Source organism: Myotis myotis, unplaced genomic scaffold (genome assembly GCF_014108235.1).
Source record: "Myotis myotis isolate mMyoMyo1 unplaced genomic scaffold, mMyoMyo1.p scaffold_m19_p_5, whole genome shotgun sequence".
Taxonomy (NCBI): Eukaryota; Metazoa; Chordata; class Mammalia; order Chiroptera; family Vespertilionidae; genus Myotis; species Myotis myotis.
The window spans coordinates 104270174-104406342 of NW_023416357.1; the positions used below are offsets into that span (position 1 = coordinate 104270174).

At 53.6% G+C, this 136169-nt stretch overlaps 8 protein-coding genes, 2 long non-coding RNA genes and 1 other non-coding gene across 21 annotated transcripts; 7 read left to right on the top strand and 4 right to left on the bottom strand.

Annotated features, from left to right (window-relative positions):
• Positions 1–5875: 5875 nt before the first annotated feature.
• BCL7C (BAF chromatin remodeling complex subunit BCL7C) lies at positions 5876–9616 on the bottom strand. Its single transcript, XM_036309631.1, has 6 exons — positions 9364–9616; positions 8765–8843; positions 8343–8451; positions 8074–8235; positions 6612–6697; positions 5876–6071 (listed from the first exon to the last, which is right to left on the bottom strand). Exons 1-6 carry the CDS (start codon positions 9453–9455, stop codon positions 5946–5948), a joined length of 654 nt encoding a protein of 217 aa, XP_036165524.1. The 5' UTR covers positions 9456–9616; the 3' UTR covers positions 5876–5945.
• A 2261-nt stretch (positions 9617–11877) lies between these two features.
• Positions 11878–16215, top strand: CTF1 (cardiotrophin 1). 2 transcript variants are annotated; one of them, XM_036311046.1, is made up of 3 exons: positions 11878–12223; positions 13423–13538; positions 15602–16215. In XM_036311046.1, the coding sequence occupies exons 1-3, from the start codon at positions 11917–11919 to the stop codon at positions 16073–16075; spliced, it is 897 nt and encodes a 298-aa protein (XP_036166939.1). In that variant the 5' UTR covers positions 11878–11916; the 3' UTR covers positions 16076–16215. The 2 variants fall into 2 exon arrangements, with proteins under 2 accessions (XP_036166939.1, XP_036166938.1); XM_036311045.1 differs by having other exon boundaries at positions 11902–12223; positions 13420–13538.
• A 13843-nt stretch (positions 16216–30058) lies between these two features.
• Positions 30059–31343, bottom strand: LOC118656660. Its single transcript, XR_004967657.1, has 2 exons — positions 31070–31343; positions 30059–30256 (listed from the first exon to the last, which is right to left on the bottom strand). It is a non-coding gene; the product is annotated as an uncharacterized LOC118656660 (long non-coding RNA).
• A 531-nt stretch (positions 31344–31874) lies between these two features.
• Positions 31875–52896, top strand: FBXL19 (F-box and leucine rich repeat protein 19). Of its 5 annotated transcripts, none has more exons than XM_036310154.1 (11): positions 31875–32484; positions 33643–33843; positions 35473–35616; positions 35734–35820; positions 35907–36125; positions 36616–36777; positions 37845–38356; positions 45799–45962; positions 46050–46211; positions 51086–51304; positions 51413–51962. In XM_036310154.1, the coding sequence occupies exons 2-11, from the start codon at positions 33667–33669 to the stop codon at positions 51589–51591; spliced, it is 2025 nt and encodes a 674-aa protein (XP_036166047.1). In that variant the 5' UTR covers positions 31875–32484; positions 33643–33666; the 3' UTR covers positions 51592–51962. The 5 variants fall into 5 exon arrangements, with proteins under 5 accessions (XP_036166047.1, XP_036166048.1, XP_036166049.1 ...); XM_036310155.1 differs by having other exon boundaries at positions 36616–36648; XM_036310156.1 differs by lacking the exon at positions 36616–36777.
• Positions 39157–53449, bottom strand: LOC118656659. The gene is made up of 2 exons (XR_004967656.1): positions 53159–53449; positions 39157–39483 (listed from the first exon to the last, which is right to left on the bottom strand). It is a non-coding gene; the product is annotated as an uncharacterized LOC118656659 (long non-coding RNA).
• Positions 53450–53516: 67 nt separating this feature from the next.
• On the top strand, positions 53517–58849 carry ORAI3 (ORAI calcium release-activated calcium modulator 3). The gene is made up of 2 exons (XM_036310165.1): positions 53517–53961; positions 57228–58849. Exons 1-2 carry the CDS (start codon positions 53734–53736, stop codon positions 57885–57887), a joined length of 888 nt encoding a protein of 295 aa, XP_036166058.1. The 5' UTR covers positions 53517–53733; the 3' UTR covers positions 57888–58849.
• Positions 58850–61550: 2701 nt separating this feature from the next.
• Positions 61551–82396, top strand: SETD1A (SET domain containing 1A, histone lysine methyltransferase). 2 transcript variants are annotated; one of them, XM_036310152.1, is made up of 19 exons: positions 61551–61622; positions 62190–62354; positions 62566–62661; positions 64373–64643; positions 65898–66019; positions 66212–66441; positions 66912–67758; positions 67912–68691; positions 69137–69313; positions 69416–69503; positions 70188–70345; positions 70499–70586; positions 72624–72959; positions 77723–78745; positions 79167–79339; positions 79428–79538; positions 79711–79830; positions 81341–81478; positions 81551–82396. In XM_036310152.1, the coding sequence occupies exons 2-19, from the start codon at positions 62205–62207 to the stop codon at positions 81722–81724; spliced, it is 5082 nt and encodes a 1693-aa protein (XP_036166045.1). In that variant the 5' UTR covers positions 61551–61622; positions 62190–62204; the 3' UTR covers positions 81725–82396. The 2 variants fall into 2 exon arrangements, with proteins under 2 accessions (XP_036166045.1, XP_036166046.1); XM_036310153.1 differs by lacking the exon at positions 61551–61622 and adding an exon at positions 61714–61877.
• Positions 81589–86062, top strand: HSD3B7 (hydroxy-delta-5-steroid dehydrogenase, 3 beta- and steroid delta-isomerase 7). Of its 5 annotated transcripts, none has more exons than XM_036310163.1 (7): positions 81589–81725; positions 83369–83537; positions 83742–83897; positions 84187–84295; positions 84370–84469; positions 84581–84743; positions 85016–86062. In XM_036310163.1, the coding sequence occupies exons 2-7, from the start codon at positions 83372–83374 to the stop codon at positions 85468–85470; spliced, it is 1149 nt and encodes a 382-aa protein (XP_036166056.1). In that variant the 5' UTR covers positions 81589–81725; positions 83369–83371; the 3' UTR covers positions 85471–86062. The 5 variants fall into 5 exon arrangements, with proteins under 5 accessions (XP_036166056.1, XP_036166057.1, XP_036166053.1 ...); XM_036310164.1 differs by having other exon boundaries at positions 81603–81725; positions 83366–83537; XM_036310160.1 differs by lacking the exon at positions 81589–81725 and adding an exon at positions 82610–83011.
• A 2288-nt stretch (positions 86063–88350) lies between these two features.
• On the bottom strand, positions 88351–107550 carry STX1B (syntaxin 1B). Its single transcript, XM_036310166.1, has 10 exons — positions 107398–107550; positions 96573–96647; positions 96274–96373; positions 96120–96194; positions 93672–93745; positions 92881–92989; positions 92623–92696; positions 89946–90083; positions 89735–89845; positions 88351–89480 (listed from the first exon to the last, which is right to left on the bottom strand). The coding sequence occupies exons 1-10, from the start codon at positions 107425–107427 to the stop codon at positions 89400–89402; spliced, it is 867 nt and encodes a 288-aa protein (XP_036166059.1). The 5' UTR covers positions 107428–107550; the 3' UTR covers positions 88351–89399.
• Positions 107551–123180: 15630 nt separating this feature from the next.
• STX4 (syntaxin 4) lies at positions 123181–128550 on the top strand. Its single transcript, XM_036310326.1, has 11 exons — positions 123181–123449; positions 123635–123736; positions 123849–123948; positions 124067–124141; positions 124656–124726; positions 126173–126281; positions 126354–126430; positions 126666–126803; positions 128004–128114; positions 128183–128281; positions 128373–128550. The coding sequence occupies exons 1-10, from the start codon at positions 123420–123422 to the stop codon at positions 128261–128263; spliced, it is 894 nt and encodes a 297-aa protein (XP_036166219.1). The 5' UTR covers positions 123181–123419; the 3' UTR covers positions 128264–128281; positions 128373–128550.
• Positions 128551–132807: 4257 nt separating this feature from the next.
• On the top strand, positions 132808–132912 carry LOC118657165. The gene has a single exon (XR_004967896.1). It is a non-coding gene; the product is annotated as a U6 spliceosomal RNA (small nuclear RNA).
• The last annotated feature ends 3257 nt before the right edge of the window (positions 132913–136169 follow it).

Genomic DNA, 136169 nt, shown 5'->3' on the forward strand with positions numbered 1-136169 from the left:
GGTTCCCAAACTCTGTATCACCTGTGGAGCTTTTACAAATCCCAATGCCCAAGTCACCTCCCATACCAATGAAGGTGTCTGGGGCAGGAGCCAGGTATGAAATCCCAGGTAGTTTCAATGTGCAGCATTTTGAGAACCAGTGCTGTAGGCTAAGTACAGGCAAACCTTATTTTATTGTGCCTCAGAGGTGTTGCGGTTTTTACAAACAGAAGGCAAGACCCTCCACCAGCAAAAAGATTATGACTCGCTTTCTTGTGGTACTTGCTTTATTATGGTGGTCTGCGGTGGGACCCCAAAATCAGAGTACCCCTGTGTGTCATTTGGGTTGCCAGGCAAAGGCAAAGGGAGCCTTGGGAAGTTCAGAGCAGGGGAGGAACAGACCAATTTAGTTACAGGAAAATCAGTCCTTAGGAGGAAGACAGTGCAGTCTGGGGTGAGAAGGGGGCAGTGGTGGGATCCTGCTAGGGACCAACCATCCCAGTTTGCCCAGGACAGTGGTTTCTTGGGACATGGAACTTGAAGTGCTTCGTCACTCTAGATCCTGCCCCTGATATAGTTCTGTCTCCCCAGATTTCTGGGGACTGGTGCCACAAACTCTACATTCTAAAAGGGTCCCTAAGAAAGGGTCCTGTGTCTCCTTGGGGTACATTCTCCTGGGGTGCTGAGCCCCAGGCCTGATAGGCTTGTCCAGGGAGCGAGGAGCGGAGAGGAGTTAGAGCCATCTGTTCTCCACCTGGCAGAGGATCCGAGTCAAACCCAACTCGAATACCACCAAGCAATAGAAAGGGACAGACTAAGGATCCAGGCAACAGTATGGACGCCTCTCAAACCATTATGCTGAGTGAATGAATAGATGCAAATGAGCACGTACTGCATAAGTCAATGCATATGAACATGTACAACAGGTGAACCTTCAAAACCAAAATCAGAACAATGGTTGCCTCTGGGAAGTTGGGACAGAAAGCGGGGACAAGGGCAACAGGAAGGGGCAACAGGAATTGGGGGAAGATAGTGATGTATTTGATAAGGGCTTGTGTTATACAGATGTATGCATGTGTTGAAACTGACTGAATCATACAGTTAACAACTGGGCATTTCATTATATGGATATTTTGCCTCAACAGAAAAGAAAAACAAACTTATAAGTAAACTAGAGGCCTGGTGCCTCTAGTTTGTGCATGGGTAGGGTCCCTTAGTCTGGCCGGCAATCCAATTGGGCTGGCCAGCTTGGGGGGGGGGGGGGTAGTGGGGTGGAGGGGAAGGGACACCGTGAGAGGTTGGCTGTGGGAGCACACTTGACCACCAGGGGGAAGCTCCTGCATTGAGTGTCTGCCCCCTGGTGGTCAGTGCACATCATAGCCACCAGTCAATCAGTCATTCGGTGGTTCAGTCACTTGGGTTTATATATATAGGCTAGAGGCCCAGTGCATGAAATTTGTGCACTCGGGGGTCGGGGGGTCCCTCAGCCCAGCCTGAGCCCTCTCACAGTCCGGGAGCCCTCAGGGGATGTCTGACTGACAGCTTAGGCCTGCTCCCTGCAGGAGGCGGGCCTAAGCCATCAGTTGGACATACTTAGTGCTTCCACAGGGGTGGGAGAGGCTCCCACCATGGCTGCTGCGTTCACCAGCCATGAACCTGGCTTCTGGCTGAAAGGCGTCCCCCTGTGGGAGCGCACTGACCACCAGGGGGCAGCTCCTGCATTGAGCATATGCCCCCTGGTGGTCAGTGCACGTCATAGCGACCGGTCATTCTGCCATTTGGTCGATTTGCATATTAGCCTTTTATTATATAGGATATTAGTTGGGGAATCTAAGTCTGATCATGTCATCCTCTGCTCAGACCCCTTCAATAATTCTTCATCTCTTCCAGGGTAAAACCCAAAGCCCTGATGATGGCCTCCAACAAAATGACCATACACTCTGGTTACCCCAGGTTTCACCTGTTATCTGGGCATAATTATAAATGCATCATCCTCTTTTATTCTCAAAGTTTGAATGACAGAATATGTGCCTGCCTTGCCTATGAGGCCCTCCCTGACCTGACCTCATTTCCCTCCACCATACCTCTCTCTCTCCTCCCTCCCACCCTCCCTTGGCTCCAGCCACACTGATCTCATTGCCAGGCATGCTCCCCCTCAGGACCTTTGCATTGGCTGTTCCATCTGCCCAGAATTCTCTTCCCTCAGATATCTGCATGGCTCTCTCCCTTACCTCCTTCAAGCTTTTCTTCAAATGTCTGTCAGTACGGCCTTCCCTGAGCTCCCCATTTAAAATTGCAATCCATTCTTTCCCCATCTTCCTTACTCTGTTTTTTAAAAAGTAGTTATAACTTCCTACATATGATATAATTTACTGAAAGTAAGCTCCATGAGGCAGGGGTTTTTTCTATTTTATGTTGCATTCCCAGGGCCTAGAAAAGTACCCAGCAAGCAGTACCCACAATACATGTTGCTGTGAATAAAGGAATTCCCCTCCCTAGTGGAGCTCACAGTCTGGTGCCAAAGCAAACCCAGACCATCAGGTCAATAACCAGTGCTCCATGAAATGGCAGAAGAGGGGCAGGGGGCATGAAAGGAAAGACCCCTCCAGGAAGCAGAGGTTTGAAAAACAAGAAGGCATCTGCCAGCGGAAGAGGGGATGAGAGGGGCCCTCCGGACAGAGCAAATAGCATGAGCTAAGCCTTAGAGATGAAAAACAGCGAGTGCATTTGGGAGCGATTATAAGCAGTTCCGAGGGCAGCTGTGCAGGGTGGCGTGTCAGAGTGTGGGCTCCGTCCTGCAGGTAATGCGAACTGGAGGGTTCTAACCCAGGGCAGCGGCGTGAACAGGTTCGGGTTTCTGAGACTGCCCACCGGCTCGGCAGAGAACGGACTGGGGGTGGGCAAGAGTGAAGCAGGGAAACCTACAGAGAGGCACCCAGGAAACAGTGGGGCCCTAGAGAAAGGGGCGTAGGGGAGGGCACTTAGAACAGAGACTTAATGGGACATAATAGCACATGGGACATTGACTGTGACTTCTGGATGCTCCCATCCGAGCCAACTCCTGGCATTGGGGGGCTGCTTCTCTGCACAGGGGATGGTGGAAACGGGAGAAGGTGGAGGCTGAGGGTCAGGGACATCCAGGGGAGAAGTCTAAAGGCATTTGCTCTTTGAGTCTGGAGGTGGGGGCAGAACTTGGAGGCAGAGATTCAAGGAGTAGCTGGGACCCAGCAGGGAGAAGAGCTCCATGGAGAGAAGAGCTAGGCCAGGGCAAGAGGGATTTAAGGGATGAGGAAGAAGAGAGAGTGACAGAGGGAGAGTAGCACTGGGGCCCCAGAGCCAGGGATAGAAGAATATGGTCACGGGGAGGGGCGGGGTGGGCATGGTAAGGTGATGTTAGGGGTGTGGCTATGGAAAAGGTGGCTTTTATTCCAGGTCACTAGTAGGGGAGTAGGGGTTGCATAGGCCTGGGCTAAAGAACAGATGCCTGGGGCTTGGGAGCTGGGACCAGGAGGACAGGAATCAGGGAGACTCAAGCTTTAGCCTTTCAAGGCTGTTCAGAAATGGACTCCTCCTCCCCAGTCTTACTGATAGGCAAGTCTCTGGCCTCTATCCCTAAACCCTAGTATCCTCATCTGTAAAATGGGGTAACAGGAAAAACAGCTGCCATTTATTGAGCACTTACTATGTGCCAAGCCAAGGACTCTATGTATTGCCTCATTTAATACTCACAATAGTCTCACCAGGTGAATGTTACTATTATTCCCATTTTACAGATAAGAAAACGGAGGCACAGAGATAAGTCACTTGTTCAAGGTAACACAGTGATTGAATGGAGACGCCGAGATTCAAACCCAGAGCCTGAATTCTGGGCCATAATACTGTACTACTGACCCATACAAGGCACTTTACAGAGCACTCTCATCACCTCATGGGGTGGTTGAGGGGAATAATGAGATGACCTACACACCCAGAAAATGGCTGAGATTATTGGTGAGGCTGAATAATGCCCTCCAAATATGTGCGTGCCCCAATCCCAGAACCTGGGACTATGTTACTTTATCCACCAAATGAGACTTTGCAGCTGTGATTAAATTAAGAGCCTTGAGATGGGAAGATTACCCTGGGTCATCCAGGTCCAATGTCATCACACGGGTCCTTAGAAAAGGGAGGCAGGAGAGAGACAGAAAAGGAGACGTGCTGATGGAAGCAGGGAGAGAGAGAGAGAGAGAGAGTTTGGAAGATGCTATGCTGCTAGGTTTGAAGATGAACGGAGCCAAAAAATGCAGGAGGTCTGCAGAAACAGGAGAAGTTCTCACCTCCAGCTGCAGAAAGGAACCAGCCCCGCAGACACCCAGACTTTAACCCGTTAACACTTACTTTGGACTTCTGACCTCTAGGCAGTAAGTTAATAAATTTGTGTTGTTTTTAGCCACTAAGTTTGTGGTATTTTGTTATAGCAGCAACAGAAAATGAATATATCACATCACTACACACCTGGCTCCCCTGGCCAGCTCTGGCTCAACTGCTACTACTGCAGCTGCTATCGTGAATCACCCTTATATTTTTTAATAGTTCTTTAAAATTCCAATTTGGTTCTCTGTGAACCTCAGTCTCTTCCTTTGTTAAAAATAAAAATAGGGCTGGGCCTGGCCAGATGGCTCAGTTGATTGGAGCGTCATCCTGTACACTGAGAGGTTGGGGGTTCGATTCCCAGTCAGGGCACATACCTAGGTTGCGGGCTCGATCCCTGGTCAGGGAGCATATGGGAGGCAACCGGTCAATGTGTCTCTTTCACATAGATGTTTCTCTCTCCCTTCCTCTCTCTAAAATCAATAAACATATTTTCAGGTGAGGATTTAAAAAATAATAAAATAAAATATAAAAGTAGGGCTAATACACCTGACCCTAACTCTTTTGTAGGCACAGAATGAATGAAGGTGTTTTACATTATCTGAAGGTTCCCATAAACCACCGGGACAGATGAGGTCTAGTTATTCCTCCCATTGCTCAGATGAACAAATTAAGGAGAGGGAAATAGCCCATGCAGAGCCACACAGCTAGTAACAGAGCCAGGACTTGGACCAGGACTTCTGACTTCAGTTCTAGCACACTGAGGTTCATGTCTCAGAGCTTAGCTCATGTGCCACCTCCTCAGAGAAGCCTTCCTGGATAGCCTCAGCCCATTCATTCATTCATTCATTCATTCACCAAACAGTTGCTATGACAGCTCTGTGCCCAATTTGGTGCTAAGAAAACTGGGGACCAAGTTCTGCCCTCAGAAGCCCACAATCTAGTGAAAAAGACACACAAGCCAGCCATCCCAAACAGCCTGATAAATACTGAGACAAAGGGAAGGAAGCACAGAGGGAGCCCAAAAGAAGGAAAACCAACTATGCCTGGGGCCAAGGAAGGCTTCCTGGAGGAGGTGGTGATCGAGCTGGAGACAAATAAGACTCAACCCTGAGTGTGGGCAGGTTCCATGGAGGAATGACTACGCAGAGGCAGCGAGGTACGATGCTGCAGCTTCCTGAGGGCAGCAGAGGGGTTGGGGCGTCCCGGGCCCCAAAGTCCCTCTTGGCCTCCATGTCCCTGTGTATGGATGGGAATCGTGGGCCTTGGTGCCCAGAGCTTTGGTCATTGCTGGGCCCAGGTCCCTGGATTCCTTCTCTGGCTGAAGGTCAGGAAGGGTCAAAGGTCAGGGGTACAGGGCAGGGTGGAAGGAGTGTCAGGGAGACAGGGTCCTGGCTCAAGCCCCCATTCCATATCCAACTCATGGTGTGACTATAGGAAGATCCTCTTAGAGCTTCAAGGGACACCATCTGAGAAATGGAGCAGGAGACAAAGCTGGCTCCACAGACCCTCCCCAGCCCTGACCGGGAAATGACATGACACAAAATTACAAAAGGGTCTTTATTTGTAAAAAATCAAAGGGGCCCCTGGGGCAACAGGAAAGACAGACCAGCGTCTCAGGGGTCAGGGGCATTGGGGCAGATGCGCTTGAGTGGGGGGGCGCCCTCCGAGTCCTCTGTGTCACCCTGGGCTGCCTCAGGGACAGGTGGCACTGGCTCAAAGACAGGGTAAGCTTCGGGGGCCTGGAGAGGAAGGGCGGACAGGCATGAGCTCCCCCGGACCCAGGAGTGCAGCCTCCTCGCCTCTGCCTTCTCCAAAGCCTCCACTCCACTCCCCTCCTGGACCCAGGAGTCTAGCCCAGAGCCAGGGACCCAGAATGCAGATTAAATGGGGCACTGGACACAACAAATACTGTTTTGGGGAAAGAAATTGATATTTGGTATTTCTGGGAAATACATCAAGGTAGTCCCTGTGGGAAGTCATCTTTGTAGGGCTTTCTTAAGCTCATTGTATCGTTTAGGATTTAAAAAACAGTACTTGGAGGAGCACCATGATCTGTTCAGGCTTTTAATGGTCTTAGATCAGCCCTGAGCCGGCCCGCAGGGCTCTGTTTCTAAGACACCCTTTCCTTTTCCGTCCCAAGATCCCAGCTCTGAGCCCTCAGCTGTGTCTGAGTCCGCATATCCCACCCAGACCTCAAGAGTGCAGCCCCCAAGCCTTGTGCTGCCCCCGCGTCCCATTCCCTCCAAGACCCGGGAGTCCAGCCTTCTGGCCTCTCTCACCTCAGCCTCCAGCAACTCTGGGACAGGCTCCTCCTTGGTCAGCATTGGGGGTTCATCGGTGCCGCCTGCAGTGACACCCCCGGGATCTGGAATGTCAAGGTAACAGATATTCCCTGAGCAGCCGCTCTGAGCCACAGCATGGGCCAGGGGGAAACAAACACCAGTCACATAAGCCCCCGGCTGTGGGAGCAGTAGGAGGGAGACAGCACCTGGCTGCACCCAGGAAAAGACACGGGAAGGACGTTAGCTGGGATCCTGATGGGTGAGTAAGATCTGACCAGGCAGACGGGGAGGTGGAGGCATGTTAGGCAGAGGGAACAGGCACTTAGCACAGATTCTGGGGTTGGACTGCTGGGGTTCAAATCCTAACCTTGGGCTAGTGACCTAATTTCTCTGGACCTCAGTTTCCCCACCTGTAAAATGTAGATAGTTAATAGTAGCTACCACATGAGCCTGTGTGAGGATTAAATGAGATAATACAGGTAAAGTCCTTAGCACAGTGTCTGGCACATAGTTAACTAGTGCTCAATAAAGGCCAGTTATTGTTTTTATATTAGTAAAGGTCCAGAAGCACATGGCACAATCTAGACACAGCCATGGGCCCAAATCATGGTGTTCCTGAAAGGGAACGAGGTCACGAGGGCATGGTTCACAAAGGGCCCAGAGTGGCAAGCTGAGAGCCACTGAAGGCTGCGAGCAGGAAAATGACCCCGTCAAACTTGTGCTTTAGAAAAAGTCGCTCCGTCAGCTACGTGGAGGTGACTGAAGGAAAGGAGACCTACAAGGAGGCTGGAGTTTGGTGAGGATGAGGTGACAGAGCCTGGGGAGGGGGAGGGAGGTGGGCGATGTTGGGAGGAGGTGCTGACCAGCTAGGGCGTTGACTATATGGAAAAAAGAGAAGCGGGGGAGCACTCGTGCTCAAGGCTGGTGAGCTGGGCGGTCAGTTTCTCATCTGTAAGTGGTGATAATAATCCCCATAGGGTTGTAGTAAGGATTAAAGGAGATCAAATAAAACATGTAAAAAGCTTAGAAGAGTGCCTGTCACACAGTAGGAGCTCAGTATTAGCTGTCATTATCACATATTATTAATCACTCTTAAGATTAGCACTGTTATTGATTTCTCAACAAATATTTATTGAGCACCTACTGTGTGCCACGTGGTGTTCTGAAGACACAGTAGCAAACAAGACCAATATGGACCCAACATTCAGGCAGCTGACATGAGGTGGACGAGGGAAAGAACGACACTTAGGTAATCATTAAATGTACATGAAAATCCCAGTGATAAGTTATCAACAGACCAGACGTCAAGAGGAAGGTCCCTGACCTTCCACAGGAGTCAGGAAGGCCTCCTGAGGAGGCACCAGAAGACGGGGAGCAGGTACAGGGGTAAGCTGGTGGCTTCAGCCTTGGAGAGGACAAGACTCAGAAGGGAGGGCTCCTGGGCGGCACCTGGCCCTACCTCTCTCCTGGCCTAGCCGTGGGGGCTGAGCTTCCTCCGGGGCCCCTTCGGGTGGCCCGGAAGGGGACGCAGGGCGGCTGGGCTGCGGGGTGCCGCCAGGGCTGGGTTCAGTGCCCTTTTGCAGGGAGCCTTCCGAATGGAAACTCTGGTTACTGTTCTCATCTGTGAGAGCAAAAGTCGAGAGGGTTGGGCCTGAGGTCCCCAGTCCCCTCCGTCAACCCCTTAGCCCCCCCCCACCGCCCCCCCCCCGTCCCAGGATCCCTACATACCATTGAGATCAAGCAGAATGAGAGGACCACCCCCTCGGGGGCTGGCACCCCGACCCCGACGCTCCCGACCTCGGGATCTCTCTGCCCCGCCACCTGCCCTCCGTCTCTCCTGGGGATTAGAGGGGCAAGGATCAGAGTTAGCGCTTGCAAAGCCCCCACCCTACAGAAAAGTAAGCGGAGGGCAGAGAAGCGAAAGGCCCTGCGTGAGGTGACGGAGGTGGTGCACACGGGGTGAGGTCTTGAATTCCCGGGCCTGGAGCAGGAGAAAGGGAGAAGGGGTGGAGTTGCCAATAATTGTTAACATGTGTCTCGGCTGCTGCATTTGAGGTCTCAGAGTGGGGACTGGAGGTGGAGGCCAGGATGGGGAGGGGCTCGCCGGGGGTTGCACAGATGCGGGGTCTGGTGTGGGGGAGCTTGCTCACCTCCTCCTGGGGGTCCACCACAGGCACCCACTTGAAGATACGAAGGGACGTGTCGCCCACAGTCACCCAGCGCTTCTCCCTGTGGGAGAGTGGGGGGACTAGGTCAGAGAGGCCTGAGCTGAGAGCCTCCCTCCGCAGCTAGGCACATCTGGGGATGCCTACAGAGGTGTGGGTGGAGCACAGGGAAGGGGCAGCTTTGCTAATGGGGCGTCGTTAGAGGGAGAAAGGGGACCGGCAGATCCCAGGGCATCCATGGAGGTGCCTCCAGTGACAGAGAAGGGGCCATGGCTCACAGACCCCGGGGTAGACATGGGCAGCAGGCGACGGGCCTGGCTTGGGGTCGGGCACACTTTGGGGAGGAGTGTCAGAGCCGTAGGGGGCGGGGCATAAAGGGGGGCTCCTGCTCCGGACGGGCACGGCTGGGGCACACGCTTTGTAGACCCCGGGGTGTAGCCAGAAGGGGACGGAGCTCTGTAGATCCGGGGCGCCGCTGGCGGACACACCTAACACCTGGGCCACCGCTGGTGAAGGGCGGGTAGGCGCCTTTGGAGGAGGAATGGCCCTGCCAGTCCCGACCCTGGCCCCGGGACAGCGCTCACCATCTCCGGACCTTCTCGATGGTCGCCATCACCTTCTTGATGTCATCCTTGGCCCGGCTCCGGGTCTCAGCCCGCACGGTCCGGCCGGCCATGCTGGCGGGGCTGGGGCCGAGGCCGAGCCCGCGGCTGGGCCGCCTCCCGTCCGGCGGGCTCAGGCTCGGCGCCAGGCCGGGCGGCGGTGCTCTCGGGCTGCCGTCCCTCCGGGAGTTGGCCGCGCCCTCCCTCGCTCCCCAACGCCTCCGCGAGTCCCCGCCCCGCTTCCTGCCGCCGAGCCCCGCCCCGCCCCGCCCCGCCCGCCGGCCGCCAGTCCCCGGCGCGGCCCCGCAGCGCGGACGGACTGAGTCCAGGCCTGGAAGCCCGCCCGCCCCGGCCCGCCCCCTCGGGGTGCCCGGACGCGCAGCGCCCCCTGCCCGCCGCCCAGAGGGAGGTTGGGGGCAGCCCCGAGCTGGATGCGCGCGGCCGGGCTGGGGGTGCGTTCAGAGCACGTGGGCGCCGGGAACGGGAAGGACTGTCTGGGTGGCGTCCTCTGCGCGTGAGCGCCTGTGACGCGCGCGCACGTGTGTGTGTGTGTGTGTGTGTGTGTGTGTGTGTGTGTGTGTGTGTCCACCCTCGCCAGGCTGTCTAGTTGTACGCTGGCCAGCCATTCCTCCAGCCATTCCTCCAGCCATTCCTTCAGCGGTCTATTAACTGAGCGCACGGACCTGCGAGACGCTGCCTATGAGTGGGGCTCCACCCCCCACAATGGCTGAAATGAGAATGACTGATGCACCGAGGGCGGGGGAAGAAGTGGAGTAACGGGACCCCTCGTGCTTCTGGGGGAGTGTACGTTGGTAGAGACACTTTGGAAAGCGCAGTTTTCTAGAGGAGCCCCAAATACACCCCAACCCTGGGATCCAGCAATGCCACACCTACATCATCAGAAATGCGCCGGTATGAGGACCGAGAGAGGAGCGAGGGGTGCTGGACTGTTCATAGCGCTACTGATCACAGCCTCGGGCTGGAAACAACCCATCGAAGGAGAGTGGGAAAGGAGCTGAAGCCCATTCACACCTTGGACACAGGAGAATGAAGTCCCGTTACACCCAACAAAGGGAATGAGTCTCACGAAAGAAGTCAGACACAACGGTGCAAACTGTCAGATTCCATTTCTGTGAAGTTCCAAACGGACAAGACTAACCTAGGGTGTGAGAAGTCAGCATAGCGGGCACCCCTGGGCCTGGGAGGACCTGGGAGGGGCTCTGGGAACTGGTCATGTTGTTTCTTAATCTGGTGCTGGTCCCCTGGGCATATTTACTCTGTAAAAATTCATGGATGTTTGTACTTTAAATAAAGGAAAACTTTATTTAAAAGGAGCAAGTCTTGGTTGATTTGAGGCTGTTTGCCAGATATGACGGCTAAATGTGTGTTGTGTGTGTGTGTGTGTCTATTTCAAAGGTGTGGCTATTGTGTCTGTTTGTCTTGGTGAGACTAGGTCCACAGAGGTTAAGGTACAGGAAGATGGTTATGGTAGCATTTGGGGAACCAAATTGCTGGGGTAAAATCCCAGCTCTGGTTGCCCAGTCACCCTGGGTAAGTCACTTGTTTCTAATTCCTCAACTATAACACGAGGGTAAGTTCATAAGTGTAGAGCTCTTAGAACAGTGCCTTGCACATTGTAAATACTCAGTAAATATTCACGGTTCATAAGTGTGCGAGCCCAGCTGGAGTGGCTCCGTGGCTGAGCACTGACCCGGGAATCAAGGGGCACAAGCCTGGGTTTCGAACTTGATCCCCAGGGGGGGCCTGCAGGAGGCAGCCCACCGATGATGTTTCTTACACTCTCTCATCGATGTTTCTATCTCTAGCTCTCTCCCTTCCTCTCTCTCTAAAAATCAATAAAAACATATTTTTAAAAATGAGTATGTGATTGTGGACCCTGTGAACAATCTGGTCCCATCATACCTGCTGTGCCCTCTGCCAGCGATCCCTTTCTTTCTTTCTTCTGGCATCATCCTCACAGACACAGCCTCTTCCCGGTCCCGTCAGTCACTTTACCTGCTGTTACCTCTGGTTTCCCCCATCAGACTGTGAACTCCCCAGGGAACCAGAAAGCAAGTTGGGTTATCTCTGGGTCCCAGAGCCTAGGACAGACTGGGCTTTTGTCTGCACCAGGTTAGTGGAGTTGACATGTGGGTAAGACCCCCCCCCCCCCCCCACACACACACACACTTGTCTCTGAAGCTTGTTCCTGTGTGAGAATGAACGTCTATATGCAGTCAAAGCAGGTGTGTGAGCCTGGTAAGGTAGTTGAGCTGGTGTACCTGTTCCTCTCCTAGTGGGTGCAACGGGAACAGAGGACATACAGTATCTAAGGAAGGAGGTGTGTGTCTGGTCAGGTGTTACCTAAGCCTTCGAACCCCCGCTCCCCCTCCTTCCCAGCCAAGAGAGAGTGCCGCACATTCCTGTCCTGCCGGCCCCACCCTCTCCAACAACCCTAGTTTTCTCCGAAAGGCAGCCCGGCGCCAAGCCTTGTCCCAGACCGGAGCCTGAGCCTCCTCTCCTCCTCCTGGCCTGATGCAGGGCTGCCTCCCAGCCCTGGTCCCCGTCCTCCCCGGGGTCGAGGTCCCAAACCCACCAGGCACACAACCTGCTTCCCCGCCCAGGCCCCTGCTCAACCCGGCCGAGCAGGCAGTGAACTGGACTCCCCGACAAGGAATCTCGCCTGGGGCGGGAGCGGGGGAAATTGTTTGGGGTTTGAGCCCTGATTGGCTGCGCCCGGGCCCGCCCCTACCCTTTCCCCCTTCTCCCCGTCCTGGAAGGGGGGCGTGGAGGCCACGGGATCAGCCTGGGGCCAGCATGAGCCGGAGGGAGGGGAGTCTGGGTAAGGGGCTGAATGTGACTGTCGAGTGCCCACGGGGAGCAGTGTCTGAAGGGCTGGCAGCTGGGGTCTGGGTCCCCGCTACCTTCGGGTCGGGGAAGGGAGCGGCCGGAGAGGGGGAGAGCGGGGCCGGGTGTCAGGTAACAGGCGGTGAGCTGTGGGTGAGCTGTGGGTGAGCTGTGGGACGGTGCTGGCGCCGGAGTTCGAGGAGGCGGGGGCTGTGCCTTCAGGGACGTGGGCTCAGGGGTGAGATGACCGGTTCGAGTCCAGCCTGGGGGAGGACTGGGGTCGTGGCCGAAGCTGTGCGCCTGGGTCCTCTTTGAATATTGGCAAAGAATCAGAGCTGGGGCCAGAGGGAGTGATAGGGTTAGGAGGGGAAGTCTTTGGGCCACGGTAGACGGTGAATGACAACCAGAGGCGAGAGTCAAGGCTGATAAAGATAGGACTAGGCGGTGGGAAACTCAGGTGGGGTGGGGGTGGGGATGCGGCGCCAGAGTTGAGAAGCCGGTACTACATTCCCCAGCATGCCCCGGGCGCGGGCGCGGGGCGTCTCGGGAAATGTAGTCCTTCCCGGGCACCACCTTTCAGCTTGTGTTAAGGAAGACGGGTCGCTGATTCAATTAATGCTGTGTGGTGCCCAGCCCAGCGCCTTGCGTAAAAAGGCTATCAGGGAGGGAATGGGATTTAAGTCTTCCAATCTGTAAAATGGGCTGAAAGGCGCATTCCGGTTTGAAGTTCTGTGTTTCAGTGATTTTGAATTCCACCAACAATTACAGAGGTACAGAGGTATGTGAGCCCTACCCTCAAATGGCTCCCAAGATGAGGCCAATTCACACACATAAAAGAGCCATTAAAAGAACTACTTTGGAAGTATGAACAAATGGCCTTAAGAAGAAGAAAGAAGTTAATTTAAGGGAAGGAGTGAATCCAAGTGAATCAAATTCTAAGGAGGCAGTATTTGAATTTGGCTTTAATAGTATTTCAACAGTAATTTGAGACAGGGAACACATTTCACGCAGAAAAAACGTGTGGCAAATGTCTGGTATCTCATTTTCCCTCAGTTGGGATGGGACAGAGCCTGCCTGGCTTAAAAGTTGGAGAATTCAGAGCTGAGCTTCTGGGTTCGGGAAGAAAGGGCCAGCCCGAAGTGGTCAGGAGGGCTTGGGGCTGCCCTCATTCCTCCCCCCTTTTCCCACCAGAAGACCCCCAGGCTGACTCGTCAGTCTCACCCCTTCCCCTCTTGGAGGCCAAGATCCATCAGACACACAGCCTTGCCCGCCTCCTCACCAAATACGCTGAGCAGCTCTTCCAGGAATATGTGAGTGGGGATGGGTGTGGGGGGCCTGGGGATCAGGGAAATACAGATCATAGGGTTACTTGACTGCCTGTTTTCTCAACCTCATTTCCTAGCTGCAGAAACTGGGGCTCCAGGAGAGATCAGTAACTTGCCCCAGGCCACACAGCACTTGGAGGAGGGTCATCTCTGTTCCCCAAAGGCCCCTTCATCCACCTAAGCTTGGAGGCTCCCTTGGTGCTTAAGACAGAGGCAACCTGAGAGTGTAGAGAACTCTGGTCTGGGAGTCAGGAAACCCAGGTTCCAGACTCTGTACGGGTTTGTCACCTCGCTTCCATGGCCTTGGTCTCACCAGCTGTCAGAGGAGGCATTTGAACAAGACGAGATGTGAACTCTGACCTGTGTTATACAGAGAGGCCAAGAAGGGGTTTCAATCCGGGTCAAAAAATCCATCCCCGGAGGACTTTTACAAAGGAGGGAGATTTGCCAATGTCTTTGGTGGGGTAGAGGGCCTGCCTAAGAACAGAAGATATTTCTCCAAATTACTATAGTGTAGTGAAGGGGGGTATGGTTTTCAAGCAGACAGACTGTGGGCCTGCCAATCTTACTGTGACCTTGGGCAGGAATGATAACATTACAATAATGATGTAACAATTATGACAGGAGGTGGCGGGATAATAGAATCAGCTTTGTAGTCCTACCAACTTTGGTTCCGATCCCAGTTCTGCCCCTTCCTGGATGGAGGACCCAGGTCAAGTCACTGTACTTCTTCAGCCCAGAGTCCTCATTTACAAAGTCATCATAATTCCGTCACACCCATTATTGGGACAGTTGGGAATAGTGTGCTTAAAGCAGCAAGCACAATGCCTGAACCAGAGGCAAGATATTAGCAAATGATAAATGGTATTGTATGGCAGTTTTACAAATTACAAATCACCTTTAGCTTTTATCTGTTCACTCATAGGACAGTTATTCATGAAGCCACTGCTGTGTGCCAGGCAGGTGCACACAGGTGGGAGAGTTGCAGGGGGGGAGGGGGGGGAGGTGAAAAGGACTAGTTCCCCTACTATCTTTCCTGATTCTCTGGAGATCCCTGGTAGGAAGACAGAACAGGATCTGTACCCCCCCCCCCCCCCACACACACACACACTTATACAGATAGACTGAGGCTCAGAGAAGGGAAATGGTTTTGTAAAAAACTGAACAGTTAGTAAATGGAGACAGGATTTGCACCCTAGTGCAAGCATGTCAAACTTGCAGCCCACAGGCCGCTTGTGGCCCAGCCAATATAACGGTATGTAAGAAACGTTTTAATAAAAATTTTGTAACTTAATGTTTCACAATATCCTGTTATACATAATTATTAATAACGAAATACAACGTTCGCTAATGACTGATGACTATAATCGTGTCGCATTCATTTCCCTTGCATGCCTTATACGCAGGCGCACCATTTCTCTCCACTAATACTAGCAGCGAATATTTTAACAGCCGATGGCCACATCATTAGTCTTGGACTGACTTGTTTGGTGTGCGCAACAGGAAATATTTCACTTTCGGAGAACAAGAAAAATAGGTTTATTTGCGCGACGCTTATTAATTTGTGCAGGTGTTCAGTGTCTGGTAAGTCAGTGTTCAAGAAAAAATATTAATTTTATTAAAATGTTCTATTATTTTATGTAACGATGACTCATTTATTTCAGCCCTTTGTATTCAGCATGTCTCTATCGAAATAAACCTAGGTTTCTATGAAAATTGGAGCTTTTGTTTTTTTGCGGCCACATACACTTCCGCCTTGTTGATTTGGCCCGGGTGAGCCTTTGAGTTTGACATGCTTGCCCTAGTGTGTTTGTTGTGCCTTCCCCAGGGGCCAGGACCTGGCTTGAGATTTTCACACGCTCATAACCACCTTAGGAAGTTGGCAGTGTTATTCCATTTTAGAGAAGAGAAGCAAAGGCACTGGTGTAAGGGCACTTTTCTGGTAGTTGCTTTGTGTATCACGGAATGTGTCCTGTGCGGATGGGGAAACGGAGGCCCCAGGAGCGGGGCGGCGTCCCGGGGTCCCACTGACCGGCCTGTCTCCGCAGGTGCAGCAGCAGGGAGACCCCTTCGGGCTGCCCGGCTTCTCGCCCCCGCGGCTGCCGGTGGCGGGCCTGAGCGCCCCGGCCCCGGGCCACGCGGGCCTGCCGGCGCCCGAGCGGCTGCGGCGGGACGCGGGGGCGCTGGCCGCGCTGCCGCCGCTGCTGGACGTGGCGCGCCGCCTGCAGGCCGAGCTGAACCCGCGCGCGCCGCGCCTCCTGCGGCGCCTGGAGGAGGCCGCGCGCCAGGCCCGGGCGCTGGGCGCCGCCGTGGAGGCCGTGCTGGCCGCGCTGGGCGCCGAGCCCCGCGAGCCCCGGCCCGAGCCCGCCGCCGCCGCCGCCGCCGCCGCCGCCGCCGCCGCCGCCGCCGCCGGCGTCTTCCCCGCCAAGGTGCTGGGGCTCCGCGTGTGCAGCCTCTACCGCGAGTGGGTGCGCTGCACCGAAGCCGACCTGGGCCAGCTGGTGCCCGGGGGCCCCGCCTGAGCGCGGCGGCCCGCAGCCTCCTGCCAGCGCCTCCATCTCCCTCCATCTCTCTCTCCATCTCCCTCCATCTCTCTCTCCATCTCCCTCCATCTCTCTATCTCAATCTCTCTATCTCCATCTCTCTCCATCTCTCTCTCCATCTCTCTCTCTCCATCTCTCTCTCCATCTCTCTCCATCTCTCTCTCCATCTCCCTCCATCTCTCTATCTCCATCTCTCTCCATCTCACTCTCCATCTCTCTCCCTCCATCTCTCTCTCCATCTCTCTCCATCTCTCTCTCCATCTCTCTCCATCTCTCTCTCCATCTCCCTCCATCTCTCTATCTCCATCTCTCTCCATCTCACTCTCCTATCTCTCTCTCCATCTCCCTCCATCTCTCACTCTCCATCTCTCTCTCATCTCCCTCCATCTCTCTATCTCCATCTCTCTCCATCTCACTCTCCTATCTCTCTCTCCATCTCTCTCCATCTCCCTCCATCTCTCTATCTCCATCTCTCTCCATCTCACTCTCCTATCTCTCTCTCCATCTCCCTCCATCTCTCTCTCCATCTCTCTCTCATCTCTCTCTCCATCTCTCTCCATCTCTCACTCTCCATCTCTCTCTCATCTCTCTCTCCATCTCTCTCCATCTCTCTGCCTCTGTCGTCTGTCTGCGCTGTACGTCCTCTCTTTTTCTCCAGGGACCTTCTGGTCTCCTATGTGACCTCATTCTGTCACACTCTTGCTTCCTCCCTCTTTTCTCCATCCCTTGGGTCTGCCTCCCCCCCCCCCTTTACCCAAGTGACTTTCGAGGTCACTGGTCTCCCGTTTCCCTCACTCTTATCTCCTCTCGGCCCGCATGAGCATGTGTGCAGCTCAGCCTCAACTCCAGGAAGGGACACCTTGTCACTGTTCCCCTCTCCCCCCCCCCCCCAGCCCTGCCCCCAGCCGGTCCACTGCTGCCTCCCCCTTCCCACCCACCCCTGCCCCCTCCCTCTATGTCCTCCCCCTTCACTTCCCTCGCCCTGTCCTTGCACCTCCTCTTCCTCCCAAGCCAGGTCTGTGAAGAGAAACAATCGACACCTTAAAAGAGTTTCATTTCTGAGAATAAATTAATTTTTTGTAAATAAAATGTTAAAAAATAAAAAGAACAGTAAAGTTTCCAGTAGATGTAGTGGGTGAGGATGGGGAGATGCCTTGAGGAGAAGAGGATCCTGGGGCATCGCCTGGGCCCAGACATGGTGCAGTGGGTCCCTGGGAGCCCCTAGCCTAGGAGGGCCTGCAGTGCCCGAGTGGGAAGTGACCCGGCTCCTTCGCTTAAGAATGGACCCTCCACTGATGAGGAAATTGTCACCGTGGCCACAGTCAGAAATTCTGAGCCGTAGTTGCCTCTGTGGTGCCCCCCAGGTCCCTTTCCAACAGCATAGCCGCCCCCAGCTGCCCCGCCTCCTCCTCATGGCAGACCTTGCCCAGGGTCTGAACCAGGGGTGGGCAAACTTTTTGACTCGAGGGCCACAATGGGTTCTTAAACTGGACCGGAGGGCCGGAACAAAAGCATGGATGGAGTGTTTGTGTGAACTAATATAAATTCAGCGTAAACATCATTACATAAAAGGGTACGGTCTTTTTTTTTTTTTTAGTTTTATTCATTTCAAACGGGCGGATCCAGCCCGCAGGCAGTAGTTTGCCCACCGTAGTTTGCCCACGAGCCGTAGTTTGCCCACGCTGGACGGTCTGGATGCGTGAAGGGCCGCTTCCTTGCCTCCAGGTGCAACTAACTGGGTGGGACAATTGGGTCTCCATCACTCTCTCTAGCTCAGTGGTTCTCAACCTTGGCTGCACATTAGAATCACCTAGGAAGCTTTTTAAAATCCTGATTTCTGGGCCTCATCCTCCGGAAATTCTCTTTCTTTGTTACTAATGTTGTGGCCCCACCCCATAACAAAGAAACAGAATTTCCAGAGGATGAGGCCCAGAAATCAGGATTTTAAAAAGATTCCCAGGTGATTCTAATGTGCAGCCAAGGTTGAGAACCGCTGCTTTAGATGATTCCAGCCCCCCAACTTTCAAGACTTCTCTGAGACCCCAAACATGGTAGACCAGAGACAAGTCATCCCTACTGTGGCCTGACTGAATTCCTGACCCACAGAAACCAGGAGAGATCATAAATGATTGCTGCTGTTTTAAGCCACTAAATTTAGGAAGCAAGAGTTAACTGAAACAAGGACTGAAATATATGGCATAGAAATGCAGAGCACTGAAATTGCACAGACCCAGTAGTCATTTGCAGGAAAAATCCAGACAGTTCAAAACACAAAGTAAGCCCAGCCAGCATGGCTCAGTGGTTGAGCGTGGACCCATGAACCAGGAGGTCATGGTTTGATTCCCAGTCAGGGCACATGTCCGCGTTGTGAGCTCGATCTCCAGTAGGGGGCGTGCAGGAGGCAGCCAATCAATGATTCTCTCTCATCATTGATGTTTCTCTCTCTCCCTCTCCCTTCCTCTCTGAAATAAAAAATATATATATTTTAGAAAAACAAAGTAAACCAAAGGGGGGTCTGACATTTCAGATTCCCTACAATTTCTTGTTTTCAACATTTCATATGCAGTCGAGCTGATTTTCCCATAAATATAGTTTGCTGTCTTAAATATATAAAAATTAACATGCAGAAGAAACTTCTGTTTGGCAAACTGAAAAAACAGGTTGGCTTTCCTGTGCAAGGACTTGAGCTTGGACAGCAAGCATGTCAAACTCAGTGACTAACCCGGGCCAAATACACAAAGTTTAAGTTTATGTGGGCCGCAAAAAACAAAAGCTGCAACTTTCAATGTATAACTCTGGTACACTAATGGCATTATTACATATCACATTATTTTATTTTTTACTCCTTGGCAAAAATACTCCAATTCCCAATTTTCTTGGAAATTTCTATGTTCATCAGCAATTTTTCATTTATTTTTACCGCCACTTGATTTCAATAGAGACATGGCTGAATACAAAGGGCTGCGATAAATGAGTAACCATTAACAGAAAATAATAGAACATTTTAATAAAAATTAATATTTTTTCTTGAACATTAACTTACCAGACACTGAATATCTGCACAAATTAATCAGCATCACGCAAATAAACCTATTTTTCTTGTTCTCCGAAAGTGAAATATTTCCTGTTGCGCACACCAAACAAGTCAGTCCAAGACTAAAGACGTGGCAATTGGCTGCTAAAATATTCGCTGCAAGCGTTAGTGGAGAGAAATGGCGCACCTGCGTGTGAGGCATGTAAGGGAAATGCATGCAACATGATTACAGCAATCAGTCATTAGCGAACGTTGTAGTTCGTTATTAATAATTATGTATAACAGGATATTGTAAAAATTAAGTTACAAAACTTTTATCAAAACGTTTCCTACATACCGTTATATTGGCTGGGCTGCAAAAATATTCCTTGTGGGCCGCATGTGACCCGCGGGCCGCGAGTTTGACATGCTTGTTGTACATGCTTCCAGTAACAGAGTGTGCAAGGATATGTGTGAAACCATCCCTAGGCCCAATTCGCCCTCACAGTATCTACAACGCGAACTGTTTCTCACAAAAGAGAGAGCACATCCATGAACCACGAGACAGAAAGGGAGCCCGAGGCACAGCAGCCTGCGAAGTAAATACTGTGAGAATCGTATCTTACAGATGAGAAAACAGGTTCAGAGAAGTGAGCTCACAATGCCCCCAGCCAGTGGGTCGCCAGGTCTCCAAATCAGGCCTATTTGAGTCCCGATTTTGGTGGACGAAAGACTCCCCGGGATGCTCTTACCAAAACAGGTTCCTGGTCCCTCCTCAGAGAGTCAGTAGGTCCCCAGGAGACCAGGCGTCTGGATTTTTAAGAGGGGCCGTCCCCCAGGGGAGTCCCGGTCCCACTTTGAGGGTCACTGAACAAAATGAACAACCCTATCCGCCGTATGAACCAGACCTTGCCCCCCAAAAAGGAGAAAAGGCTGGGAAGCTGTTGTATATTAGAGAGACACAGCAGCAGGGTTAGTTATCGCTACTCGACAAGTTGCCCCCAAACCTAGTGGTTTGAAATAGCATTTATTCGCTTCTGCCAGGCAGCTCAGTTGGTTAGAGTGTCGTCTGGATATGCCAAGGTTGTGGATTTGATCCCCTGTCAGGGCACATGCGAGAAAAACCAATAACTACATAAATAAATGGAACAACAAATCTGTCTCTCTCTCTTTCTCTTAAAAAAAATCAATAAGCCCTAACCGGTTTGGCTCAGTGGATAGAGCGTCGGCCTGCGGACTCAAGGGTCCCAGGTTCGATCCAGTCAAGGGCATGTACCTTGGTTGCGGGCACATCCCCATTGGGGAGTGTGCAGGAGGCAGCTGATCGATGTTTCTCTCTCATCGATGTTTCTAACTCTCTAACCCTCTCCCTTCCTCTCTGTAAAAAATCAATAAAATATATTTTAAAAAATCAATAAAAAATAAGACAACATTTATTATTTCCATTTCTGTGGGTCAGGAAACTGGGCTAAGAGGCTCTCAAAAGGCTGCAGTCAAGGTCAGGGCTGCAGTCTCAAGTGGCCGAAGAATCTGCGTCTAAGGTCACTCCAGTGACATTGGCAGGATTCCGTTCCCAGGGGTGGTTGGTCTGACGACCTCTGTCCGCCCCCCCCCCCCCCAGTTGTTCATTGGAGGCTGCTCACAGTTCCTGGCCCGTGGACCTCTAGGGCCTTATCCTAGAAGTGACAGCTCATCCCTTTTGCTGAATCTGTTCTTTATAGAAGTGGGTCACTAGGCCAAGCCTATGTGGAGGGGAGGGAAGACCAGGAGGCAGGGATCATTCGGAGCCATTCAGACGCCGCCCACTTCAGCAACAAATGCAACGCGTGGACCTGGTTTCAATAAACCAACTGTAAAGAGACATTCATGAGATAATCCAGGACATTTGAACATGGACTATGTATTAGATTATATTAAGGAATTACCATTATTTAGTAAGACATGACAAAAGTCTGTGGTGAAGAAAAAATATTCCTCATATCTTAGAGATATAGCTGAAGAATATTACAAGTGAAATGTTATGATGTCTGGGATTTGCTTCAAAATAATGCAATGGGGATAGGGGAGGGGGATGAATGGGGGATTACATGAAACTGAGCTAGTCGTATGCTGACAAATGTTGACATGAGTAAGCGCTACATGGGTAAGGGGTTTCATTACATTGTTCTGCTTTTATGTTTTCAAAATTTTCCATAATAAAGAATTAAAAATCAAAGTGAATTGGAACTAAAAGCTGCACACTAAAATTGAAATAATATACAAATTCTAAAGCTGTTACATATCGCCTACATTTTAATTGTTAGAGAAAACAGTAAGAGAGACATATTTCAGATGGGGAAAGATAACCATAAATGTGAAAGAGGAAAAAAAAGAGGGGGGGGGAATGAAGAAAGAAAGGAAGAAAGAAAGAAAGAAAGAAAGAAAGAAAGAAAGAAAGAAAGAAAGAAAGACAGGAAGGAAGACAGGAAGGAAGGAAGGATGGGAACCAGCCCTCTATGAGAGGCAGCTGACTCCTGACTCAGTTTAACCAAAGAAAGCAGGGAGATTCAGGTCATTCTAGTGAAAGAGCATGTTGGGCAGCAAATCCACGTCCTTGGGGTTTCCTCGTGTCTGGGAGGGAGTGGCTGGAGTTCAGGGGCTGTCCTGGGCCCGGAGGGATGGAGAAGCTGAGCCCATTTCAGAACGGGGATGGAGGCAGGAGGCCCAGAGGCAGCTGGTGTTGGGCCCTTGGCCGTGCTTTGGATGTAATGTTGTGCAGGATGCCCTAGTCTTACAGACCCTGCATTATGGGGAGAATAAATCCCACACCCTCATCTCTAGACAAAGGCCTGAGGTTCCTTCTCATTCTGGATTAGGACAGGAGTTTTACATCATGGAGGCCTGGCATGGGCTTGGCATACAAGAGGTGCTTACTATTCATTCATTCCATCTAGTGGTAGTGGTCCTCAATCAACCATTTATGCATATTTGAATTTTCCAGAAATCATTTTAAAAAAATATATTTTTATTGATTTCAGAGAGAAAGGGAGAGAGATAGAAACACCAATGATGAGAGAGAATCATTGATTGGCTGCCTCTTGCATGCCCCCTACTGGGAATCGAGCCTGCAACCCAGGCATGTGCCCTTGACCGGAATCGAACCTGGGACCCTTTGGTCCGCAGGCCGATGCTCTATCCACTGAGCCAAACTGGCTAGGGCTTCAGAAGTCTTTTAACATCATTTGATTCTTTATAATTGTGTGTGATTCTTTACTAAGGCAATGCAGTCATTTTGGAACAAGTAATTCACTTGCCTAGTTCAATATTCAAAGGGGCCCAAAAGCATCTGTGACAGGGTTTCCTCCCACCTCTGTTCTCCAGACACCCAGCTCCCCTCCCTGGAGGCAACCACGCCTACTCGTCTCTCCTACGCTCAAGTACATTTATGTATATGTGACCAAATATGTATGTTTGGGTTTTGCCTTTTTTAAAACAAACAGTAGCAAACCACCCACATTGTTCTGCATAAGGATTCCAATTTCTCCACATCCGCACCAACACTTGTTATTTTGTTTGTTTTTAAATAATAGCCATCCCAGGAGGTGTGAAGTGGTATATCATCTAGTTTTGATTTGCATTTCCCTAATAACTAATGATGTTGAGCATCTTTTCATGTGCTTATTGGCCATTTGTATATCTCTTTGGAGAAATGTCTATTAAAGTCTGCTACTAAATTCTTAAAAATATATATTTAAAAGACTAATGACTTGCCTGGTTGGTGTGTCTCAGTGGTTGAGCATGGGCCTAAGAACCAGGAGGTCCTGGTTCGATTCTGGGTCAGGGCACATCACTGGGTTGTGGGCTTGATCCTCAGTGTGGGAGGTGCAGGAGGCAGCTGATCAATGATTCTTTCTCATCATTGATGTTTCTATCTCTCTCTCCCTCCCTCTTCCTTCCTCTCTTAAATCAATAAAAATATATATTTTTAAAGACTAATGACTTTATTGTTTTGGTTAAAATGATACCCATTCATTATAAAAATTCAAGCAAACCAGAAAACAAAGAAAAAAACTAACAGCCAAATTTCACTACCCAGAAATAGCTGTTACTGTATTAAGATTTGGTGAACATCATCCTAGTAATCTCATAGGTAAAGAAATAGAAAAAAAGAAACTTGTAACAATCAGTTTATACTATACTAGAGGCCCAGTGCAAGAAATTCGTACACTCAGAGGGGGGGGTCCCTCTCCCACAGCCCGGCCTGCGCATTCTCGCAGTCCAGGAGCCTTTGGGGGATATCTGAGTGGGGCTAAGCCAGCAGTTGGACATCCTTAGTGCTACCGAGGAGACGGGAGAGGCTCCCACCACCACCACTGCTCTCGCCAGCCATGAGCCCGGCTCAGGGCTTCTAGCTAAGCAGCGCTCCTCCTGCATTAAGCGTCTGCCCCCTGGTGGTCAGTGAGCATCATGGCTACCGGTTGTTCCGCCTTTCAGTCGATTTGCATATTAGCTTTTTATTATATAAGACTAGAGGCCCAGTGCACAAAAATTTGTGCACTCGGGGGGGAGGGGGGTCCCTCAGCCCGGCCTGTGCCCTCTCGCAGTCTGGGACCCCTCGGGAGATAATGACCTGCTGGCTTAGGCCTGCTCCCGGGTGGCAGAGGGCAGGCCCAATCCCTAGGTGCAGCCCCTGGTCGGGCTCAGAGCAGGGCCGATTGGGGAGTTGGGGCACCACCCCCTGTCATACACAGAGCAGGGCGATCAGGAGGTTGTGATTTCACCCTCAGTCACACTCAGGGTAGGGCCGATTGGGGGGTTGGGGCACCATCCCCTGTCACACTCAAGGCAGGGTTGATGGGGAGGTTGCGGCGCCACCCCCTGTCATGCACAGAGCAGGGCCCATCAGGGGGTTGGGGCGCAGCCCCCTGTCACGCACAGAGCAGGGCCCATCAGGGGATTGGAGCGCTGCCCTCTATCACCCACAGAGCAGGGCTGATCAGGGGGTTGGGGCGCTGCCCCCTGTCACGCTGATCCCGGTGCTGGGAGGCATATTACCCTTTTACTAGATAGGGTAGAGGCCTGGTGCATGGGTGGGTGCCGGCTGGTTTGCCCTGAAGGGTGTCCTGGATCAGGGTGGGGGTCCCTACTGGGGTGCCTGGCCAGCCTGGGTGAGGGGATGATGGCTGTTTGCAGCTGGTCACACACCCTTCAGGGTGGGGGTCCCCACTGGGGTGCCTGGCCAGTCTGGGTGAGGAGCTGAGGGCTGTTTTCAGGCTGGGGGTGACTGAAGCTTCCAACTGCTCCTTTTTTTCTTTTCTTTTCTTTTTTTTTATTCTGGGCCAGCTTTAGCTTTGAGGCTTGGCTCCAGCTCTTAGGCCTCCACTGCTGAAAGTAGGTTTCTGGTCTTTGCTTACAATGTTGCGATCCTGCTGGCTGAAGCCCGGCAGGTTTCTGGGGTTTTGTTTAGCTTCTATGTTTGTTACATAGTTGCTTGCAGCTCAGAGGCCTGCAGTGGCAGGCGGGGAACATTGGAGTCTTCCGTCACTGAAGCAAGCAAGCCTCATGTTAGTTTCAAGCTGCCTGGCTGCCGGCCGCCATCATGGCTGGCAGTTAATTTGCATATTGCCCTGATTAGCCAATGGGAAGGGTAGCGGTCATACGCCAATTACCATGTTTCTCTTTTATTAGATAGGATGTCCTATTTTAAGACAAAAACATTACATTTCCTTTATTTAAATTTAACGGGAGAAAAAGAAATGTGCGTCATAGCTACCAGTCGACCGGTTGCTTCAGCTTTTATACATATAGATAGCATTTTAAAGAAAGGATCATGCCCTTTCCATTCTACCTAGAGGAATCCATTCTGTTTTATCTGTAGTTCCTACCGTAACATAATGAAAAACTTAAAAGAAATAATTAGCCCTACCCAGTTTGGCTCAGTGGATAGAGCATCCACCTGAGGACTAGGTTTGATTCTGGTCAAGGGCACATGCCAGGGTTACTGGCTCGATCCCCAGCAGGGGGCTTGCAGGATGCAGCTGATCGATGATTCTCTCTCATTTTTTTTTTATCTCTCTCATCATTGATGTTTCTCTCCTCTCCCTCCCCCTTCCTCTCTGAAATCAATAAAATATATATTAAAAAAAAAATTTAAGCCCTGACTGGTTTGGCTCAGTGGATAGAGCGTCGGACTGCGGACTCAAGGGTCCTGGGTTCAATTCCAGTCAAGGGCATGTACCTTGGTTGCAGGCACATCCCCAGTGGAGGGTATGCAGGACACAGCTGATCGATGTTTCTCTCTCATCAATGTTTCTAACTCTCTATCCCTCTCCCTTCCTCTCTGTAAAAAATCAATAAAATGTATTTTTTAAAAAAAATTTTTAAGTTTTACTTATGGCAAAATGTGTGTGTGTGTGTGTGTGTGTGTGTGTGTGTATAATCTAATACAAGACAAACATGCAAATTGACCATACCTTCACTATGCCTTAAGCCATGCCCACCAGCCAATCAGAGCAATTATATGCAAATTAACCCAACCAAGATGGCGGCTGGCAGCCACGGAGCTGGAGTGAGCAGGAGGCTTGGTTGCCCCTGTGATGGAGGAAGCCAAGCTTCCCGCCTGCCGAGCAGGCTCTGAGCTCCACTGAAGGCAATAAAGTTTCAATTATAGAAGATAAATAAACCCCAGATACCTGCTTTCAGCCGGCCATGGCCACAGAGCTGTAGCGAGCAGGAGGCTTGGTTGCTCCAGTGATGGAGGAAGCCAAGCTTCTGGCCCGCCCTGGCCGGCTCTGAGCTCCACTGAAGGCAACAAAATTTCAATTATAGAAGTAAATAAATCCCAGAATTAAAAACAAAAAAAAAGGAGAGGCTGGGAGCTTCCGTCACCGGGGGGCTTGGCCAGCCTGAAAACGGCCCTCAGCCCCTCACTCAGGCTGGCCAGGCAATCCAGTGGAGACCCCCCACCCTAAAGGGGATGTGGCCAGCCTGAAAACAGCCATCAGCCCCTCACCCAGGCTGGCCAGGCACCCTGGTGGGGAACCCCACCCTGATCCGGGACACCCTTTAGGGCAAACCAGCTGGCCCCCACCCGTGCACCAGGCCTCTATCCTATATAATAAAAGGGTAATATGCAAACTGACCCTAACAGCAGAAAGACTGGTCACTATGACACATACTGACCACCAGGGAGCAGACGCTCAATACAGGAGCTGCCCCCTGGTGGTCAGTGCACTCCCACAGGGGGAGCTCTGCTCAGCCACAAGGCAGGCTGATGGCTGCCTGTACAGTGGTGGTGGTGGGAGCCTCTCCTGCCTCCTCAGCAAGGCTAAGGATGTCTGACTGCAGCTTAGGCCTGCTCCCCGCTGGCAAGTGGACATCCCCCGAGGGCTGCTGGGCTGCCAGAGGGATGTCTGATTGCCAGCTTAGGCCCAATCCCCCGGGGAGCGGGCCTAAGCCAGCAGGTGGACATCCTCTGAGGGGTCCCAGACTGCGAGAGGGCACAGACTGGGCTGAGGGACCCCTGCCCCGAGTGCACAAATTTTTGTGCACTGGGCCTCATATATATATATATATCTAATATGCAAAGTGTCCCCTTGGCAGTTCGACAGACCGGGAGTTTGTTTGCTCGCTATGATGTGGGCTAACCACCAGGGGGCGGCGTGGAACGAAGGAAGGCCCCGGCCGCCTGGCACTGGGCCTCTAGTTTATATATACTTTCCCATCTTAGAAAAGGGAAACTTTTACGATGTCCCGAGCCTTTGCTGCAGGAACCCACTCAGAGCATCAATCGTGGTTCCCAAATGAAGGATTCCATCTGCAAAAAGAAATGTGATATTATCTACGTGACCAATTTGAAGCGCCTCAGGGAGACATTCAACGTGGATGACCAGTAGAAACTCAGCTACTGTTGACCTCAGCTCCTCCAGGAACACTGGCCAAAGAGCCCCGTGAAGGGTTCTGCAGCCACCTGAAGCCACGCCCACTGCTGAGCAGTTCATCTCTGGGGTCTTACACTGAGATCCACACAGCTTTTGGGGAGCTTTGCTCTTTGTGATTGTGATCTCAGGGCTGCCCATCACCCCCTCACAGTGGCGTTTTCAGTTCACTTTATGTGCATATTGCCGTATCATGTGACAACGAAAGAATCCACTCAGTGTCTTGTAGTGGGTGCCTGCCCGGAAAATCCTCTACACGGTGGGACTAACTTCCCCCGGGGCCCACAGGAAGCTGTGCTTGTCATTAGGGCTGCTCACAAATATTCCAGTTCTTTTTCCAGGCGTGTGAAGAGTTCTGTTTTCTGCCTCCTTTAGGTGTTTGATTAATTAACTAATTAAACATTACATTGATGTTTAAGTTATTGCGGACCCACCATACTGCCTTCCATAGTATCTGCACCATTTTACATTCCCATCAATACAATGTGAGCAGAACTGTCATGTGTCTCTTCTGGGAAGAAGCTAAAAAACCAGTGAGCATTTCACCAAGCCCTCCTTCCCCATTCTTGTGTGATTGGATGGCGATCACAGCAGCTCATACTGAGCTTCTTCCCTCCGCCGCACTCCCTGAGGAGCACACCGCCTTCCACTGACCAGCAGGAGACGTGCGGCTAGAGCAAGCGGCAGACCTTGGCTGTCACAAGGCACCTACAACGTGCTTGTTATTTGTTGCTGCAGGAGAGCCTCGCCTACCCTGCTGACACAGAAGCTACGAACTTCTACAAAGACCCAGAAGGGACTGAGAAGGACGAGCAGCCACTGTTAAAGGAACCACAGGATTAGTGGGCTGCTCCAGCTCCTGAATTCGGTGTGCTGTGCTCATTCCAAGGTTGCGGACAGGTCGGAGAGCAGGCAAGTGCCCTCCATACCTTCCAGCAGCTCCTCACCAGAGCCTGAAGGGGCCAGCCTGCGGCTGAAGCAGGCCTGCAGCACCACAGCCCAGGCCTCGCATGGGAAGCCACCCTAACCAGTCAGCCATCCTTCCAAAGATTCTTAAACGAAATGCATTGAAAAGGTTGACAGAAAACAAACATCATTTTTTTGTTGTTAATCCTCACCTGAAGATATTTTTTCCTTTGATTTCTAGAAAGAATGGAAGGGGGGCGGTGGGGAGACAGACAGAGAAAAAACTATGTGAGAGAGACACATTGATTGGTTGCCTCCCGCATGCACCCCTACAGGGGGGGCTGGGACACCTGCAACCCAGTTACGTGCTCTTGATGGGAAACTGAACCCTCAACCCTTCAGTCCTCAGGCCGATGCTCTAACCACTGAGCAACTGGTCAGGATCAAACATCATTTTTTGTACAAAAGTAAAGGGGCTCATGGGTGCTGTATTTCCTGAGCTCACTTACGTCTGAGGAGGTCTGAATATGGTCTTTTAAATTTTTAAAAATATATTTTTATTGATTTCAGAGGGGAAGGGAGAGGGAGAGAGAGAAACATTAATGATGGGAGAATCATTGATCAGCTGCTTCCTGCATGCCCCACAGCCCTCAACCCAGGCATATGCCTGTCCAGGAATAGAACGGTGACCCCTTGTACTTCTTAATCCCTTGACCTTTTTCACCCAACCCCCTATTTCCCTATCATCTTTATATTTGAATGTCAACATGGCTAGATTATAGTAATTTTCAGCTCATGTTTTCAGCATATAAATAATATCTGCATATGGTAAAGATCTCAAACTGTAGAGGAGGTTATAAAGTGAAAAGTAAAAGTTTTCTTATATCTTTTTTAAAAATATATTTTTATTGATTTCAGAGAGGGAGAGGGAGATAGAGACATCAATGATGAGAGAGAACCATCGATCGGCTGCCTCCTGCACGCCCCCCACTGGAGATCAAGCCCGCATGTGCCTTGACTGGAATCCAACCCGGGATCCTCCAGCCCGCAGGCCAACTCTCTATCCTCTGAGCCAAACCAGCCAGGGCATTTCTTATATTTTTGTACGCACTCTAACCCTGCCATTCCCCCTACCCACCCAGTTGCTAGACTTCAGGATTTAAAATTAAAAATCCATTTTTGCATGAGAATTGGTTGTTGTTGTGCCAAACCAAACATGCACATGGGTTGGATTTGATCAGTTTGCGGGTGTTCCAGTAGTTATGAAGACGGACTCTGGAGTCTTGGGTTTGAATCCTGACTACAATCATCCAGTCTCAGCCCAAGTTTTCTCATCTACAAAATGGAATTCTACCTCACAGCATTCTTATGAGGATCAAATGAAATGCTGGAAGCACTTAACTCATGAAACTTATAATCCAGCAGAAGAGTCAATAAGAGAATCTCAAATGGGAATTACAGGAAGCTTCGTTGGGACAGTGGCATTTAAACCGAGACCTGAGGGTGAGTAATTAGTTGGGTGGAGGAGTGGAACGGGAGGAGGGGAAAGGCCTAACAGGCAGAGGGAACCGTTCCCAAGCTTTTCTGAAGTAATCGTGCAAGCCGACGCTAAAACAATGAAGACACAGGGACAATCGTTCGACAGCATGATTTCCTGACTGATAAATGTGAGCTAGGAGGAGCCTCTCAGTTCAGCCCCTGCAAACTTAGTGTCTCACACCTTACTGGCCAGCGCCAGACCCATCGAGTCTTTCGCAGGACCCTTTCCCAGGTAGAAAAGGCAGGAAAGAAGGCAGGGAGGTGGAAAGCAGTTCCGTTTGCTTTGGCAGCTGAGGTTAGGAGGATCCCTCCAAAGCTGGCAGGAGAGGAGAGGAGGCTGGGCAGTAGGCAGCGCCGACAACCTCAGACTGAAGTAGCACCTCGGTCAAGTGGAGAATGGGCGCCCCCTAGGAGCAGTGCTCGGTAGTGGACGCTGGAGGACCAGACCGAGCGGGGTGCGGGGAGAGGAGGTTCAACTGGGGATAGATAGCCTGCCCGCCAGGAGCGCACTTCCAGCATGATGGACTCCCGGGAGCCCAGAACAACTGGGTTAAGACGGAGCTTGAAACAGGGACCACCACCACGTGCCCCATGGCGGGCCCTGAGCTGGGAACTCTCGTGACCATTGTCTTTATTCTCCTAACTCTGCTTGGAGGTGGGTAGCATTATCCCCATTTTTCAGATGTGAGAACTGAGAGTTGGTGACTTCCGAAGGCGGGGCGGGGGTTTTGCATGACCTCAGAGCCTTCTCCTTGGAACCCTCACGACTTGAAAGATACCGATTCCCTGTGGATGGGGAAACAAGCATCGGATATGAGGTGTACAAGCAGCATGACGGTGCTTTCGGCCTGAACCACCCCCCTTGTCGCGACAATACTAATGTGCTTTCCTTTAAGAGCCGCCCCAGAAATACTAAGTGCTCGCCACACTGGGAGGCGGACATGACATGTTCTTGGATTGCCCATCCTTCTTCCTCCCTCGCCGGCACTGATCCTACTAGTGACATAAACCCGCCCCCCACCCCCACTAACGAGGGGAGGCTTGGGACTCCATTTCCCGGCAGAGCACCGAGAAGGGGGTACAGGGAGAGGACAACCCCAGGTTCGCGTTCGCTCGCAGTTCGGCTTGAGTGCGCTAATGCACTTTCCTGCAGCCCCCGTCCTTTCTCTGTAGAAGCCACAGGACTACATCCCCCAGCAGGCCTTGCCACAAAGGGAGCGCGGTGAGCCGCCATCTTTCCTGTAGTCCTTTCCCCGGTTTTCGCAGGGAGTAGCCTTAGGGCGTGGACTACAAATCCCAGGTCGTCGTCTCCCCTTCCCTTCGGCCCCCATTTCTGCAGACAGTCCCCGCCCCTTTTTATTTCCATTGTCTCGACCAGAGATAATAGAAGAGACGGGAAGACTGCAACTCCCACCAGGCTCTGCGCCACCGGGAGGGGGATTCCGATATTACAGGCGGGCGAGGTGCTCAAGGTGGTAGAGTGAGGCGACGGGAAGAGGCTAGGTAACCTGCCATCTTTATGGTAGTCTCCTTAACCCCCCAGTGTCGTCATTCTTAAGGAACACTAGCAACCTAGAAAAACTACTGTTCCCATCGCACCTCATGAGATCGGCTACTAGTCAGGTTGTACGCCCCTCTGCAGCCATCTTGTTTGTAGTCCTCGTTCCTTTTCACCTTTCCATTGTTCCTGAGAAGTAGAAATGGCAGCGGGAAGGCAGCAGACGGACTGCGACTCCCGTCAGGTACCACACACGCGGAGGGTTGTGGACCGGAGGGCGTGTGAGTGCCTGGGAAGGAGGTCGGGTCGGGGAAGAAGGCCATCTTGTTTGTAGTCATCGTTCCCCCTCCATCTGTATGCTCTGCAACGGGGAGCCTCCGGGCAACCGGACTATAACTCCCGGCATCCTCAGCGCTCAGTTTGGCACGCCCTCCGCCATCTTATTTGTAGTCCCTTTAGCCCCAGCGCCCCATTGTTCCCACGGTAGCACCAGGTCCGCAGGACTACGACTCCCGTCGTCCCCTGCGCGTGCTCGTCCTGGCAAGTGGAGCGGTGAGGGCAGGAGGAGGCAGGGGGCGGGGTTCCTCTGGGAGAAGGAGGGAGTAAGGAGGAGGAGGAGGGAAGGAGGAGGGACGGGAGGGGGAAGAGAGGAGGAAGGAGGAAGGAGCTCTGGAGGGATGAGAGAGGCGGCCAGGGCCCCGGGCCGAAGCTGCGCGGGGCCGGGGGACCAAGGGGGCTGAGGCACCCCGATTGTCCCCTCCCCCTTTCCCTACCTCCTTCCATCCTTTCCTTCCAACCTTCTGCTTGAGGAAGGGGATTTATTCAAATTTTATTTAAATCCCTCTCTCTGGAGGGTCGCGCGCTGGGGGAGGGGGAAAGGGCGGGGGCGTGCGCAGGCTGGGGGGGCGGGGCCGGAGCCGCTTCCTTCACCCCCCTCGGCTCGCCCGACAGTGGTAGCGCAGGGGCCGCAGTCTAGGGGAGGACCCAGGGGAGGGGGGCAGGTTACAGGGACCCCCCCCTCCCCGGGAACCGGTGGTGGGCGGGGCTTGAACCCCGGAAACGGTGGGGGGGGCCCAGGCCGGGCCCTAGACCCCTGGGCAGTGGGGGCCGGGAAGGGGCCAGTTAAAGGGTCGGGGGCGCGGGGGAGAGAAGGGGGAGGGGAGCTGAGACTCGGACCCCGGACTGAGTGGGGCCCGGGCAGAAGCTGAGCACCCTGCGCCCGAGGAGCCCCCGTTGGCCTGGGGGGGCTGAGGGACTGAGCCCCCCAGAGCAGGACCTCCCCCTGGAAGGGCCGCGCCGCAGCCCGTGGGAGGGCCTCGCCCCCGGCGCCCCCCATCTCCACTCGCCGCCGTCCCGGCCTCCGCCGGAGGGAGGGGCCGAGCGCCCTCGGGGGGCCGTGGACCCCGGCGTTCTGAGCGTTCCGCGCCCCGCGCCGCCCGGCCCCCCCGCCGCCGATGGCCGCCGACCCGCCGGGAGCTGCCGAGAAGGGAGAGATGGCTCCCGGGACACGTGTGAGGTGGGTTCGTGCGGCTCCTCACCCCCAAACCTGGGCAGCTCCCACTCCCATTCATCCTCAGCCCGGCCTCTCTGCCTCCCCCGCCCCCAGCCTCACCCTCTCTGCTCCCAACTCCTCATCTCCCGTCCTTCATCCTGTTCCCTCTCAACCCTGGGGAGCTGGCCTTCCTTCCTCGATCCTGCTTCCCCTCGCAGACCCCCATCCCCGCCTGCAGTTGCCGCCCTCTAGGCCCCTCCCCCGAGCGCTGGAGGGCCCCTTCCCCACCCCCATAGATGGGTCTGCAAGTCCCTGGAAGGGGAAGCCGGGGTAAGACGGGGTGAAGAGACCCTCCGGGCCTGCGGGGATCTAGCTGGGAGGATTCGGTTTCCATGGGAAGGACAGCCCAAGGGACTCCAGACAATTAGGGGGAAGCAGCCGGGAAGCGGGTTGGGGACGCACGGAGGAGCCCACCCTGTGTGTGTAGAGGTGTCAGGCTGGGTCCTAGGGTCCCAGGGGATCTGGGAGTTGCCCAGGTTGACCTGAGAAATAAATACGAAAGGAGGCGTCTCCCAGCAGAGGGCTCGGGGGAGCTAAGGAGTGGAGGTCTTGGGGGAAGGAGGGTCTCAGCCCTGGAAGTTGGGCAGCAGAGTGGGTCTTCAGGGATGGGGGGGGGGGGGGGGCAAGGATCCCACTGGGTCTGGTTGGGGGAGGAGAAATTGGGTGGCACTGTGAAGGGGGGGGGGGGAGGTCTGGCGCTCCCACCTAGGAGCCTGGGTGTCTTGGCGGAAAATCGGGAGGATTTAGGTTGGGAGAGCATGGGTGCAGCGCCTGTGGGGGGCGGGAGAAGCTGGGGCCCCCTAATGGGACGCCACAGACAAGGAGCCCTGCTTCCCACGGAGCTTGGAAGTGGGGGTGTCAGTGGAGAGGCCGCTTCCCTTCATCCTCCTTGGGCCCGTCAGGGAGGCCTGAGGAAGCATTAGAGGAGCCAGGGCTGGGCTCCAGAGGAGCCAGGTGGCTGCTGGGGAGAGCTAGGCTGCAGAGAGGGGTCCCTACGCCCTGCAGGAGGGGTGACCTCCATGTTCCCTGGCTCCCTGGGTAGGAGGGTGAGTTCTGCCTAGAAATGGAGGGAGTTTCAGGGCTCCAGTGGGCCCACCTGACCCTGTCGCCATTCACCCACAGCCCTCGGCGTTGCTGACGCCCCCAATGTCGTCGAGCAGCCGGGGGCCGGGGGCCGGAGCGCGCCGACGCCGAACCCGCTGCCGCCGCTGCCGGGCCTGTGTGCGAACTGAGTGCGGGGACTGCCACTTCTGCCGAGACATGAAGAAGTTCGGGGGGCCCGGGCGTATGAAGCAGTCGTGCCTGCTCCGGCAGTGCACTGCCGTGAGTTCTGCCCCCCACCCCCTTGGAGCTCTGGGCCCCCGTCCCCAGCTGGCCTAAGTGCCTTTCTGGGGTGGCTGGTAGCTCCTTCCTAGGGTTTACTGTAGGGTTGGTTAGTTCACTCATCCGTTCACTGGTTTGTTCAGATGTCCATCGGGCCCATTTCCCCACCCCCCCCCTCAGCTTCAAGCTGAGGGCGATGTTAGGGCACAGAGGACTCTAACCCAGTCTCTACCGTCATACGTTCCCCGACTTTCAGAGGCACAGACCCACAGAAAGCCTGGCCCCTCGCATCCCACTCCTTAGAGCAGCGGTTCTCAACCAGTGGGTTGCGACCCCTTTGGGGGTCGAACGCCCCTTTCACAGGGGTCGCCTAAAACCATCGGAAAACACATGTATAATTACATATTGTTTTTGTGATTAATCACTATGCTTTGATTATGTTCAATTTGTAACAATGAAGTTGGGGGTCACCACCACATGAGGAACTGTATTAAAGGGTCGCGGCATTAGGAAGGTTGAGAACCACTGACCTAGAGGCATCTGTGAATACCTCTTGAGCCCCTGTGAATAGGTCTTACTTTGCCTTCTTTGGCCTCTTCCTCACCTGCCAGAGTGGCCTTGGATTTGAGGCTGAGCTTACCCTTTGTGTGACCTTGAGCAAATCACTGAATCTTGAAGGTACTGTCTCTGCAAAATGTTTCTTTTGCTGAGTTATAAACAACAGCACAGACACGCAAGCGCCTGCTACAAGGCCCAGCGCACAGTAGGTTTCTGAGGAGCATAGGTTTCTTCTCAGCCGTCCGCATCCTTTGAGCTTCCAGGGCTGCGGAGAGCGGCCCTTCCCCTGCAGCCATGAGCCTCCAGGAGCATCCTGTGCCCCCTCCCCACACCATCACTTCCTTTTTCCCCTCCAGCGACTCTTACTGCTTGGTCTCTTCACCCACAGCCCCTCTCTTCTTTGTCCCCCAGCCCGTGCCCGCTTTCCTGTTCCTTCTTCCCCCTACCTGCTTCTTCCCTGAGCCTATTTCACCACCTTTTTCCCTGATAGGACTCAGTATTACCACTGTCCTCCCCAAAGTCATGTTATCTGAAGGCTGCTCCCTTTTCCTTAAGACCAGCCTGTAGTGTTCCTAGGAGTCTTGCCCAAACCCGGTTCATGGTGAGCTCCAGAGCAACGCTTAGGCTGCCCACTGAGCACACTCAGAATCAGCCCAGGCTGCTGTCGCCTCCCCTCCAGCCCTCGCTGAGTATTAGTGTCATGTTTGCTTCTGGTCTCCCTTCCTCACAAAGCCAGCAACAGTTCCAGGGTCATACAGGCCCTGGATCTAGCTGAACATTCACAACAGTGAGAACAAACTATGTAACAAATGCCCATCTTGCATTATCTCATCCTTAAAGAGTTCTGCACAGGAAAAATTCCTAGCCCCATTTTACAAATGGAGAAACAGGAATGAGATTAAATCAGTTGCTCAAGGTCATACTGCCAAAAAAGAAGAAATAATTCAAGATCTGATCCAGCTTGGCCTTAGGTTCTAAACCTCCTCCAGCAGCCGGCAAGGTTCCCAGAAAGAAGGGTCTTTCCCCCTGTTGCTTGCTTTCGGGTCCCTGATGCCCCCTCTTCCCCAACAGCCCGTGCTCCCACACACAGCCGTGTGCCTCTTGTGTGGGGAGGCTGGGAAGGAGGACACAGTGGAGGGAGAGGAAGAAAAATTTGGTTTGAGCCTCATGGAGTGTACAATCTGCAACGAGATCGTCCACCCTGGCTGCCTGAAGGTGATGGCCCCGGGGAACCTGGAGCCTGGGATGGGCAAATTGTCAGGGAGCAAGGAGGCTGGGAACACTGCCTCTGACTTCACGGATACCCTATCCATTCCCTGCCTCTGCCCACAGATGGGGAAGGCTGAGGGTGTCATCAATGCGGAAATTCCTAACTGCTGGGAGTGCCCTCGCTGTACCCAGGAAGGCCGGACCAGCAAGGTAGGGGCAGGACTGGGCTTGGGTGCTGGGCTCCCAGTGGGCTGGGGCGCTGTGCAGAATCTCACCCCCAGCATCCATCTCCTCAGGATTCAGGTGAGGGACCAGGCCGCCGAAGGACTGACAACGGAGAGGAGGGTGCCAGCCTGGGGAGTGGATGGAAGCTGACGGAGGAGCCGCCACTTCCACCACCTCCACCCAGGCGCAAGGGCCCCCTGCCTGCTGGGCCCCCCCCAGAGGACGTGCCTGGGCCCCCCAAAAGAAAGGAGAGGGAGTCAGGGAATGAGCCCCCAACCCCAAAGAAAAAGGTGAGCCAGGGAGCATGCTCACTACATTCAGCCCCAGGGAATCTGGGAGTGGTAGTCCTGTTCCTTTTTGGGGAGGGTGGGCCCTCTGTGGGTTCCCTCAGGGATTGTTGGGAGATGTAATTCAGGAGGTGCTGGGGGAGGATGGGGCACACTCAGTGTAGAGAAGAGGTACAGGTGAGAGGGGCAGCTGGCACTGGGCAGTGAAGCTTTGGGAGCCCTGGGTACTTTAGGGATTAGGGAAAGAGCATTCTCAAAGCTGCTACAGAGGAAGAAGGAGGGGCTAGAAAGGGCCTGAGGGGGAAGAAAGGAGAGATGAGAGCATACTCACTGAGCCAAGACATTGGTTAGAAGGTGAGCATGCTCAGAGTTCTCCTTGAGGTGGGGGCTTCTGGGAATTGTAGTCCAAGAGGAGGCCATGGATCTTAGGTTTGTGGACAATGAGGGACTAAGGGTCTCTTCCTTTCCCTATGTCTCCCTCTTTCCCTGGTAGGTGAAAGGAGGCCGTGAGAGGCACCTGAAGAAGGTGGGTGGAGACGCCTGCCTCCTCCGAGGATCGGACCCAGGCGGCCCAGGCCTTCTGCCCCCCAGGGTTCTGAATCCAAGCCAAGCTTTCTCGTCTTGCCACCCTGGGCTCCCTCCCGAACACTGGGAGGTGTGCCGGGGACCTCCTCCCTCCCTCTCCCGTCTTTCCTTGCCCCACCCTCCACCCTGGAGACAGATCTGTGCTTTCCTGCTCACCTTGTCCTACCCCTGCCCCACTTGGCCACGATGGGCATCTGGACCCTGGAAGAGTGGAGGGGGAGAGTGGGTTGGGGCCGGGGCCTCAGGAGCCCCTGACTTTCCAAGAACCCTCAGGGTATTATCTGACGGTTTTGCACCATCTTTCTAAACCTTAAAGGGGAAAGAACTGAGTCCAAATCTCTGCCTGCTGACTCCTTGTGTGGTCTTGGCAATTTGTCAGCTGCCCTGAGCCTCAGTTTTCTCATTTGGGAAATCTACCTTCCTTATCTGCCTATCGCATTATTTAAATCTACTGAAAGTAAATGGACTTTGTAAATTATAAAACTTACCTAGATTCGAGGAAAATGAGGTCCAGAGAGGTTAAAAGACTGGTCTAAGGTCATACAGCAAAGCTCGGAATCAGATGTCACTTTGCATGGACACACTAAACCTGCCTGATTGCATTCAAATCCTGCCCCTGCCATTTGTCACTTTGGCGCTTAATCTCTCTGAGCCTATTTGCCTCATGTCTAAAAAGAGTGACCCAGGTTGCCACTCCATTCAAGCGCTGTGAGGATGTGCCGGGTCAGCGAGGGGGATGCTCTGCCTGGGGCCAGGTGATCTTTGTTATTCTCACATCCCTGAATGGACACTTGGAATTGTCTAGTCCAACGCCCCATGTTGTAGATGGTGAGATAGGGGCTTCCCAAGTTGATGGCCAAGCCAATACTCAAATCTGGACTGTGTTTTCATAGCACGCTGCTTGTGGAAATTCATGAGCTACTGGAACCCGTAAGGTGTTTAATTCTTTCAATCAGTGCCTTCATGTGACATAAGGAATGTGAGGTTCAGGCCTGGCTTAGCTAAGGCCTCACATCGCTCAGAGCCAGGGCTGGATCAGGACTATCCCTTGGACTGTTCATCCCCTGGTGGCTCCTCGAGGGCAGGGGGTGGGAGAGTGTGTGTCGGACCCTAGAGCCGTCTCCTATCTTTCTGCAGAAACCAAAGCCACCTTTGGCCTCTGCCGAGGGCCCAGCGGTGCCATCCCCGTCACCACAGAGGGAGAAGTTAGAGCGTTTCAAGCGGATGTGCCAGCTGCTAGAGCGGGTGCCTGACACCTCCTCGTCCTCCTCGGACTCAGACTCAGACTCCGACTCATCAGGCACATCCCTGAGTGAGGATGAGGCCCCTGGCGAGGCCCGAAACGGGCGACGGCCAGCCAGGGGCAGCTCAGGCGAGAAGGAGAACCGCGGGGGGCGACGGGCCGTACGCCCTGGCAGTGGGGGGCCCCTCCTCAGTTGGCCTTTGGGCCCTGCCCCACCACCCCGGCCCCCACAGCTGGAGCGTCATGTGGTACGGCCCCCACCTCGAAGTCCTGAGCCCGACACACTGCCTTTGGCTGCTGGATCCGACCACCCTCTGCCCCGTGCTGCCTGGCTTCGTGTCTTCCAGCACCTTGGGCCCCGAGAGCTGTGCATTTGCATGCGAGTCTGCCGGACTTGGAGCCGCTGGTGAGTGGCCTGCACAGGCCTAGGCTCTATTGCTGACACCCTCCTCACTTTCTGGGTGGCTTGTCACCTGTTCCTTATCCTTCCTCCCTGGTCACTGCTACTTCTGTAGTGTCTGCACACGACAGCACGATACTTCTGCATTTACTGTGCATGGGCTGCTTTCTATTTTGAGCTCATTTAATCCTCATAACGACTTTGTGAGGTAGGTACTATTACTCCCCTTTACAGATGAAGCTGAGGTCAAGATCATGTGGACAGGAAGCAATAGAACCAGGAATTTGAACCCAGCCCCTCTGCTGGGTTCCCGAATCTTTCCTCTTAACAATATCATTTTTGAGTGTTTAGTATGTGCCAAGCACAGTGCTGACTGCTGTGTATGCATCATCGCATTTGCTTTTCACACTTCCTCTTCCGAGGACAATCGTACCTGCTCCATTTACACATGAGAACCCTCCTGGCTGCGCCGGCCCCTGCCCTCTCACAGGCAGCCATACTTGGGCCTCCTGACCTCGAGTAACGCCTTCATGCCCCAGAGCCACCACCAGCTCCCTCTGCCTGTCCTCCCCCATCTCCCCACTGCTTCCTGAACCTTGTTTACTCAGAAATCTCCCTCAGCTTCCAAACCCCTGGCCTTCCTCCCCCAGTCAAACTCTCGGAACACTCTGTTCCCCTCACAGCTCATGGAGGGGATGAGCCTTCATTCATTTGTTCATTTTCATGTTCTAATCAGTTTCTGGGGTGGTGCAGATACTGTGTCTGTTTTATCTTCGTGTTCCCAGCACGAGACAAAGGGCAGTATAGATGCTCAAGAAATATTTTATTACATGAGAAAATCCAGGCTCTCTCTCAAGCACTTACAGTGGATTAGACACCCTGTTGGCCACTTTGCAAATGTTGGCTGATTTTCCTCATGATAGCAGCCCTGGGAGGGAAGGAGGGACTCCTGAAGTCACAGTGCAAGTTAGTGGCTGAGCTCGAACTCTGATGCTTTTCCTGTGGATTCTGGGTGCCAGTTCATGCCTGCTGGCGTCTGGAGGTCAGTGCCTGTGGTTCAGCCTGACTCTTCCTCTCAGGACCGTCTGCCGTTGGGCCAATTTCTTAGCTGCTTCTGGCCTCCTCTTCTTCACCTGTTAACCCAGGACCAGAACGTTTACGTCAGAGTTGTTGGTGTGGTGTTTTTAACTTATTGTGTTGACATTGATTAGTAAGATTCTATACTGCATTGTCTGTATACCTCATGGTGTTTTGTAGCTGAGGGCAGTACCTGGGAAAAAGAAACTACTTGATGCCTTAACCATAATCATTACTATTCACTCAGCTACAAGTAATTACTGAAAGCACAGACTTTCACATCCTCAGAACATAGCTCCACGTCAGCCTGCAGCATAGAAGCAAATAGTGAGAGCGGTTGCTGGAGATGACCACGCCGGCCTCATGTGATAGTTGAGGAAGTGTTGGCTGAGGCCTCTTCATCAGGGCCAGCTCTGTGCTTGGTACAAGGGATCCAGACCTGAAGAGGTCTTGATCTCGGCCTCAAGGAGATACGTGTGACCAGAGGTAGAGAGAGGCTGGACTCACGGTGGTTTCCAGCTTGGGCCCTGGAGTTTGGTCCTTATGTGTTTCATCAGCTGTGACTCCGGCACTTCCTGCAGGTATGGCTGTGGTTGGACAGTTCTACCTATCAAGGCCTCGGTGTTCTCATCCACTATCTGGAGTTCAAATTAATACTTTGTAGGGATTAAATGAGATGGTTCTTGCAAAGTACTTAGCATCGTTCCTGGAGGGTACTAAATACTCAGTAAAATGGTGGTTTTCCATAAGAGGCAGAGGGTAGGGCAGAGCAGGGACCCGTGGGGCACAATGGGAACACTCAGAAGGCTCTATAAGGCCTGTGGGCAGAAGCAGGGGCAGGGAATGGAGAGAAGTGACTCAGGTTGAGAACTTTTTTAAGAAGCAGAAGAGCCCTGGCTGGTCTGGCTCAGTGGATAGAGCGTGGGCCTGTGAACTGAAGGGTCCCAGGTTCGATTCCGGCCATGGGTATTGCAGGTTCGATCCCCAGTAGGGGACGGGCAGGAGGCAGCCAATCAGTGATTCTCTCTCATCATTGATATTTCTATCTCTCTCCCCTCTCCCTTCCTCTCTGAAATCAATAAAGATATATTTAAAAAACAAAAACAAAAACAGAAGAGCTTGGATTTGGTGACTAAGTGGCTATGGGGCTGCAGGGTGACTCGAGTGAGTTTCTGGGCCACAAGCCTGGCTGGACAGCAGTGCCGGTCGTCACGTTGGGGAATACCAAAGGAAGAGAAGCAAGTTGTAGGGGAAAGGGAAGCACACAGATTTGACACGTGTGGTCTGGAAGGTTTGTGGGCCAGTCGGAGCTAGCAGGGAAACAGCTGGATGTACAAGTCTGAGGCTCAAGAGAAAGGTCCAAGTTTAGAAACTAGAGACACAGCAGTGAACAAACAGCAGGAGAGCAGGCAGTTGCAGGTTGTCCTGTCTGGTGGCTTCTGTCTTCTCTTAGAACTAGAAGGTGAAGTGATTTACCAAGAGAAAGATCCAAGTTTGGCAGTTTTAATCTATAGATATCAGCTTCCGGGAAGAAGGCAGAGGACAGAATGTCAGGATTTGTGAGTTAGAGAAAGAGCAGCCAGAGACTTGGAGGGAATCAAGGGCGGAGCTGTGCTCTGAGGGAGGGAGACGGAGGAAGGAGTGAGTGCTGAACAGTGTTGCATGTTGGCAAAAGGAGATCAAGGACCAGAGTGGCGGTTGCGTTTTGCTACAAGGAGGCCTTGGTGTCCTTGGCTGCGCTACATGGGGATGGGGAGACGAAGCCAGGTCACACAGGGTCAAGGACATCAGCTTCTAGGACAGGACTTGATGGCTTGGACTGTACCTGGTTTCTAGAATGGTACCTGGCATACAGTCGGTACTAAGGAAATATTTGTTGAATGAATGAAAGACAGTGAGAAAATCAGGATGGAGTGTAGAAAGAGGTGGGGAGAGAAATTTGTAGGTGGGGAGCAGGAAGTTGCAGGCTTTCCTCTCTGGTGACTTCTATCTTTTCTTGGAACTGGGAGGTGAAGTGACCTGTCAAGACTGAGGGTAAGCCCTGGCAGGGTGGCTCGGTTGGTTAGAGTTGTCCTGATAAGCCAAGGTTTGGGGTTCGATCCCTGACCAGGGCACATACAGGAAGCAGCCAATGGATGCATAAATAAGTGCAACAATAAATGGATCTCTCAAATAAATTTTTAAAAAAGGAGGGGAGAGAAGGCAGGCAGAAGTGTCGAAGTTGTTGAGTTGCAGGGAAGAGGGGTGGGACTTTGGAGAACATGGGCAGAGAGAGTGGCAAGGAAGGGACTGGAACACAGGGTCAAGGCCAGCTGGGGTTGGAAGTAGAGGCTTAGAGATGGCAGATTGGAGGACAATGGAAGCATCAGGGAACCACGAGCTGAGAGGGAAGAACTGGCTTTGACTAGAGACCAGGAGGCTGTTGAGCGCCTTACAGGTGGCCGTTTGGGCTGCTCCATCTCTGTGTCCCAAAAGGGCCTCTGCAAGAGGGAGGTTTAGGATTGCATTTTAGGATTTTTGAGGTGGGCTTAGTAGGGGATGACTCAGGGGGTAGCTGGAGTTAAGGGTAAAGTGAATGGTTTAGAGAACTTGACATGAAGCCCTGACCCCCCAGGTGATGGCATGCTTTATCCCTGAGGAGTTCTTCCTGCTTTTTGCCTTAGTGTCATTCCCCAGCTTAGAAAGCACCCATGCATGGCTCCCTGTTGCCCTCACAACGAGCTCCCACAGTCCGATTGGACACGAACAGTGCCCCAGTGGCTGCAGTAAACACTTCCCCTGTACTCTCTCTCTTTGTCTTTGCAGCAAACCTTTGAATTAAGTGTTGCATTTAATTCCTTTTATAGTTTGGAGAATGGCCCAGAGAGGGCAAGTGACTTGTCTAAGGTCGCACAGAGGTGGCAGAGCTAGGAGTTAGCACCCATGCCCTTCACCTCTGAGCTCTGTGGCCACAGCAATTCAGCTTGGCATTCTAGTCCTTCTTTTTTAAAAAAAATGGGTTTTTTATTCTATTTATTTATGTACTTATTTATATCCTCACCCAAAGGTATTTTTTAAATTGATTTTAAAGATAGAGGAAGAGGAGAGAGAGAGAGAGAGAGAGAGAGAGAGAGAGAGAGAGAGAGAGAGAGAGAGAGAACATTGATTGGCTGCCTCCCACATGTGCCCTAACCGGGGCCCAAACCCTCAACCCTTTGGTGGCCAGGGCCATTCTAGTCCCTCTTGACATGTCACCCCTACCCTAGGCCTCCTCTGTAGCCTCAACCTCTGCCTCTTCCCTACTCACCAGAGTTCAGGATCCCGATCCAGACCCTGGCTCTGCTACCATTTAGTAGCTGTGATACCTTGAACAAGTTTCTTAACCTCTCTGAGCCTCAGTTCTCTTTACTCTAAAAAGGAGATAATGGTATTTACCTGCTAGGGCTATTGTGAGGTTAAATGTTTAATACATACAACAGTACCTGGCACATAGTAAGCCCTTGATAAATAGTAGTTATTAGTGCTATAGTCGTCATCATCATCATCATTCTTATTATTAGGAGATGATGAATTGTCCTTTGTTCATGCTGCCTGACTTCTCGGAGCTCTCTGTTCTCTCTGTATCCTGGACCTGGGTACTAGTTCTTCCCCGTCTGGGATGTACACTGGCTTCCTACCCACTCCTCCCTGGAGTAGTGACTGCTGTCCTTCAAATCTCATCAGGCATTGTCTCCCTGGGCGGCTCCCTGTCTCAGCCTTCTCATTGACTCTTATCATGTTCTTTGTTGCTTCAGTTTCTGTGGACTGGCTGTGTCTCCCCCACTTCCTGACTGCTTTGTGCCCAGTGGAGGCTGGACACTAAGTATCAGTAGGGCCCTCAGTGACTGTTGGCTGCTGCTCTGAGGTTCAAATCCAGTTTCCTGGTCATGCAAGAGCAAAGGGATCCATTAGCTCCAGGACCAGCAATGTTAGGGGAGACTTCCTGGAAGAGGAGGCACTGGCGCTGAGCCTTTAAGGATCTGGATTGGTTGGCATTTCCAGCACAACGTATGTGCCAAAATGTGATGGCACCGGACAGCCTTGTGTGTCTGTAGGCTGTGGTTGGGCCTGGCTCTTGTGGAGTACGATACAGAACAACTGTGTACCTCCAGGGGGAAGGGGTTCCTTTCTAGCCATGGAAGATCCAGGAGGAGCTTCAAGGTGAGGGTCGCAGTTGAGCTGTGACTCTCGATTGGGTCAGAGTGGGGAGAGAGAGGTTTGGATGGAATGAGATTTTGCTGAGTAGAGAGAAAGGGCAGGACCTAAGGACAGAAGTTGTGTTGAGGGTGGGGTTTTTGTTTTGTTCTTTTCCTTTTTAGAATTGGAGAGATTTGCAAATGGTAGTGGTTGAGTGGTGGATGGAACCAGGAGCGGGAGAGGCTGGAATGCCAGAAGAGGGAGGAGTGGTAGGAGGTGATAGGGCAGGGAGGTGGAGTTGTTGGGATTGAAGCCTTAAGGTCTGGGCCTCCAGACTTCCCTAAAATGTCACCCAGGGGCTCTGAGGTATGCCTGGCAGTTTTAAGTAGCACAAAGAGGCTTAATTCTTTTATTAATTTTGAAAAAGAGGTCTCTCCATTGTGTGCTGTTGCATCTTTAATACCTTTCTTATACTCTTTAGGTGGTAGCCCAAAGCTACATCGACAACTGGCTACAATTTAATAACCCTGGTCTGTGTTTATTATATTTATTTCTATGGTTAACACATTTATGTGAAACAGTGCTGGTTTCACGTGCATAGAGGGGATCAATTTAAAGATAAATTCATGTTCTGCAGATAAGTGAATAGCAAATGACTGGGGTTGGAGAAAAAGCCCTTCAGAATTGGGGGACAGGGAGAGATACATCTTCCTGAGCCCTCTCCACCCCTGCTGCTTCTGACACAGTCCATCTAACCCAGTGGGAAATTCCTGACATGCCCTCAAGAACTGCATTAAGAAGGGTTTTCAGCCCTAGCCAGTTTGGTGCAGTGGATAGAGCATTGGCCTGCAGACTAAAGGGTCCCAGGTTCGATCCTGGTCAAGGGCACATGCCTGGATTACAGGCTTGATCCCCATTAGGGGGTGTGCAGGAGGCAACCGATTAATAATTCTCTTCATTGATGTTTCTATCTCTCTCTCCCTTCCTCTCTGAAATCAATAAAAATATATTTAAGAAAAAAAGACTTTTCAAAGGGAGTCTCAAGGAACTCTTAGTGCACCGCAAAGTATTAATAGATAACCTTTGCTGGGGAAGGGTTCCCTGATGAAATAAGTTTGGAAAGCCCTTTCCCAAAGGGCATGTCAAGGCTGTCAGAAATGCTGGGATCAGGAAACCTGCTTTACCTTTGTTCAGACCTCATTCATCTTTGTAGCTTCAATACCTGGGACCTGCCAGGTCTTCCATAAACATTGACCGGGTGAATACATGAAGAGCTGTAACTGCAGTGTGTGTGAGCAGTGCTCATGGAAGCTTGGCCCCATTCGTTACAACAAATGCGCAACAGATAACCTGCCGTGCCCGTGGCACAGAGCTGGGTACTGGGGAAGCCAAAGGGAAAAGGCCAGATGTGCCCTGTGGAGCCCACATTGTAGTTCATGGGACTCAATAGTCAACTAAAGAGCAACCAGGGCTGTAAGTCACGCCTGAGGCAGCTGGCCATCAGGGTGGGCAGGTGTGGATCAAGAGCAGAAATTGGCATTGAAAGGACTGTTTATCCTTTTAAATGTATTCATAAAGTCAGCACATTATATTGTATTAAAGGATAGGAATGATCCAGAGTAAATCTTCAAAAATATACTTTATCATGAACTATAGTGGCATCTAATTGAAGAACTCCAGGGTTAGTGGTGGTAAAAAAAAAAAAAAAAAAAAAAAAAATTGGTAGAGGAGAAGTGACCACAAGCCAACAACATAACTTGGTGAGCAGTCCCAGGTGGGGGCTGGGAGTGCTGAAGCTCCCTTTGGTGTTACAGAAACTACAGTATCTAGGATGTTTGTGTCTTAAAGCTGTAAGGTAAGAAAACCAGAATGACCTCATTTGCTCTTACAGCAGCCCTGAGGGGCAGGCCAGTAAGGACCATTATCTTCATTTTCTAAACTAGGCCCCTGAGGCGCAAGGAGAATTGGAGTTTCCCAGGAGGAAGACTGTTTGAAAACTTCTTAACTAAAATAGGTTTTAACGAAACTTGCATCTAGTTTAGTAATGGGTTTGAGACCCAAACTCAGTCCTCTTGGCCTGGGTCCCGGAGCTTCCAGCAGCCCCCTCCTCCCACCCACCCTCTGTGTGGATCAGGAGAAAACGGGTGTGCCATTGAGTGGGGAGGGCTGCGGGCTCCCTGAGAGCTGAGGGCTGTCTACCCTCTTGTGGCTGCCAGGTGCTATGACAAGCGTCTGTGGCCTCGAATGGACCTGAGCCGGCGGAAGTCACTCACTCCCCCCATGCTTAGTGGTGTGGTTCGTCGCCAGCCCCGAGCCCTGGACCTCAGCTGGACAGGTGTCTCCAAGAAGCAACTCATGTGGCTTCTGAACCGACTGCAAGGTACGGCAAGGTGGTGAGGTTGGATAGAATGACTTGGGTAAGCCTGGCACAGAGCCCTCCCAGCACCAGCTTCCTAACTTCCCCCAGGCCTGCAGGAACTGGTGCTGTCTGGCTGCTCCTGGCTCTCTGTCTCTGCCCTGGGCTCAGCCCCACTGCCAGCCCTGCGGCTCCTGGACCTGCGCTGGATTGAGGATGTTAAAGACTCCCAGCTCCGAGAGCTGCTGCTGCCTCCGCCAGACACCAAACCAGGTGCAGCCTCCGTTGGCTCGTTTGTAGAACGGGTTGGGCAAGGTGGGGTTCTGAGGCCCATGCGAGGTGTTAAAGGGTTTGAAGAAAGGATAGAATACTTGAGTTTGAAAAGGAAGGCCCTGCTCGGCCATTGTTCATTCACTCACCTACTGTGTGCTGGCCCTGTGATAGGCGTGGAGGGAACAGGATGAAGAGGATGTAGTCCCTGGCCTCGGGGGGGAGATAATTATGGGATGAAGCACAATAGAGGACAGGAGGATGACACTGGATTCTGGGAAAAGCCAGGGGGTCTAAGTGAAGCCCCTGGGTACGGTGGGCTCCACGGGACAGCCTTCTCCAAAGGGAGCCGTGGCTATTGCTGTGGAAGGATGTCACCTCTGTGGCCAGTCAGTTCTGTTTGTCAAGAGGAGCCAGGAATATATATTTTCTGTAGCATATCCTGGTTTTTAAATGATGGAAATTAATTCAGATTCTTTTAAAATTCACGTGTGGATCCAGTAAAAATATGGCTGAGCAGTAGATTTAGTCCCTAGACTCCCTTGCCCTACAGTCAAAAGATACGGATTTTCCTAAGGGAAAAGAGCAGAAAGAGGGAGCCGATTGACTTGGAAGTTTGCGTGGAGTGGTAGTATCATCTCCCCAGTCAGACCAGCCACCTCTTCACTGGGGTCAGGCCCAGGTACCCTGCCAAGTAAAGTCAGGTTTATTGTTGAACACATTTTGGGCCTGGGCCTGGGCCTGTATAGGACCCTGGAGACCTCAGCCTGAATCAGCCTCATTCCCCACCCTGGTGGAACCCCAGTCATGCAGAGAGAGGGAGGCTCAGAAATAGAAGGTTATATAGCATGATGTGGTAGGCTAAGGGCTGTGGTGGGGGCAAAGGAGCAATGCAAGAAGCCCTCCTTAAAGGAGCTAAACTGAGTCCTGAAAGTGACAGGGTTTTTCCAGGGAGTTTGAGGCAGAATAAGTAGTTTTGTGGGGCAGGAGGCCTATATTGACTGAGGGGGATGCTGGGAGCTGAGGCTGGTCAGGTGAGCAGAGGTCTGGTCACCTTGGGGGTCATACGAGGTGTGAGGTCCTGAGGTCTGGGGCCTCCTTGTCTAGCCAAGAAATAGGATGCTTACAGTAGCATCCTCTCTGGTCTGCACCAGTCTGTTCTTCACTCCAAAGTCAGGGGAACCATCCAGAAAGACAAATGTATCCATTTCACTCCTGTGCTGTAAACTCTTTTTTTGTTGCTTCCTGGTGTTCTTTGGATAAAGATCAGTGTTTTACTGTATTCACTAAGGCCTGCCATAGTCTGGTTCCTGCTCACCCATGAGGTTCCTGCATTTTAACCACCTCAATCTCCTTGCCAAGTTCCCTCCAGCCCCAGGGCCTTTGCCTACTCTTCTTTGCCTAGAATGCTCTTATCTTCCTTCATCTAATTAACACCTAATCACCTTTCAGGCTGCAAGGTAAATGCCACTTCTTCCTAGAAGCCCTCCATGATTCTCTTCCCCATTGAACTCAGGTCCCTCTTCAACTTTGAGAGAGTTCCTTCCCAGTATAGAAATGATTTGATTAAAATCTTTCCTCTCACTAGGTTCTTAAGCTCTGTGAGGGCAAGGACTAGCTTTCACAGCTCTTTCATGGCTCCCTTCTTCCCACCCTCCTCCACTGCACCCCTTCACAGCAGCCTTGGAAAAGAGGTAGAGAAGCAACTAGGATTCTTTGCATTTTCTGGATGAGGTACCAGAGGTCCAGAGAGGTTGAGTGCTGCAAGTCACACAGGCAAAGCCAGACCAGAGCATTCACCCATTGCCCACTCTGACTGGAACTGGACTGAGCCGGGAAGATGTGGGCTCATGTAAGGGTGGGCATTGGGAGCAGTGCATTCCATGAGGCGAGGAAGTGCTGGTTGGCTGGCAGACTGATCCCATCTCCTTCTGCCTGAATTCATTTCAGTTTAAGCGCCTTTATCAGGAGTTTGCAAAGATGAGCCTTCTGGGCCCTCGAGGCCTATTGTGCATGTTGGAACTCTACACCTACTTTTCTGATCTTGGCTGCCTGGTTTGTACAGCATTCCTGGAGCAAAACCTAAAGTTCTACTTCTTGCTTTTGCCCCTGCTGTTTTCTGCCTGGCGTGCTCGTCTCCCACCTCTCCACGGGTTCGTCCTTGAAGGCCCAGCTCAAATGCCGCCGCCTCAGCGAGACCCGCACTGATGCCCCCTTTTCCCTGTCCAAGCCAGGGCCCCTCTCCTCTGCTTTCCTCTAACGGCTTAAGCTGCGGCCCAAGGTTGATGGCATCTGTAATGTATTCCCTCTCTAAGCTCTCAGCTCCTCAAATGAAAAAAAGGAACGGCTAGAATTCAGAGCTTGCCAAGTCAGGTACTCACAGAGGCAGCAAGTGATGAGATTGGTGCAGGACATTAGGCAGTAGCCTCTAGCAACCCATTCCCAGCCAATTGTCAGGTGAAAGGGTAGCCCAGTGATGTCAGATCTTACAATTTTCAAGGAAAAGCTCAATATCTAAATCTATATATATTAAAGCCAAGCGACCAGAAATACTGGCACTGCAGCCAGCCAACCAGCCCAATGGGGAGGAGGGGGGAAGGCCCTCCCACCCCACTGGCCCCGCCCACCCCCAGCCCTGCACCCACCCCATCAGGGACAGGGTGGCCAGCCAGCCAACCAGCCAACCTTCCTCGGCCCAGCCAGCCCCGCCCCTGATTGCCCCCTTACCCCCATCACAGGCGGGGCAGGCCTGCCAACCTCCCGTGTCCTCTTCCCCACCCTTCATATCCCCCCTCCCTGCCAGCCTGGCCCGATTGGGACCCCATGGGGGGCCAGCTGGACCCCACCTGTGCACAAATTCATGCACTGGGCCTCTAGTTTCTTTATAAAAATGTCCTTTGCCCTGGCTGGTTTGGCTCAGTGGATAGAGCATCGGCCTGTGGACTGAAGGGTCCTGGGTTCAGTTCTGATAAGGGCACGTGCCCGGGTTGTGGGTTCGATCTCCAGTAGGTGGTGTGCAGGAGGCAGCCAATCAATGATTCTCATCATTGATGTTTCTCTCCCTCTCCCTCTCTGAAATCAATAAAAAAACAAAAAAACATTTAAAAATAATTATAAATGTCATGTAGGCCCGGCCCATGTGGCTTAGTGGCTGAGCATTGACCTGTAAACCAGGAGGTCATGGTTTCATTCCCAGTTGGCACATGCCCGGGTTTCAGGCTCAATCCCCAGTGGTGCTGGTGGTGGCGGGGAGGGCATGCAGCCCATCAGTGATTCTCATTGATGTTTCTATCTCTCCCTCTCACTTCCTCTCAAATCAACAAGAAAAAAATATGTATTTTTTAAATGTCCTTTTGGTAGGCTTAGTCACTTAGAAAATTTTTAGCATTTGCAGATTCCATAAAACACTCGCGTAGGCTGGGTTCATGAGTCTGTGGCATCTGATCCAGTTTATCTAAGGCCAGGCTGGTGCCCGGGAGGCATATAGCATGGTGGTAGGTGTTTGGACTTGGAGCCACCAGGCCTGCTGTCCTAGCTTTGTTACTTCATAGTCATGTGACTTTGGACAGATTGCTTAATGGTTTGAGCCTCCATGTTCTCATCAGTAAACAGGAATGATTATCAGAGAGCTTATCTCCCAAGGCTGTGCTTCTTAAAGCATGGTCTCCAAACCAGCAGCTTCAACATCACTTGCTAGAAAAATAAACTCTGAGGCCCCAGCTTAGAGCACCTAAACTCTGGGGGCAGGGCCAGCAATCCATTTTAACCAGCCTTCCAAGGGACATCGTTTGAGAGCCACTGGCCTAGGGGCAGGCAGGCAGCCATTTAGCCTGTGTCTGGTGCACAGTGAGTGCTCAATTAGTGGCTGCTGGTGCACCATAGGCGTTTAGTTTTTTAAAAAACACAGAAACTGTAATGCCAGGAATATGGTGAATTGAATAAAAGGGAAGCAGACCATGCGCTTTGGGTGCAGAGTTGAGCAGTGTAAGCTCATGTACCCCGGAGATAAAGGGAAAGGCTGAGTTCAGACCTGAAAGCCAGTGACACTGGCCAGCAGAGGACTGAGCACAGGTGGCCACAGGAGAGTCTCAGGGCAGGGTCACTGTGGAATTGGGTCCAAGTGTTTGGGGGTGAGGGAGAGCAGTGAAGAGCTGAGAAAGTGATAAGACCTTGTAGGAGCTGCAGTGTTCCACCAAGGAGATTGAACTTCTTTGAGGTGCTCTCAGAGTTTTTAGCACAGAAGGGATGTTGGCCCACCTGTATTTGAGAATGGCTCTCTGTGGATTCCGGAAAGAAGAGGCGAGACTAGAGTGAGTGAGGAGGCTGGGGCAGGAGGTGAGGCAAGAGTGGTGTTGACTCAGAGTGGTGACAGGGGGAATGGAGAGAAAGGGATCCAGTTGGTGACTTTACTAATCGTGGGAGGAGAGGAAAGTGGGAGAGCAGCCTACAATGGCAGTCCTGGTAGGGATGTCGTTTGTTAGATGAGTGACTATATATTGAGCACCTATGTCCCAGTTGTTGGGGTTAAAGCAAGAACAAGACAAAAATTCTTGCCTTCATGGAACTGACACGAGTGGAAGGAGAGAGGGAAAAAATATATGCCAGATGGTGGGAAAGCAGGGAAAAATAATATTGTGGAATATTACAGTTTCAAGTGGAGTAATCATGGCAGGCCTCACTGAGGAGGCAGTGTGAGCAATGAACAGATGAGATGAGGACAAGAGTAAGCCACGCAGAGAGCACCAGCCGAGGCTCACATAGTGGCAGCAGATTTAGGGGGTGGTGAGGAATATGGGTATGTAAACATAGCTGGTCTGGGGGCCTAGGTGCAGGAATGGAAGCAGAGGGGTGTGCTGACCTTTGATCTGCCTGCCCAGGGCAAACGGAGAGCCGTGGGCGGCTGCAGGGGGTAGCAGAGCTGCGCTTGGCAGGCCTAGAGCTGACAGATGCCTCCCTGCGACTCCTGCTGCGCCACGCGCCCCAGCTGAGCGCCCTGGACCTCAGCCACTGCGCCCATGTCGGGGACCCCAGTGTTCATCTCCTCACTTCCCCCACCTCCCCACTTCGAGAGACCCTGGTACACCTCAATCTTGCTGGTAAGCATGGTCCCCTGTCTGTCCATCCTGCTAGCCTGTTGATTCCCATGACCAGTGCCCCCACCCTACTCACTCTCCTGGTGTTGGCTACCATTACCCTATCCCCAGGTTGCCACCGCCTCACTGACCATTGCCTTCCGCTGTTCCGCCGCTGCCCTCGCCTACGCCGCCTAGACCTGCGCTCCTGCCGCCAGCTCTCACCTGAAGCTTGTGCCCGGCTGGCAGCTGCCGGGCCCCCTGGCCCCTTCCGCTGCCCAGAGGAGAAGTTGCTTCTCAAGGACAGCTAGTTGGGTGCCTCCCCCTGCCCCCAACTCTTCAGGAGCCTGGACCTCCGGCCTTCATTTCACTCCTGCCAGGAGGCCAGGTTACCCACCTCATGACTTGGGATTCCTGAGTTTTCCGACTTGGGATTCCTGCCCAGGGACTTGAGCCAGCCTCCCCACTCTGCCCCCTGCACTGATATTTCTGGGGGTCTCTTTCCCATCCCCTCCCCCTTCCACCTGCTTCATTGTCCATCCCCTGGGGGGAGTGGGTCAGAGGTACTGGGGTTGCTGAGCCAAAGGGATGGTGGGCGGGGGGGTCAGGTGCAAGTTTGAGGGAGGGAGAATGGGGGAAACACATCTGCATACAGGATACTGGGAGCCAGGGGCTGGGGGAGGTGGAGGATGGGCTGGGGGAGGGGGGCAGAAAGCAGACCACCAAGGGTGCAGGGAACAGACCAGATACTTGGAGTTGGGGGGTGGAGGGGCAAAAAGGGAAACCAGAGGAGCAATTGGGAGTCCAGGTGTCAGAGGTGGGGATACTCGGGGAACCAGGGAAAGCCAGGGCTAAGGAAGGGGTGAGGGGCGAGAGCAGGTGTGGGGGCAGTAGCACTCCCTCAGGGGGTTACTCCTCCTCTTACTCCCCAGTTTCAGTTCCTTCCCCCAACCCTGACTCCTTGAAAGTCACTGACAATGGCAGCTATTGCGAGGAGTGGGGGCCAGCTGGCCTATCTGCTGTTCAGCGTGGCCCAGGGGAGTGGTGAGGGGTACCCCAGCCCCCTACCTGCCTCCCCGTTCAATACTTGAACATTCATCTGTACTGAAGTGTTACTTGAACCTGGGGAATCTCGGACTCGGGGGAGCTGGAGTGTGAGGGCCGGACCGCTTGGACTGAGACTGGACCGGTGGGCGCTGCGCCACCACCAGGCTCTTTCTTGCTTTACTGTATTGAGCAGTTCACCCCTCCTGACCTGCAGTGGAGTGGGGTGCCATCCCAGCGATGGGGAAGATGAGACTCCTTCAGTTTGGCTCTTCCCACTCATCGTCATGGAAACTTGTATCCCATTTGCCCAGGGAACTGCCACTCCTGGTTGCCATGGAAATAGCAGCCAATGGACACGTCCCAAAGCCAGGGCTAAGGCTGGTAATGGCCCCTCTTGGTTGCCGTGGGAACTTAGTAACAGTCTTGGCCCACCCCTGCCCCTTCCTCCAGTGTGGGGGCGGGGTTAGGGGAGCCAGGGCCCGCCCCTCAGCCCAGGCCTCGGGGTAGCTGGGTTGTACCATGTAGGGGAGGGGGGAATTTATCCACATACCTCAGGTAACAGGGAGGTGCGCGGGTGGGGGGAGGGACTGGGCGGATCAGAGGTCGACGGGAGGGGGTCCTGGGGGTCGCGCAGGCTTGAGGTTGGGGCCGCTTGGGGGAGGGGAAAGAGGCAGCCCGGCGGGGGGCACGTGGGGGACCCAGCCGGGGCTGGGCCCCGGGTCTGTACTATATGGTTTGCTATAAAACTCAAAATCTTCCAGCTGGGGTGTGAGTTCCTGTGTCTGCGACGTCGGGAGAGGGGGGTAGGGCAGGGAGGACCTGAGTGCTTACCCTTGGGGGCTCTCGGAGGCAGGGCTGTTGGGGTGCACCTGGGAGCCTTGGACCTCCCTGGCTCCCGGAACTGAGTTCACAAGGCCCCCTCCAGCAGATGGGCTCCCCTTTCCCGAGTTTACCGCTGAGGTGGAGGACCGGAGCTTTGGGGACGTCCCGATGTACTTGGCGTGGCCCAGGGTTCGGGAGCTCCCAGGCGCAGGCGGGGCTGGTAACCTCGGTGGAGCTCGGGCGCCTGCATGACATTCTAGCTGGACTCGTGTCACAGGGGTCCCTTGAGATCTCCGCGGACGCCCCCGGGCTCCACCCCATCATGTGGCCACCCCGGCTCCGCCTCTGCCCCAGTTCCTGTTTCGGCCTCTGCTGTCCCGCTTCGGCCCCTGGGGCTCCCGGCAGACGCCTACTCGTTCTGCTCAGTCCCGACTGCCTCTTCCTGGGCACCTGCCGCCCACATCGCGGCTCGCCCCGCAGGGGGATGGGGTCTCCTCCCGACTTGGACCGACCCTCCTGGACGCCCCGAGGCTACTCGACCCCGCCCTGACTGCCCAGGCCCCCTGGTGCTGCGGCCCCCCAGGATGAAGGGCGGCCAGGGGGACGCGGGCGAACAGGCCCCGCTGAACCCGGAGGCCGAGTGCCCCACGGGCTCCGCCACGTACCGGGAGTTCGTGCACCGCGGCTACTTGGACCTCATGGGGGCCAGTCAGCACTCGCTGCGGGCGCTCAGCTGGCGCCGCCTCTACCTCAGCCGGGCCAAGCTCAAAGCCTCCAGCCGCACGTCTGCCCTGCTCTCGGGCTTCGCCATGGTGAGGGGAGGGGTGGGGCGCACAGGGTGGGGGTGAGGAAGGGGGCCATAGGCAAAGTAAACGGGTACCCAAGGGAGGCTGGGCAAAGGAAAGGGAATGACTGGGTTTTAAGGGGGGAACGAACAAGTTCCCAAGGGATGACAAATCCCTTTTTAATTGGGGGAGGGGGTGTGTGAACAGACCCCTGGCACACACTGGGCCACAGGGAGGATAAACAAGTGCTAAAAATGTCATGGAGGATACAGATCACGTCGTGGGGATAGATAACCCACCAAGGGGGCTGCATGTGCACGGGTGGGACAAAGGTCCAAAAGCCTGGTCCAGGCAGAGTGGTTACTAGACACCACTCCCACCCCGGCCATGAGAGGTTCAAAGGCAAATCAGAGCTGGGGAGGGACTGTATCAACCGCTGGGGGTGGGGTTAGAGAAAATAAACATGGGGTGGTCACCCAACTGAAAGTGCGGCCCATCCCAAGGAAGGCATCTACCCAGCAGGTACAAAGGGTGCTGAGTGTAGCCCAGGAAGCTTTGGGAGGAGAGGATGCCTGTGAGGAAGTCTGTGGGGGAAGAAGCTGATTAGGAAACTGATTACATGATTCCCGAGCTGATAAACTGGTGGTGTGGGAAGATGATGTCAGCTAACGGTCCCAGAGGAGGCCTTGGGAAGTGGGACTGAGGGAGGTCCCTGGGTGAGGAGTCAGCTCGTTCCTGCTCGTGGCCGTCGCCGGAGACCCTGGGCAGGTCTCCCCCACTTTGCAGGTCAGTGGGAAACTGGGAGATGGTGGAGGGTGTGCCCTCTGTAGTCTGCCAAGTGCCTGTCCTAGGATGAGCTGATTCTTGTCCTCAAACCCTAGATCTAAGCATGTTAGAGCAAGATACACATCAAAGATGGCTCAGACTACCTGTTAATTGGCTGGCAGGAGAGAGGTGTGTGTGTGTGGGGGGGGGCATCCTTACAGGAACCTGTTTTGGGGGGCAAATTGAGATGAGGATAGAAGGGTCAGAGCACTAGGTGATTTGGGTTAGTCCCTACCCTTCTCGGTGCCACAGCCTCTGTATTTAAAATGATCAGAGGGAAAGTCTCTATCCCCAAGGCTCATTCTAGGTCTATGATTTTTTTTTTTTTTTATGTGGGGGCCCAGGATCCACAGGCCAGTCTCCCCTTCCTAACATGGAGTCATCTAGGGACAGGGAGTTGGCTCTCCTTCCTCTGTGCCGTCTGGAGAGGAAGAGAGGCAGTCTCATGGACCCATCTAAGGGAGGTCCCCACCCCCATCCACCCCATGGTTCAGTCTGGCCTGCTGCGGGACTTGCATGTTGCTGGGGTGACCGCTTAAAGGCCAGGATCTTCTCTGCAGGATCCAGAGGCCAGATGAGTAGGTTGTGGGGGCAGGACTGGCTCCGGTCGTGCCGGGAGAAAACAAGCCTGGGTCAGGCTATGGGAGAAAGCAGGAGGAGGCCTGGCCCAGGTGCCCGTCTGTGGGAGACACCTGCTAATGCCCTTCATGGCCCAGTTTCCCAAAACACTCATCCTTGTCTTTCTATCACCACTCTCCAGGCTCTTCACCTTCCTCCTTCCCTCAGCCCCAGAGCAAGCTAATGGGTCCTGCAAGAATTATCGGGAAAAGATCCAGATTCTGGAATTCAGGTGGCCTGGGTGAATGAAAATAACAGACAAATAGTATTAAACTGTCATTAAGTACCAGGCACTGTGCTTAGGGCTTTTATGTGTGTTATCTACTATCCTACGAAATAGGCACCACTATTAATGGTGATTTTGCAGATGAGAAAACAGGACCAGAGATGTTATAGCACCTGCCAGAGCCCCACAGCAAGCAAGTGGCGAGATTTGAACTTTGGCAGTCTAGTTCTAGAGGCTAAATTTATACAAACCTTGAACAGGATCCAGGCAGGTAATATGGAAGCCAAACTGGTTTTGTAGGGACTGTGGCTATAAAGAGACCCTGCCCTGTTCAAAGGCGGCAGCCACGACTCAGTTCTAGCTGATAGTTGTCATGGAAGAATGCGGACCGGCTGTAACCAGATCCTCCAAATTTTTAAGAGGATCTGGAAATTGGGATATTTCTATGAACTATCTTGGGTTTTATTTATTTTTTTATCCTCACCGGAGGATTTTTTTTCCCATTGATTTTTAGAGAGAGTGGAAGGGAGGGATGAGAGAGAGAGAGGGAGAGAAAGAAATACTGGCATGAGAGAGACACATGGATTGATTGCCTCCCTCCTGGAGGAGGTCCCTTTCCGAACCCAGGGGATGCAACCTGCAACTGAGGTATGTGCCCTTGGCCCTTGACCAAGAATTGGGAATCGAACCTGCGACCTGTGGGTCTCTCTAACCACTGAGCATCCTGCCAGGGCAAAATCTCTTGAGTTTTAAAAATTGGCAACTTAATTCTTGGGTTCATGGTACGCCAATTTGCAAACTGGCCTTGGACTTTATTGTTAACTCTAATAATAACAGCAAACACTTAGTGCTTACTATGTGCCTTGCACTATTCTTATCATTTGATGTCTATTAATTCAATTTTCACAATTTTATAAAGCAGATAGGTGCTATTATCAATCCCCATTTTCCAGATGAGGCAATTGAGGCACAGAGAGACTAAGTCGCTTGCTCAAGACTACACAGCTTGTAGATCTGAGAATGACCCCAGGCAGCCCAGCTCCAGAATCTGCTTTTTAACCCCTATGTTTATAACAAGGTAAGATTGTCAGAAAAATGTCATCCAGCTGTTTTAATAGCTAGGTGGGGGAACTAAGGCCCAGACAGGCCAGAGCCTTCCCAAGGCTGCCCATTCGTGCACTCGACAAAGACTGAGGGTCTTTTTTTTTGCTAATACCCTTCTTTTTAGAGAGAAGTCTATGGCCATACCACCTAGAATGGGTCCGATCTCATCTAATCTTGGAAACTAAGCAAGGTTGGGCCTGGTTAGTACTTGGATGGGAGGAAGATGGGAGAGAGAGAGGAGAGAGAGAGAGAGAGAGAATGTGAGAAACTGCTATTGCTATTGGTTGCCTCCCGTATGCACCCCAACCAGGGATCAAACCCAAACATAGGTATGTGCCTTGACCAGGAATCAAACCTGCAACCTTTTGGTGTATGGGACGACACTCTAACCAACTGAGCTACCTGGCCAGGGCAAGACTGAGAGTCTTTCTGCCAGGCACTGTTCTAGGTCCTAAGGATACAGCCTTGCTCCTGCTCAGGAAGTTATAGGCACTCAGTCCATCCCCTCTTGTCCCCACAGGTGGCCATGGTGGAAGTACAACTGGAGAACAACTACGAATACCCACCAGGCCTACTGGTGGCCTTTAGTGCCTGCACCACTGTGCTAGTGGCTGTGCACCTCTTTGCACTCATGGTCTCCACGTGTCTGCTGCCCCACATTGAAGCTGTCAGCAACATCCACAACCTCAACTCTGTCCACCAGTCTCCACACCAGCGACTCCACCGCTACGTGGAGCTGGCCTGGGGCTTCTCCACTGCCTTAGGCACCTTCCTCTTCCTCGCTGAAGTTGTCCTTGTTGGCTGGGTCAAGTTTGTGCCCATTGGGGCCCCCATGGGCAAGCCAGCACCTGTGGTACCTGCCTCCCAGGTGCCTGGGACTCTGCCACCAATGGCCACTTCCCTGCGTCCAGCTTCTCATCCACCCTCTGCTTCAGTAGCCCCTCCACAGGCTGTGCCATCTGAGGCCTGCCCACCCCAGCAAGCATGTGGTGGTAGTGGGGTCCATGGACCAGGATGGCAAGCAGCCATGGCCTCCACGGCAATCATGGTACCTGTGGGGCTGGTGTTTGTGGCCTTTGCCCTGCATTTTTACCGCTCCTTGGTGGCACACAAAACAGACCGCCACAAGCAGGAGTTAGAGGAGTTGAGTCGCCTGCAGGGGGAGCTACAGGCTGTGTGACAGGTGTGTTAGCCACCAGTTACAAGCACTGCCTTCTTCAGGGGTCAGCCGAAGGCCCCTGGTCTAGACCACTGCTCCCTGGCTGCCTGGGAGGAGCAAGGGAGAAAGTGGAAGGTCTTCAGTCTAAGGTTCATACACTAAGTGGAAGAAAGGCAGGGAGACCCTGGTCAGACCTGTGGTGCTGACCCCTAGCCACTCGCCCCTATACAGGATGTGGAGGTCAGATTACATGCCCATCCAACTGCCCTAGAAGGCAGCCAACCCTCCCCTTATTTTTATTTGTTAATTTTTAAAAATCCTCACCTGAGGCTATTTTTTCATTGCTTTTTAGAGAGAATGAAAGGAAGGGAGGGAGGGCGAGAGACATCCATGTGAGACAGACCCATTGACTGCTTGCCTCCCACACTTGCCCCAACTAGTCGGGGATGAACCTGCAAGCGGTACATGCTCCTTTTTTCCCCTCTTCCTTTTGATTTCAGAGAGGAAGGGAGAGGGAGAGGGAGACAGAAACACCAATGATAAGAGAGGATCATTGATTGGCTGCCTCCTGCACACCCATGATCTCCTGGTACATAGGTTGATGCTCAACCGCTGAGCCACTCTGGCCACACCTATCAGTCTTGATGGGTTTCACACTCTTGCTTTAGTTCTAGAGAGGGATTGGGTGTTCTGCCCAGGCATAGGTCCAGCCTGTTCTAGGAGCCTCCCTATTTTTGGAGGTTCAAGTGCCTGTCCAACTCCCCAGACCCACAGTTAATGCTTCTATATCTGCTCTCCCTCTTCTGTGCCAGTCTTGGGGGTCTTTGGAGACTGAGGGCCTGTGTTCCCAGCTTGACTCCCTGGCAAGGGATGGGGTGAGGAGGTTTTAAGGGGGGTCCAGTCCCTAACCCTTGGAATACAGAGCTATTCTGACACTGAGTTTTTGATGCACCTTGTTTGTATAATAAATTGTGTTTCACAGATGTGTCTGTAGCTGTGAATGGAGGGAAGGGGAGGCTTTCTTAGGATCGGGCGCCTTGTTCCTAAGAGACCAGTAGAGACTGGGTGCTGGGCAAGGGTGTGGGAGAGTAGGTTCCAAGTGTGACCCCCTTCTGGCCAGTAGCTTCTGAATGTAGAGCCTGAGTCATTCCAAGGCAAAGGGCTTTTGCGCTCTTGTTCCTGAGCCCAGGGTCTCTCTTCCATTGAGAGTCTAGAACAGGGGTGGGCAAACTTTTTGACTCGAGGGCCACAATGGGTTCTTAAACTGGACCGGAGGGCCGGAACAAAAGCATGGATGGAGTGTTTGTGTGAACTAATATAAATTCAAAGTAAACATCATTTCATAAAAGGGTACGGTCTTTTTTATTTTTTTATTTTTATTCATTTCAAACGGGCTGGATCCGGCCCGCGGGCCGTAGTTTGCCTGTGGCTGGTCTAGAAAGACTTAAGTTTTTTCCTTTGTGTGACTATTACATAGTAGGGGCTTTTCACAGGTTATCTCATTTAACCCTCATAACCACCTGAAGAGACAAGTCCTTCTTATTTCCATTTCAGAGGTAAGGGACCTGGGGTCCAAGAGGCTGAGGATCTTGCCCAGAACCACACTGCACGTCAGTGAAAACTTGGGTTACCTTTGCCATCACACGGGGAATCTCTTTCTGTTTGACTTGAGAAAAGGAGCCAATACCTTTCAACTTGGACGAGAAAGCAGTATGATCTCATCACCCATGCTTCCATGTGAATTCATTTGTTCAGCCTCGTTTTCCTCGAAAATTTAAAAGGTCCCAGTCCTATCTCTTCTATTCTTATGGTGTGACATCTTGAACAAGTACCCCCTTTTCTCTTTTCCTATTGCTTAAAATGATAAATGTGCATGGACAAGGCTTCCAGGGCCTTTCCTATGCTTTTTTTTTTTTTTAAATATATTTTATTGATTTTTTACAGAGAGGAAGGGAGAGGGATAGAGAGTTAGAAACATCGACGAGACAGAAACATCGATCAGCTGCCTCCTGCACACTCCCCACTGGGTATGTGCCCACAACCAAGGCACATGCCCCCGACCAGAATCGAACCTGGGACCCTTGAGTCCGCAGGCCGACGCTCTATCCACTGAGCCAAACTGGTTAGGGCTGCTTTTTTTTTTTTTTTAATGCCTACATTAATCCTGCGTGACATCAATATCCATTTCTGAGTAAGGATCTGAAGCTCTGAGAGGTCAATGATTTGCCCAAAGTAATGCAGCGAGAGATGTAGACAGAGATGTCTGGGACCTAGCGCACCCTCAGCTCAAGCAGAGGGGCCTCCTGGGCATGCCATTACCTGGAGACCAGAATACCCTGCGTCCAAGACAGAAATAAAGGGTGCCCAGCCCCGCGCGACCGCAGGCCCCGGGTCCCACCGTAAGCCTGGAACGGTGCTGCCCTCGAGCGGCGAGACCGCGTAAGGCTAGTTCCCCCCCACACCCTCACCCCGATCCCACTGAAAACGGCGGGCACTGGGACCACGATGCGCCCCGCTCACCTAGTTCCTGTAAAACCGAGTTTACTTTTTACAGGACCCACTCGAGGGTCTGCAAGCCCCACCGCGTTTATCATCCAACTTTAAGACTAGTAGTGGCCGAGTGCAGGCAAAAGGCGGAGCCCTCTGCAGGTCTCAGTCGCCCCATCTGCCAAGTGGGCATCTTAAGCAGCCAGTGGCCCCAGGGGGATCGCGAAAGGAAAACGCTCCCTGCATTATGTGCGGCGCCAGGCCAGCAGCCTGAGTCACCGCTCTTGGTTGTCGTTTCCATCTCACGGGCGCCCCTGCCCGGCCGCCGGTTTCGGTGGGTCCTCCAGGAAGAGCCCCGCGACGCCGGGCCGCACGCTGGCCACGCCCTCTGCGCAGGCGCCGCGGCCCCGCCCACAGGCTCGCAGATTCGTGAGGCCGGCTCCCCGGGATTACTCAGGCCCCGATGCTCAGCCGGAAATCCTCATCGGACTCTGAGGGGCTTTGGGCCATAGCCACTTTCCTCGGGTCGGAGTTGGGCAGTCCCCCGAATTGTATTGGAAGAAAATCCAGAAAAGTGGCTGACTTGTCAACAGGGCTTGCCTAAACAGGCATTATTTTCTTGACTTCACCCAAGCGGGTAAAGGGAGGCAAGAGCTGGGGCCAGAACCTGTGGCGAATCTGCAGCCTCTGGGACGTTTGGCCGCGCAAGGAAGGGGCAGGCAAGAGGAGCAGAGGAGCCCGCGTCTCGTCCACCCATTCGCCCCGCCCGCCTGACGAATCTGCGCCCGTTCAACGCGCCACTCAAATCTCCCCAGCTCTGCCCGGCCGCCTCCCCTTCGCCCCGCCCCCTTTTCTTCGGGGACTAGCCGCTGCTTTCGTCGCCGCCGATTCGTCAACGGCCCCAGGCCAGAGCAGCTGGACAGCCGTGGTGAAGCCCACTCTCCGGGGGATGCGGCCAATCTCCAGGCCCCCTAGGCTGCAATTCTCAAGCCTCCTAGGGCGCCGGCCGAGGCGAAACCGCTATCCTCGGCCCCGTTGGTCTCCCAGTGGCGCCCGTGGCGAAAGTGCGAATGTCGACGCTGTGCCTGCTGGGCCTCGCGCAGGTGGCGGTGGTGTTTGGTGCGCGCGCCGGGGAGGTGGTGGTGGGGGGGCGCCGCCGCCGCCACCGCTGCGGGGCCGGGTCTCGCGCTGCCGCCGCCGCCGCCGCCGCCTCGCGCCACTAAGGTGCCGCGCGGGGTGGGGGGAGGGGGAGCCGCTCGACACGAGCGGGTGAGTGGGGCCGCGCCGCGCGTGCGCGGGGATGGGGGGGGGGGCAGAACGCACCGGGGCGGGAGGAGAGGGCAGCGGTGCGCGTTCCCCTACCCCCCCCCGCCCAGATTCGGGGCCGAAGCCGGGTCTCGGGCTCGGTCTCGCGGTGTTTCCAACGCTCCGAATAGGTGCCACCTCTTGGCGAGAGGATCGGGGCGCGGGGACCCGAGCGGGTGTGTGGGAGCGGGAGCCGGGCTTGGCCCGGGCCGCTGGCCGGTGAGGAGGCGGGAGGGGGCGGGGCCTGCCAGGGGGCGGGGGAGGGGTCTTGCTCGGAGGGCAAGGGGGGCGCGCGCTGGGTAGAGCTGGGGGCACGAGATGGGCCTGGTGGGCTGAGGGCAAGAGTTGGGAGGTGGAGAGAATGTGTGGTTACGGTGGGAGAGTGTACTTGGAAAATCCGGGGGAGCCACGGGTCCTGGTGAGGTGCGGACCCCGGGGTGATGAGCGAGCCTGGAGTCGGGGCTAGGCGGTGAGGGCAGCAAGGGAGTCGGGCGCCCGAGCTGAACCCCCTTGCGATTCCTCTCGTCACAGTGTAAATGAGCAAAGATGGATCAGGAAGGTGGGGGAGACGGGCAGAAGACCCCGAGCTTCCAGTGGCGCAACTACAAGCTCATCGTGGATCCTGCCCTGGACCCTGCCCTGCGCAGGCCTTCTCAGAAGGTGTACCGCTACGATGGAGTCCACTTCAGTGTCAACGTGAGTGCCCAGGCCTTTCCGCCCCCGGGAGCCCCCAGGCCCCTTCTCCTGGGGGCTGCTCTTCGCCCAGCACTCCCATGTCCAGAGCCTGCCTCCGAAAAAGTGGTTCACCAGAACCCAGCTCCTTTGCATATGGGTCTCCAAACGGGCTTAGAGCTCAGCCTTGTGGTTTCACCTTGAGCTGTCTTTCTGTTCCTGCTTTCCTTCCTAGGACTCAAAGTATATTCCAGTCGAAGACCTGCAAGACCCCCGCTGCCATGTCAGGTCCAAAAACAGAGATTTTTCCCTCCCGGTCCCTAAGTTTAAGGTACGTGTCTGCTGGTGCCATGGGGTGGTGGCCCTGAGAGGGAGTGGAGGCTCCATCCTGGCCGTCTCGTCTTAATGTCGCTGAATAAGAGAGTTTTCCAGTGACAGGATCACTGCCGGTCTGACCGTCTGTGCGGCTGTGGGACTGAGTTGTTCTGGACAGGAAATCTATTTACCTTCCAGAAAGGCGTGGGTGAGGTGTCCCAAGCCGGGGGCTGACTCCTGGAATGACATACAGACGTGTTTAGCTGCTGTACTTACCACTAGGTATTCCTGGACAGCATATGTATTCCTTGACAGTGCTCTGGCCTGATACCCCAATTTCCCAACAAATAAGGGGGTGATCAGGCCAGGGGCTCCATCCCTGGAGTCCTGTTCCTCCGCTCTCCTTTGGCCATTTGATCCTCCACCTTGTGTCAGAGGATTCCATGTCTCTGTCCAGGCAGGGTGCTCATCGGGCCTTGGGCTGGGCCTAGAAAACGGGTGGTTCTTGGCTCTCCTCACTAATTCTTTCTTCTTCACTTTTAAATAAATCATTTGCGGGGTCCCCTCACCCCTTTTTTCACTTTGTGCACTTTCCCTGGACAATCTCTTTCACATCCATGATTTTGACTGTTACCAAAATGTGCATGACTTCTAAGTCTGTTTCTAGTCAAGGTCAGTCTCGAACTCCAAACGTGTATGCCTGGTAGTGGGAAGCTCCATCTGGAGGCCCCACAGACATCTCGGGTTCGAGACACCGCAAGCAAATGATCTTCACCCCTTTAATCCTGCACTCGCTCCACCTACTTAGCTGCACAAGCTAGAAACCTGGCAGTCACCCTCGGACCCTCCTGTCCTTTATCTGCCACATAGTCTGTCACAAAGTTCTGCGACCCTTTTTCCTAAACCATTTTGTCTGAATTATTCTATTTCCGTTGCTGTATCTTTCACACATACTCTTGTATTCATCTCACCTGGTTTCCTTGCTTCCATTCTCTTCATTTCATGTTCCACCTGTTGTCATTGTCGCTGTAATTTTACTATTCTCTTATTTTACTTTTGCTGCCAAGTCCATGTTTTTGTGCATTGACATTTATGATTATTGAGCTGGTCAAGCCTCATCTCCTGCCTTGATACTGCTCACCTGTGTTCCATCCTCTATACACTCCTCACTTTCTAGGAAATGCTAAGTTATTTCATAATTTCATGGTCTTCTACCAGTAAGTCCTTGTAATTTTGGTGAACTCCTGTCTATCCCAAAAGCCCAGTACGAATGACACCATCTGTATGAATGCTTCCCTGCTCCCCGCTGGACTCCCAGACGCACTCTGTACCCCTCTGCCGACACGCACCGCCGTGGCATAATTGTATGTGTCTCTGTCTTGTCTATTTTCTGACCAGGAATCTCGTTTTTATTTTTTCATGTCTATATTCCTAGTGCCCGGTCGATGGTAATTCTTAGTGAAAGCGGAGTTAGTGAGATTTCTTGACGTCTGGTTTCTTCCATGTGTGTTTATTTCTCAGTTCACACCTTTCTTTTCCTGGTTCTGGCCATTATTCTGTGGTGAAAGAACTCGAGAGAGAGAGGAGTGAGACCGATGTATCCCTTGTTGGGGCCCTGCCCTTGCCCCTGAGTTTTCCAGTCCTCTCTCTCTCCATCTCATGGGTCTCTCTAGTTTCCCAAAGGGAAAAGTATTCCCACCCCAGACTTCGCGCTTGTCCCCCCACAGCTGGATGAGTTCTATATCGGGCAGATCCCGCTGAAGGAAGTGACGTTTGCCAGACTGAATGACAACGTGCGGGAGACCTTCCTGAAGGACATGTGCCGGAAGTATGGCGAGGTGGAGGAGGTGGAGATCCTTCTCCACCCCCGCACTCGCAAGCACCTGGGCCTGGCCCGCGTGCTCTTCACCAGCACCCGGGGAGCCAAGGAGACAGTCAAAAACCTCCACCTCACCTCTGTCATGGGCAACATCATCCACGCCCAGCTCGACATCAAAGGTGAGGCCCCGCTGCTGCCCGGCTGGCTCTGGCAGAGGTCGGACATGCGCATGCCGGTTGGGGTGAGCTGTGATCAGGTTCACGATTCCTCATCGGAAACTCCTGGGGCCGGATGGGTTTCTGAAATCAGAATTTTACAAACGGATTGTGGTGCACGTGTTTTTTGTGTGTATTCGGCATCATTTGGGCTGCACCGGCATATGACTGTTTTTGTAAGAAAGTGTATGCAGGGTCACACTAGGTTGGACAAAGAAAAACTAGAGTAAATAGCCCTGGCTGGTTCAGCTCAGTGGAAGGGTCTCAGGTTTGATTACCGGTCAATGGCATGTATCTCAGTTGCAGGGCGTTTGTGGGAGGCAACCAATCGACGTATCTCTCTCACATCGATGACTATCTTTCTCCCTTCCTACCTTTCTCTTCCCCCCTCTCCCTTCCCGTTCACTCTCTTTGAAAAAAATCAATGGCAACTATATCCTCAGGTGAGGATTAAAAAACAAACTAGACTAAATAGCTTCAGCTCAGGTCAGGTTTTAACACTAAATTCCCCAAAATACTAGGTTTTGGAACTTTGGATGGAGAAATAGAGGCCTGCGTGCGTACTGGTAGGTGAGGGAAGGAAGCGATCTGTTAGGGTCGTAGGGAGGGCTGTGGCGCGCTGTAGCACAGTGCCAGCTAAAGGAGACAGCGGTTCGCTGGCAGTAGCCAATGTGCAAGTGGGAATGAGGACTAATAGTGCCAAATAATCTGTGTGGTTTTTTTATTTTAAAGCAAGAAATCAAGGTTTTTGTATCATCTCATGATTTAAAAATGTTACATCTCCCCAAAATAGTTTTCAGTGATTATGTAAGGCAAATAAAAGTTGATTTTTGCAACCCTCAGTTTATAGGATGAAGAATACGGTAGGATCTAGCATTAGACAAGCTGGGTCTGAATTTGAGTTCTGCAACTAACTGACTTTGTGCAGGTCAATTTTCTTTAAGCCTGTGACGTAGGTGTACTGATGCTTTTCCCTTCTGGGGATCGTTCAGGGTAGTAACACGTAGAAGAAACTGGGAAGTGTTGTACTGTGTGTCGTTCGTAGTAGTTGTCACATGGAGATGAGGTAGAACGTCCCAGATACAGAGATAGGGAAGAAGAATTGAAGTCCCCAAACCCAAGATCAACTGGAGGCCTGAGGAATAAGTGGGAAAACCATATTAGGAAGGAGTTGTTTTCTCTCTCTGACTCTGTTGGCTCCCATTTCTCTCCCTCTAGGACAACAACGAATGAAGTACTATGAACTGATTGTCAATGGCTCCTACACCCCTCAGACGGTGCCCACTGGGGGCAAGGCCCTGAGTGAGAAGTTCCAGGGCCCTGGTGCGGCCACCGAGACGGTGAGAAGCTTGTGGTTGCCAGGACCAGGCCTTGGGAGGCTCTGGACTTCACTGCTCAGTGTAGGAAGAGCCAAGAAAGAGGCCCAGATGCTTTCAGATGACAGGCAGCGGGGATCCTCGTTTGGGGAAGGGTGAATTGTTAAATGGTAACTGATCTCTCTTCCCTTCTCCCTGCTCCGCTCCCCCCTCCAGACTGAGTCCCGCCGCCGCGCCTCCTCGGACACAGCTGCCTACCCAGCAGGCACTGCTGTGGTGGGCACTCCTGGCAATGGCACCCCCTGCTCCCAGGACACAAGCTTCTCCAGCAGCCGACAAGACACCCCATCTTCCTTCGGCCAGTTCACCCCTCAGTCCTCCCAAGGAACCCCCTACACGTCTCGGGGCAGCACTCCCTACTCTCAGGACTCTGCCTACTCCAGCAGGTACCGAGTAAACACCCTTTGGGACCCCCAGATTCTGGGAGCTGCCACTGGAAAGAAGAGGAGTTGGGAAGAATTTGTCCTAGTTTGTCTGTGGATTCAGCCAACAAATCCCTGTTCTCAGGGAACTCGCTCTAGCTAGGAGCCCAACAGCATTAGATCAGGGGTCCCCAAACTCCAGCCCGCGGGCCACATGCGGCCACCGAAAACATTCATCCGGCCCACCCTGCCCCGCTGGGTGTTTTTGCCGCCGCTGCCTGTTGCTTAGCAGCCGACTAGTTTTTTTTTAAACTATAGTCCGGCCCTCCACCAGTCTGAGGGACAGTGAACTGGCCCCTGTTTAAAAAGTTTGAGGACCCCTGATTTAGATCTTCCTTTCGGGACAGCGTAGAAGGGCTCGGGGACTGAGAATCGGGACCCTAGGGCTGGCCACACAGAGCTGAACCCAGCTAACTCCTGCGTCTTCTCTCCAGCACCACTTCAACCTCCTTCAAGCCCCGGCGGTCCGAGAACAGCTACCAAGATTCCTTTTCCCGCCGCCACTTCTCTGCGTCTTCAGCCCCCACGACCACCTCTGCAGCCATCGCTGCCACCACTGCAGCCACCGCCACCTCCGCCGCCTCTTCCTCCTCATTGTCCTCGTCCTCCTCGTCCACTTCTTCCTCATCCTCCCATTTTCGTGGTTCTGACTCCAACTACCCGGCATATTATGAAAGCTGGAACCGCTACCAACGCCATTCTTCCTACCCACCCCGCCGGGCAACGCGGGAGGAGCCCCCCGGGGCACCTTTTGCTGAAAATACAGCTGAGCGCTTCCCGCCTTCCTACACCTCCTATTTGCCCCCTGAGCCCAGCCGCCCCGCTGACCAGGACTACCGGCCTCCCGCCTCCGAGGCCCCGCCCCCGGAGCCTCCAGAACCTGGTGGAGGCGGTGGTGCCGGGGGGCCCGGCCCTGAGGGAGAAGAAGCTCGGACCTCCCCCCGCCCAGCCTCACCTGCCCGTTCCGGCTCCCCGGCCCCGGAGACCACCAACGAGAGTGTGCCCTTCGCTCAGCACAGCAGCCTGGATTCCCGCATTGAGATGCTGCTGAAGGAGCAGCGCTCCAAGTTTTCTTTCCTGGCCTCTGACACGGAGGAGGAGGAAGAGAACGCCACCACAGGCCCCGGGGCTAGAGACACGGGGATTGAGGTGCCTTCTGGCTCCGGTCACGGGCCCTGCACGCCGCCTCCAGCCCCAGCTAATTTTGAGGATGTGGCACCTACAGGGAGTGGGGAACCAGGGGCTACCCGGGAGTCTCCCAAGGCCAACGGACAGAACCAGGTGAGGTTGGGGTCAACCAGCGGGGATACCTGGGATCAGGGAGGCAGGGTTGAGCCCAGGGGGAGAGGGAAGGGAACTAGCCGAGAACGGATTTGAGGAAAAGCCCAGGGAACAGGCAGAAGCTTTCTGTGACCCTCCTCTGCACCCCTACAGGCGTCTCCATGCTCTTCTGGAGAGGACATGGAGATCTCCGACGACGACAGGGGCGGCTCACCCCCTCCGGCCCCAACGCCCCCCCAACAGCCTCCCCCTCCTCCCCCACCACCCCCTCCTCCCCCTCCCTACCTGGCTTCCCTTCCCCTTGGTTATCCCCACCAGCCTGCCTACCTCCTCCCACCCCGACCGGATGGGCCACCGCCCCCTGAGTACCCCCCGCCTCCTCCGCCGCCCCCCCACATCTATGACTTTGTGAACTCCCTAGAGCTCATGGATCGACTTGGGGCTCAGTGGGGAGGAATGCCCATGTCCTTCCAGATGCAGACCCAGATGTTAACTCGGCTCCACCAGCTGCGGCAGGGCAAGGGATTGACTGCTGCCTCGGCTGGTCCCCACGGTGGGGCCTTTGGGGAGGCCTTCCTCCCATTCCCGCCCCCCCAAGAGGCAGCCTATGGCTTGCCCTATGCTCTGTACACACAAGGGCAAGAAGGCCGAGGGGCATATTCCCGGGAGGCTTACCACCTGCCTTTGCCCGTGGCAGCTGAGCCCCTGCCCTCTTCAGTCTCGGGAGAGGAGGCCCGACTACCACCAAGGGAGGAAGCAGAGCTGGCAGAGGGCAAGGCCCTGCCGGCAGCGGGCACTGTGGGCCGCGTGCTGGCCACCCTCGTCCAGGAGATGAAGAGCATCATGCAGCGAGACCTCAATCGCAAGATGGTGGAAAATGTGGCCTTTGGCGCCTTTGACCAGTGGTGGGAGAGCAAGGAAGAGAAGGCCAAGGTGAGGGCCAGTGCCTGGGACTAGGGAAACTTGGGGCTCCCCACAGCTCAAGATAGGAGGAGGATCAGGCACGTAGACAAGACTGGGACTCTGGTTGGACGGGATTGGGGCACAGAGAGCAGTAGGGAAGCCTGAGCCTAAGAGCCTGAAGAGCTGTCCTGGCCCCACTGCCTCCTTGCAGTGGACCAGGCCCTTCAGCGTCTGTGGGCTTCAGTCTTCGTGTCTTTGTGTGTAGAGTGGGAAGGATAAGATGGATGGGACTGAGTGAGCAGACTTGTGAGGAAGTGCCTCTGCAGGGGCTGGTGCAGGGGAGGTGGCACAGACGTGCATCAGATGGAGGAGCGAGTAGATGCCGTTCTCTTTTCCTGCGGCCTGGGCGTAGTTCCAGGCAGGGGGCAGGAGGGAGCACCTGGGTTCTGAGGCTCAGCCCCGCTCCCGCCTGCAGCCATTCCAGAACGCAGCCAAACAGCAAGCCAAGGAGGAAGATAAAGAGAAGACAAAGCTCAGAGAGCCAGGCCTGCTGTCCCTCGTGGACTGGGCGAAGAGTGGGGGTACCACAGGCATCGAGGCCTTCGCCTTCGGGTCAGGACTGCGGGGGGCCCTGCGGCTGCCTTCTTTCAAGGTACCAGAACGGTGGTCTTGCCTGGGAGGGTGGGGACGGGGCAGCCCCCTCCTTGGGTACAGGGAGTGTCTGATGTCTAAACGGCTCTGTCTCTGCCCGCAGGTAAAACGAAAAGAGCCTTCAGAAATTTCCGAGGCCAGCGAGGAAAAGAGGCCGCGGCCTTCCACTCCCGCTGAGGAAGATGAAGATGGTGAGTGGGAAGGTCGGGTAGAAGGAGAAAGGGGAAAGGTTATTTAGATTCTGATAAGGAAAGCAAGAGGCAGGGATGAAGGTGTCTTAAAGGCAAAGAGCCAGGTGGAGATTTTGGTAAAAGGTTAAAATAAAGCAGTTTTGAGAGATGTGAAAAGCTTCAGATGGGACAGTCCTGGATTTTAGTTACGGTTTTTACACTGGTATGTTGATTTAAGTTTTCTGTATTTTAATTTTCCTTTTGTAAAATAGAAATAATAGCTTTCACATCTAAAGATCACAGAATTTCAAGGTTAAATAGGTTAAGCTCTTGTATGCCTTCTTACCAATTTGCCTAAGTTTAAGCTATTGGTTGACAGTTTGTGTCTGGAAAACTTCCTAATTGAGTCTGATCTGCTTGCCTGGAAGCCCATTGGCCTTAGCAGTATTTTCTTGGGCCAGGCATCTGCCCAACCCAGAAAACAGTGAAAGATAAAATGAGTGTGATATGTTTAAAACTGTAAAATATAAGGTATTGCTGAGGGTTTTGTGCTAAACTTCAGCTTCTTGTCTATAAAACGAGGTCTGTCTGGTGGGCCTGGGGGGAGATCAGCGACAGTGTGTGCACAGCCCCTTTCCCAGGGCCGAGCACTGGTAACTCACTGCTGATGGTACATTGTCCTAACTACCACTCACCTGGGCCTAGACCCTGAGCGAGAGAAGGAGGCTGCAGAGTCAGGACGGCCAGGGACCAAGCCCCAAAAGCGAGATGAAGAGCGAAGCAAGACCCCGGGCAAGCACCGCAAGTCCTTTGCTCTAGACAGCGAGGGGGAGGAGGCGTCCCAGGAGTCCTCCTCGGAGAAGGTGAGGAGCCAGGGCACCCGGTCCCTTCCAGGAGCCTACTTCCTGTGTTCCTGTGCCCATGGCCACTTCCCTGTGGGCTGGAACCAGGCGGCTGTGCCTTCTAGAGGACCAGTTGCCCTTTCCTGTTAGTCCCTGTTTATCCCTTTCCTTGAGGAGGAGGAGGAGGAGGAGGAAGATGAGGAAGATGACGATCATGAGGAAGCCATGGATACTGCAAAGAAGGAGACAGAGGCCTCAGATGGTAAGCACAGGCAGTACAGTAGAATTCTGGGTGGGGAGAAAGGGCTTCTGCCACTTGCCTCGTCCTTTTCTGAACCCATGTGTTGCTGCTGGATTTGTTGGCCACCGTTGTCCTCCCCCAAAACAACTACCCTTTGGTACCCTCAGCCCATTGTAAACAACGACCCTGACACCCAGAACGTTCTCTCCTGCTTACCTCTGCTCCTGAAACAGGGCTTCCCCTGAAGACACCCCAGTAGAGCCTATTTCTTTTCCCAGGCCCTTGAAATAGAGGTTGCATTCTCTTGCTGCCCTTGGATGCTATCAGAGCGAGCCTTCCCATCTTTGAGCTCTGCTCTTCCTTTAGGGCTCAGCCCCTGAGCCAGGCCTCCCTCTTCTCCCTGCCGCTGCCATTACCAGACACAGTTGTGCTCTTCGGTGGAATACCTGTTTGTTCCTCCACATTTATTGAGGCTTGGGTACATGGTTTAGTCTTTCTTTTCATTCCTTTGTTTAGAAATATATAGGTTAGGGCCGTGGTCAGCAAACCGCGGCTCGCGAGCCACATGCGGCTCTTTGGCCCCTTGAGTGTGGCTCTTCCACAAATTACCACGTGCGGGCGCGCACGTACAGTGCGATTGAAACTTCGCGGCCCATGCGCAGAAGTCGGTGTTTTGTGGAAGAGCCGGTGTTTTGTGGAAGAGCCACACTCAAGAGGCCAAAGAGCCGCATGTGGCTCGCGAGCCGCGGTTTGCCGCCCATTGGGTTAGGGGAAAAGTCAGGTTTACAGTTGTTTGTACGGAAAGTAATCCAAAATAATAATAAAAGAATAAACTGTGCTTCACATACTCGCAACTTGTAAACCTACTTTTGATCCACCCTGTACGTTGAGCCCCTGTTCTACCAGGCACTGTCCTCGGTGTTGGGGACACATCAGTGACCGGGAGGGGGAGACATGACAAACAAGTGAACAAATAGTAGCACTTGAGATACAGATAGGTGTTTTGAAGAAGATAGAATAGGTTAATGAGGCAGAGAGTAACAGGGTGGGAGAACTGGGGAAAGATGGTGCCATTTCTGCAGAGGCCAGATCGGGGAGACGGATGGTCTGAGAGCCTCTTTTCAGTAAAGTGCGGGCAGAGTTCCCTGCCAGGAGCGCGTGTGTGCGGCCCCTACACACCCACTTGGCCCAGACGCCTTCCGGTTTCACCACCTCCGTGTTTCTTGAATTGTCGCCTGAGATCCTGCTGGCCTGCTTTTCTCACTGAGAGGCTGCAGCGGTTTTGAATGATTTTCCTGTCTCCGTTTCCATGCTTCCCTCCATTCCCAGCCGTTTTCCAGCCTGTCGATGGAAACGCACACTGGCCTCTGTAAAGTCCTTTCCTGGCTCCCTGTGTTCCACAAGGCGACTCCTCAGCCTGACACTGTAGGCCACTTATAATCCAGCGCTTGCTTATCTGTTTGGGGTCATTTTCCAGACCCTCCCTGGCCACCAGTACCTTCTGTTCTAGTTTACCCAATTATGTTCCTCAAAGACTGCAAAATTCTTAATTTCTTAGAGCCCGACAGTGTATTATCATATCCTAGAAATACAGAGCATGTAACAGCCCTAAGCTGATTCTACCCTGGAACCCATTCAGTCTGTTGCCCAGGAAGTGTCTATAAGAACCTCTGTGGGAAAAGCTTCGGTAGTTTGAGAGGACTGCTCACCAGCTCTCAGTGCCCCATCTTCTCTTAACCTTTGACATCCCTGCTTAGCCCCACGTCTGGTTGGTGAACTCCTACTTGTCTTTCTTGACTTCGGCATCTCCTTCACAGGGATGCCTTCCTTGACTTGACCCTCCAGGCAGCAATCAGGGTTTCCCTTTGCCAAGCTCCCCAGCCCTTCCCACTGAGGCTGACCACACTCTGAACCAATTGTGTGCTTACCCAGCTCCTCTTGAGGCGGGGGCTTCCCAGCACCTAGCACAGAGCCCAGCACATCCACAGTAGTGCGTCAGTGACTGAGCCAAGTGAGGGATCTTCCCATCTCGCCTGATTGCCCCTTCTGGATTTCCAGGCGAGGACGAGGGAAGCGATTCGTCCTCCAAATGTTCTCTGTATGCTGACTCAGATGGTGAAAATGATAGCACCTCGGACTCAGAGAGTGGCAGCTCGTCCAGCTCCTCGTCTTCCTCATCTTCCTCCTCATCCTCATCCTCGTCATCCTCATCTGAGTCCTCTGAAGAAGAAGAAGAGGAAGAAGAGCAGCCAGCAACCATCTCCTCAGTGTCACCGCCACCTAGAGACGTCCCTGTGCCCCTGCCAGCACCTGTGGAGGAACCCAAGCCAGAGAGGATCGCAGGCTCCCCCGTCACACTGCTCCCTGAACAGAAGTCTCCAGCAAGGCCTGCAGGTAGGTGATGAGAGCGACTACATTCAGCAGGGAGTTGGGTCAATAGAGCTGAAGAAGGAGCAGTAGGCTGGAAGTGAGGTAGATATTTGAGAGTAGTGAAAGTATGGATGTGAAAATATGTGTGCCCTAGAACAGCCGTCGCCAACCTTTCGGACCTCACGGACCACCAGTTGGCGACCGCTGCTCCAAAGGTTTCCTTAAACCAGCGGTTGCCAACCTTTCGGACCTCATGGACCACCAGTGGTCTGTGGATCACCGGTTGGCGACCGCTGCCCTAGAGGATGTTTGGGATGAGAGAAGGGGGCCAGAGCCTTATAGTCTTATAAGAGACAGGTGGGCGCCCTAACCGGTTTGGCTCAGTTGATAGAGCGTCGGCCTGCGGACTGAAGAGTCCCAGGTTCGATTCCGGTCAAGGGCGTGTACCTTGGTGCAGGCACATCCCCAGTAGGGAGTGTGCAGGAGGCAGCTGATCAATGTTTGTCATCAGTGTTTCTACCTCTCTATCCCTCTCCTTTCCTCTTTGTAAAAAATCAATAAAACATATTTTTTAGATAAAAAATAAGAAGAAAAAGAGAGAGAGAGAGACAGGTGGGCAAAGGGGAGCCAGCAGAGGCTGAACAGGAGTGATCAGATCAGATGGGCAGGAAGGAAAGTGGGAAGGTTGGAGTTTCTGAAGGAGGGAGTGGCTTGTATCAGCAGGTCACACGAGAGTCTGTAAGATAGGAAAGGTGTCTGTTGGATTTGGCAGTTAGGTCACTGGTGACCTTATCAATTTCATAGAGTGGATCAGACTGGAGCCAAGTTATGGCAGTGAGGACAGGCAATAGAGATAACCAATCTTCTGCGAGGGTAGACTAGTCTTGTGAACTAAAAGAGAGTTGAGGGTTGTAATTATATTAGCATTTATTGAGTAATGAGCCTGGCACATTGCAATTTTATTTTCTCATTCAATTTTCATAACATTCTTTTTTAATATATTTTTATTTATTTCAGAGAGGAAGGGAGAAGGAGAGAGAGAAACATCAATGATGAGAGAGAATCATTAATCGGCTGCCTCCTGCACATCCCTTACTGGGGATAGAGCCCAAAACCCAGGCATGTGCCCGTGACCAGAATTGAACCCGGGACCCTTCAGTCCGCAGGCCGACACTCTATCCACTGAGCCAAACCAGCTAGGGCTTTTTTTTTTTTTAATTATTTTATTTTTAATCCTCACCAGAGGATATTTTTTTCCATTGATTTGCTGAGAGAGTGGCAGAAAGAAGGAAAGACAGAGAGAAACACTGATGTGAAAGAACCACATTGATTGGTTGCCTCCTGCACGTGCCCCAGCCAGGGCCCGGGCTGGGGAGGAGACTAAAGCCTGTGTACGTTCCCTTGACCAGAGTTGAACCCGGGACCCTTTGGTCCACAGGCCAGTGCTCTATCCACTGACCCACATCAGCTAGGGCAATCCTCACAACATTCTCATTCCCATTTTACACATGAGGACTTCAAGGTTCAGTGAGATACTCAAGTTACCCAGCTGGGATTGGAGAGACAGCAAGCAGCAGGGTTGTGGAGGGTTAGCTTTACAGAGTAGGTGAACTTGAGCATGTTCATACACTGAAGGGAACAGGGAGCAGGTAGATGAACCGGGAGAGAGAGGAATGCTTGCTGGATTAGCATGGGGGGAAGCGGGGTACTCTAGGTCTGAGGCTAATCTGTCTGTAAATAGGAGGTAAGGAGATGTGGGGTTTCATGCCTGAAGGCTCCTTTTTCACTTTGCAGTAGGAAAGTGGGACATTTTCTGAGGCTGAGGGGCTGGGTGGAGTAGGAGCCTTGGGAAGAGAAGAGGGTGGGAGTGAGGATGCAAGCTGACTGGCTTTGCCACAACTCAGAAGCCCTGCTGAGGCTGGGGGTTATGGGTCAGGGAGGAGAGAGGGCCGGGTGGGGTCGAGTCAGGATTGGGGGTCTGCAGGGTAGAGGTGGTAGAAGGATGTAGGAAGTTCTGTGAAAGGAGAGGACAAAGTGAGGGCCCCGCAATTAGGGCCTGAGAAAGAAAGAAGCTAACTGAGCAGGAGGGCGACAGGCTAGAGGGATAGAAGGACGGGACACTGAAAAGGTCAGTGGGCCCTGGCCAGTGTGACTCAGTGGTTACAGCGTCACCCCGCACCAAAGGGTCTCGGGTTCGATTCCTGGTCAAGGGCACGTACCTGGGTTGCAGGTTTGATCCTTGCTCAGGGTCGGGGCGCATGTGGGAGGCAATCAATTGATGTAGTCTCTCTCAATCGATGTTTCTCTCACTCTCCCCCACCCTCCCTTCCACTCTCTGAAGAGCAATGGAAAAAATACCTTCAGTGGTGAGGATTAACAAAAAAAACAACAAGAAAAGGTTCAGACTGAAAGGACCTGGGAATGTGGTCAGAGGGTAAGGAGTGTAAGTTTCAAGGTGGAGCTATTCTAGAAGGTGATAAAGTCAGGTGTGTGACTGGAGGGTAGCTGAAGGAAGGAGGTTGCTGGAGATGTGAAATTGGGTAAGTAGGTGGGATATCAGAGTTCCGGAAATAGATGGCAAGGGTGGGAGAGGAGAAGGCAGATCCCTTAACTTTTAGGAAATGATAGGGAAATGCAAGTTGCCAGGGACACACTGATTAGAGGACTGTGGGGTCCGATGGCAGGAGCCTGGGACAGGGTTTGTCTGGTGGAACCCGAAGACGGACCTGCTGCCTTTAGGACCTGCTTTTCTTCTGTCTTCCAGTCTGGTTCATTCTTCTTCTGCAGATGGTCTTCCTCTGCCCCACAGACACACCCACTCCTGCCCTAGAGCCTTACTCTCAGGGAAGTTTCTGGTTGGGCTGGCGTGGGTCGGGTAGCCATCAGTTAATGAGGGTCAGTCATGCAGTAGAAACTGGCTTCTGGGAGTTGTGTCCACTAGGAAGGTGCCCCAAAAGCTCTCTCCCTAAATGGAAGGCGTGGCCCGGGAAACGTGTGCAGAAGCTGAGCCAGGAAGGGCCTTTCTTCTCCGTAAGAGCCAGGCTCCTGGAGGAGGGGCCGGAGGGGAGGCTGTCCCAGAACGCTGGAGAGAAGTGTTGAGAGGACTCCACCTGGAGAACCTGGGACGAGCACCCCAGGGCCTTGCTAGCTTCAGAGTGGACACCAGGCGGTGTCTAGAGCCTTGGGACATGCAGGCTGAGGGCCTTGCTGAGGTTGCCAGATTGGGGAACATCTGTTCAGGCGTTGGACACGTGTGATAACTGCCCGCTCGGGCCGGGCCTGTGCTGGCTGCCCTTTAGCTCTGAGTGGTGGAGCTCGATCTGAAACCACTGAGTCCCAGTGCAGAGCGTCCAGGTCAGTGTGGGGCCGTGGGGAAGAGGACAAACTCAACTGCCTGCCGGGGGGTAGATCTTACTCTGGCATTTGCTAGCTGTGTGACCTCGACCTGTTCCTAACCTCTCGCCCTCAGTGTCCTTTTCTGTCAAATGGGGTCAACAACAGTACCCATTCCCTAGGGTTGTTGTGAGAATTAAATGAGTTAATATATGTAAAGGGCTTGGGTTAGTGCTTGGCATCAGATATGAGCTGTTCATCTATTGCCGCCAACCAGAGGACAGACCATGGGGAACCACCAGTCTTCTGGTTCTGAGAGGAAGGTGTTACCCATGTTTGAGGAAGTCAGGGGAGCCTTCACAGAGGAGGTGGCATTGAGCTGGGCCTCGAAGCTGCATGTCAGCTTTCCCAACAGGCAAGGGGAGAGGCATTCCAAACGAAGGGAACCTGTAAGCAAAGGGCCAGAGGTCGGAAAGGCCATGCTGGGGTGGTGGAACCTGGATGAGAGGGCAAAGCGTGAACTGGCCTCCTGAGATTGTCTGATGGGTCAGATCTGCAAGACGGGCTGCCCAGGGAAAGGCTGTGTGTGTTGAGCAGTGTTGAGACCCCTGCGTTCTGCAGCAGACTTTCCAGGGGGGCAGCAGAGGGAGGGTGTGCTCCTCCTGTGCGGTTGTTGGGGAGACAGCATGGCCTGTTCAAGGATCCTGTCCCTCCCTAACTGCCCGCACCCTTGGATCTCAGCGTTACCTTCAGCTTCTCTAGGGGCACTTCCTGGCCTCTCCTCACTTGGGTGAACCCCCAGCGATGTTTGGGGGAAAGTGGGGAGGAAGGCAAATTTTATAAAATATTTTACCACAAAGATTCAGCTTCTTATATTGTACCTTTTTCACCTCACTAAACAGAGAATACTGTTTGTGGTTGAAATGATGGGTACTTTAATTCAGACCTGGCTCATTGTATCCTCGTAAATGCAGCTGGCAAAAATCGTCTGGGTCTGTGTGCCTGCTTGTCGGATGTAGTTCTGTCACCACCAGTCTTGTAAAAAGGCTAGAGTCCGAGTGTTCGTCGCCGTAGAGCCCCGCCCCACCCCTCACAGTTTGGCTGTGCCTTGTTTCATGTCATTGTGTCCACTGCACTTAACCTCCGAGTGCTGTGCAAGGGTCTGCTCCACATGCTCTCCATACCTGACACGGGTGGTGCTCAGGGCATGTGGGGTGTGTGAGTGACAGGTGTAGAGTCCCTCCTGGCCGTGCAAGCGAGAGGCCGGCAGCGTGGTCCCTGAGCGCGGGCATGTCTGCTGGCAGCCGAGGGGAGCATGAGTGCGGCCTGTTGAAGGGCAGCTGGGTGTGGACTCCCCGGTGAGGCTGGCCAGCCTCCAGCTCCTGACGAATCTCAGTCTCATGATGTTGGGCCAAGAAGCTGACCCTCTCCCTTCCCTGTGCTTCCTTCCCTAGGTGTCACTGAGGAACCAGCACCCAGTGTGCCCCAGCCTCCCCCAGAGCCCCCAGCTGGGCCCCCAGCCCCTGCTCCCTGCCCCGACGAGCGCCCCTCCTCTCCGATCCCCCTCTTGCCCCCACCCAAGAAACGCCGGAAAACCGTCTCCTTCTCTGCTGTGGAGGAAGTGCCAGCCCCAGAACCTTCCCCAGCTGCCCCCCAGCAGGTCAAGGCTCCTGGCACCATCTCCCGCAAAGCCCCCCGGGGCGTGGAGCGGACCATTCGCAATTTGCCCCTGGACCACGCATCTCTGGTCAAGAGTTGGCCCGAGGAGGTGTCCCGAGGAGGTCGGAGCCGGGCTGCAGGCCGAGGCCGCTCTACCGAGGAAGAGGAGGCTGAGCCAGGGACAGAAGTGGACCTGGCGGTGCTGGCCAACCTGGCCCTGACCCCAGCCCGACGTGGGTTGGCTGCCTTGCCTATTGGCGATGACTCAGAGGCCACAGAGACATCGGACGAGTCAGACCGCCTGGGCCCTCTGCTCAGCCACATCCTCCTGGAGCACAACTATGCCCTGGCCATCAAGCCTCAGCCCTTCGCACTGTCCCCGCGGCCGCTGGAGCCAGTCCCTGCCCCTGCAGCCCTCTTCAGCTCCCCAGCAGATGAGGTCCTGGAGGCCCCTGAGGTGGTGGTGGCTGAGGCCGAGGAACCAAAGCAGCAGGAGGAGGGTGAGGAGGAGGAGGAGGAGGAGTCTGAGTCGTCTGAGAGCAGCAGCAGCAGCAGCAGCAACGGGGAGGGGGCCGTCCGGCGGCGCAGCCTCCGTTCCCACACTCGGCGCCGGAGGCCACCACCGCCACCCCCTCCCCCACCGCCTCCCACCTTTGAACCCCGCAGTGAGTTTGAGCAGATGACCATCCTGTATGACATTTGGAACTCAGGCCTGGATTCGGAGGACATGGGCTACCTGCGGCTCATGTATGAGCAGCTGCTGCAGCAGACGAGCGGGGCCGACTGGTTGAACGACACCCACTGGGTCCATCACACCAATATCCTGAGCCGGAGGCTGCCTTCTCAGGACAGGACGAGAGGCCCGGGAGCGGGGCGGGCTTCCTGCGGGCACTCAGGGGGGCAGTGTTCTCTTCAGACGCCTTCTAGTGTCTGCGCTCCTCTTCCTCCCTGTCCACTTCTTTTCGCCACCGACCTTCGGCCTGGGTCCTTCTCCTCTGGCTACCTGGGTGTTTTCTCTCTGCCTCCTGCCTCTTGTCTGCCTCCCAGAATTTTTCTGGCAGAAAAGGTGGCCCAAGACTTATTTCTCTCATCTTTCTGTCCTCCTCATACCAAGTATGCTCGGGGCTCCAACCAAGGTCAGTTACCCTCTCCTTGGGCTGGGACTGGAGGGACGGGGGAGTGGGGCCCCAGGGACCTGGCCAGTGCGGAGCCCGTTCTCTTCCTTAACACACCCCGCACTCACCAACCTGAGCGCCCCCAGACGCAAGCGGCGGCCCCAGGACGGGCCCCGGGAGCACCAGACGGGCTCGGCCCGCAGCGAAGGCTACTACCCCATCAGCAAGAAGGAGAAGGACAGGTACCGGGACGTGTGCCCTGTCTCAGCCCGGCAGCTGGAAGGGGCGGACACTCAGGTGAGCCCTGCCCTGGCATATGGCCCTCCGGCATCCTCTTCCCATTGCTGCTCCGTCACTTACCTCCTCCTCCGTCTGGCTCTCGCAGGGGACTAACCGTGTGCTTTCGGAGCGCCGATCTGAGCAGCGGCGGCTGCTGAGTGCCATTGGCACCTCCGCCGTCATGGACAGTGATCTGCTGAAGCTAAACCAGCTCAAGGTGAGGGGCGGGGGCTCCAGCAGGGGAGAGACTCAGTGGAAGGGCAGCATCGTGGGGTCCCCTCGGGTGCGGAGGGGTGAGTGGCTAGAGCACCCTCCCGCCTGGAGAGCTGCAGGGAAGCCAGGGGACAGGTGGGGGGGCACCCAGCAGCAGTCTGCCTTCTGCCCTCTAGTTCCGGAAGAAGAAGCTCCGGTTCGGCCGGAGCCGGATCCACGAGTGGGGTCTGTTTGCCATGGAACCCATCGCAGCTGATGAGATGGTCATTGAGTATGTGGGTCAGAACATCCGCCAGGTGAGCAGCCCCACACCCAGCTCCCAACCCACCGGCACCCTGGGATGCTGACACGAGACCCATCCAACTCTGGACAAAGCCCCACATACCCTCCTGCCCAAGGCTTAGCCATTGACACCACTTCCTCCCTCCCTCCCTTCCTCCCTCCCTCCCTCCCTCCCTCCCTCCCTCCCTCCCTCCCTTCTGTTCTAGTAATGGGCACTAGTAAAGCAGTAAACTGGATGTTAATGATGCAGCAAGAGCCCAGGCTAATAGTATCTCTCCCTTTAAGGACCTCAGTTTAGTGGGGAAGACAGGCATTGAACAAGTAACTACAGTAAAGGATGGTGTTTGCTTGTTACAAAAGGGGAGGTTCGGAGAGACTGGGTGGTTGGAACACAGTGATGTTTACACCGGGAGCCTAAAGGATGTTGAACCCCCCGGGCTCAGGTGAGGGAGGCACAAGGAGGGCACTGTGGCTGATCGGAAACTTGGGTCAGGCAGGGACATACAGCAGGAGGGGCAGGGGAGGCCAGGCTCCCCAGAAGTTAGGAGCCACATGAATGAGTTTGGACCGATGGTGAGAGAGGAAAGTTGCTGTGAAGTGTTAAACAGGAGAGGACTTGGGAGGTTGTGGGCTCCCTCTGGCTGCAGTGTGGAGAGAGAACTAGAGACAGCAGTGCGGTGGGAGTGGGGGCTGTTGCAGAGATCCCAGTCCAAGGTGGGCTTCCTGGGCTACGCAGTGGCAGCCAAGGTAGCAGGAGTCTGTGGGTCCAAGGCAGCTGGCAAGACAGGCAACCCCGTTGGCTCTGCAGAGTGACAGCAAGGGGGGCGGTGAGGCCATTTCTCAGGGCGCTGCCTCTAACAGCTGGGAGCAGGAAGGGCTGCCAGTGAGGTGGGGCGTGAGGAGGAGGAGATGTGTGATTCAGATGAGGAGGCACCAGCAGCTCCCCTGAGGTGGCCCTGGCTGCAGAGGGAAGCTGGGGAGGAGTCCCGCACCGAGCCAGCCGCCGAAGCCCTGGGAGAGACCACCCAAGGGAAGGGCGCGGAGGTTGTGGCGCCCATTTTCTGGGAAATAGCAGTTGCTCCTCCTGCAAGAATCTGGGTCCTAATGTGGACAACCAGCAGCAGCCAGCGGGAGCCTTTTTTGGAGAGAGGGTCCTGGGAGGAGAGATGAGTAGAATTCAGTCCGTGAAATGACCACTCATCTTGGGAAGTGCCACAGCCCCACGGTAGACTGGGGGCCAGGCAGACACTCCAGGAGCAGCCAGTGCCCAGTGCCCATGTCCCTGGGGTCCTCTTGGGTGGCTGATAATGGCAGTGAAGGTGTAGGGTTGGCCACTAGAGGGAGGGCTCCTGGAAGCCAAGTCAGGAGTGTCCACAGGTTGGGTTAGTGGGAGCCAGAGAGAGAGCTACAGACCCAGGACAGGTCATTATGGCCCCAGGATGGCAGCTGAGAGACTGCAGACCCCCAGTCACAGAGGCTACCCCCCGAGGGGCAGTCCCTGACGGTCGCACCCCATCCCACCAGATGGTGGCCGATATGAGGGAGAAGCGCTACGTGCAGGAGGGCATTGGCAGCAGCTACCTGTTCCGGGTGGACCACGACACCATCATCGATGCTACCAAGTGTGGCAACCTGGCGAGGTTCATCAACCACTGCTGCACGGTGCGCTGGGGCCTGGCCAGGGCGGTGGGGTCCAAGCAGAGGGCACCCAGCTCACTCTGCTCCCTCCTGCAGCCCAACTGCTATGCCAAGGTGATCACCATCGAGTCCCAGAAGAAGATCGTGATTTACTCCAAGCAGCCCATCGGCGTGGACGAGGAGATCACCTACGACTACAAGTTTCCGCTGGAGGACAACAAGATCCCGTGTCTGTGCGGCACCGAGAGCTGCCGGGGCTCCCTCAACTGAGGTGGGCAGACGGGCGCCCACCCCCCTATTTATTCCCCTTGGTGCCCTGAGCTCCCAGCACCCCAGCCTTAGTGGGCTCAGGAGGGCCCACACGCCCCATCTCTGAACATGGAGTCGGGCCCGAGCCCTGCAAGGGAGCCTCAGTCCCTTAAGGCAGCGCCTGCCCCCGCCACCCCGCCGCCGGCAGCGCCTGCCCCCCCCTCACCCCGCCGCCCACCCCTCATTTTTTTCTTTGCGGAGAAGAAGCTGTAAATGTTCTGTAGCTGCCAGAGCTGTTTCCTGTGGAAACCTGGGGTGCCAGCCTGTATAGATCCTGTTCTCGGGGCTGCACAGCCCTCTTGCTTTGTGTTCATGGGGACTTCCCTTCTGTGCCCTGCGTGCACCCCTCCCCAGTTTAGGGGTCTCTAGGGGCAGTGGCCATGTTCTCCCCCTGGGGAGGGGGGCCCTGTGCCCCCCAGTCCTAGGGACTCCGTGCCTGGAACCCTGCCTCATCTTCTGTTCCTGCCAGACCCTGTGGGTCACCCTTCTACCCTGGTGTCTAAGCTCTGGTTGGGCCAGGCCAGGATGGCGGGGGGAGCGGGCCCTTCCTGTTGGGCTGGATTGTACATATGTTAATAGCGCAAACCCAATGCCACATTTTTATAATTGTGATTAAACTTTATTGTACAAAAAGTGCTTGGTCAGTATCTTTGGGAGAGTAGGGTGGGATGGGGGTTGAGGACGGGGTGGGGCAAGTGAAGAGGGGGAAATGGATTGCCTGGGGTTGGGGTGGGTAGAGGGGCTATGGGGCAAGAACCCAGACCCGCAGACAGCCACCATTGCTCTGGGCCACCTGATAGGCTGGCACAGCCCCCTAGAAATCCCCCAGCAAGGCCAGCCAGACCTGGCCAAGGTCAGGCCTCCATTCCCAGAACCACAGCTGCTGCTGGGCTTCTGGCCTCCTGGGAAATCCAAAATGAGGCAAGGACTGACATGCAGGAGTGAGGTCACTCTGCCTATTCCATCCCTTCCCCCAAGCCCCTCAGTGCCCATCCAGCAGGTTTTGGCTTTCCCGACCCTCTTCCCCAAGTTCTTGGCTGGAACCGGATGCCAGTGGAGCACAGTGGCCACCAGGGGGGGCCCTGTGGCAAGAGAGTAGGAGAGGAGGGGTGGAGGCTGGGCTGGTCTGTTCCTGGAATGGCCAGGAGGGAGGAGCAAGCGGAAGGGGACAACCATTTATCGCTGGCCGGAAACGAGAGAAGACCAGCTCTGGTGGCTAGTTTGGGCACCCTGGGACTGTGGCTGCAGGTAGGCAGAGCTGATGTCTGAGGTCCCCTTCCCTAGCCCAGCCCTGCCCACCTCCCTCTCCTCTCCCTCCTCCCTCCCTCCCTCCCTCCCTCCCCCACTCTGTTTTTATCCCAGAACCTCCCCTCCACCTCAAACAGAGTCCTTCCTGCAAGCCCTCACCATATCTCAGTAACCAGTTAGCAGGGTCAGAGGGCAGGTAGCCTGGCTGCTCACCCACTAGGAACAGTTGTGGCCCCTGGTCACTGCTCCAGTCCACTAGGCTAGAGGCCCCTTCAAGGAATAAGCAGTGGGCTGCCGGTGCTGGGGCAGGTCGCACACCGCAGGCAGCTCAGGTGAACCAGGGTCTCTCCCTAGCAGGACATGGCAGACTCGGCACAGGCCCAGAAGCTGGTATACCTGGTCACAGGTGGCTGTGGCTTCCTGGGGGAGCATGTGGTCCGAATGCTGCTGCAGCAGGAACCCCGGCTCCGTGAGCTGCGGATCTTTGACCTGCACCTGGGTCCCTGGCTGGAGGAGCTGAAGACAGGTGATGGTGGAGGGGAGCTGGGGGGAGGGCGTGGACTCCCTTTGCTGTGGTGGAAAGGGTGATGCCTGTTTGTGTTCTCCAGTGCGCAGGAATGGGGTGAGTGAGTCACACTGGAAGCATGTGGTTCCCAGGGGTGTGGGCTGAACCAAACAGCTGATGCGGGCTCAGCTCTGACGTTGCCTCTGGCTGCCCTACCCCTACCAGGGCCAGTGCAGGTGACTGCCATCCAGGGGGATGTGACCCAGGCCCACGAGGTGGCAGCGGCTGTGGCTGGAGCCCATGTGGTCATCCACACAGCCGGGCTGGTGGACGTGTTTGGGAAGGCCAGTCCTGAGACCATCCATGAGGTCAACGTGCAGGGTGAGATATCCCCCCGCCATTCTAATGCACGTAATACCGGCCCATGGCCTGATCGTAACTGTTTGTGTCCCTCCCCCCGCTCTAACCTTGACCTCTGTGATTCTCCTGCGTCAAACAGTCCTGTGTGCACTCCTGTCCCTGTGATAGAAGGCCAGCCCTCACCAACTTGTGTGGCTTTCCCTGGGCCTGGGGAAGGAAGCCATACGCCTTCATCCAGATTGGGGATGGGAAGGGGAAAGGTACAGAGAGGGAGGAAGCTTCAGTTTGGACACGCACCCCGCCTCCCCAGGCACGAAGAATGTGATTGAGGCTTGTGTGCAGACTGGAACACAGTTCCTGGTGTACACGAGCAGCATGGAAGTTGTGGGGCCCAACATCAAAGGCCACCCCTTCTACAGGTGAGCTGGGGTCCCCCCCAATACCTTCAGAGCCCATCTCCCCTCAGCATTAAGAGTCTTCTCTCCCCCACTAGGGGCAATGAGGACACCCCCTATGAAGCAGTGCACAGACATCCCTACCCTTCCAGCAAGGCCCGAGCTGAGCAGCTGGTCCTGGAAGCCAATGGAAGGAAGGTGAGGCGAGCTGCAGAGCCACGGCCGGCTGGCACCTCCCTGCTATTTCCAGCTTGAAGAGGGCAGGCCGCTGGGTCCTAGGTCTCAGCAGTGCCTACCTTTTGTTGTCAGGTCCGTGGGGGGCTGCCCTTGGTGACATGTGCTCTGCGTCCCACCGGCATCTATGGTGAAGGCCACCAGATCATGAGGGACATCTATTACCAGGGCCTGCGCCTGGGAGGCCGGCTCTTCCGGGCCATCCCAGCCTCTGTGGAGCACGGACGGGTCTATGTAGGTGAGGCCCGGGCCAGGCAGGGGTGAGGCTAAGAACCTGCATGGTTCTGGGAGGGGTGCCGTGTGTTCCCTGCAGAGAAAAGAACAGCCTGTACATGGGCTAGGGTGGACGAGGAGGTGTGGGCCACAGGGAAACAGTATCCTTGCAAGTTGGGAAGGCAGACACAACAGTCATAGGCGGAGGGAGAGGAGGGGGCAGCATCTACATGGGCCCAAAGAGGAGGTGGCTTGTGTGTGGGCTGGCCAGGGAGAGCAGCAGCTACATGATCACAGGGACACCCAGGGGCATGTCCTCCCCGCTCCCTCTGGCAGGCAACGTGGCCTGGATGCATGTGCTGGTGGCGCGGGAGCTACAGCAGCGACCGGCATTGATGGGTGGCCAGGTGTACTTCTGCTATGACAAGTCACCCTATAAGAGCTACGAGGACTTCAACATGGAGTTCCTGGGCCCCTGCGGACTACGGCTGGTGGGCACCCGCCCGCTGTTGCCCTACTGGCTACTGATGCTTCTGGCTGCCCTCAATGCCCTGCTGCAGTGGCTCCTGCGGCCGCTTCTGCTCTATGCGCCCCTGCTCAACCCATACACCTTGGCCATGGCCAACACCACCTTCACCGTCAGCACTAACAAGGCTCAACGCCATTTTGGCTACGAGCCCCTGTTCTCATGGGAGGAGAGCCGGACCCGCACCATTCGCTGGATGCAGGCCATGGACAGTTCAGCCCAGTGACAGTGGAGCTGGGCCCGGAGCTCAGCGTAGCACATCCATCGGGGCCCCGATGGAGAGGGAAGGCTGAACTCTAGGGCTGGCGGGTCTGGAGCCAGACCGGCTGTCCTGGAGCCCTCATGCTAAGCCGTGAGCACTGCGTCCGTGTCCTGCTGCCTCTCAGTTCTAGGGCAGGATGTCTCGCTCTCACCCGCCTGCTGCCTGGTTGGCGGGGTTGTGATTTCCCTGAGGTTCTCACTGCCATCCTGTTGGCTTTTCTAGCAGGAAGTGAGTACAAGTTCCACAGGCCTCCTGCTGGCCTCCTGCCGCCCAAGCAGGACCCTCGGGCCTGGGCTCAGAACGAAGAGGCTTTCTGGCTCCTCCTACCACCTCTGTCCCTCGGGGAGGGTCATAGCCCCATTATTGTAAAACGTGTATCACCTTAAGGTGTGTATCTTTTCATTCTCCTCAGTGAAAGCTGAGGAAATCTATATTTTCACTTCTTCCCACCCCGCTACCCAAATGTAGGTCCTGCAATATTGTGAGGTCTCTGCCTGAGGGTGCCCCAGAAACTCTGTGCCTGCCCATGCCCTGGATTAAAACTCCTTTATCTACATTCGTGTCCAGTGCCTGCCCAGCTCCCTGGCCTGCCTCCCCGTGTCGCCCCTCCCCGCGGCGCCCGTCCCATTGGGGACAGAAGGAAGTGAGCACGCAGCACGCCCGCTGTTGGATTGGTTGCTATTTCTCCCGTTCCACGGGGCCCAACCCGGCCCAGGGTGGGGGTAGGGGGCTCTGGGGACAGGACATGCAGGGCTGGGGAGAGAGGGCAGAATTTTCCTGTGTTTTATCCATTTGCAACTTGGTCACCAATAGAGAGAAATGGGTCTCTGAGGGCGAACAGGAGAGGGCGGCCTGGCTCTGGGCCCCCAGCCAGGCCCCTAGAGTCCTGTCCCCTCTGGAGAGGCGAGGGAAAGAGCTCTAGAAACCAAAGGAGAAACAGGGGGCGGGCTCATGTCAGCAAACACAGCTACATCACGTGACACGCCAGCGACACGGAAACACACGCCAACGCACACGGCTGCACAGCGGGCAGGGGGCAGGTGGGGTGGAAGGGAGCCGGGGGCCACCATCTTGTCCTTTGCGGGGCGGGCTGGGGGGCAGGGTGAATGCATAGAACACATCATGTACACACGCTCAAGGCGTGGCATGAGCGTGCATCGACCCACAGGCACATGGGATGGACACGCGCAGTGTGCTTTGTGAGAGGCAGAGCTAGGGCGAAAGGGGGAAGGGAAAGGGAAGCAGTGAGCCCTGGCCAGGCCAGCGACCACCCACGGGCACACATGGTTGTAGGTGTGGAGGGTGGGCAGCACACACTCCTCCAAGACCACGTAAAAGACACCCCCCCAGACAACACTCCAGAACACATGGGACACAGCAGCCAACACGCAAACACATCATATGAGGCTGGGACTTGTGGAGGCTGGGGCACAGCAGACCTCGGGATCCTCTGGTCTGACGCTGGGATGGGCAGCTGTGGGCCTAATACCACGCAAGGAGGCAGCTGCCTGGCTCCAGCCCTGGCTCCAGCCTCCTGGTGGCCCCCAGGCTGTGGGAGTGCGGGGGAAACACCTGGGCGGAAGGGTGTCCTGGCCAGGCAACCGGAAGGAAAGGGGGAGGCGGGGAAGTGCTAGGGTCCTCTCTGACGTCCCCAAAGAAGTGAAAAGGGAGCGGGAGGGCTGCCGGCAGACACAGGGCCACTTCCTGTCCTGCAGAAGGGCATTCTGGGAATGCAGTCAGGCGCCCCTCTTCAGGACAGCACAGCTTGGGGTTTGCACGTATTGGCCACACACAAGCAGAGCCCAAACAGCCCAGCAGGGAGGAGCTGGCATGGGGGTGGGGAGGGTACTGTGTCCCAGGTCACATCTGCATTGTCACACGCACACACGCACACACACACTTCACATAAAGCGGAATCCTGGGAAATGATCTGCACACAACCCTGAGTCCTTTGCCCTGTGCACACGGATGCCCACCCCGAGGGCAGGGCACATTCCTGTACTTGTGTGTTCAGTCCTGTATATGTGGGTCCATGTTCCTCAGCCACGGAGTGCGGGGGCTTCTGACATTATCCTTTGCTCATGTACCTCCCATCAGCCACCAAACGCACGAACCCACCTGTGCATGTGTCGCCTACACAAGGGAGGAGCTAGCCCTTTCCTCACCATCAGAAACCCGGGCCTGTGCCCACCCTCAATCTCACCCTGGTTGGGGAGCAGCGATTGCAGACATTTCAGCAAATGTGTCCAGGGGATGGATCCCGGGACTTAGCCCACCCCGAGTGGCTGCTGCCACACTGGCCACTCCAGTGCACCTGCGACAAACAGCTCCCCAAACCAAGGCCCCTGAGATGGAGCCCAGAGCATCAAATGGGGCGAGGGCACCATATTCTGAGATAAGTGTGCGGAAGGCAGGAAGGCTCTCATTCCCTAGCTGTCTGGGGTGACTCTCCACACTGGCCTCATCACTGATGTCCTCATGCTGGCCCTTCCAGGAGGCATTCATGTGCAAATGGGGGCAGGCCTGTATGGGCGCCATGCCCATGGCAGCAGGCACGTGTGCTCCAGCGTGCTGCTGTGTGCCTGGGTGTGGTCACCTACACGAGGCCTCCTGAGCTGGGGCATGAGTGAGCACACGTGTCCCAGCCCTCACGCGTGCAGGCCTGTCCTCTGGCCGGGACACAGAGGAAGAGAAGGGGCTCTGGCACCTGGCAGGGCGGGATGTGCCAGTTGCACAACGTTGATGTTGCAGCGTGTGGCCATGACCAGCTGCTGGCAGCAGCTCCGGGGAGAGAGGGAGGGGCAAATCAATCTGCATAGACAAGCCTGGATGGGGCGCGAGACCTTAAAGAGAAACGTGTGCGCATATATAAACGGGACAAACACCGTGGAGCAAGCCTCCGTGCCAGTGCGCGCACACGCTCACACGGACCGTCCAAACCGCGTCCTGTGCCCGCCCAGCCATGTCCAGGGCGCAGCATGGATGCTCTGTCTGGGGAGACCTGCCAGCACTTCGGGCAGATCCTGAGACATACAGTTCTCGCATCACCTGCTGGGAAATGCACATGTATATACAAGCCAAGCGAGGTTATTTATACGTGTATGCTTCCACTCACGTTGGCTCAACTCCAAGGCTCACAACACACACACACACACACACACACACACACACACACACACTCTCTCTCTCTCTCTCTCTCCCCCGGGACCCAGGCCTGGGGTGACTAAACCAGGAAGATTTGCGCCACATCTCGGTGGGGTGCCTGCCATGGCCCGTGAACTTGGGCCTACCTGGATCCTCTGGGAAGGACCATCTCACACGCACAACCTGCCCCGTTTATAGCAGGTGTGGGGGCAGGGGTGTCAGTGGAAGAAGTGCTATTGCATTAGATTCAAACACTCAAACACAAAATTCCATGTACACAAATTATGTGTCCACAGATCTGTGGACACACACACCTATTCACAGAAGACAGAGCAGGGCTTGGTGGCTGCTGTGTGATCCCGGCCACAGTCTACACAACAGCCGAGCGAAGGGGAAAGCTAAGACGACACACAGACAAGGTGGGGGCAAGAAGGGTGCTGCGGTGCTTCTACACACATCTGTGAACGCACACACACAGGCTGGGGTGTCCATTCGTCTCGAGCACGTGCCGGCGGCATGCATGTTGGTGTGCATGTGTAGTCACGCCTGCTGCTATTTATGTGGGGCAGGGTCCATGGTGCAGTGAGGTCCAGGGACTCCAGGGTCTGATGGGGGGGTGGGGTAAGGAGAGGGCTGCCTGGGTCTGTCTTGGGGGTGAGCCTGGAGCAGGGGATGGAGTGAAAGGGGTCGTGGGGGTATTGCTCCCGATGTGGTGGGGGAAGGGTCTGGGGGAGGTAGGGGTGGTGGGCCTACAAGCCCAGCGTCCCCCCAATGGATGACGCCAAGACCACCCCCAGCACCACACAGCAAATGATGATCATGATTTTCTTCTGCAGGCAGAAAGGGCAATGGGACAGGAGGAGGCGAGAGGGGCAGTTTAAGAGAAAGAGAAACAGACAGAAAAATGTGGGGGAGGGTGTGAGGGAAAAGAAGAGGGGAGAGAAAACAGAAAAACCAAGAGGTCAGAGCCAGAGATAAGGCCTTTCAGAGAATTTCATCACTTGCCTCAGCCCTGGCCAGAGCCCCGCCCCACCCCGCCCCCAGCTCCAGCCCACCGGCCCACCGCCCTCCCCGCCCCGCTCACCCTCCGGGCCTTGCTCTGATATCTCACGGCTTTCTTCGTGTCAGACACAGCTCGCTCCACGTAGTCCACGGAATGTTCCACGTTGTACTCGATTCGGTCAATCATCTCGCCCTGCAGAGGGTATGTGCATGGGGGGGCGTGGGCTGGGCTGGAAGAGGGAGCCCGGGGAGGGGGGCGGCTTCCGCATGGTGTGGCAGGGCAGAGGCCGTACCTGGCTTTCCACGAGCATGGCCATGTCCACAAACATGTCGTGCAGCTCGCGGATGCTGGTTTCCAGTTTGATGATCTCGTTGTGCCTCGTCTCGATCTCATTCAGCGCCTGCTTCGTCATCTGGGAGTCCATTTTGATCTAGGGAGGGGGGCGGCTGCTGAAGACCACCCTTCACTCCCGTAACAGCCCAGAGCCTGCAGCCAGAGCGCTGGGTCCAACCCTCGCTGTCATTCACTAGCTGCAACCCCGGGCAAATGATCTAACCTCCCCGGGCCTGTTTCCCCACCTAGAAAACGTGGATAATAATAGTGCCCGCCTCATGGTCGCTGTGAAGACCAGAGGAGCAATATGTGTACATTGGTAAGAACAGTGCCAGGCATACAGGAAGCACTGAAGACAAGTTTGTTAAATTACAAGAACTAACTTGCCCCCAGCCCTCCACCTTAGCCCAGGGCTGCCTCTATCACACACCACAGACGCTCTGGGAAGGGAGACAGAGTCCAAGGCCCCACCAGTATCCGGGCCCCTGTCTGGTCAAAGGAAGACAGAGAAATGGAAGAAGACACAGCAGAGAGAAAGGGGTGGGGGAGGAGGGAGAATAGCAAGCAGAGGAGGCCCAGGTGAGAAGGCAGGGTGCCCACAAGCCCCTGGAGACTATGACATGAGAAGGGGAGAAACAATGAAGGGGTGCACTGGCGCCTCAAGAGTCGGTGGAAGAGAGACTCCTCCCCACAGATGCCTGGCCTAAGCCAGGCCGCTCCCTTCTCAGAGATTCACTGGTCAGACCACATCAAGCCACTCCTCTCCTCTGAAACCTGCCAGGGCTCCCCTATCCATAGGGTACTCACCTTTATCTTTTTAAAAAATATTTTTTTATTGATTTCAGAGAGGAAGGGAGAGGGACAGAGAGATAGGAACATCAATGATGAGAGAGAATCATTGATTGGCTGCCTCCTGCACACCTCCTACTGGGGATCGAGCCCGAAACCGGGGCATGTGCCCTTGACCGGAATCAAACCCAGGACCCTTCAGTCCGCAGGCCGATGCTCTATCCACTGAGCCAAACCGGCTAGAGCCACACCTTTATCTTAGCAGTCAAGGCCCCGGCTTCTTTTCTACCCTCATCTCCTGTTATCCAACAGGAGCCAGAATTATCCAATGGCTGTTTGGCAAGTGGTCCACTCGCCCTGTCTTTGTCCAGTCTGTTCCTTTGTCTAGAGCAGCGGTTCTCAACCTGTGGGTCGCCAACCTGTGGGTCTCGACCCCTTTGGGGGTCGAACGACCCTTTCACAGGGGTCGCCTAAGACCATCTGAAAACACATATATAATTACATATTGTTTTTGTGATTAATCACTATGGTTCTCAGCTTTCCTCATGCCGAGACCCTTTAATACAGTTCCTCATGTTGTGGTGACCCCCAACCATAAAATTATTTTCATTGCTACTTCATAACTGTAATTTTGCTACTGTTATGAATCGAATGTAAATATCTGATATGCAGGATGTATTTTCATTGTTACAAATTGAACGTAATTAAAGCATAGTGATTAATCACAAAAACAATATGTAATTATATATGTGTTTTCCCATGGCCTTAGGCGACCCCTGTGAAAGGGTCGTTTGACCCCCAAAGGGGTCGCGACACAGGTTGGCGACCCACAGGTTGAGAACCGCTGGACTAGAGAGTCCTTTGCCCATCTCCCCCTGTCCAAACGCTCCTTGTCTCTTAAGGCTCAGCTCAATGCCACTTCCCAGGAAGCCTTCCCTGACTGTAGAAGTCAGCTACCACAGCGCCTGTCTGCATCTTGCACAGCCCTCAAGCAAGGTGCCAACCACCCTGCACTGACTGGTTAACTGGCAGGGCTCAGCTCTGCCTTCTTAGGACCACTCACCAGCTTCCCTCCGTCCTCAGACAGACAGACAGCCTAGCAGAGCTGAGAGCTCCAGGCTAGCCGCCCACAATCAATTTGCTCGAAGCTAATTTAACAAAGGCCAGTTATCTAAGGAACAAAATGCTAGAAAGTCCCTGAACATACTTTAACCTGGTCTAGAAGCCTTACATAGAGCCATTCCACCACCAGAAGCATAAATAGACAGAACTGACAGGCCAGGGTAAAATTCAAAAGAGAAAGAAGAACTACAGCTGGGGGAAGCCCATCCATTCACATACAAGATGACAAGGGCAGGCCAGTGTGCAAAACTAAAACAGGGTTTTTTAGAAATTTTCAAAAGGCAGGCACATTAGTCATTGGGTGAAAGAGCCTGCGTCAGTAGGGTGTTCTGCATCTTAGCACCGAAGAGTCCAGCTCTGCACTTTCACCGTGGATTCCAATACTGGCTCTGCCCCCAGCTGTGTGACCTCACCTAGTTACTTAACCTCTTTGGGCACCATTCCTCCCCCGTGAAATGTGGCTCCCTCAGAGGGCTGTGGTGAGGACTGAATGAGGTTAGTAGGTAAATGTGAATGTGTAAAGTGCTTAAAACAGCGCCTGGCACACTACTGTTTGCCATTTTATGGGGTGCCTTCCTGCTCTGCTCCCCTGGAATTCCCCAGCTCCAGACCCAGGCCTTGCGATGCCAGCTATTCCAGGTGGACTTAGGCCCTTCAGTCTAACCTACGTTTGGGGAGGAGGTGCAACTGCTTTACAGAACAGACCCACCCCCGCCCGCGCTCACATCATCAGTGAAGATGGCCAACTTCCCGCTCTCCAGCATGTCTTCCAGTTCTTCGTTGGTTGTGGTCCTTCCGGCTGTGGGGAGGAAGGACTCCATGCTCAGGGGCTGGGCCAGCCTGCGCTGAGGCGGTGGGATGGGGCAGGGACCCGGGACACCACCCTCCCCTGGGGCCCTAGGCCAGGCGCCCCTCCACCGAGAGGAAGCGCCTGGAAGGAGGCTTGGGCAGGCCTGGGGAGTCTGGAGGGGAAGCGCACGCACTGATCTCCAGCTGCCGCTGGATCCTGTCCTTGCAGCGGTCCCTGTACTTGGACTGGGTCGCATTATATTCGGTCATTACTTCCACGAACTTCCGGGAGAGTGTAGAATGCTGGGGTGGGGGTACACACATCAGGAGGCAGGGAGCAGAGACCAAGGGGGAGCCGTTAGTGCACAGGTGGAGTGGAGAGGAGGGGTGATCACTCCCCACCCCAATCCCTCACCAAGCACAGTCCCCCGCCGCTTGTCTCCCTATCTTACAGCCAAACCAGCGGGCAGGGCATTTTAGGATGTGACCCGAACCCGCGCTCGGCTGTAGCCCCGCCCTCCCTGTAACCCCGCCCATCACCCCGCCCTCCGCTTTAGCCCCGCCCCCCGCCAGCATGACCCCCCTTCCCGGCTCCGTCCAGGCCCCGCCCCCACTGTAGCCACGCCCGTCTTCCCCGCCCTCCCCTGTAGCCCCGCCCCCACCAGCATGAACCCCCCCTTCCCGGCTCCGTCCAGGCCCCGCCCCCGCTGTAACCCCGCCCGTCTTCCCCGCCCTCCCCTGTAGCCCCGCCCCCACCAGCATGAACCCCCCTTCCCGGCTCCGTCCAGGCCCCGCCCCCGCTGTAACCCCGCCCGTCTTCCCCGCCCTCCCCTGTAGCCACGCCCCCACCAGCACGACTCCTCCCCGGCTCCGTCCAGGCCCCGCCCCCCGCTGTAACCCAACCCCGTTCGTCGGCCCCGCCCCCGCCGGCACGACCCCCTCCCCGGCTCCGTCCAGGCCCGCCCCCGCCCGGCCCGCCTCCCACCTGGGTCTTGCGGATGCGCAGGTCCGCGGAGGAACGGTTCAGCCCCTCCTCCTGCTCGATGCTTTGCTCGATCGCTGCGGGAGAGAGGATGCAGTGACGGGCCGCAGACCCGGGGCGTGCGGGGCGGGGGTCCGGGACGGAGGAAGGGCCGACACCCCGAGGCAGGCCCCAGGCCTGTGAAGAGATGTCACACCCGTGGCGAAGGCAGACAGTAAAGGATCCATGGTGAGGGGCAGGAGGCCGAAAAGTAAAGGGACAGACGTTTGAGGGGTCAGGAGGGCAGGTGGGAGGGAGGTTGAGGGCCGGGGAGTCACCAGACCGAAGGGCACTACTTGTTCCGTCGTTGGCTTGGGCCTTGGAAAGCCCGTAGCTGTGACTACGGCCCATTCCCGCGAGGGAGTGCGGCCCAGGCCACTGTGAACGGCCCGTGTGCAGGGAGCTCGCTCGCCGCGTGCTCGGGAAGGGGCCGGAGCCCACCCTGGGGTTTTCCGTGGAAGGCGAGCACTTCCAGGTGGCTCAGAGGCCACCATTTCCTTGGCAAATTCTATGTGAGTGGATGGAAGCTCCATAGGGAAAACAGCTCTCCCCCTGCCCTACCAGGTACCCTGTCCCGGAATTCCCACTTCTAAAGGATTCTGGAAAAGCGCACAGATTAACTGGGGTTTCTGCTTCCCGATCATGCCCTCCTGACACTTATTCAGATTTTCTAAAAAAAAAAAACAGCTTGTGGTAAGATGTCCTGGGCTCGGAGATGCAGCGGGATGATCGCCACCGGGTCCTCTCAGCCCTGGAAGGGCCTCCAGCCGGGCCCTGAGAACATCACTTCTCCGTTCGGCTGGCAGCAGGGACCTATGGACGGCACCCCGCTCCCTGCAGCAATGCGGGGCAGTGACTGAGGCAGCATTGGCCCAAGCACAGACGCGCCCCAGGGAGGTCAGGCTCCGGTCCAGACTCGGATCCTATTGCCCCACGTGGGACTGGAGCCCAGCCCTGGGTGCAGGGGTCACTTGACAGCCTCACTGACTTCTTACAAAAACCCTGGGAGGTCAGTGATGTCGATCCACATTTCAGACAGAAACCGAGGTTCGAATGGGTAAAACAACTCAACGCCGCACACAGAACCGAGCTCCTGCCGCCACACAGCTGGAGGAAGACGGAGAAGAGAAGCTCCTCTTTCTGGGGTCTGGAAGGTCAGCTTCTAGAAGCTCCTGCCACTCTTCCTAGGTTCTTGACCTTTTCCTGAACCCCTAAACCATGGAGCCCTCCTCATGGTCTAACAGAGAGACTATTAAGGTGAGAGCTTGATGGGCCCAAGGATCACGGAGCCCAGGGACTTATTTCTAAGCTGTGTTCCATGGAACCCTGATTTTGAGAGGGAACTTGATGGGAGTGTTCCAGCCCCAGTTCAGCCAGAACAGCCGGCTTTTTATGTGCTGTATATACTGGGGTTCTTTGTAAGATTTCATTTGGGAAGAAAGGATTTTGCTACAAAAAAAAAAAAAAAAAAAAAAAAAAAAGCCAGCTTTGAAATTGCTTCCATTTTTCTTACTGAGGGAAGGGTACTTGTCCAAATGAGTGATGGTGTCAGTTGGGCTCCCTCTGCCTGGATTTGTACTGCACGTGCTCCCAGTTTATTTAGGCCATTTTCCTTTCCCGCACACTCTCCTGAGTGCAAAAGGTTTGTGTGTACAGATCAGCCCTGGCTAACGCACGGCCTCCTGTTGAGTCCAGGAGGGCATCAGGTCTCCGTCCTCATCTCCCCGGACCGAGGTCACAGCACGCAGGCCCAGGCATCTGCCGCGGCTCCCGTCCCCCACAGCCCGGCAGCGTGGCTCGGACAGAGGAGGCGCTTGGCCAGTGTTGTCTGCTGCTGGATTGCCATGAGCAGACAGAGCAGCATCACGGTAACACTGCTATTCCCCTGGCACCGGCCGGCAAGGAGGTTCCCAACCCACAATGCCTTGGGGGAAGGTGGTTATTACCAGCACCCAAGTCCTTAAATTAGAGTGAATACATGAGCATTTGGCAAGTCCCTCCTGAAAGCTTGCCAGCCCCTGATGTCAGCCACACAGTCCAATCTGTCCTGAGCCGAGGATACCAATTCAGAAGCATTTGCTGAACCCACCTACTGGGTGCCTGGGACCATGCCTGGCACCTGTTCTGGGGAAACGAGGCCTTAGTGAAGCTAAAGCCAGTTGGGAGGCTCTATTTTTCTGATGGAACCAGCAGAGCTCATATACAATCTGGACAGCTCGCCCCCTCTCCCTCATTTCCCTGTCGTGTCTCTTTCTTCAAGGAATCTGGAGCAAGGAGGGAAACGGGCTGTGTGCTTCCTCACTGTGCAAGAACCTGGCTCCTAGAAGCGTGCAGACATTCCTGACAGAAAGGCCTGTCGGCCGCTGGGAGGCAGAGCCCTTTTTCTCCTTCGTGGGGGATTGCAGTCCTCACCTTTCAATTTGGACCGAACCTTGTTGGCGGTCTTCTTGATGTCTGCAGTGAGGTCCTCCAGCTCCTGTTTGGTCTCTGAGGAGGGGGCCAGAGTGAGTGAGAAGTCTGGGTGGAGCCCAGCCCCAGCCCCCGGCCGCCCCGCGGCACCACTCACTCTCATCCGGGTTGGGGGCGGCCAGGATGGCGCTGTGCTGTTTTTTCACTTGCTCCACATCCTCCGACAGCTTCTCGATGCAGCCCCGGATCTCCTCCACCTGGGGCGGCAAATTGGCGATGCCCAGGCAAGTCTTCAGGCCAGACAGGGCATCCACGGGGCTCACTCGGGGTTCAGGGCAATGGGCAGACCCAGAGGGACTGGTAAAAGGCCAAGGGGTGGAGGACTAGAGAGTGGGGAGGGGGGAGTTGTGGGCTGGGGGCCAGGTTCTGGGCCTGGGGTATTGGAGACTCAGTTACCTGTTCAAAGAACTCATCCATGAAGTGATCCCGATCCACATGGACCACCTCCTCCTCATCGTCACTGTCTTTCGCCTGGAGACAAAGCAAGGTGGAGACCATGAGCAGCCCCACCCTGGCCCTGCTGCCAGCTCCAGGCTCAGAGCAGGAGTCTGGGAGGGGCCATGGGCAGGGTGCGCGGCCAGCCCCCAGGCAGTCAGGACGAACACTGGCCATGGGTGGAGCAGCACACCAGAGGCCAGGTAGCTGATGGGAATGAGCTAAAGGCGCCTCTCAGGGGTGGATGTGGCCCTGGGAACGCACAGCACCTGCTATTAACCAACCAGCGCGGAGGTGTTTCAATGCTGTAACAACCAGCTGAATGTCGGCCTTGCAGTGATCGGCTCTGGGCTCTGAGAAGTGGTCTGGAATGGAGTCCCAGGAGCCGGACCTCCCCACCATCCCTCAGCCACTGGGGCCAGGCCTCACTTTGCTGCCTCTTCTTCCCGGCCTGCGTGCCCCTCTCCCTGCCACGTCCCCTGTACAAGGTCAATTCACTGCCGGCTGCGGGGCGGTGCCGGGTTGAGCAAGCAGTCAGGCCCCATGAGGGCTGGAGGAGACACAGCAGCACCCCGACCTCCCTCCCTCCTGTGTCTTCCTCCTCCTGCCCACCCGCACCCCCTCAGCTTGCTCTGCCCCCGCTGCCCCGCTGACTCCCCGACTCTCCTTGGTGTATTCACTTGCTTTCATCCAGCCTCTTCCAACTTCACACCCACCTACTCTCACTTGCTTGGATTTCCTAGTTGCAACCTGCAGCTGCTCAGCCCTCCACCCCCAGGGCTCACAGACACAAAGGGATTTACACACCCACACCTCCACGGAGAGACCAGTGACACACACCAGGCACACAGACAGGCCCACTGACACCCACGCGGAGACACAGTAACAGGCTGACGTTCACCCACACGCAGACCCAGGGCAGAGCTGCGTGCTGCTTCGTGTGGACACCGCGGTCACCCGCACCCCGGGCATCCGGGAGGCCCCCCGAGCTGGTCTCCCAGCCTCAGAGCCTCAGAGCCTCAGGTCTGCACACTCGTTCGGAGCTGGGAAAAGGGGAGGGGCAGGGAGGCTCACCGGTGCTACCCTCCTGACTCAAGATTCTCTGCGTGGGGCAGAAGTCTGAGGACAAAAGCTGAGCCCCCAGCTTAAGTACACCTGCAGCCCTAACCAGCCCCACGGGAAACTTAAAGGGTTCACCCTGAGTCCCAGGAAGAACCACTCAGAATCTACTGGTCAGTACCAGAGCCTGAGTGAAATCAAGACAGGATCCAAAAAGCGTCTGCCTAGCGGGGGCCGGGGGAGGGGGGTGTCTAAAGAGAAGAGCTCCCATGGAACCTCAACAGGGTCCAAGCAGATCGCAGACAGACCCTGGCAGAACCCGACGGGCTCAGACCGAACCAGACTCGGCACAGACAGATGCCAGACAGCTCAGATCGAACCTAGACAGCCAGATGGGACCTAGCTGCAATCCAGACAGCGGGTGAAGGCGGGATCCGCAGAGCCCGGATGGCCCTGGAAAGAACCGAAAGCCCAGGGAAGACCCAGCCGGACTCTAGAAGCCACCAGCTTCCTGCCCACGCCCTGCCCGGAAACTCCAGGAATTCTCCCGCAGACGGGCCCACACCATGTCGGAAAGTGTGTTCCGCACTGACATTTAATTTCCAGAGAATCCCAAAATCCACCAGGAAAGGGAGGCTCCTCCATCTCTGCCCACAGCTGCCCCAGGAGACGGGTGGCACCAGGTAGGGCTTGGGACTCTGATGGGTCTCAAGCCCCCACCTGACCCGGGACCACCCCCACAGACCTTGGCCCTTAGAGACTTGGGGTGCTTGGCTCGTCCCTGAAGCCCCACCAGCCTCCCATGATGCTTTGTCCTCAAAAAGCCAGATGTCACCCCAGCCGGCTTGGCTCAGTGGATAGAGCGGTCAGCCTGCAGACTGAAGAGTCCCAGGTTCGATTCTGGCCAAGGGCACATGCCTGGGTTGTGGGCTCCATCCCCAGTGGGAGGCGTGTAGGAGGCAGCTGATCGATGATTCTCTCTCATCATTGATGCTTCTCTCTCTCTCCCTTCCCCTCCCTTCCTCTCTGAAATCAATAAAAATACATTAAAAAAAAAAAAAAAAAAAAAAAAAGCAAGCTACCCCATGAGGACTCCTTCCCCTGGCACCCCTTCTCTGCCTTTAAGCACTCAACTTAGCCCAGCTGCCCTCAAGGCCGCGAGGCCTCCCCTTCCTGTTATCTCCCTTTCCCTTCCCCATGCTGACTTAGACTTCCTGAAGCCCAATTTCTGTCTCTCCTATTGTTCCCAGAGCCAGTTCCTTAGCTTCTGCCCTGAGGCACGCGACCTGCCTATTTCCCTGTCCTTGAGACAGGAAAAAAGACAGAGGCCCCAAGTATGACCTATTTGGTGTAATAATTACAGAGAGCCGCGCTAACAATCCGCTACCGTTCACAAACACTTCTGCATCGATAATCCCTTTTGATCCCCATAGCCCTGCTGAGAAAGGAAGAGCAAATACCACTGTCCCCATTTCACAGATGAGGGAACAGGAGTCAGAGGGGAGAAAGAAAGGGGCGCCCAGGCTGAAAGGAGTGGGGAAACCGTAGGCATCTAAGGCCTCCCCCACACGCCTCCACAGCTGGAGACGGGGCCACCTCCTGCCAGCCCTTCTGCCCCAGCTACCTCCCTCTCAAGGTCCAATCTGGGGGAGGCTCTGTGCCCTGAAATCCTGGCAAAATGCTGCCATTTAAGAGCACCTTTGCACAGACCTTACCATTTTGTTATCTCATTTAATCTTCATTAAAACTCCATGAGGACCATTGACCAACATCATAATCATGGCAAACATTTACACAGAGCGTTATGGATACCATTTTAGGCACTCCGCATATATTTATCCATTTGATTATTTTTAAAATATATTTTATTGATTTTTTACAGAGAGGAAGAGAGTGGGATAGAGAGGTAGAAACATCCATGAGAGAGAAACATCGATCAGCTGCCTCCTGCACACCCCCTACTGGGGATGTGCCCGAAACCCAGGTACATGCCCTTGACCAGAATCGAACCTGGGACCTCTCAGTCCACAGGCCGACGCTCTATCCACTGAGCCAAACTGGTTTCGGCTGATTATTTTTTAAAAAATGTGTTTTATTGATTTTAGGGGGGGAGAGAGAGAGAGAAAGAGAGAGATCGATGTAAGAGAGAAACATCAAGCAGCTATATATGCACCCTGACGGGGGAGCTAACCTGCAACCTAGGTATGTGCCCTGACCAGGAACCAAACCTGCAACCTTTTGTGCATGGGGCGACGCTCCAACCCACTGAGCTACACTGGCCAGGGCTCTCCCTCTAATTCTTTTTTTTTTTTAAATATATTTTATTGATTTTTTATAGAGAGGAAGGGAGAGAGATAGAGAGTTAGAAACATCGATGAAAGAGAAACATCGATCAGCTGCCTCCTGCACGCCCCCCATGGGGGATGTGCCCGCAACCCAGGTACATGCCCTTGACCAGAATCGAACCTGGGACCCTTCAGTCCGCAGGCGGACGCTCTATCCACTGAGCCAAACCGGTTTCGGCTCTCCCTCTAATTCTTACACACAGCCTCCTGAGATATCATAGCTCCCTTTTGTAGATGGGGAAACAGACAGAGAGGCCAAGGCATTTGCCCAAGTCAGTAGCTAGAAGGCCACATGACTTCTCCCCTCTGACCTCAGCCTCTGCATTTGCTGGGTGGCAATAATGTCTACCCCAAATGGGGGGCAGGGGGGCAATGAAACCAGGCGGGGTCGGGGGGAGGATGCCCCATCTGCCAGAGAGAAAATGAACGCTAAGTGGGGGCTGGCTATTACCCCTTCCCCTCCCAGGTTACAGATGACGAACAGGCTCAGAGAAGCTGCCTAACTGTCTAAGGCTTCGCAGCAAATAAGGCCAGAGGTGGGGCCCGAACTGTCCGGTGCTAAATGCCAGGCTCTTTCCCCTCCACCCTTCCTTCCCTTCCTACCCGGCCTCAGAGAGTCCACTCTGCTGTGTCCTCACTCCTGCTGAACTCCCGTGGCCAGGACAGCAGAGCATGAGGTGCCTGGCGGCAGGAGGAGCTCACACAAGGAAGCCAGGCATTCTCGCCTCCGCTCGACTCGCTGTGTGATCCTAGGAGAATCTCAGCCCCTCTCTGGGCCCCAGTTCAGCTGTGAAATGGGTGGGCTGTACAGGTGCTCAGTCCTTCCTGCCCTGGGGTTTACATGTTCAATCATGAGCACAGCCTCCATATCCGGAAGCTGGCCAGCCTAAAAGAGCGAGGCTGCGGGCAAACGAGACGACCTAGGAAAAGAGGATCAAATGTGCCTGATCCTCTTTCCTGGACAATCCAAGCCTCTGTCTCCCCATGAGCAAAATGAAGATAAGAATTATATGCATCTCGCCCCGGCTGGTGTGGCTCATTGGTTGGAGCAGTGTCCCGTGCACCTAAAGGTCATTGGTTTGATTCCCAGTCAGGGCACATGCCCAGGCTGTGGGTTTGGTCCCCAGCCAGGATCTGTGTGGGAGGCAACCAATTGATGTTTCTCTTTCTTTCTCCCTCTCTAAAATCAATTTTTAAAAATCATGTCGCCCTGACTGGTTTGGCTCAGTGGATAGAGCGTCGGCCTGCAGACTGAAGGGTCCCAGGTTCGATTCCGGTCAAGGGCATATACCTGGGTTGCGGGCACATCCCCGGCAGGGGGTGTGCAGGAGGCAGCTGATCGATGTTTCTCTCTCATCGATGTTTCTAACTCTCTATCCCTCTCCCCTCTTCTCTGTAAAAAATCAATAAAATATATATTTTAAAAAATATGTTTAAGCCAAGACCGGTTTGGCTCAGTGGATAGAGCGTCGGCCTGCGGACTGAAAGGTCCCAGGTTCGATTCCGGTCAAGGGCATGTACCTGGGTTGCGGGCACATCCCCAGTGGGAGATGTGCAGGAGGCAGCTGATCGATGTTTCTCTCTCATCGATGTTTCTAACTCTCTATCTCTCTCCCTTCCTCTCTGTGAAAAATCAATAAAATATATTTAAAAAAAAAATGTTTAAAAATCATGTCCTTGCCCTAGCTGGTGTTGCTCAGTGGTTCGAGTGTCAGCCCCTGAACTGAGGGGTCTTGGATTTGATTCCTGGTCAAGGGCACACACCTGGGTTGCAGGTTCCATCCCAGCTCCAGTTGGGCAGTGTGCAGGAGGCAACCAATCGATGTGTCTCTCTCACATCGATGTTTCTCTCTTTTCCCTCCTCCCTCCCTTCCACTCTCTCTACTGGTAAAAATCAGTGGAAAAAATATACTCAGGTGAGGATTAACAAAACAACAAAAAATAGTATGTGCTTGTGTGAGGAGTTTGCTCAGTGGATAGAACGTCGGCTTGTGGACCGAAGGGTCACAGGTTTTTTTTGTTTTGTTTTAATATATTTTATTGATTTTTTACAGAGAGGAAGGGAGAGGGATAGAGAGTAAGAAACATCGATGAGAGAGAAACGTCGATCAGCTGCCTCCTGCACAACCCCCACTGGGGATGTGCCCGCAACGAAGGTACATGCCCTTGACTGGAATCGAACCTGGGACCCTTCAGTCCGTAGGCCGACACTATCCACTGAGCCAAACCAGTCAGGGCAGGGTCCCAGGTTTGATTCCGGTCAAGGGCACATGCCTGGGTTGTGGGCTCGGTCCAATGTGCAGGAGGCAGCCAATCAATGATTCCCTCTCATCATTGATGTTTCTATCTCTTTCTTCCTCTCCCTTCCTCTCCGAAATCAATAAAAAATATATTTAAAATAAATTAATTAATTAAAATTTTATTAAAAGAAAAAAAGAATTAGCCCCCGCCAGTGTGGTTCAGTTGACCTACAAACCAGGAGGTCACGGTTCAATTCCCAGTCGGGCATATGCCTGAGTTGTAGCTCAATCCCCAGTGGCGGGCATGCAGGAGGCAGCCAATCCATGATTCTCATCATTGATGTTTCTCTCTCTCTCTCACCTTTTCCCTTCCTCTATGAAATCAATAAAAAATATTTTTTAAAAAGAATTATATATCGCCGAAACCGGTTTGGCTCAGTGGATAGAGCGTCGGCCTGCGGACTGAAAGGTCCCAGGTTCGATTCCGGTCAAGGGCATGTACCTGGGTTGCGGGCACATCCCCAGTGGGAGATGTGCAGGAGGCAGCTGATCGATGTTTCTCTCTCATCAATGTTTCTCACTTTCTATCCCTCTCCCTTCCTCTCTGTGAAAAATCAATAAAATATATATAAAAAAAAGAATTATATATCTCTAGTACATCTAACACAACACATATGTACTGGTTACCAGCTGGGCCCTGTTACAAGTGCTTTGAACTTCTTGTTTAATCTTACAGCCACTCCATGAACTAGAAACTATCCATATTCCCATTTGACAGATGAGGAAACTGAGGCATGGGGAGATTAAGTAACTTGCCCAAGATTATATAGCTGATGGGTGCGGATAGGGCGATGCCTAGATATGAAGCCAGACACTTTGCTCTTTACGGCTCAACACCCCTCAAGCGCCTGAGGATGGAATGAGAGAGTCGAGTTCCTGGCCACCCCGGGAGCTGCCTGGGGAACAGGGGTAATCGGATCAGATCCAAGCCTCCAGCTTCAGTCCTTCCCCATTAGATACCAAGGGCCCTTGTGTGGATGTCAGCAGTAGGAGACAACATAGACAGATGGGGAGATGGGAGGAGGAGAGGGACAATGTGAGCCAGCAAGTCACTGACCAAAGCGACTGATGGTGACAGGGTGACTAAAACAGAGGTGGAAAGAGACGGGAATTGGGTGACAGAAAAGTCACAGAGTGTGTGTGTGCATGTGTGAGTGAATACACATGGGCCCATGTACACACACACGTGCTCACACGTGCTCCTCAGGGGTGCAAGCATCGCTTGATCCAGAGGCAGCAGCCTGTCTCCCCTGTCTCCCCCCTTCTGCCCATCTGCGCCCTGACCTGGGCCTCTCCTTCTACCAGCATCTGGGCTAGCCCCCCCACCCCACCTCTCTCCTCTGCCTTCCCTGCTTCCCACTTACTCCCTTCCGCATCCTCCCTCCGCCCCACTGAGTCACTCATTCATCGGACCAGGATGCACGATGGGCGCCAAGCTCTCTCCCAGGTGCTCTGGAAACAGTGGCGAACGAGACAGGAAGAAGGTCCTGCCTCCAGGAGACAGACAATGAAAACCGATCAAGACAGTGTCAGGCTGTGCTAAGGAGCAGGGGAGAGAGAAGCCAGGGGAGTGATAGAGAGGCAGGAGCCAGGGGCGGCTTTACACCGGACGGCCAGGGAGGGCCTTCCCGGGCTGACCCTTGAGCTAAGTCCTGAGGAGTCCACTGTGCCACAGCCTGGGGGACAGAGTTCACGGCAGAGGGAAGCGTGTTCCAGGCAGAGGGGAGAGCATGCAACAGAGGGACCCGCACTCTGGGCCGAGGGGACAACAAGTGCAAGGTCCTCAGAAGCGGGGCGGGGGGGGGGGGGGGGGCAGGGCGGGGCGGGCAGCCTTGCTGTTTGAAGAGCAGAAAGAAGCCCCGCGCAGCGGGCTGGCCCCGGCTCGGCACCCAGGGCGCTCTGCGTCTCGGTCCCTCTGGCACAGACGGGGCTACTCTTTCCTGTCCTCTCAGGCCTGCCTTTCCAAAGCGCCCGCTGTGCCTGTCCACACCTGAGCGCCGCAGGTAGGACTCGGCCGGCCCTCGGGCACAGGACTGGTCCTCTAACAGCCCCCATTCCCACCGGGCCTCAGCGTCCAGCCTCCCTCAGCGCAGGCCTCACCCGCCTCCATTTCCCAGCCTTCCCATTCCTCAGCCCACAGCGTCTCTCCTGGTGCCTTCTCTCTCCCACCAGCCTTCTCTGTCCCCTTGCCCTCCCTCCTCTCCTCTAGAGCCCCGTCCCTGGCCCGTTTGTGGATCCTGGGACACCAATCCAGCCGATTAACCCCGACTGCAGCCTCCATTCCAGCCAAGCACCTCCCAGCTCCCAACCAAAGGGGTTTGGTACACGGGAGACAGAAAATCCTGGTTTGACCCTGGCTCTGCCATTAACAGCTGTGTGACCTTGAGCAAGTCAGGTTACCTGTGTGGCCCTCAATTTACTCTAAAATAAATTAGGGTCACATCCTGCCCATCTCAAGGGTTCAAGAGAAATAAACAAGTCAGCTGTGGAATTACAAACATTCGAGTACTGCTGGGCACTAGGGCTTCTTCTAGGCACTTTTTGCATAGTAACTAACTAGTTTCAACCCTTAGGATAACCCTGCAAATTGTCAATTACTCTGATTTCACACATGAAAAAATTGACCATCAGAGAGGTTAAGCAACTTACCCAAGGTCACACAGGAAGTAGCAAAGTCAGGATTTGAACCCAAACCGTCTGACTCCCAAATCTGTGCCCTCAACTGCTATGTGATAAACATACCCGACAACCCCTTGGGAACTCTAAAGCACTGTCGGAAAGACAATCACCTGCTGGGCGGACATCCCCTCCCACCACTGCCCCCATCCCTCTCAGCCTCCCAGAGAGCCCTTTCCCAGGCCTCCCACGCCCTACGCAGCTTCTCCTGCTTCCCAGCCTCCTTGCTCTTAACTCTGGCAGGAGACCCTCAGCACTCCTTGCATCTGGCAGCTTCTTTCCTCTCCACCCACCCCCTCCCAAATCTCCAGTTTCCCAGAGCTATGACTAACAGCAGAGCCACCAGCAGGCGCCCAGCCCTTCACCCTCCATACCACTTCCCACCCCTCCCGCCTCGCTGCCCCCAGGAGCCCGAGTGACAGAGTCCTCACCTCTGGGCAGGGTCCCCTGACCCACTCAGATGAAGACTCCCATCCCCTGCCTCCTCCTCCATCCCTTTCCCCTCCCTCCTCCTCTCTCTGATTCCACCACAGTTCCACCACCTCACCCCAACCCACTTTCCATTTCTCTGGATTTTGGAGTCACGGATAGTCTTAGCAGCAGGGGCTCTGGGTTCAAATCTCAACTCCTCACTTGCTAGTTGTGCGTGGAGCCGTGGGCGAGTTGTTTAACCATCTCTGGGCTTTAGTTTCCTCAACTATGAAATGAGGGAGTCTCTCAGTCTACCCGCCTTTCCAGGAGGCGGGCGAGGGTCTAAAAAATCATGGACGGCAACCTGCTTTGGGTGAAAACGACTTCTTGAGAGAAGGGCGGTTTAGAGTCCGGATGGAGCCCCTGCCTGGCTGCCTTTTATTAGCTACGTGACTTCGGTTAAGTTACTTAACCTCTCTGGCCTCAGTTTCCTTATCTTTAAAATGGGCTAACACTAGTTCCAGCCTCCTAGAGTTGCTGTGACAATCAACATGAGTTAATACGTATAAACCTTAGAACAGTGTCTGGCACATAAGTGTTGGTTGTTTTTTATTATTGCTGTTTTCCTGATGCCTATTCAGTAAGTTTAATAAAGAAATAAACCTTCACCATTCCCTCCCTTGACCACCAATTCCTGCTTCCTTCCCACTTGCCAGCCCATCTCTCCCCAGAGACAGCAATCACTGGCCTCAAGCCCCTACCTCTTGTCTTAGGAACCTGGTTCCCCACCCCAAATCCAGGGGGCTCTCCAAAGAGTTTTTACCCCGCCCCTCACCGCCCCCCCCCCACCCCCCCTCATGTTGAGACTGTTTCAAAGGCCAAAAAAGCAGAGTCCTGTGTCAACTTGGCAAACAGGAAACCCACATTCCAGGCTGATCCTCCCACTCACTTGCTTGGTGACCTTGGGCTAGTCCCTGCCCATCTCTGAGCCCCGGTTTCCCTGACCCGTCAAACGGAGTAAAGGAGCTGGGGCGGGTGCTTTATTCACCACAAGACCTGGGGCCACAGCAGGTCAGCTCTGCCTCCTGGAGCCCCGGGTCATCTCTCCAAATCCCCAGCCTCCTCCCCACCAGACACCAGGCTCATCCAGGTCCCTCTCCCCAGCCCCTCCAATCGGCAGCCTTCACTGCAGACACCAGCCCCCCAAGCACAACTCGCCGCCGGGCCAGACTCCGGGGCCTGGCCTCTCAGGCCTGCAGACCGGGCCCACGGCCGCCCGCCGGCCCGGCTGTCAGGGGCAGCTCCCCCGCAGAGCACAGTCCCTGTCAGACAGCCCAGTTCCGCCGCCCTGTGCCTGGAACCTCCTCCTTCTCCTCTGCAACCCCACCTCCAGCCTCCGGGGTCACCCCGGCTCAGGCCCGGGCCCTCTGGCCGTCTCCCGAGGCAGCCCCTTCCCTCCTGCGCCTGAGGTGCCCCCTTCTCGTGGAGCAACACGCACGTGCGCACGCACACACTCACGCACACACTCACACACACACTTCACTCCCGGCCAGGTGTGGGCATCTCGGTCCCAACCTGTGTCCTTCCCCAGAGCACCCCCCACGTCTGGTCCTGCTGGACTCAGCCTGGCCCAGTAACAGCCCAGCCTTCCGATCCCGAAATCCGCGGCCGGCGGACAGCACCCTCCGGTTCCCTCCTGACATTCACTCTTCCCATCCCAGGTTAGACCGGGGCCCTCCTGGGAATGGGGGTGTCCAAGGCCCTGGAGCCTCTCCGGCCCCCGGCGTCTCACCGGCCCCCAGCACCTCCCAGCCACTGTCCCCAAAATGCAGGTTCACTGGGGAACATCAGGTGCCGCCAGAAATTGTGGTGCCCCTGCCACCCGCCTCCAGTCTCATCATCTGCCCCCACAACCCAGCACCTGCCCCACTCCACCCCCACGCGCTCCCCAAATATTGGGGTCCCTCCCCCCATTTTCCCCACCCCCAAGCTCACACTCCGCAGCTCCTGAGTCCGATCCTTCATCCTGCGACGGCTCCTCCTCCTCCTCGTCCTCCTGCCTGGGCTGCCGCTCCTACCTTCAGGCTGGGCGCCGGAGGCTGGGGTCTGGGGGCGCCGGGGGCGCAGCAGAGCCGCTGGGGGAGGCGCCGCGGGCGGGGGCGGGGCCGGGGGCGGCGGGCGGCGGGCGGAGCAGGGGCAAGGGCCTGGACCGGCTCGGCTCTGCCGGGGCTGCGGTGGCGATGCGGCTGCGGCACAGGCTTGGATGGAGGGATGCGGGAGCCGAGGCGCGGGGGAGGGGGGTGGAGGGAGGTGAGGAGCCCGGGAGGGAGGGGGGAACCGGGAGGGGGCGGGGAGCAGGGGGCATGCGCAGCACCCGGGTCTGGGGGCGCCTGGGGGTTGTAGTCCGGGGAGGGGGGCCCAGGAAGAGGAGAAGGGAGAGTCCTCGAGGAGGGGCGGGGAGGAGCGGAGCCGGAGGAGCCGGAGAGATGCGGAGCCCGGGAGGTGCAGCGGCGCTGAGATGCCGGGAGGCGGTGGGGGCGGGGGCGGAGCGGCAGCAAGAAGGGGCGAGAGAATGAACACCCTGGCAGAGGGGCTGCGAATCCGACAGCAGGCGGGACGGGCAGATTTTATGTTTTGTGTCTGGGAGGATCACTGTGAGCCTGTGCACGACCCCCTCTGCGTGTGTGTGTGTGTGTGTGTGTGTGTGTGTGTGTGTGTGTGAGTTTGTGCGCGCGTGGCCCTGCAGGAGACTCTCTGGACACTAGAAATAGCAAGACTGACCCTAGGTGGCTTTTGTGATGTGAGGAATCAGCCAAGCCTCGCTGAGAAGGACAAGGGGCATTTTTCTTTTCTTTTTTTTTTTTTTTTGCACAGCCTTTTCCACTCGAAGTGTGAGTCCCTGGGCAGCAGGGAGTCTCAGAGCTCTGCTTGTCTACCTCCAGGGACGGGGTGCTCACTACCTAACCAGACCTCCTGGCCGACCTTTAAGATAGAGCTGCCTTTTAAAAGGGAAATTCATCCACACTGGGAGGGGAATCCCGATGCCCCTGACCATCCAGTGCCTGCATCCCTCTCCTTGGCGCCCACCTCCCCTCTCCTGTCTCCCGGCCTCAGCCTGGCCTCCCCCCTGTGCTCCTTCCTGTGATGGGGCTTTGGCCCAACAGGCCTTGGACCTGTTTTTGCCAAGCACCAGTGAGCTCTCTGATGGGAGATCCATTGACCACCTGTCAGGCCTCATCCTCCAGGATCTTTCAGGGACGTATGACCCTGATGACTTCTCTCTCCTTTCTTTCTTGATTTTTTAAAATATATTTTTATTGATTTCAGAGAGGAAGGGAGAGGGAGAGAGAGAAACATCAATGATGAGAGAGAATCATTGACTGGCTGCCTCCTGCACGCCCCCTACTGGGGACGGAGCCTGCAACCCAGGCATGCGCTCTTGATCAGAATCGAACCCAGGACCCTTCAGTCCACAGGTTGATGCTCTATCCACTGAGCCAAACCAGCCAGGGCTCTTCTTTAAACCCTCTCCTTATTTCCCAGCCTGTCTCCTGCCTCTACCCCCCCCCCCCAACACACACACACACACACACACACACACACACACACACACCTCTGGATGTTGTTTCTCAGCCTCCTTCCAGACCCCTGCATTCTCCCACACCCCTCAACAGCGGGTTCCCCAGGCCCCATCCCGTCTTCTTTCTTTACCCTCTCACCTCCCCGGGCTCGGCCGTGTGTCTACGTGTCCACAATATTGACATCTACGCGCAAGCCAGATCCTGCTCCTCAAAGGCAGCGCCTGTTGCGTGCCTGAGCCCTGGGCTGGGCACCAAGGACGGAGGCAAAAGGTGTGACCATGGTCCCTCGCAACGCCAGTGAGCGAGGCCAAGGCTTCCATGTCGGAACCGCCACACGTGCTGGCCGCGCCTTCCCCAGTGCTTCTTCCCGCATTCCCCAGCAGCGATGGCACCTCTGTGCCTCCTGACACTCAAAGCAAACAGAAAGCTGTTTGGGGCACCTTCCCTCACCCATCTGAGCATCCACCTTGTCCCAGGGGCAATGCTGAGTCGTTCCCATAATCCTCCCTCCTTCACGGCAGCTGCTGCTATCGTCCGGGGTGTACAGATCGGGACACTGAGGCTCAGAATGGTTAAACACGGAACCCAGGTTCACAAGGCTAGGAAAGGCCAGGGCTGGGGCTCTCACGCACTTTCACCAACATGGCAAAAAGTCCACGGTTGGTCAGAAGGCCCAGCCCCTCCTCACTTCAACATTCTCGCCTTGCACTCTCCTTTTTTTTTTTTTGTTAATCCTCACCAGAGGATATTTGTTCCCATTGATCTTTTTTTTTTTTTAATATATTTTATTGATTCTTTACAGAGAGGAAGGGAGAGAGATAGAGAGTTAGAAACATCGATGAGAGAGAAACATCGATCAGCCGCCTCTTGCACATCTCCCACTGGGGATGTGCCCGCAACCCAGGTACATGCCCTTGACCGGAATCGAACCTGGGACCTTTCAGTCCGCAGGCCGACGCTCATCCACTAAGCCAAACCGGTCTCAGCCCCATTGATCTTTAGAAAGAGTGGAAGGGAGGGAGGGGAGAGAGAGAGAGAGAGAGACATCAATGTGAAAGAGGCACATTGATTGGTTGCCTCCTGCACGCACCCCAACCAGGCCCAGAGATTGAACCTGCAACCCTACGTGCCCTTGACTAGGAATTGAACCCGTGACCCTTCTGTGCATAGGCCAACACTCTAACCACTGAGAAACACTGTCCAGGGCACACCTCACACTCTTGGGAGGTGTCAGTAAGAGTTCATCTTCTGGGACTACATTTGTACTAGTTTCCACAGCAGCCCCGGCACCTGACCTCGTGGAGGGACGGTGCAGGGCACTCAGCTGAGTCTCACTTGCATTCTTGGATGACAAAGCCCATTCTGGTGAAGAAACCACAATGTTACAGCTTCGCCTCAGGGGCCAAACCTGGAGCTGCCTCCTGGATCCTCTCCACTGCAACCACCGTGGGTCAGTCTAGGCCAGTGATGGCGAACCTTTGAGCCCGGCGTGTCAGCATTTTGAAAAACCCTAACTTAACTCTGGTGCCGTGTCACATATAGAAATTTTTTGATCTTTGCAACCAGAGTAAAACAAAGACTTATATTTTTGACATTTATTTTATATATTTAAATGCCATTTAACAAAAAAAAATCAACCAAAAAAATGAGTTCGCGTGTCACCTCTGACACGCGTGTCATAGGTTCACCATCACTGGTCTAGGCCCTCATCTGCTCTCCCCTGGGCCCGAGGGAAAGCCTCCCCTCTGGTCTTCCCACCTGCGGACTCTTTCCTTCACATCGTACTTCATCCCCGCTGCTAGCGTGACGTCCCCAAACCCATGTGATAATATCCACCCCCTGCACCCCCACCGCCCCCTGTGACACTCAGTAGCTTCTCTGGCCTTTGAAATCATACCTCCATCACCTCGTCTCTCCCACTACTTCCTTCCCTGTGCCACAAACCCAAGGCTTTAACCACACAAAAGGGTCCCAGATCCCAAATACCTCCAAGTCTGTCATTGTGCCATTTCCTCTGCTTGGTACCTGTTTCATCCCTTCTCTGATGGTCACTTTCAAAGCCCAGTTCAGCCTCTCCCAGCAGTCCAGGCAGACAATGTTACGAGATGGGGGCTGAGGCTGCTTCCCCACTAGACCAGACTGGGCCTGACTCATGCCTGCTTCTCCCCAACAACCAACACAGGGTCAGGCACAAAGTACATGTTCACTAAAAATCTAAGTGGCTGAGTGAGTGGATGCCATATTCCCTCACACCTTTACCCAGGCATACAGACAAGGAAAATAGCTGCATGAAGACAGGCATTTCCATTTGTTTTTTTCATTGCTGGCTTTCCAGTGGCACTAAAGCACTTGGCACATAGTAGATCTATACTAATAAAAGGCTAATATGCTAATTAGACCAGACATCTTCCGGACAACCTTCCAGACATCCTTCCAGACCAAGCCCCAGTGGTGGGGCTGAGGCAGAGGCAGTTAGGGGGATCAGGCCGGCAGGGGAGGGCAGTTGGGGGCGATCAGTCAGGCAGGCAGAGGCAGTTAAGGGTGATCAGGCAGGCGAGCAGTTAGGAGCCAGCGGTCCCAGATTGTGAGAGGGATGTCTGCAGGGATTGGGTCTAAACTGGCAGTTGGACATCACCCAAGGGGTCCCAGATTGGAGAGGGTGCAGGCCAGGCTGAGGGACACCCCGTCCCTGTGCATGAATTTCATGCACCGGGCCTCTAGTGTTCAATAAACATGTATTTGTTAAATGAATGTATGAGTGAAAGGTGTGCAATTCAAATCTAACTACAGTTCTAAAGACGGACACAGACACACGATGCGACAATGGTAATTCTTCTCATTGTTCAGTGATTTTGAACTAATTGCATCCATGACCACTTAAAGTCCACCCCAGAACTCTGTGAGGTGGGATGCCTGGACCACACACCCACCTCCTGTCCAGTCTCCTGCCTGTGTGGCCTTTGTAAAGCATCAGCCCCCCAAGGCTCAGATATTCTAACTTGACTCCCCACTTTTGGGCACAGCGCCATCCTCATGTACCCTGATTCCATCCCTGCATTTCCCAGTCCCATGTGCTTCCTCCGGGTGTTCCGGACCCCGGCGCACCTATCCTCTCATCTTTCCAAACCCAACTCCTCCTCTTCTTTCAGAGTTTAGCTGTTGGGATTTTCTTGACCCTCCTGAAGCTGGGGGGAAAGCTGGCTACACATACAGATTGCCAGGCCTCCACCCTGGACAGTCTGATTCAGGAATCTGGGATGGAGCCCAGAAACCTGGGTTTTCACAACCACCTCTGGCCAGTCCTATTTCCAGTCAAGTCTGGGTTTATCAGGTGGCAAGGCTAAGGCTGGGCTACGCTGTGTAAGAAACACCCCCCAAATCTCAGGGGTGCCTCGCTACAAGGCTCTATTTCTATTTTTGCAGCAGGTTCGGTTACTTCCCAGAGCATCTGCCCTTCAGAGAATCACAGTGCTGTAGAAGGAGAACTTTATACACAGCTTAGCAACATGCTGGCCTCGGAGAGCCTGGGATTCAAGGACCCCATCTCATTCATCTCTGCCTCCCCGTGGTAACTGGCACAGGACCGCTCACGCCTGCTGTGCTCAGGAGAAGAATGAATACCCGTTTGACCTGCTCACCCATTAGCTCGTATTTCAGGAGACTACTCTTTGCACCGGGATTATGCTCTGATGCTGGAGACTCAGTGATGAGCAAAGCAGACATCAACCTGCTCCATGGAGCCTGTCACCTAGCTTCTCTAAGCCCTAATCTACAAATCTGTAGAATGGGCCATATTCCTCACCCCGCAGGCACAGTGTGAGAGGATTTACTGAGAAAATGAGCATGGAAGCCATTTGCAACTTAAAATCTCAATGCCAGCGGATGCCAATGGGCACTGGTACCCTGGTGTGTGCCCCTTGCTGCTCCCCCAGCCCACACATCCCATTTTCAGGATTTATCCCTTGGGCCCCTGGAATTTAGTAGCACAACCCTCTGCTCACTATTTCCACTTCCCCTTCAAATCATCATAAACCTGAAGCATGAATATCCTATATAATAAAAGGCTAATATGCAAATTTCCCCCTCTACCAGGAGTTCGACCAAGAGTTCAACCAGGGGGCAGGGCAGGCTGGCCAACCACGGGCTGCCCCTCCCCCTTGCCTGCCCTGCCCCTGATCACCCCCCACCCTACCGCCACCCTGATCAGGAGACGGGCGGCCAACCACCCACGGCCCCGCCTTGATCGGGTGGGCTGGCCGGACCCCACCCACGCATGAATTTGTGTACTAGGCCTCTAGTAATATTAATACTAATAGTGATAATAATAGATTTTTTTATTTTTGAGAGAGCAAGGAGAGAGCGAGAGAGAAACATAAATTTGTTGTTCCACTTATTTATGCGCGCATTAGTTGTTTCTTATGTGCCCTGATTGGGGATCAAACCTGCAACCCCGGCATATTGGACAATGCTCTAGCCAACCGAGGCACCCAGCAAGGGCAACAGCGCAGTCTTACACAGCACCTATCATGTACTGAGCTCTGTGTTAAATGCTTTATTTCTGTTAATGCACTTAATCTTCATAACGACCATCTGAGGGCACCACTATTCTCTCCCTTTACAAACAAGGAAACTCAAGCACAAAGAGTTGAAGTGGATCGCTCAGGGCAGGAGCTGGGGTCCCCTCCAGCAGAAGTCCTGGCTATGGACTCGTTCTCAGGGTGAACTGGTTATCTGCCTCCCGGGAGGCTCCTTCCAGCCCTTCTCTCCACCAAAAAACACAGTCAACATCCGGCAGCAGAAACACGGCACTGACTTTGTAGATATATTTTGGGAGAACTAAGTCATTAGGACACTGAGTCTCCTATCCCAGTGGTTCTCAACCTCCTGGCCCTTTAAATACAGTTTGTCATGTTGTAACCCAACCATAAAATTATTTTCGTTGCTACTTCATAACTGTAATGTTGCTACTGTTATGAATCGTCATGTAAATATCTGATATGCAGGATGGTCTTAGGCGGCCCCTGTGAAAGGGTCGTTCAACCGCAGAAGAGGTCTCGACCCACAGGTTGAGAACCGCTGTCCTATCCATGTACATGGTATATCTATCCATTTGTTTAGGACCTCTTTAAAGCCTTACAATAACATTTACAATTTTTTTATGTAAAGGATATTAACATATCTTTAAAAGACTTGCTTAGGTACTATATACTTTTGTAAATGATGTTTTTACATTTTCTAAAAGTCTGTTGCTGTGATTTAAAAAGGCAATTTATTTTAAGGTATTTCTCTTATGCCAACAAACTTGCCTCGCGTTCAGCCAGAGCCAGAGCCCGGGGAGTGATCTAGGGCCCGCCCACTCCCTCAGCAGCACTTCCCGTGGGCGCTGTGTCTGACGGAGGCCCTCTCTGCAGTGGGTCTTCCACCACCTCCAGGCCTCAGTGTAGACCTCGCTATTTTTGGCCTGAGGTGATTTCTAACTGATCTGCCAATCAACCTTCACGTGGCAGGGCGACTGCCACCCTAACTGGATCCTTGTGCAAATAGGAAAAGGAGTCCCTTCCTCATGACGCTCTACCTCCCTCTGTCAGGTAATTGTTGCAATAAATATTCAAATATACGATGTCTACAATGCACTTGGTGCCCCTCGTGTGTCTGTCTCGTGCAGTGCACATGGGCTCAGCCACCATTGGTGGCTCTGTACGCGGCCACAGAGAGAGCTTTACAAACTGAAAGTCTGATCATAGCATTCTGTGATGGGCTGAATGTCCACCACCCCCTACCCCCAATGCATATGTCAAAGCCCGAACCCCAAAGTAATGGTATCAGGAGGCAGGACTTTGGGAGGGGATTGGGGTTAGTTGAGGACATAGGGCAGAGCCCCTGATTGGGTTAGTCTCCTTAGAAGCAAAGGAAGAGAGACGAAGCCTTTTCCCGCTGCCACCTGAAGAGAGACGGCCGGCCACCTACAAGCCAGGAAAAAGCCCTGACCAAGAACTGAATCCGAAGGCACCTGGACCTTGGACTTCTCAGCCTCCAAAACTGTGAGCAATAAATGTTTGTTGTTTAGGCCTCCAAGTCTATGGTGTTTTGTTATAGCAGCCTGAGCTCATTAAGACATATTCCTTTGCTTAAAGTTATTCAAAGGTACCTCTCTACCACTCTTTCCTTGATTTAATTACATAAAATAGGCAATACTTTAACATGGTTCAAAAAGCTAAACAAGCCCTGGCTGGCTTGGCTCAGAGGATAGAGTGTCGGCCTGCGGACTGAAGGGTCCCGGGTTCAATTCCAGTCAAGGGCACATGCCCAGGTTTCGGGCTCGATCCCTGGTAGGGGGCGTGCAGGAGGCAGCCGATCAATGATTCTCACTCATCATTGATGTTTCTCTCTCTTTCTCCCTCTCCTTTCCTCTCTGAAATAAATAAAAAAATATTTTTAAAAAAATCTAAATAATATTAAATATTACTGTATAGTGAAAATTCTTACTCTAACAACTGTACTCGCCACCTTGTTCTCACAAAACACCCATAGAGAACCACTTTTATTAGTTTCTTATGTACTTTCCAGGATTTCTTTATGACAATACAAGCAAATACTAGTACACACACACACACACACACACACACACACTTTTTTAAAAAAAATATATTTTATTGATTTTTCACAGAGAGGAAGGGAGAGAGATAGAGAGTTGAGTTCTTTTTGAGAGCTGCATAACTACTAATGGACAAGTTTCTGACCTATTGCAAATAATATTCAATAAAGAACATTGATATATGTCCTTTCATAATGTGAATGAAAATTCTATTTATCCACCCTTTGCAGCTGGCGTGGACTTGTGACTTGCTTTGACTAATAGAATATGGCAGAAGTGCCCTGGCCAGGTAGCTCAGTTGGTTAGAGCATCCTCCTGATACACCAACGTTGCAAGTTTGATCCCTGGTCAGGGCACAAATGAGAATCAACTGATGAATGCATGGGTGGGTAGAACAACAAATCTCTCTCTCTCTCTCTCTCTCTCTCTCTCTCTCTCTCTCTCAAATCAATGGATTAAAATTTTCTTAATTAAGAAAAAAAAAAGGATATGGCAGAAGTAATGTGTAATTTCTGAGCAGTGCCTCAAGAGACCTTGCAGCTTCTACTCTCACCTTCCTGGAGCCTGAGGCCACTGTGCTATGAAGAAACCCAGGATGAAATAGCACACGGAGAGGGTGGCTCAACCATCCCATCCACCTGGCCACCAGGGCTAAGATCCCAGACATGGGCGTGTGAGAGAGACCATCATGGGCCAACCAGCTCCAGCGGAAGTGCCAGCCCCTGTCACCACTTGAGTAATCGAAGGTAAGACCAGCAGAAAACCACCCAGCCATCCCTAGGATCTGGAAAAATAAATCATTGTTTTACGCCAGTGAGTACTGAGATGGTGTCTTATGAAGCAGCAGCTGCCTGATATCGCAGGAACACCCTTCAGATAGATTCAGAAATGGGGTTGCTGCTTCAAAGTGTATGTGCATTTAGAATTTTGATAAATGTTATCTGGGTTGTATCACTTTGCATTTCTACCAACAATGGGTAAAAGTCACTGTTTCTGCCAGTCTTACCCAAAGAGTGTTTTATCAAACATATAGATTTTTGTTAATGAAATAAAAAATGTTACTTCAATATTGTCTCACTTTTCATTTCTCTTATTACATATGAAGGTGAACATCTGCATATGTGTTTAAATCCTTACCATTTACTTTTTTGTGATGTTTTTCACATTTTTTAATTGAACGATTGGTCTTTCTTATCAATATGTGGAAGCTCTTGAACTAGTAGGGATATTAATACTTTGTACATAATAGGAATTGCACATATTTTTCCAGTTTGTTGTTTGTCTTTCGATCTTGCTTTGATGTTTTTTCCATGCAGACTTTTTTCATGTAGACAAATGCATTACTCTGTTATGTGTAGCTTCTGAATTTTGAGTGGCAGTTGGAAAGGCCTTTCTCACTCCGAGAGTTATAAAGGATTTTGCCCATATTTTCTTCTAGAACTTTTTGAAGTTTATCCTGACAACTGTGTAATCTATCACCTTTACTTTTTTAAAATATATTTTTATTGATTTCAGAGAGGAAGGAAGAGGGAGAGATAGAAACATCAATGATGAGAAAGAATCATTGATTGGCTGCCTTCTGCACGCCCCACACTGGGGATCAAGTCTGCAATCCGGGCATTTGCTCTGACCGGGAATTGAACCGTGACCTCCTGGTTCATAAGTTGATGCTCCACCGCTGAGCCACGCTGGCCAGGCTGATCCATCACCTTTAGAGTGAAGTTTAAGACCAAGGTTATGGCATGGGCGACCTTATGTCACCCAGATAGAGAAGAAGCAGGAAAATCAGAAGCTGGTTTAGGAAATTCTCGGGGGTGGGGGTTGGGGGGGATGCATCCTGTTTGGGACACGTTGAGTTTAAGATGCCTGTGGGGCCTCTAGAATGCCTAGGAGGCAAGTAGATTCCAGGGTCTGGAACTCAAGAGAAAATTCTGAGTTGGAGACGTGGGTTCGGGAGCTAGCATGTGGATGCCAGTTAAAGCCATATGCATAGGCGGAGAGTTTGAAGAGGAGAGGTTCTCAGTGAAGCTCTAGGAAGTGATCCAGGTCAGGCCCAAAGCACATCGTAAGAAAAGAGCTGTGGGGGCGTCGTCTCTGTGGCCTTTGGGGCTTGGCACAAAAACAGCCTCACAGACATTTGTGGGGTGAGCAGAGGCCCCTTCACTTGAGGCATGCATGAGTATCTGTGTCTCCCGGGACACAGCTAACATGAGAGAGAAAAGGGCCCACAGCGTCCCCAGCTGTCAGCCCCACCACAGAGGGTGTGGGAAGGAAGGAGGCTCAGACTCACAGGCAGTCCGGCCCCGCCTCCCCCAGACGGTCCAGAGCAGGGCATCAATAGGTAGCAGCAAGCCCCCAAGGTGGATGGAGCCCCGGGAGCCACCTCTGATGAGTTCTCCCCTTGGATCCTAGTGTAGCGGTTAAGAGCATAGACTCTGGAACTTCTTCCTCTCTGGGTTCAAATCCTAGCTCTCTCACTTACTAGTGGGTAACTTTGGGCAAGTTACTTACTCTCTCTGTGCTTCAGTTTCTATCTATCTCAGAGAATTAGTATGGAGATTAAATAAGTAAATATTTATGAAGGGCTTTGCTGTGTTCCTGGTACATAGTAAATGCTATATAAATTTTATATTAAAAGGAAACAGTTTGGCTCTGGCTGAGTAGCTTAGTTGGGTAGAGCATCATCCTGATACGCCAAGGTTGTGGGTTCAAGCTCCAGTCAGGGCACATACAAGAATCAACCAGTGAATGCATAAAGAAATGGAACAACAAATCGATGCTTCTCTCTCTCCCCCAAATAAACAAATAAAAATTTAAAATGGGATTATCTCGTTCACTTATTTATTTTTTTTTAATATATTTTATTGATTTTTTACAGAGAGAAAGGGAGAGAGATAGAGAGTTAGAAACATCGATGAGAGAGAAACATCGATCAGCTGCCTCCTGCACATCTCCCACTGGGGATGTGCCTGCAACCCAGGTACATGCCCTTGACCGGAATCGAACCTGGGACCTTTCAGTCCACAGGCCGACGCTCTATCCACTGAGCCAAACCGGTTTCGGCTCGTTCACTTATGAATAGTTATTGATCAGCTACTATGTGCCGGGCCTGGTTGGAGGTGCCTGGGACACAGCCGTGAATCAGGCAGGTGGAAATTCCTGTCCTCATGGAGTTTACATTCTGGTAGGTGGAGAGGAGGGGTACAAGATATAAACAATATGTAAAATAAATAAGCCCAATAGATGGTGGGCCGGATCCGAGTGGAGGCATGAGAGACGCGCAGGAGTTAGCAAGGCCACTGGCCTAGGGCCTGGTGCACAGTGGGGTCCGGAGACGGAAAGGCGGGGAGGCCCTGGACAAGCAGCAGAGTGGGATCCCTGGCGGGGACCCTGGGCTGCTGACACCCTCAGAGTAACAATCATCATCACACGGTCATGTGATAGCAGCAAACACTTACACAGCGCAGTAGCCGGCACTGTTCTATTCACCGCACTTACATCACGTCATTTAATCCTTCCAGCAGCCCTATGAAGTTGGTGCTATTATTGTTCCCATATTTCAAACGAGTAAACTGAGGCATAGAAAGGTGAAGCACCTTGCCTTACAGAATTATACAGAAGGTGAAGGAGCTGGGATTCTGAGCCCGGTCATCTAGCTCCAGTGTATGTAGGATGGACCTACAAGGGGAAGGACAGGGCAGGTTACCACGCCTCAGGATCAGGTAGGGCCTGACCTTTATACGAATGAAAAAAAATTTGCATACATCACCAATACCGACACATCCGAGAGCCAATATACTTAGTACGCACTTCTAGGCTACTCAGAGGGCCTGAGCAGTAAAGGACTGTGAAACAAAGGCAAGGGTTCCGCTCTGGAGAGCCCCGTCCGCAGCGCCATTCTCTCTAGATGGCCCCTGCTCCCCGCCCCTCCACATACCACTCCTCATGCCTTTGAACCAGCCTCCTGGGACCTTCAGTCACCATCCCAAAGCTCCCTGATCCTACCCAGAGAACACAAATAAAATGGTGAATATCATCATCCTGGGCAATTTAACAAAGGCAGCAACAACTCCAAATCACACTGAGGGAGGACCAGGAAGGCAAGTACCTAAAGGCGAGCAGCCCTAGCTGGTTTTCTCAGTGGTTAGAGCAGCCGTGGGCAAACTACGGCCCGTGGGCCAGATCCGGCCAGTTTTAAATTAATAAAAATAAAAAAAAAAAAAAAAAAAGACCGTACCCTTTTATGTAATGATGTTTACTTTGAATTTATATTAGTTCACACAAACACTCCATCCATGCTTTTGTTCCAGCCCTCCGGTCCAGTTTAAGAATCCATTGTGGCCCTCGAGTCAAAAAGTTTGCCCACCCCTGGGTTAGAGCATTGCAGACCGCAGGGTCATGGGTTCAATTCCCGGTCAAGGGCAACATACGCCAGTTGCAGGTTCCCCAGCCACAGAAGGCGGTGCGTGTGGGAGGCAGCCAACCAATGTGTCTCTCTCATGTCGATGTTTCTTTGTCTCTCTTCCTGCCCTCCTCCCTCATTTCCGCTCTCTCTAGAAATCGATGGAAAAAATATCTTTGGGTGAGGATTAAAAAAAAAAAAGTCTGAGAAGTGGGGGTGGGGGTGGGGGGCAATGGGCAGATAAGGACACATATGTAATACCTTAATCAATAAAGAAAAAATAGCCCTCGCCGGTTTGGCTCAGTGGATAGAGCGTCAGCCTGGAGACTGAAGGGTCCCAGGTTTGATTCCGGTCAAGGGCATGTACCTTGGTTGTGGGCACATCCCCAGTGGGGGGTGTGCAGGAGGCAGCTGATCGATGCTTCTCTCTCATCGATGTTTCTAACTCTCTATCCCTCTCCCTTCCTCTCTGTAAAAAAGCAATAAAATATATAAGAAAAAAAATGAAGAAAAAATAAACTAAACAAACCAAAAAAGGCTGAGAAGCAGAGAGAGGCAGGGCTGAGAGAGTGCTAGACTCACAGCAGTAAAAGCCCAAAGAGGCAGGACACTCAACACGTTCCCAGGCCCTTCTGCCTCCTTCCTAATCTTACTTGATATTGTTCGGCTTTTACTTTAGGCAAGGCAGGGCTGACCTGACCAAGTTGTCCAGTGGAGAACTTGAGTCCCAGAGAGGAGCAATGACTTATTCAAGATCACACCCAGGACTGGCAGTCAGATGCCCAAAATTCCTTCCGCTGTGCCCACAGAAAGACAGTCTGAGAGAGACACAGTGAGAAGGCGAGGGAGAGGGAGAAGGAGAGAACAGGGAGGCACGGAGCTAGAGGTTGACATGAAAGACCCGCGAGCAGAGAAATCTTCCTCGTGATCTCCAAGGGACCCCACGGAACAGGCCTGGCCTCCTGAAACCCTCCAACCTCTCATTTCCCCTGTGTGCTGACCAGAGTGGCAGCATCCTCATTCCTGACCCCCAGGCGAGTCGGGTTCTAGAGGGAAGAGAAGGATCAAAGCCCCTTATATAGGATAAGGCAGCATTTGACAGTTTCCAAACTCATAATCGTTGGACTTCACAGCAGAGAATACCCATAAAGATGATCTCCCCACCCCCTTTCTATAGATGGGAGATCAAGGTCCAGAGACAAGTGACTTTGCAGAGGCCACAGAAACTCAGTCATAGGAATCTAGATTTTCTTACCAGGGCGTTCTAGAGAGGGGTCTTACCTTCCCCTGCTTGAACCTTCATAAAGGGTGTCCCAAAATTCACGCAAGAAGTAATTTTGATATAAAATACAGGTTTATAATTAAAAATTGTAAATTTTTTATTGATTCATAAAGTATACAGTATAGGGTTATGTATGGAATAGCATATTGGGTAAATGGCCTCCACGGCTTTGCTGGCACATACACACTCTTTTGTTATTGCCTGAGCAGCCGCATTTTCGAAGAAGAATGGTCCAATGATGCCTCCAGCCCAAAATCCGCACCAAACAGTGACACGTTGTGGATGAATTTGTTTCTCAACAATCACTCGTGGATTTTATGAACCCCAAATGCGACAATTTTGTCGATTAACCAAGCCATCAAGATGAAAATGAGCCTCATCGAAATTCAGCCACATTTATGCAAAACGGTCATGAAAAATTTCAACAAAAGAGTGCGTATGTGCCAGCAAAGCCGTGGAGGCCATTTACCCGATATACTATTCCATACATAACCCTATACTGTATACTTTATGAATCAATAAAAAATTTACAATTTTTAATTATAAACCTGTGTTTTCTATCAAAATTACTTCTTGCGTGAATTTTGGGACACCCTTTATAAGCACCCTGCAAAGAGCTGTGGGGTCCAGGAGACTTGATATGCATTCCAGGTTCGCTGAGACTCAATCAGTGGCTATAGGACTCTTCCTATTGAGTAAGTTCCACAAGGGCAAGGTATTTTTATTTGTTAGGCCCTATGTATCTCCTGCCCCTAGAACAGCGTCTACCCCATAGTAAGTGCCCAATAAATAACTATTGAATGAACGTCTAGGGGCCAGGGTTAGAGAAGTGTCACTGTGAGGGTCTGAAGCCTAATAGAGAAAACCAAGGAACATGAGCTTTACCCTCAGACACATGAACGGCTAAAATCCTGTCCACAGATATTTCCTGAGGGCCCGTTAGGTAGGGAACCAGGTGCTGGGAACTCAGGTTAAAAAAGTCAGTCATGCCCTGAGTTCAAGAACTCACAGTCAACTATGATGTGGAATATGTGCAGATTTTTGGTTATGTGGGTGGTGGTGGTGGAGGAGGGGGGGGGGCGGTCCTGGAGGGTAGAGCCAGGTGCAAGGCAAACTGCTCAGTATAATACAGACACTTTTCTCAGCCTGAGCTAACCTGAAATGGCCTGGCTGCTCATAAGGTGGTGAGTGCGGTGGGACTGCTGTGCCCAAGCAGGGCGCCAGCCGCCCACCTGTCGTCGAAGGCTGTGCCAGGACGATGCGGGGGAAAAGAGATTTCTGCTAGGGTGAGGTCACTTCCCACCCCCAGATTCTCTGCCTTCAAAATCCTGCAATTCTGACGCTGGATCTTATTATTTTCTGAATTTCAAGGTCCCATGATGCTGACAGCTCCAAATTCTAAGTCTTCAGTCTGCCCACGCCTCTGGACCAAAAGAAATAGAGCCGAATTCATCAAGGGTCCTAAGACCCACTGCTTCAAAAGGTCTCTGGAGTTAGTTAGCGCCCCTTCCCCGCCTCGTGGGAGGTGGAGGGGCGCAGCTCGAGCTGTCGTGGGGACATGGGTGTTCCAGAGAAGGAGTTGACAGAAGCCGGGGCACGTGACAGTCAAAACGTCACGTTCTGTGGTCTGGGACCCCACCGGTCACGTGACACGGGGGTGCACCGTGGGGTGATGTGAGATGCAGGGCCTCTCAGATTACGTACAAATGAGGCATTTCCACCCCGTTTGGCAACGCGATTGCCTTGGGAAGACAGTTCCGGTAAAGGGGGCGGGCTCTCACATCCTGGCAATTTTGCTTCCGGTCGGGGCGCTGCAGCTTCCGACCTTCGCCTCTCCCTCCCACGGGAAGGAGACGCAACCCCGTGCGCATGCCCCGAATCATCCAAAAGAGGGTGGGGCCTAGGCTGCGGGAGCGGGAGGGGGGGAAAGAAAAGGGAATTTCAACCTGTGGAATCCTGGAGGTCCCCGTGGGTAGCACCATCCCATTGACTGTGGATGGTGTCAGGGACAGAGCCTCTGGCGGCTCGTGGGGGGTTTGGGGCCCTCAGGGTGAAGGCGGAGGGGAGTGTCGGGGTGTGAGGGCAGTACGGGAGTTCCAAACTTAGAATCTTGAGGCCCTCAGGGCTCAGGTGCGGGGAGAGGGAGCTCGGGCCGCCATGCGGGACAGGACCCAAGAGCTGAGGCAGGTGAGAAGTCGGGGCAGCAGAATTGGGACGGGAGGACGGGGTGGGGTTTGGCCGGAATGCAGGATTCCTGGTCTTCGGGGCAGGGAGGGGTGGCTGAGGGCGAGGAAGGAAAGACCCGGAAGCCCGTGAGTCCTGCGGGGAGAGCCACAGCAAGGAAGTGATGCTAATGACCCCGGCCCTGGCAGGGGGATGACAGCTCGGACGATGAGGACAGGGAGCGGGTCGCGCTGGTGGTTCACCCGGGCACGGCACGGCTGGGGAGCCCGGACGATGAGTTCTTCCAGAAGGTATGAGTCTGGGGTCTCTGCCTGGATTCCCGAGGGGGCTGGAGGACCCGAGGAGCAGCGCGGTCTGGAGGGCCTTCGTATCTCCTTCAGCCCTCTCGGTCACCCTCCCCAGGTCCGGACAATTCGGCAGACCATTGTCAAGCTGGAGAATAAAGTCCGCGAGTTGGAGAAACAGCAGGTTACCATCCTGGCCACGCCCCTTCCCGAGGAGAGTGAGTGAAAACCTGGGTGCAGGACGCATGCTCAACCAGAGGCATTTTGGGTATTGTAGTTCCACGCAGGTGGTGGCAAGGGAGATTTGTTGAGGTAGGGACTACTTTCTTTTTTCAGGCATGAAGCAGGACCTGCAGAACCTGCGCGAAGAGATCAAACAGCTGGGGAGGGAGATCCGCGGGCAGCTAAAGGGTGAGCTCCTGGGACCTGAGACAGATCCTTCCCTTTGGTCCTGCCCAGCTCCTGGCATATCTGGGGGAGTTTGTGGCCCAGAGAGGCCAAGCGATCTATCCAGGTCACACAGCAGTCTAGAATCTCCGTCTCCGTGTTCCAGCCCATAGCACTTTCCACAGCACATGCCTGCCTCTCGGGTTCTTTTATTTACTATGAAACCATTTACTCCTAAAATTCTTGCCGCCCAGTGTGCATTCTTTGGGCAGGCATTTGGGGTTTTGTTAGGAGGCCTCTGCATCCTTCTGGGAATTAGCTGATGTACGTATTGCAAAGAAAAACTATGCTTTCCCCTGTCAGAGACTTAGAATTAGTCATTTAATGATAAATTATATTTCCCCCCAAAATCGTATGGCTATAAGCATCTCTCTGTAGTGTGGCTTGGGTATGACACTGGCCCTGCGTCCTGATCCCCAATTTTCAGAAGCCACAGGTCACCCTCTGTCCCCCACAATACCCTTGTGTCTTCCCACAGCCATTGAGCCCCAGAAGGAGGAAGCTGATGAGAATTATAATTCAGTCAACACAAGAATGAGAAAAACGCAGGTGGGTTTGTTATTCCCAGAACTAGAACATTTCAGCAAGTGTTTTATGGAAGAGGGAAGGGACTTGGAGATCAGCAAGTCCAACCTAATGATTTTCCAAATGGGGAAACTGAGGCTCAGAGAGAGAAAGGACTCACCCAACATCAAGAATTCCCAATCCATTATAACACCCTGCCTTTTTCTTCATTCAATGAGAAGTTGCTGAGTCCCCAGATCTGACCTGGGCTCAGCTATGGGAGACATGCTTTCTAGGAGCCAAGATGGGAAGTTAAGCTTGAATAGGTGAGGAAGACATTACTGAGGTAGGACTTGTTCGCTAATGGCTCTGTTTGGGGAAGAAAAAGGAGCAGTGATAAATGACGGGTACAGCCTCTGCCCTATGGGCAGAATTCAGGAAGTCAGGAAGTGGAACTTCCCTGGAGGGAAGGTCATTTAATCAACATCTTAGGAAGATTTGAGGTGATCTGATTGGCCCCTTCTGGGTGCCCCGTGAGGAGTGGTTTGGAGTTCTTGGAAGTCAGAGTTGGAGTGAGTGGGCCCAGAGCTCAGCAGGGCCGAGATGGAAGGTGGAGCGGTTTGGGCATCTCGAAAGGGTGCTGAAGCCAGGAGAGCAGGTGTGTCTCTGAGGAAGGTACTCCAAGGACTAAGGATCGGGGAAATGGACAAGGTGAGAGGGCATTGCAAGGGGGGCCTGTGTGGTCATCAGCGTAAGAGGCTGAGGGCCCAGCTGGACCTGTAAACCTGGGCAACAGACTGAACGCCAGGCTTTACCAGCACCGTCCCCCCACCCTACCCCCCCCCACCCCCCGAGTCTAAGCAGTGAGGTTGGTGTCTAGCAAGCATTCGACAAGTATGTATCGAGTGCTAGCTGTTTGGGCTACAGCAGTCCAAAGATCCCTGTCCTCCTGGAGCTTACATCCCAGTGGGGAGAGACAGTCACCGTAATAAAGAAGTACGGTGTTTTAGAACATTGTTACGTATTAAGGAAAAAGGTGCAGGAAGAGGGGTTGAGAGCGCTGTCAGAGGCAGGTGGCAATTTCAATCAAGTGGAGAAAACTGCATTCCGACAGTAACACTGGAGCAAAGACTCAAGGCCTTCGTGGGGCACGAGCGTTCTAGGCCGAGGGAGCAGTGAGCGCAAAGGCCCAAGGTAGGGGCGTGCTTTGTTCAGGGAGGAGGAAGGAGCCACTGTGGTTGGAGGAAATGAGGGAGGGACAGTGGAAGGAGGTAAGGTCAGAGGGGAGATGGGGGAGAGGCAGGTCATGTAGGCCCTGGTAAGGACTTCGGCTTTTACTTTGAGGGAATCGGGGGGGGGCCTTTCAGGTTGGGAAGGCAGCAGCACCTACACCAGCTCATGCTGTCTGCTCGCTGTCCCGGTGGCGATCTTGAGGCCCAGACTGGGCAAGGATCCTCGTAGCGAGGCACAGCCTGTGTTCTCTGTCTGCAGCATGGGGTCCTGTCCCAGCAATTCGTGGAGCTCATCAACAAGTGCAACTCGATGCAGTCCGAGTACCGGGAGAAGAACGTGGAGCGGATCCGGAGGCAGCTGAAGATCAGTGAGTTGTGGAGCCTGGCCCACAGGGCGGGCGAGCCCGACCCAGCTCTCAACCTGGCCTTTTCCTTCACAGCAAATGCTGGAATGGTGTCTGACGAGGAGCTAGAACAGATGCTGGACAGCGGGCAGAGCGAGGTGTTTGTGTCCAATGTGAGTGGCCACAGCCAGCCTCCCTCTGCTGGGCCTCCCGTCCTCTCCAAGCTCTGGTCCTCTTTGACTGAGGGGATACTGAGGCCCAGGGGGGAATGGATTTGCATGCCAGGAGTCGGTCAGCAGGGCCCTGGCCCGGTGCTAGACCCGAGGGCTGCCATAAACCTCAACACGAACTCCTGACCTGCTGCTGGCTTCCCTGTTTCCTGTCCCTCCACTCCTGTCCACTCCCCAGATCCTGAAGGACACGCAGGTGACGCGGCAGGCCCTAAATGAGATCTCGGCCCGGCACAGCGAGATCCAGCAGCTTGAACGCAGTATTCGTGAACTTCATGAGATCTTCACTTTTCTGGCCACTGAGGTGGAGATGCAGGTGGGCAGCCCAGGGGGCCGGCTGAGCTTGACCCAGACTCCAGATGTGAGACCATGTTCAGTCGGACCTCCAGCCGAAACTGTCAGCCCACAGCTACTCTTAGCCTGTCTCCCCCAGGCTTTTGTTCCCCTCCCTTCTGGGCCACGCCCTCACGGCTGGCCCTTACCTCCGTCCTTAGCTGGGCCCCAGAGCTGCAACCACCTCTACAGCTACCCAGATGACCACTTTTCTATATATAACATTCCCCACCCCAGCCACCTGACCCCACCCCAGGTACGGCCCCAACCCTGGCTCTTCCAATAGAATACACCCTTCTACCTCTAAGAGCTGGAGTCAAAGTTTCCCCCCAGAGGGCCTGTCTCCGAAAATCTGTACACGGTTGGGGTGGGAAGAGTTATTTCTGCTGTAGCCCTGGTTGTTGGGGCGAGGCGAGCTTCCAGCCTTGTCCTGGAGGAGCTGACCCGCTGGGGCTACAGCCAGCACCCTTCTATAGCTGGGAGTCACGGGAAGGGGTTTCATTCAGGAGTGCCGGGACCGGAGGCCGGTGATGCATGAGGAGGCAGGGACAGGAAGGGCGGCACAGCTGTTGGGAGATGGACCTAGAACGGTGGTCAGCAAACTGTGGCTCGGCAAACCGCGGCTCGCGAGCCACATGTGGCTCTTTGACCCCTTGAGTGTGGCTCTTCCACAAAATACTGACTTCTGCACATGGGCCATGAAGTTTCAAACGCCGGGGTGGGGAATGTTATATATAGTTTCATGGGCGCCCACACATGGGATTTTGTGGAAGAGCCACACTCAAGGGGCCGAAGAGCCGCATGTGCCTCGTGAGCCGCGGTTTGCCGACCACGGACCTAGAAGAACGGGCAAAACCAGTCAGTTTTTTGAGGGGACTAAAGTTCGTGCTCTGTGAAAAGCGATGAACTATTTAAGGCTCTTGGCCCCAAGACCCCACTGCGAGTCAGGGTTGTGGGGGTCAAGGGAGCAGAGCAGAGGCACCACGTGATGGAAGGGGCCTGGAAGCCACCTCAGGAGGGAGAACTGTGGCAGATGTGGTCCCGCCTCCGTGTCTTCCTTAGTGCAGTGTTTTCTGCCAGGAATGTCCTTTGGTGGTTTGGGGCTGCGGTGGGCAGAGTGAGCTACTGGGCCCTCCTACCCCACTCGCCCCCACCTGCCTGAGCTGCCACCTCCTCCGAGCAGGGGGAGATGATCAACCGGATTGAGAAGAACATCCTGAGCTCAGCAGACTACGTGGAACGTGGGCAGGAACATGTCAAGAGGGCCCTGGAGAGCCAGAGGAAGGCCCGGAAGGTGAGCCTCCTCTGGGTGGCCCCCCGCACCCCCGGAGTGAGTTTCCCTGACTCCTTCCTCCCCCACAGAAGAAAGTGTTGATCGCCGTCTGCGTGTCCGTCTTTGTCGTCATTCTGGTAGTCGTCATTGCCGTCTCAGTAACGACTTAGCAGCATCGTGCGTTCTTGGTGAGACTGTGGGCCTGCCCCCCGGCCTGCCCCACCCCGGCCCAGCCGCTCCTCCTCCCCTCAGACCCTCTTCTCCCTCCTTCCCTTGCAGGCACTCAGAGCCCGGGACCCAGGGTGTGCCTCCTCTGCCAGCAGCTGGGGCGGGGGCAGCCCAGACCCTGCCGCCGGACCCCCTTCCTCACACCGGCCTGTGCAGGGGGGCAGATGGCTCTCCTGGGGTTGGCAGCCACCTGTTCGTGGGGGCCTCCCCCTGGGGCCACAATGGCTGGCGGAGGGCCTGCACTGTCCTGTTTGGATGGGACACATGGTTTTGTAAGAAATTAAAACACACAAAAAAGGCTGAGACTCCCCTGTGCATGTGTGTTCCTGGAAGGGCTGGCCCAGGGCCTCCAAGTGTCCAGCCTTCCCACCTCCTGGCCGTGCTGCCTGGCCAGGCCTCGGCAGGCTCCAGCAGGCCGGCCTTTCACTTCCCACAGGAACACGTGGGCCGGGAGGCCTAGCACCCACATCTGGCTCAGTTCTGTCGCTGGGGAAAGGCCACTGTGGCTTCCCAACCCTGAGCGGTGGGCCAGACCAGGCTGGGGCGCAGGTGAGATGTGTGTGGATGGGGAGGGGTCATCGGTGGGCCATCGTGAGGAACAGGCTGTTTCTTTGGATACAGCGGACAGGGAAGGGCCAGACGCAGATTTGCCATTTGAGTGGAGTTAAATGAGGAGCCAGTTAAGGGAGAGGTTGCCAGGCAGTGTCCCACAGGCCAGACCCTGAGCCCAGAAAAAAGTCTTGCCTTTTACATAGGAGTTCGGCTGGAGAGCCAGCGACTCCGGGTCAGCACACGCTATTTCTAAGGGGTATGTGGCTAGAGCAGGCAGAGGAGGCAGGGAGCCTGATTTTTATGGGGCGCTTGAGCTCCAGGCCCCAACTCTAAACTTCTAAGTGTTCCAAGTGCAGGTGCCTTGTTTCTGGAGCTGGCAGTGGCACCTGCCTCCAGCCACCCGGCTTTAGGGCTGAGGCAGCACCTGACCCTCCAAGATCTCCGGGTGGGTCCTGGCCGCCTGTCCCAGCCCACTTTTGATCCACAGGCTGCTGCTGCTCTGGGCTGCCCAACCTGTCCAGCGCAGTATCTCTTGCTTCTGCCACCGAGTGGGGGCACACATGTGGATGCTGTGGTGACCCCATTGTGGAAGGGCTCCATGTGACCTGGACTGGGGGAGGGGCCAGAAGGTGGGATTGGACCCCAGATACACAACCCTGCTTTCGCTGCCTCCATCCGTGGCTGGGCATCCTGGGGCGCCCTGGGGTGGCCCTGGAGCGGCGGTGAGCCTGTGCTGGGGGGAGTGTGTATACTTGGCCCTGAGTGTATGCAGCGTGGTTGAGATGGCGGCTGCGACTGGAAGCGTTGGCGAGTGGACCTAAATGCTGTTCCCGAGAAGCACTGGGGTTGGTCTGTAGGTCGTCCTGGCGGACTGAGCACCCCAGTATTAAACAGCATTTTTAGATGGAGAATGTTGATATGGGTGGGGCCTCAGAGCAAGTCCACTGTTGCACCGAAAAGTGATTGGTTCACAGAGCGCAAGGGGCATGATCAAACCTGCGAAAGAGGTGGAAAGAAGATCATGAGCCTGTGAGAGACGCAGGGAAGGGGACTCGGGAGAGGCCAGGCTGGGTTCCGCGCCCCAGCTGCTGAACGTGCACCTGCGCGCGTCTGGGAGGGGACCCACGCCTCCGTCCTGCTGGAGATGGGGCACCCTGTGTGCAGATGACACCTATGGGAAAGGGCTCGTTCTCAGCGGTGTGCAATCAGTTTGACGTCTACCCCGTGGAGAAGCTGCCGGCCGCCAGGTTCTGTCCCAGTAGAAGACCGACTTGGACACAGGCCTCTGGGCTTCCCTGATTCTCCATCTCTTCCCCGGCAGCTTGGATCTTCAGCAGAATCCTGTCCTGTTCATCTTCTCCTCCCTCGCCTTTCTGCCTTCAGAATAAAACGGCACCACCTGTGACATCGACTGGGATCTGCTAGAGACTGCCAGGCCTGTGCAGAGATCATGCCACATCTGTGCAGCCGGGGGTCCGTGTGTGCTACCTGACTTCTGTCTGGCCATGCTGGACAGCACCACCCCTACAAGGCTGCTTCCCTGCCTCACTCAGGAAGCTGTCTAGGACCTCCTGGAAGAGGTGGCTAGATGGTTAGGTTGAGGGCTTGGATGCCAGGCTCATTAGTTGGAACTTCTCCTGTGGGCTCGGGGGCCCTGGAAGGTTTTGAACAGGAAGCAGCAGGTCTGAGCAGACCTAGCAGACAAAGGGGCACATGAACTGGAGGTTTCACAGGCTCCCTTGTGCATTCCTCGTCCCTGTGGGATGCTGACCTGAGTGAGGCGCTAAGGGCAGGGGTGCACTGGAATCCTGGCGTGGCTGCTGTCAGCCTAAGTTTCAGAAATCAGGGTCTTGGTTAGTTGTGGTTCCTCCAAATCCATCTGGCAGCACGAGCTTTCAGCTGCATCTCTCTCTGCTAGCTGCCTCGCTCATTCAGTGTTTCATGGTTCAATGCCTAAGCAAAGGAGCCTGCTGGTCTAGGTCAGGCTACATTGGCCTGCCTGTAATTTGTCTATCTGCAGTCAAGATTTCATCCTTGACCAAGATATATGTGAGGTTATATGATACCAAATGCCGTAGCAGAGTGTCTAAGAAGGAGTAGATGAACTCAATGACTGACATTTCTGGTACAACCCCGTGGTAGAGTGCATTATTCCACATACAGACTGTCATTCCTGTGGGGCCCCTCCCTACGGAACTTGACATTCATGCCCCACTTACAACAGGCTTGACTCTCTGATTTGGTTTGGCCAATGGGATGTGAGCAGAAATGTAAATAGAAGCTTTAAGCACCAACGAGTAGTCTAGTAGCTTCCCTTCTCTTTTCCCTCTGCCATGAGCCTAGCAATTACCAGATCAAGACTTCTTCAGCCTGCAACTCAGAATTAAGATACCATGAAGATGAGCTGTAGCCCACCTGTAAAATGACGTGTCATGTAAATGAGAAGTAAACTTCGTTTGCTGTGAGCCACTGATACTTGGAGATTGGTTGTTACCACATCATAATGAGTCTAAACCAACTGTTACAGAACTAGTACCCAGAAGTGGGGAGCTGCTACAATAAGAAATAAACCTGAATTCTGTGACTTTGATCTTGGAGCTGGACAGTGGCTGGTGAGGAAACTATCATTGGAAGTTGGAAAGATGATGATGGGTGTTATGCAGTGATGAAGCATTTGGTTAAACTATAAGCTGGAAATAAATAAGAATATAAATTCTATCCAAATGAGCTTGGGGCCTTAGGCAAAACCTTTGGGAAAGGAAAGAGACTATTGGTAGCATGCATGAGTTGCTATTGGGTGCAGTTGATAAGTTACTATAATAAAGAGTTGGCTCAGAAAATAATTGGCCACTTTTAAGGAGAAATGGAAGAGAATATAGCAACTCCAGGCAAATGATCCACATTTGAACCAGTGAAAGATAAAACTGACAAGACTCTTAAGCCACAAAGTTTGATTAACACTCATCTTTGTGACAAGGGCCATATCAAGTGTATGGCTCGCATGCCCTTTATGAAAAACTCCGAATCAGCCCGGCCAGTGTGGCTCAGTGATGGATCATCGACCCGTGAACCAGGAGTTCACCGTTCCTGGTGAAGGATGGGTTGCAGGCTCAATCCCCATTAGGGGCCGTGCAGGGGCAGCCCATCAATGATTCTCATCATTGATGTTTCTCTACCTTGCCTTTCCTCTCTGAAATCAATAAGAAAATATTTTTAAATGATAATAATAAATAAAAGGAGGAATGTCTGAAAAGAAATGTAAGTTTAGCTGTTGGCCCATTGAGTTGACAGGAATCAAACAGGTAAGAAGCCTTCTACCTTCTAAGAAAGCCATTAGCTTGGATTTTAAAAGACCAGGAGTGGCTCTTTCCATCATCTCTCGAGCCACCATAATGGTGCGTGTGAGTGTCCTGGCTGATGCTCTCAAGGGTATCGTGCTCAATCCACTCTGACTGCTTCCGTCTAAGTAGAGAAAATTTGGACACATGAAGAGAAACCAGAGGTGCACACCAACAGAGGGACAGACACATGAAGAAGCCATGAGGGCAACCGTCTGCAAACCAAAAAAAGACATATTGAGGACACCTTGCTCTTGGACCTCTAGCCTCCAGAACTGCAAGAAAGTACATGTCTGTTTCTTAAATTAAAAAAAAAAAAAGGTATTGTGCTCGCTTCGGCAGCACATATACTAAAATTGTAACAATACAGACAAGGTTTGTCCTGGCCGGTTTGGCTCAGTGGATAGAGTGTCGGCCTGCGGACTGAAGGGTCCCAGATTCGATTCCGGTCAAGGGCATGCACCTTGGTTGCAGGCACATCCCCAGTGGAGGACGTGCAGGAGGCAGCTGGTCGATGTTTCTCTCTTGTCAATGTTTCTAACACTCTATCCCTCTCCCTTCCTCTCTGCAAAAAATCAAAATATATTTTTAAAAAAAGTTTTAAAAGAACCATATTTAAAAAACAAAACAAAACACAGAGAAGGTCAGCATGTCCTCTGTGCAAGGATGACGTGCAAATTTGTGAAATGTTAAAAAACAACAACAGAGTATCAACAATGCTGAAAAGAGAGGCAAACATCTGGTTATTAGGCTGTGCTCCAAAGTCATCATCTGGTGACTTTGGGGAACTTGAAATTATTGATGACCACAGAGCTGGGAGCATTGTGAACCTCACAGGCAGGCTGGAGAAGTGTGGAGTAGTCAGTCCCAGGTTTGATGCGCAACTCAGAGTCTAGAAAAATGGCAGGACAGCCTGCTCCTGTCCCGTCAGTTTGGCTTCATTGTACTGACAGCCTCAGCCGGCATCACGGGCCCTGAAGCCCGATGAACACGCACAGGAGGGAAAATCCTGGGAAGAAGATACATACATCCTGGGATGTGATACATACATTCAAATAAAATGCCTCAGTGGGGGGAATATGACCATGGGTGTTCAAGACTACATATGACCTTGAGTGCTCCCAAATTTCTAGGAGCAAGAAGACCAAGGCTCTAACCGGTTTGGCTCAGTGGATAGAGCGTCGGCCTGCGGACTGAAGGGTCCCAGGTTCGATATCCCTCTCCCTCCCTCTCTGTAAAAAATCGATATATATATATATATATATATATATATATATATATATATATATATATATATCTATATATATATATTTTATTGATATTTTTACAGAGAGAAAGGGAGAGCGATAGAGAGTTAGAAACATCGATGAGAGAGAAACATTGATCAGCTGCCTCCTGCACACCCCCTACTGGGGATGTGCCCACAACCAAGGCACATGCCCTTGACCGGAATCAAACCCGGGACCCTTGAGTCTGCAGGCTGATGCTCTATCCACTGAGCCAAACCGGCTAGGGCATCAATAAAATATATTAAAAAAAAAAAAAAAAGGAGACCAAGAATGCTGTGCGACCTCAGAAAGGCATAGCCTCCAATATCTTCTCAAATGTGGCCAAGCAGAAAGGGATGGGCCACTCTGAGACTCTGAGGCAGCCGTGGGCAAACTACGGCCCGCGGGCCGGATCCGGCCCGTTTGAAATGAATAAAACTAAAAAAAAAAAAGACCGTACCCTTTTATGTAATGATGTTTACTTTGAATTTATATTAGTTCACACAAACACTCCATCCATGCTTTTGTTCCGGCCCTCCGGTCCAGTTTAAGAACCCATTGTGGCCCTCGAGTCAGAAAGTTTGCCCACCCCTGCTCTAAGGGTAAAACCTACCACATGGAGAAGAATGAACTAGAGGACCAGTTCCAGGAAGCAGTCCATTTCCAGGGAAAGGAGGGGCACCTCTGCCAGGTAAGATTTTAGAATTACTATGGACCAATAACTGTGTGTGTCGCCCATTTTTCTTTCTGAATGGGGATGTTTACTGCTATTCTTCTGTCCCTGCTTCACTTCATATGTTGGGTGGGGGAGCAGAGAGAACTATTTTTAAAATTAAATATTGTTGAAAGTATTACATATATCATCTTTCTTCCCCCATTGACCCTTTCTAGCGCCCCCACCGCCCACCCCAGGTCTTCACCACCCTGTTGTCCGTGTCCATGGGTTTGCATAGATGTGTACAAGTTCTTTGATTTCTTCCCACCCACCCACCCTCCCCCGCCTTACCTCTGAGGTTCCGCACTCTGTTCTATGCTTCCATGTCTCAGGATCTATTTTGTTCATCAGTTTATTTTGTTCATTAGATTCTACATATGAGTGAGATCATGTGGTACTTATCTTTCTCTGACTGGCTTATTTCGCTTAGTATAATACCTACTCTCCAAAGAGTAAGAGATCCTTTTTTAAAATATATTTTATTGATTTTTTACAGAGAAGAAGGGAGAGGGATAGAGAGTTAGAAACATCAATGAGAGAGAAAGATCGATCAGCTGCCTCCTGCACGCTCCCTACTGGGGATGTGCCCGCAACCAAGGTACATGCCCTTGACTGGAATCGAACCCAGGACCCTTCAGTCGGCAGGCCGACGCTCAATCCACTGAGCCAAACCAGTTAGGGCAAGAGATCCTTCTTTTTTACTGCTCCATAGTATTCCATCATGTAAATGTGCCACAGCTTTTTTACCCACTCATCTACTGATGGGCACTTGGGCTGTTTCCAGATCTTAGCCATTGTAAATTGTGCTGCTGTGAACTTAGGGGTGCATACTTTCTTTCTAATTGGTTTCTGGTTGTTAATTTTGTATCCTGCTACATTGCCAAATTCACTAATTAAATCTAGTAGTTTTTGGTGGAATCTTTAGGGTTTTTTTATGTACAATATCATGTCATATGTTTTTGCCCATTGAGTATGATATTCGCTTTAGCTTTGTCATAAGTGGCCTTTATCATGTTGAGATATGCTCCCTCTATTCCCACTTTGCTGAGAGTTCTTATCCAGAATGGGTGTTGGATTTTGTTGAATGCTTTTTCCGCATCTATTGATATGATCATGTGATTTTTGTCTTTCAATTTGTTTATATGATGTATCACGTTTATTGATTTTCAAATATTGTACCAGCCTTGCATCCCTGGAATAAATCCTACTTGATCATGGTGTATGATCTTTTTAATATATTGCTGGGCCTTAACCGGTTTGGCTCAGCGGATAGAGCGTTGGCCTGCGGACTCAAGGGTCCCAGGTTCGATTCCGGTCAAGAGCATGTACCTTGGTTGCGGGCATATACCCAGTAGCGGGTGTGCAGGAGGCAGCTGATCCATGTTTCTCTCTCATCAATGTTTCTAGCTCTCTATCCCTCTCCCTTTCTCTCTGTAAAAAAATCAATAAAATATATTTAAAAAACAAAAACAAAAACAAAAAAAATATATTGCTGGATTCGATTTGCTAATATTTTGTTGAGGATTTTAGCATCTATGTTCATCAGGGATATTGGCCTGTAGTTCTCTTTCTTTGTAGTGTCTTTCTCTGGTTTTGGAATTAGGATAATGATGGCCTCATAAAAAGAGCTTGGAAGTGTTTCTTCCTCTTGGAATAGTGTGAGGAGTATAGGTGTTAGTTCTTCTTTGAATGTTTGGTAAAACTCCCCTGTTAAGCTGTTTGGACCTGAGCTTTAGTTTGCTGGAGTTTATTGATTCCTGCTTTAATTTCACCAATTGTTATTGGCCTGTTCAGGTTTTCTGATTTTTCCTGGTAGGTTGTATTTTTCTAGGAATTTGTCCATTTCATTCACACTGTCCAGCTTGTTGGCATATAGTTGTTCATAGTATTTTCTTACAATCCTTTGTATTTCTGTGGTGTCAGTGGTTACTTTTCCACCTTTGTTTCTGATTTTATTCATTTGGATCCTCTCTCT

Coding starts and splice junctions, on each gene's coding strand:
- BCL7C (XM_036309631.1), bottom strand. CDS start 9,455: ATGGCCGGCCGGACCGTGCGGGCTGAGACCCGGAGCCGGGCCAAGGAT. Junction 8,452..8,764: donor TGGTGGACCCCCAGGAGGAG/GTGAGCAAGCTC, acceptor TCTAATCCCCAG/GAGAGACGGAGGGCAGGTGG. Junction 6,072..6,611: donor CAGAGTTGCTGGAGGCTGAG/GTGAGAGAGGCC, acceptor CTTCCTCTCCAG/GCCCCCGAAGCTTACCCTGT.
- HSD3B7 (XM_036310159.1), top strand. CDS start 82,811: ATGCCAGTGGAGCACAGTGGCCACCAGGGGGGGCCCTGTGGCAAGAGA. Junction 83,898..84,186: donor CCATGAGGTCAACGTGCAGG/GTGAGATATCCC, acceptor CCGCCTCCCCAG/GCACGAAGAATGTGATTGAG. Junction 84,744..85,015: donor GCACGGACGGGTCTATGTAG/GTGAGGCCCGGG, acceptor ACATGATCACAG/GGACACCCAGGGGCATGTCC.
- STX4 (XM_036310326.1), top strand. CDS start 123,420: ATGCGGGACAGGACCCAAGAGCTGAGGCAG. Junction 123,949..124,066: donor CACGCCCCTTCCCGAGGAGA/GTGAGTGAAAAC, acceptor TTCTTTTTTCAG/GCATGAAGCAGGACCTGCAG. Junction 124,727..126,172: donor CAAGAATGAGAAAAACGCAG/GTGGGTTTGTTA, acceptor CTCTGTCTGCAG/CATGGGGTCCTGTCCCAGCA.
- ORAI3 (XM_036310165.1), top strand. CDS start 53,734: ATGAAGGGCGGCCAGGGGGACGCGGGCGAACAGGCCCCGCTGAACCCG. Junction 53,962..57,227: donor TGCTCTCGGGCTTCGCCATG/GTGAGGGGAGGG, acceptor TTGTCCCCACAG/GTGGCCATGGTGGAAGTACA.
- CTF1 (XM_036311045.1), top strand. CDS start 11,917: ATGCAGGGCTGCCTCCCAGCCCTGGTCCCCGTCCTCCCCGGGGTCGAG. Junction 12,224..13,419: donor CCGGAGGGAGGGGAGTCTGG/GTAAGGGGCTGA, acceptor TTTTCCCACCAG/AAGACCCCCAGGCTGACTCG. Junction 13,539..15,601: donor AGCAGCTCTTCCAGGAATAT/GTGAGTGGGGAT, acceptor CTGTCTCCGCAG/GTGCAGCAGCAGGGAGACCC.
- FBXL19 (XM_036310154.1), top strand. CDS start 33,667: ATGTCGTCGAGCAGCCGGGGGCCGGGGGCCGGAGCGCGCCGACGCCGA. Junction 46,212..51,085: donor TCCGCCAGACACCAAACCAG/GTGCAGCCTCCG, acceptor CTGCCTGCCCAG/GGCAAACGGAGAGCCGTGGG. Junction 51,305..51,412: donor GGTACACCTCAATCTTGCTG/GTAAGCATGGTC, acceptor CCCTATCCCCAG/GTTGCCACCGCCTCACTGAC.
- STX1B (XM_036310166.1), bottom strand. CDS start 107,427: ATGAAGGATCGGACTCAGGAGCTGCGGAGT. Junction 92,990..93,671: donor TGCGCATCCGCAAGACCCAG/GTGGGAGGCGGG, acceptor CCCCCACCCCAG/CATTCTACACTCTCCCGGAA. Junction 92,697..92,880: donor CCAGCGGCAGCTGGAGATCA/GTGCGTGCGCTT, acceptor TCCTCCCCACAG/CCGGAAGGACCACAACCAAC.
- SETD1A (XM_036310152.1), top strand. CDS start 62,205: ATGGATCAGGAAGGTGGGGGAGACGGGCAGAAGACCCCGAGCTTCCAG. Junction 70,346..70,498: donor AGGAGTCCTCCTCGGAGAAG/GTGAGGAGCCAG, acceptor CCTTTCCTTGAG/GAGGAGGAGGAGGAGGAGGA. Junction 78,746..79,166: donor CCACTGGGTCCATCACACCA/ATATCCTGAGCC, acceptor CACACCCCGCAC/TCACCAACCTGAGCGCCCCC.